The sequence below is a fragment of the Kogia breviceps genome, chromosome 1 (assembly GCF_026419965.1).
Source record: "Kogia breviceps isolate mKogBre1 chromosome 1, mKogBre1 haplotype 1, whole genome shotgun sequence".
NCBI lineage: Eukaryota > Metazoa > Chordata > Mammalia > Artiodactyla > Physeteridae > Kogia > Kogia breviceps.
In genome coordinates this window covers 32,830,234-32,974,412 of record NC_081310.1, presented here as the reverse complement: position 1 = coordinate 32,974,412, position 144,179 = coordinate 32,830,234, and the positions used below count along the sequence as shown (strand labels likewise).

The 144,179-nt window shown below is 40.0% G+C and overlaps 2 protein-coding genes across 2 annotated transcripts; both read left to right on the top strand.

Moving 5' to 3' along the window:
- Positions 1 to 51,980: 51,980 nt before the first annotated feature.
- On the top strand, positions 51,981 to 93,687 carry DPT (dermatopontin). Its single transcript, XM_059068500.2, has 4 exons — positions 51,981 to 52,424; positions 74,153 to 74,278; positions 88,828 to 88,935; positions 92,531 to 93,687. Exons 1-4 carry the CDS (start codon positions 52,120 to 52,122, stop codon positions 92,595 to 92,597), a joined length of 606 nt encoding a protein of 201 aa, XP_058924483.1. The 5' UTR covers positions 51,981 to 52,119; the 3' UTR covers positions 92,598 to 93,687.
- Positions 93,688 to 97,312: 3,625 nt separating this feature from the next.
- Positions 97,313 to 99,965, top strand: LOC131751927 (uncharacterized). The gene is made up of 3 exons (XM_067024490.1): positions 97,313 to 97,376; positions 98,819 to 98,927; positions 99,151 to 99,965. Exons 1-3 carry the CDS (start codon positions 97,313 to 97,315, stop codon positions 99,917 to 99,919), a joined length of 942 nt encoding a protein of 313 aa, XP_066880591.1. The 3' UTR covers positions 99,920 to 99,965.
- The last annotated feature ends 44,214 nt before the right edge of the window (positions 99,966 to 144,179 follow it).

The following is a 144,179-nucleotide window of genomic DNA, read 5'->3' as shown; positions in this document are numbered from 1 at the left end:
TACACTTTCTTCTCAAGTGCACATGGAACAATCTCCAGGATACATCATATCTTGGGTCACAAATCAAGCCTTGGTAAATTTCAGAAAATTGAAATCATATCAAGCATCTTTTCCAACCACAATGCTATGAGACTGGAAATCAATTACAGGGGAAAAAAACGTTAAAAAACACAAACACATGGAGGCTAAACACTATGTTCCTAAATAACCAAGAGATCACTGAAGAAATCAAAGAGGAAATTAAAAAATACTTGGAGACAATTACAACGAAAACACAATGATCCAAAACCTATGGGATGCAGCAAAAACAGTTCTAAGAGGGATGTTTATAGCAATACAATCCTACCTCAAGAAATGAGAAAAATGTCAAATAAACAATATAAATATACACCTAAAAGAACCAGAAAAAGAAGAACAAAAAGACCCTAAAGTTAGTAGACGTAAAGTAATCATAAAAATCAGAGCAGAAATAAATGAAATAGAAAGAAAGAAAACAATAGCAAAGATCAATAAAACTAAAGGCTGGTTCTTTGAGAATATAAACAAAATTGAAAAAACTTTAGCCAGACTCATCAAGAAAAAGAGGGAGAGGATACAAATCAATAAAAATTAGAAATGAAAAAGGAGAAGTTACAATGGACACCACAGAAATACAAAGCATCATAAGAGACTACTACAAGCAACACTATGCCAATAAAATGGACAACCTGGAAGATATGGACAAATTCTGAGACAGGAATAACCTTCCAAGACTGAACCAAGAGGAAATAGAAAATATGAACAGACCAATCACAAGCAATTAAATTGAAACTGTGATTTAAAATCTTCCAACAAACAAAAGTCCAGGACCAGATGCTTTCACAGGTGAATTCTAACAAATATTTAGAGAAGAGTTAATGCCCATCTTTCACAAACTCTTCCAAAAAATTGGTGACCACCATCACCCTGATACCAAAACCAGACAAAGATACTCCAAAAAAGAAAATTATAGACCAAAATCACTGCAGAACATAGAAGCAAAAATCCTCAACAGAATACTAGCAAACAGAATCTAACAACATATTAGAATGATCATACACCATGATCAAGTGGGGTTTATCCTGGGGATGCAAGGATTCTTGAATATACAGAAATCAATCAATGTGATACACCATATTAACAAATTGAAGAATAAAACCCAAATGATCATCTCAATAGATGCAGAAAAAGCTTTTGACAAAATTCAACACCCATTTATGATAAAAACTCTCCAGTAATTGGTCATAGAGGGAAACTACCTCAACATAATAAAGGCCATATATGACAAACCCACAGCAAACATCATTCTTACTGGTGAAAAACTGAAAGCATTTCCACTAAGATCAGGAAAAAGACAAGGATGTCCACTCTCGTCACTATTATTCAACATAGTTTGGAAGTCCTAGTGACAGCAATCAGAGAGGAAAAAGAAATAAAAGGAATAGAAATTGGAAATGAAGTAAAACTGTCACTGTTTGCTGATGACATGATACTATACATAGAGAATCCTACAAATGCCACCAGAAAACTACTAGAGCTAAGCAATGTGTTTGGTAAAGTTGCAAGGTACAAAATTAATGCACAGAAATATCTTGCATTCTTATACACTAAGAACAAAAGATCAGAAAGAGAAATTAAGGAAACAATCCCATTCTCCATTGCAACCAAAAAATAAAATACCTAGGAATAAACCTAAGGAGACAAAAGACCTGTACACAGAAAACTATAGGACACTGATCAAAGAAATCAAAGATGACACAAACAGATGGAGAGATAAACCATGTTCTTGGATTGGAAGAATCAATATTGTGAAAATGACTATACTACCCAAAGCAATCTACAGATTCAATGCAATCCCTATCAAATTACCAATGGCATTTTTTTTACAGAACTAGAACAAAAAATCTTAATATCTGTATGGAGACACAAAAGACCTTGCATAGCCAAAGCAGTCTTGAGAAAGAAAAACACAGCTGGAGGAATCAGACTCTCGGACTTCAGACTATACTATAAAGCTACAGTAATCAAGCCAGTATGGTACTGACACAAAAATGGAAATATAGATCAATGGAACAGGATAGAAAGCCCAGAGATAAACCTATGTACTTATGGTCAACTAATCTATGATGCAGGAGGCAAGGATATACAATGGAGAAAAGAGTCTCTTCAATAGGTGGTGCTGGGAGAACTGGACAGCTACATGTAAAAGAATGAAATTAGAACACTCCCTAACGTTATATACAAAAATTAACTCAAAATTGAATGGAGACCTAAATGTAATACCAGACACTATAAAACTCTTAGAGGAAAACATAGGAAGAACACTCTTTGAAATAAATCACAGCAAGATCCTTTTTGACCCACCTCCTAGAGAAATGGAAATTAAAAACAAAAATAAACAAATGGAACCTAATAAAACTTAAAAGCTTTTACACAGCAAAGGAAACTAAAAACAAGACAAAAAGACAACCCTCAGAATGAGAGAAAATATTTGCAAATGAATCAATGGACAAAGGATTAATCTCCAAAATATATAAAGAGCACATGCAGCTCCATCTTAAAAAAACATACAACCCAATAAAAAAATGGCCTGAAGACCTAAATAGACATTTCTCCAAAGAAGACATAGAGATGGTCAAGAAACACATGAAAAGCCTCTCAACATCACTAATTATTAGAGAAATGCAAATCAAAACTACAATGAGGTATCACCTCACACCAGTTAGAATGGGCATCATCAGAAAATCTACAAACAACAAATGTTGAAGAGGGTGTGGAGAAAAGGGAACTCTCTTGCGCTGTTGGTGGGAATATAAATTGGTACCACCACTATGGAGAACAGTACAGAGGTTCCTTAAAAAACCAATAGTAGAATTACCATATGACCCAGCAGTCCCACTACTGGGCATATACCCAGTGAAAACCATAATTCAAAAAGACACTGCACCGCAATGTTCACTGCAGCACTATTTACCATAGCCAGGGCATGGAAGCAACCTAAATGCCCATCCACAGACAAATGGATAAAGAAGATGTGTTACATATATACAATGGAATATTACTCAGCCATAAAAGGAATGAAACTGGGTCATTTGTAGTGACGTGGATGGATCCTGAGACTGTCATACAGAGTGAAGTAAGTCAGAAAGAGAAAAACAAATATTGTATATTAATGCAATATGTGGAACCTAGAAAAATGGTACAGATGAACTGGTTTGCAGGGCAGAAATAGAGACACAGATGTAGAGAACAAATGTATGGACACCAAAGGTACAAAGTAGTTTTTGTTGTTGTTGGTGGTGGTGGTGGGATGAATTGGGAGATTGGGATTGACATACATATACTAATATGTATAAAATAGATAACTAATAGATAACCTGCTATATAAAAAAATTAATTAAATATAATTCAAAAAAGCCACCACCCACTACCTTTTATTTTTATGTACTCCTTATTACATTATCTGAGAGTTATGGAAATCTCCCAATTGCATAAACTATGTATACATTCATGTAAAGTTTAAAAATTTGCAACACAAAAATGTTTTATTTTTAAAAGTATTTTTGTCATAAACTTACAGAAGAAATACATACAATGAATTCCAACCAGCTAAATTGCAATTATTTTTCTGAATTCATGAACAAATTTTTATGCAGTTGTAATTTGTATATGTACACCATCTTTTGATTTTGTGATTTACACTCAATACTCTCTTGTAGAGCCTTTTACCATATTGATATACGCTGCTTACTTATTTTTATTTTTTATTTTTTTTAATTTTTATTTTTTTTGTGCTAGGCGGGCCTCTCACTGTTGTGGCCTCTCCCATTGCGGAGCACAGGCTCCGGACGCACAGGCTCAGCGGCCATGGCTCACAGGCCCAGCCGCTCCACGGCATGTGGAATCTTCGCGGACCGGGGCACGAATCTGTGTCCCCTGCATCAGCAGGCGGATTCTCAACCACTGCGCCACCAGGGAAGCCCTGCTTACTTATTTTTAAAGATTATGCAATAAGTATTTCATTATACTTATAAAGGTGGCTTAGCAAAAATTCTCCTATTGTTAAATATTTGGATTTTTTTCCCATTTTTTCCATGAGCTAAATAGCACTCTATAAAAATCTTTGTACAAGTGACATATAAGAAAGTTAAAATCTAAATGTAAAAGCCATATTACTTCTTCCAGCTTTACTACTTATTATGCTTGAAACATGGTAGCATTATGTACTCAAAAACACAGCCAGATAATTTGTTTTAAAGCAACCAGATTGTAAATTAATTGAATTGCCTATCATTTTGAATGATCTGTCAGAAGACTATCCTACACAACTTTTTCTAAGAAATGTGATTTGATCTTAAATTTTTTTCCTTTTTCTATAGTTCTCTACAGATATTGTATATCCCTTCACAGATTCAATGCTTTATTTCAGTATTATTATACAAGCTCACTTGTGCTGATGGCTTAAATACTCCAATCTATGTTCAAATACTGAATTTAGTATTTTAAATAAGACAGCTTCATTGTCAACAGGTACATAATTAACGTCCAGATACTGTCCTGCTCAAACTCTCAATTTTCTTTTTCCAAATGAAGGAGATTTGAATAAAGTTTGGTAGTTTACTATTAGAATAAAAGACTTTGCTCCAGCTCAGAGCTCAGGCATTGCTTGGTATTTCTAGGGCCAGCAGTAGATTCTTGCCTTGTAGATCCAATGCACACTGATGTCTGAAATAGCAGAGAGGGCTAGGTGGGAACAGTATAATGATTTCTCTGTAGGAAAGGGCTTTCATCAGGATGGCTCTCATTTGACTGGAGTATTTCAGAAATAGAAATCACCCATTTAAAATGATTGATTGAGATAACTAGGCACCCAGATACAGACTGATTCAAAACTTTTGATCCATCCTATTTGCATCTTCAGGCACTTAAGCCAGCAAGGGACACCTTTATAGAGAAATGACACATACTCTAGATTAGAGTTTCTCAAGCAATCAGTGATAAAGAACCAGGTTTTTGTTTGTTTGTTTGTTTGTTTTTCCAAAATGTCTTCAACCGTTTTATAAAACTATAAAAGTAATTATCAGAAAAATAAATTTTAAAAAAAGACATGCCAAAGACAAGCCTCCGCCCCAATTTTGCATTTACTATTAGAGATGATTTTTATTTTTTATTATTACAGTTAATATAAATATATTTATTATAATTATGTTAGGTATTATATCAAATTCGGGTTAAATAAATATAATCAGCAGAAGCATAGCATAGGTAAAATTATAAAAACTATACTCATGTTTTCATTGAAAGTGTGTGTGTAGGTGAATAACATAGACTTTACCTAGCTAATTGTGAAAAGTTCTGAGGCCCAAATTTAGAATAGCATCACTATAGAGGACCCTGGCTTTAGAGTCAAATATACCTGGTTTTGTCTCAGTCTCTTACTGGCTGGGTGACCTGAGACGACTTACTGTCTTAGCTTCCATTTCTTCATTTGTAGAGTATAGATAAAAATAAAATCAAGTAGGGTTTTTGTAAGGAACTAGTAAGACAATACATGTAAAGTGCTTAGGTTAGTATCTAGCGTAATAAATGCTAACAATTGATAGCCAGAATTTCTGCTACAGGGTCAGCCATCATGGAAAAGGCTTAAGGAGATTTAGTGATAAAAAATGTAAAGAGCAAGCATACATCTGTCTTCAGGGTACCATCTAATGAAAGGAGTCAGATACGTGTTAAAAACCTATAGCATAATAGACCACTAAACTAATAAGAGTTCAGCAAAGCTGCCAGATACAAATTCAACTTACACTATCAATAACAACCAAGAAACTGTAATAGAAATTGAAATGGCATTCACAACATCAGGAATCTCTAAGCTTTCCAGGAATAGAAATAACAAGGAATGACAAAATTTTATGGATAAATCTTTCAAATTCTACTAAAAGACATAGAAGACATAAATAATGAATGAATGAAGTGGAATTAGTTGACATTATACATTTGTCAGTTGTCCCTTAAATTAATGTATATATCTAACATGTTCCAATATAAACTTTAGCTGAAATTTTTGAAGAAGTTGACAAACTGATTCCAAAGTCTATATTGAAGAATTAGGTTTCACAAAGAGTTGTCAATTTTGTGTGTGCATGTGTGTGCACACAAACACATACACACACACACACACTCACATACAAAGAGTGAAGAGAGAATAGTATATAACAGCACAGCAGCAGACAAATAAAATATGGAACAGATAAGAATGCCCAGGAACAGAGCACATGTGTAAAGAAATGGAATATAATAGAGGTGGGGAATAGATAAATTGTTTAGTAGATGGTATTAAGAAAGCTGGCTCACTTATGAGAAATAAACATACACAGTCTTACTTCTTGCCATGTATACAATGAACTCCAGATGGCTTAAAGCCCAAAATGTAAAAGGTGAAACTTTAAAGCTGATAGGAGAGAATATGACCTTAGTGTGGAAAAAGATTTTTTTAAACAAGACTGTATAAACACAACTTATGAGGTAGAAAATTGTTGGATCTAACTACACAAACATTAAAGATTTCTATTCAACTTCGGCCTAATAGGAAGTGTTAACAGATGTGTACAACACCTAGAGAAGAATTTGCAATGTTTAAAATCAATGGGATTAATACATTATAAAAATAATTCCTATTAATCATTGAAAAAATAGAAAATGAGTAAAAGATATGAATACAATGCACAAAAGGAGAAACTTGAACGACTAAAGTTAAAGAGATTCTCACCCTTACCTGTAATGAGAGACATAAAAACTAAAACAACAATATTATGTCACTTAATTGAAAAAAAATTAAAACTTAGAGGACTCCAAGTTTTCAACAAGTTGGGAGAAACAGGAATCCACATGCCTAGCTGGTGGAAGTGGGAACTAACACAGTCTTCTTGGAAAGTTATCTGGCAGCTCTGAGGGGAATTAGAAAGTCTATGCACCCTACAATACAGCAGTCTCTCTCCTGAGAACATGCCTGACAAAATCTCACACAAGCCCATGAGGCACCATGTAGAAAAATGTACACAGCGGCATTATTTGTAGCAGCAAATAGCTCTCCATGATTAGATGGAATATTATGCAGTTGTCGAAAGCAATTAACTAGTGGATATACCTTAGAATATAATATTGAGTAAAAAGGTAAGAAATACAATGAGACACACTTACGGAAGCTGAAAGCACGTACATATACAAAACACCACCACATATTTTCTGCAGATACATACATATCAAGAACGTATATTAAACATCATAAAGGAGGTGACTTCTCAATGGTAAGGAATAGTAATGGGAAATGGGAGATGCAGGGAAAACTAAAATAAAATAAGAAAGGGACATTGTGGGATCAAACATAATAGTGTATTATGAATTAAGAAAGGTGTTTGATTAAATCAAAGCTCTGCACCTAAAATCCAAAATGTTAAAAAGGAGGGGAAAAAAGGTACATGCAACATGGAACAGTGTTACCAAAGGCACGCTTGGTTCCCCATACATGCTTTAGCTAAGCACATGGAAACACTTGAGACCCTCAGGAGAGAAAAATGAGGATTGAGACTCTGTTTAATCATGAACCGTGGTTCTCCCAGACTGGTCTTCGATCCCTTGACATTCCTTTCAATTCTGCTATATTTGTGATGATTAACCAAGTGGGAAGCAGAGGGCTTGGTTTCTCTATCCTGAGAAGCTGGTAACAAAGCTATCTCCTGGTTGAGGTATCCTGGAAACGTTCAACTGTGTTCTTGCCTGAGCAGTATTTTCCATGTTTCTCCTGTATTGCTGGCAGTAGCAAATGTCTTTACCATGGCTGCCGTCCAGAGAATTTGAAGCCAGAGCTTTGCTCTGGGCTAGCATCCAGAAGAGTAATTTGGATTCCACGGCTGAAGAGCCCCAAACTTTAAGGAGGACTCAGAGGCTACACTGACTGCCTCTCCAAGCCTTTGTAAGCAAGAGGGGGAAAGGCTGGAAGCACTCAGTCACTCTCAAGTCTGTGTGCTGGTCTTACTTCGATTTTTGTTCTTGTTCCAGGAGGCCCAGATATTTGGTGTTTCAAGAGCAAGAGGTGAAGCATTACCAGGATAGGCATATGTTTGTATTTTAGACTTTGCCTCACCTCCACCCTGGATATGAAGATCAGTTGGGTGACATTTTCCTTATGGGTGCTGTGTTCATGAAAAGACTGAAGTATGATTATCTTTTCAGTGTGTCAACATTCATTGACAAAGCAAGCATGTTCCCACACAGGGTGATAAGAGGCATCTGCAAGTTCTTCTAGTCTCACATCAAATGTCCTCCAACAAGCTGAAAGTTCCATTATGTTTATTAATGGTAAGTATCATTTAAAATAAGTATAGTGTTGTAAGATGTTTATAAACAAAGTCTCATTTTATAATTTTAACAAAACTGCTAATGCTCCTATCATTCCTAGTTTACTAGTAAAAATCGTTTCAGAGAGGTTCCTGCCTCACCCAAAGTGACACAGCTAGGATACAGCAGATCCAAAATGCAACCCAGGTCTACATGGGTCCATGTGTACAGCCTTACACCATCTCAGTATTGGTATTAAAAGCTTCTGTTGAGGTATAGATATATTTTATGCAGCAAATTGGAAGCTAAGTCATCCTCAACATTCAGTATTATTGATTGGTTAAAATTAGGCAGATGTGGCCTCAAAAACAGGACTTCTTGTCTTGCATGAGGTACACAGTGGAGTGTTAGAGAGAGAAGCCTGGACACCAGAGATCCTGGATTATAGGAGAGGGGGTCGACAAAAATTGAGAGTTCTCTGAAAGGGTGATAAGAGATTCTCCAAGGCAAAGAGAACCCTTTTTTTCCAAACACACCAAAGATCAGTCCTCTCTAATCATACAAGGGCTGTTCCCTGTGCCATTTTCTAGCTAAGGCTGATGGTCCCAAAGCACAGGACAGGTTTTGATTTTTTCTCATTACCTCTAAAGTCTACCTGAGGACTCTGCTGATAAGGAGCCTATAGTTTTGTCATTGTTATATGTCAGGCATATTGACTTTCATTTGATAGCCAAAATGCCCAGTGATTACAGTTAATAATAATCATAGCTGCAGTGATAGCAAACTCTAGTTAAGCACTTAGTATGTGTTAGATGCAGTGGCAAATGCTATGTGTGTGTGTATATATATATATATATATATATATATATACACACACACATATATAATATATATGTATATATGTACAAAATATATATATATTATATATGTATATAGCCTCATTTGATACTCTAACAGTCCTCAAAAATTAATATCATTACTCCTACTTTATATAATTAAAACAGAATGGAAAGGTCAATTAATTTGCCTATGACCACCCAGCTAGTGTGTGGTGGTGCAGAACCAATTTATTTCAGGCTCCAAATGCCATACTCTTGCCCCTTACATTATACTCTTTGCTGCTATTACCCTGATCATCTATGATCTGGGGAAATTGAAACACAGAGTATAAATTCATTAGGGTAACATTTTGTGATATATTTGTGACCTAAAAACATATTTTACTTCTTAATTGTCCAGCCATTTATTTTACTAATATTTACAGTGAGAAATAATTAATTAATATAATTAACATCTGCAGTAAAGTATAATTGAACATGGTAAATATATTACTAGTAAATGAAAAAAAGTAAACATTAAATGCAATCATACATGTTATTTCCTCCACAATTTATTGCCTTCCACTCAAAAGCCTTCTTTAATTTCCTCTAAACAAGGGATACTTAATCTTGGGTCCCAAAGAATTCATGGATAGAATTCCGGGGTGGAAAAGGGAGGCTGTACAAATATTTAGATAGGAAAAAAATGGCATTTTTGTTTCACTGATCTCTAATTGAAATGCAATATTTTGTTTTTTTTTTGTTTGTTTGTTTTGTGTTTTTTTTTGTGGTATGCGGGCCTATCACTGTGGTGGCCTCTCCTATTGCGGAGCACAGGCTCCGGACACGCAGGCTCAGTGACCATGGCTCATGGGCCCAACTGCTCCGCGGCATGTGGGATCTTCCCAGACCGGGGCACGAACCCGTGTCCCCTGCATCGGCAGGCGGATTCTCAACCACTGCGCCACCAGGGAAGCCCCAATATGTTTTTCAATGACAAGTACTGCCAACAAACTACTGCAGTATTTATGAATATCTAATTGATGGCTTTGTCATCAATAGAAATTGCATATTTTTAAATATTATTGTACAGGTGTGACAAATATCTTGAAATATCATTTGTACATATCTCTACTTAGAAATTGAAGTAGTTATTAGACCCACTGCTAAATCTTTTATCTAATACTTCCATAAAGATACAAATATAATTACTATATTAAAATATTTTAATATTTTGATAAGTGCATTTCAATATAATTTGTCTCTTTTGTAGTCCAATGTAATTGATATATTTAATAACATTATTGAGAAGAGTACATGGGCTTTACCATAGAAAAGTTTGAGAAACTCTCCTTGAAGCTACACATTAGAGGTAACTTCTCTTGCACGTGGGACAGAGACGGTAACTGAACCTGACCTCTGCAGAGAATAGGGGCCCTGAACATAAAGCGCCCTCTGAAAAACTCCTTCTATCCACCTTGCTCAGACCAGTGAATGTGCAGGTAGAGGTCTGTCTTTGGTTAGCTTATTTCTTCACGTTCCTGGAAAGCAGCATATCCTCATAGACAGAAAGCTCAGCAATTGTTGTCTCTCCAAATATGGACTAGGCAGGGTCTGCAGTGTTGGCGAGTACCTCAGGAGTTTGGTGCTGACACCCGAGTCTTGCTGGACCTTCCTATATGATTCTGGGCAAGGTCTTCAAGACTCTGAACCTCAAGTTTGTCTCATCTAAAGTCAGGATAACAAGGCTTGATACTTGTAAAGCACTTTAAAACTTTCAATTCTCTTTACATTAACACTTCAGTCATCACAACAGCTCTGAGGTGCTGGATAAGCATTATCACCCTTGTGCCACATGTGACAGGACAGGGTAGAGCTGGGACCAGCACCCTTAGCCAACTACCCCTTCCTCAACACAGATGCCCCACACTGTTTCCCTGCAGAAGTAGCTTCTGGGCACCTCTCGCCTGCTGCTTTCATCCTTAAAGACACTCTTCCTCCAAGGACTTATTTCTTCCCATGATGATACCTCTCTACCCTGCTCTATGTAGCACCTGACAGCCTACCTCTCATGAATCCATCTTAAATTGTAATATTCTTGTGTTCTCAGGTCTGAACCTCAGGTCTGAATCTCATAACAAATCTCAGTCCACAAATTTATGGAATGGATGAGTCATTTAAGCTGCCTGAGCCTTATTTTCTTATCTATAAACAGGGTATTACTGATTTGAGGTTTGTCATGAGAATAAATGATGTATGAAGATGCTTTTGTAGAATCATACAAGACTTTATAAAATGTCACTTGATGCTATCAACAATCAAAGTAGAGACAGACTGGGAGGTGGTGAGGTACAGAATAAGGGTCTGAGGACACACAGACCCCTTGGGTCCTAGCTATGACTTTTTACTTGTATTGATATAACCCTGGAAAAATTGTTTCCCCTTCCTGAGCCTTAGTCTTCATCTTTGATAGAAATATTTTTATCTTCCTAGTAAAGTTTTGTGAAGCTAAAGGGGATCAATGTATCAAGGATCTTAATACAATACCTGGCACTTAATAATTTGTGCCATTATATTTTTCATGGTGGTGGTGTGGTACGATTACTATTTTTTTCTTTTTTAGAACAGAATCTTTTTTCATACATTTTATGTCCACAACATTAAGCATCGTGTTTTGCAAATCACAGGAACCCAAATATAATTTTTGAAGGAACGCTTGTTTATATTTTTTATTTTTTTAAAGCTTTTTTATTAAACGTGTTTTTTGATATGGACCATTTTTAAAGTCTCTATTGAATTTGTTACAATATTGCTTCTGTTTTTATGTTTTGGTGGTTTGGCCGCGAGGCATGTGGGATCTTAGCTCCCCAACCAGGGATGGAACCTGCACCCCCTGCACTGGAAGGTGAAGTCTTAACCACTGGACCGCCAGGGATGTCTCCTGATTGTTTTTAAATACTATGAGGTAGTCAAGAGATAGGAACCACTGTAAAAACGTTAAAATTCTACCTAAATATCATAACTTCCTATTTTTCTATGTTATAAAGCAAAGTGAACAGGCCTCCGTTCTTGGGGTTCACCATGGTTATTTTCTCCACTGAAGACTGCAGGATATATGGTCTACATAACACTTCCTGGTTCTACTGCACATGTGACCTTGCAGGCTCCACACCCCCATTAGGTGGTGAGCTCCATGGGAACGGAGTCCATGTTTACAGTTCTTCAATCCTCAGGCATCAGCGTAACACAGGGCAAGGGCAAAGGCAAGGCCCTCACAAACGTTTATTGCCGACCACCACCATCCTTCCCATCCCATGGCACAGGGGCCAGGCAGAGGCAGCTGCTAAGGCTTTGAATACAAGACCCATTCTCCTTTCTCCTTTTCTGAATTCTTTTGAGAAAAGCAGTCCTTAGGTTTAACATAAGAGAACTAAAACACCCATTGAGGATGCTGTGATTTTTACTACAGGAGGTAATTATGAGCTGAATGAAATGAAAAAAGAGAAATGTGTATAGGCATTTAATGTTAAATTAATTAAATGCATAGCTTGACACTTCAGTGTCATGCCAGCAGATATAATAAAGTTAAGCATATACCTCTAGCTTATTAATTCTAGGAGCTCATAATGCATGATATTAAACAAGATTCAAAAGGCCTCTATGTAAAATATGATGTTCCTGGAGATGGATATCTAGCTTTTATGTCACATTTAATACTGTACGAATAGCTTTCATCTGCATCATATCATTTAAGTCTCATGACGCCCTTGTGGAGCGGATGGCATTATCTCCATTTTTACACGTGAATAAACAGGAGTATAATGAATTAAATCACTGCTTAAGAATATACAGCCAGTGTATTTTTTTTTTTTTTTTTTTTTTTTTTTTTTTTTCGGTACGCGGGCCTCTCACTCTTGTGGCCTCTCCCGTTGCGGAGCACAGGCTCCGGACGTGCAGGCTCAGCGGCCCAGCCATTCCCCGGCATGTGGGATCTTCCCGGACCGGGGCACGAAACCGTGTCCCCTGCATCAGTAGGCGGATTCCCAACCACTACACCACCAGGGAAGGCCCACAGCCAGTGTATATTTTATTTATTGCTGTGTAACAAAGTATCCAGAAACTTAGAGACTTAAAACAACAAACATTTATTATCTCACAGTTTCTGTAGGTCAAGAATCAGGGCACAGGTGAGCTGGATGCCTCTGGCTCAGAGTCTATCCTGAAGCTACAGTCAAATTGTTGCTGAAGGCTCACCTGGGGGAGGGTTGGCTTCCAAGCTCACTCTGGGAGAGAATTCAGTTCCCTGCGGCCTGTTAACCTAAGGATCTCAGTTCCTCACTAACTCTTAGCCAGAGGCCTCCCTCAGTTCCTTGCTGTGTGGGCCTCTCCATAGGACAGGTCGCAACAGGGCAGCTGGCTTCCCTCAGTGATACAGAGAGAACATGGGGGAAGGCACCCAACACAGAGCCACAGTCATTTTACAACATAACCTTGAAAGTGACATCTGTCATTTCTTCTGTGTTTTATGAGGGGAGTCAATAAATCTACCACACTCAAGGGGAGGGGATTACAGTGGGGCATGAACTGTAGGAGACAGGGCTCACTGAGGAATCATCTTCGAGGTTGTCTACATAGCTAGTTAGTAGTGAAGAAAGGACGCAGATATAGATTAGTGTTTCGTCTAAAACACAGTGATGCTCCAGCCAGGATCCAGTGATTCATTTGAATGTTTACTGCTGGGACTATTCTTGACACAAAATATTTTAAGATATAATATGTCCCTCAAGAGACTCACAATATATACATGAAGACTGACTGGACAATTACAACACGTTGGGACAAAGGCCGTGCTAGAGGAAAGCAGTGGGACAGTGGGAAACACCCAGGAAGGCACACAGCCCCATCCTGGAGGGACTCCGACGTCTGAGCCAAGTGTTGAAAGACTTGATGGACTCTCAGGCCTAGGTGAAGAAAAGAAGGGGAGAAAGGCCTGTCCAGCACCTGTGAGAGGCAGAAGTTTGAGAGAATATCACCATTCAACAAAGTGTGGATTATTTACTACAACTACGAAGAGGCAAGTAACTCATGAGGCTGGAGAATTAATTATGTGCGGTAGCTCTCAACCCTGATTACACTAGAATCACCTGGAGGACTTTTTAAAATGACCTATACTTTCAGTTAAATTAATGAAATCCAGATCTCTTGGGGGTGGACATTGGTTTTGGTGGAGATTTTTAGCATTTATTTTGTGGCAGTCTTTTTAATCCTCATATCTGCCCTATGAGATAGATGTTGTTAGTGCCCTCATTTTACAGAGGATTTACTTCTGCATACTTCATTTTATTTCTAAATTTAAGTTACATGGCATCAGACATGTGATCTAAATGCAGTTCCCCCAAATACATTAACTGTGATGAATACATTTGCAGTCCTGCCATGGTGCCTTGCAAATAATATTTTGTAAAATAATTGCTTCATTCAAGATAGCCATCTTGCACATGGCTGATTCACTTTGTTGTACAACAGAACTAACACAGTATTGTGAAGCAATTTTATTCCAATAAAGTTCTATTAAAAAAACATAACCATCTTTGGGTTGCAAAAAAGCAGTTGATAATAAACTACCAAATACTTTAGCAGGTTAGTCCTACAGGCTCCTCCATGAACCAAATTCTGAGTATGAGGAGTGACTGGTTGATGCAAGGGAAGAGAGCTGGTTCTCGGTCCTCAGTTTGGGATAACTCTGAAGGGCCAATGCAGCCCAGAGCTCCTGTGGGATCAGCTGAGGCCTTTGTTGAGACTGCACTGTAGTTCAGCTTCTCCTTTTACCCAACCCTGCCTCCTTTACTCTCTCACAGGTCTTGATCTCAAGGACTCTCCCCAATAAACTTCCAGCACACAGATTTCCATGTCTCCAGAGTCTCCCTCCTAAAGAACCCAACCTATGAGCAAAGGACTATGGAAGGACCACATTTATTAACTTTATTTTACCTTAATAGATACATTGTACATGCTTCATCATCAGAGAGATTGTACATGTTTCATAATCAGAGAGATTGGAGTTTATGAGTTATCATCTCTGGGAAGTTACTTAATCCCTGTTTTCTGATTTCTGAAGAGAATTTTACCAGGATTAAATACAATTCACATAAAGCACATATTGTGGCATTTGACAAAATACAGGCATGCAGTACATGGAGACCTATAAATTAGTAAAGTAGAATCACTAGAAGACTACATATCTAGGCCACATCTTCTTAACCTCTCCACATTGGTACTTTTTAAATCACTCTAGGAGAGGAGACTCCAAGATATTGACAGGGTAAGAACCACTGGGCTCAATCATGAAAGGGCCTTGTCAACTATGCTAAGAAGTTTACATTCTATTTTGAAAATATCAAGGGAGATTTAAAGTAGGCAGTAGCTTGATTAGATTTGTATTTTAGAAATGTTCTATCTATACAGTCTAGAATATGGAAGAGAGGAGATGAAACTGGAAAGCAGGAGTGGGATACAGAGGCTAGTGCAATAATCCAGCTTAGACATGAAGGTTAGAAATGGTGAACCAAAACAGCAGTGAAGATATAAGGGAAAGGGCAGATTTGAGGATTTTAAGGCAATAAATCTGTCGCATGTGGGATGTAAGGGGGAGGGATAAGCTAGAGGTGACTGCAGGTTCCCGGCTTGAAACCATGGGGAGACAGTAGTGTGAATCCTCAAGAAAGGGAATGCAAGAGGAGAAGCATAAATGAGTGAAGCAATTGTAGAAATATGAGTTCAGATGGGACAGGACATCCCAGTAGAGATGTTCAACAGGCCACTGGCATTATAGTCAAAAGCTGACAAGAAAGATGTGAGCTAGAGATAATTATTTATGGATCACAGAGCCATGGTATTGGATGAAATCAACAAAGAAAGAAGTTAAAGATGGAACCCTGAAGGAGAATGTTGTTTAAGATGAAGGCAGAGAAAGGGAAGCTATCCTCCAAGGCTGAGAAACAGCTACCTAAAACTTGAGAAGAAAACCAGAAGGAAGTAGTGGCATCTAGAGCAAAAGAGGAGAAACTTGCAAGAAAAGAAGGTAACTAACAGGGCCAAACCCTACAGAAAAATGAATAGCACCTTTTTTGAGTAGCAGTTTTGTATCAGGCACTTCACAACTCTTTCAATGAGGAATATTTGCCAATATATGTGAGAAGAGCCCTGATTTAAATAATTACATTTATTATTTCACATATCAAGATGTCAACAGAGAGAAGGCTCCAGGAATAGTATGCCAGAGCTGATCAGGATTTATCCATGAGCTGGAATAGTATCACCATCCAGGAGGGTATCCAACCACCTCTAAAAATTGTAAGTTTCTGCTAACAAGTAGGAAGGAGGAAAAATGAATGTTGGGTAGCCAACCAATAGTATCTGCTACAGAGCATTTATTTTAGATTCCCTTCACAACAATTGTGCAAGGTAAGGATTCTTGTCTCCTTTTTTTTTTTTTTTTTTTTTAATAGATAAGGAAACCATAGAAGGTAGAAGTAAGAACATTTCCAAGAACGCACGTCTTAGAAGTGGAAGATCCACAGTTCAATTCAGGTCTGTCTGATTACCAAGCCTGTATTTTTGAAATAGCTTATAATGAAAGTTTCTTCTACAGCTCTCCATAAAGGGGCACACAGTCTTTTCTTAATATATTTTTTCCTTAGGCACTTATTTCCCCATTCATATGTTTGTGAAGGTATCCTCTCTAAATAAGCTACTGTGTCCTTACATGCCTGCAGCTTCCTCACTTTACAGCTACTTCTCCAACTTGTCGAGATTATTCAGAATTTTAATTTTACTCTGCAAGGTGTTAGTCATTCCTTATAACTCAGGATTGACTAAAGAGAGAAGCACACTGTCAGGAAACATCTTTCAAGCTGTGACCGCAGTCACCTGTGTGTGCTGGGTGACCAGGACTACTCCTGGAGTGTGATTAGTGGTGCATCTACCTTACAGTGAAATGCCCTCTAGAGACTGAGTTTGCCTAGCTTGTTAGCAAGTTTGCTGTGGCACAGTCATATGTCTTACTGATGATAAGGTAGTCTGTATTTATTACTTATTTTACCTATAGAGTAACTCATCAATCTGACACAGAAGAATATTAAATCAGTTCACATGAAATGGGTTGCAAAGCTGGTTTGTTATTATAAACAGCTGTGATGGTCCATGTGTTATCAGATTCATCATCAGACTTTCTCTAGTGTGTTTCCAGGAAACCAGGTCACAGTGATTGATCAACCATGTCATGGACTTTTCTTTACATTCCCTTGTTTCCCCTACATCTTCTTTCTTCCTCTGACACTTGCACCTAACCTTATATCCATTTCCATGAATTTCTTTTCCGTAAGAGAGTTCACCAATTTAACCCTGGAACCATGCTCAGTGATGAAATAGGCACAAACTTGAATAATGGATTTTTTTTTTCTGGCAGCCCCACACAGCTTGCAGGATCTTAGTTCCTGAACCGGGGATTGAACCTGGGCCCTGAGCCCTAATCACTGGACCACCAGGAAATTCCCAATACTGGATTTTAGGTGGACTATTAACCCTCCAGTTTCTACAACCAGTGCCATCTGTGGACATGTTTTCCACATTCCAAAGGGAGAGAAAGGAGAAAATGAAATGGGTGGGCAGCAAATCTAGCACAGTTTGAAGGTAGTATCATTTGATTTAGGTCCCAGTTCCCCCATTGGCCAGTAACTTGATCCTTCTTGCTCACTAAATGTTAGTCTTCTACCCCGTGAAGGACAGCTATGGGATATGAGCAAGACTGACATACAGTGGGAAGATGTTGAGAGATATCAGGAGAATTGTTGATGATAGTAGTAGCTACGTTGATTGAGTGACTACTATGTGCCAGGCACTGTGCTTAGCACTTTTCCATATACAATAATTCTTTTGATCTTTATAACAACGCTGTGAGGTAATCACTATAAATAGCCATAGTGTAGAGGCTTGGAGAGGTTAAGTAATTTGCCCATGGTCACCCAGCTAGGTAGTGACAAACTGAAATTTCAATTCAAGATTTTCTGTCTTCAGAGATAGTAATTCTTAACCATTCTGCTGCTCTATCTTAAATAAACAATAGCAATCTCCTCTTGAATCATTCATTTAACTCATATATATATTGAAATTTTGTTACTGTACCCAGGACTTGGGTTTAAAAAAGGAATAATACTTTATTGGTTCTCTTGGGTATATTATTTCTTCAACCCTCCAAATTTTCCTCCATAGAGAGGGTACAACTCATCTTGGTCTATAACAAAGGTAAAAGGTCTAAGGAAGGCTTTTCAAGGGAAAGGCTGGCTCAGTTCTCCCTAATCCTGAACTGATCTGAGTGGAGAGGCAGCCTCCCAGGAGAGATGGAACATGAGCACTGAGTCACCTGTGGCCAAGCACAGAAGGAATATGGGGCTACATATCTTGCATGTAAGAAGGCAGCTAATGTTTTTTAACAAATTATTAGAGGACAAGTGTAGGCTACTGTGAAAGATGGAACCCCTGGGAGCCAGAGACAACTAAGGCTGTATTCATCCACTTGGAGATTCTTTCCTCTGGACATCTACTGGGTGCTCGTGGAAGGACTGAAGTTAGGTCTAGGGACTGACCCAAGGGAGCATCCATGGATGGTGCAGGCCAGTTGCAGATAAAGCATGAAACATCACCCACACCCTCTCCTCTAAGGAACGAAAACCTGCAGTTGCTTGTGGGAAGACAGCTAACTCTGTCACCCTTAGGTCAAAATTGAAGACCCATTGGGGCTGGGAGAAAGCAAAAGAAAAGAAAAAACACTAGCCCCAGGGTAAGGGGATGGAAATCCCCCTGGGCCAGTTTTTATATGAATCCCACTGCTGAGAGTAGGGCAGGACAAAAGAGAAAGATCCACCCTAACAACCTGAGACCCAGGGCATGCCTAGAGCAGATGAGCAAGCAAAGAATGAGATGTTCTCAATCACAAGGGCACAGGAAAGCAGGAGGTTTGGGTGGTGCAGGAACACTGAGGAAGACTTTCAGGCTGCCAGCTATCACCAAAGATGATGCTAGAAGAATCCGGAGCTTGTGGTGCACTGAAGGTAACAAAAGCTAAAGTCTGATTGGGGTACATTTGGGCTTTCTGAAACTGAAGGTTCATATCAATCGTCAATTCTTTAAAATAGTGTTGCCTTTTCTCTACTTTCATTCCTGAACTCTGATTAGACCTAAGTTAGTCATCTAGTCTCTAAAGTCCATACTCCTCATGTTTCCCATCTCATAGTTTCCCTGTACTACATCCTGGTTTGTTTCTGCAAATTGATGCCTTCAGTTCACTTATCCTTTCAGCTGTATCTAATCTGTTGCTCAGCCTACTCAATGAGTTTGTAAATTTCAAGTATACTTTCTTTTATAGGAGCTATATTTGATCTTATCTGACTCTCCTTTGTCACTTTTGTAGTCTCTTATTTCTTGCTCATACTTTTGGCACTTTAAAAAAATGTATTTAAACTGGAAATTCCCTGGATGTCCAGTGGTTAGGACTCTGCACTTTCACAGCCGAGGGCCCAGGTTTAATTCCTGGTCAGGGAACTCAGATCCCACAAGCTGCACAGCACAGGCAAAATGTTAAAAAAATGTATTTAAACATTTTAAATATACACACTTTATATACCACAACTAATAAATCCAATATCTGAAATCCTCATGCATCTGATTCTACAGCCTGTTTGTTCCTGATGCTTCTCATCCATAATACCCTGTGTTTTCCATGCTTTTTTATTATATTCTTGTTTGATTTAACTTTATGTGGAAAAGGGTCCTGGTGAAACTATATTCTTCCATAAAGAAATTGTGTTTTGTTTAGCCAGATGATAGGGGGCTACAGATGGAATACAATCTAAAAATAAAGTTTTAATTTGCAGGTTTTTAAAAACTGAATAGGTAACATGAATTTGGCAAGAAATCCCAAGAGGGCCAATGTTCAAATAAAAATTCTCAGGGAATAATACTTTTTTTCCTCTCCATCTGTGGCCAAGTTGAAAGCAGCAATTTTCCTTTGGGGCCCTATTTGTGTGTGTGTGTGTGTGTGTGTGTGTGTTTTCTTTCTTGTAACCTAGCCTATTCTTTTGTGAAGAATAGATGGTCTTTAGGGTTCTGGCTTTCCTTACCCTCTCTGGTTTACATGGACTCCTACAACATGGGTGGTCACCTAGATCACCAAGAATTAGTTGATATCTCCAAGACAGCCAGTGGTTTAACTCTTACTCTCCTTTTGGATTCCTGCTTTTTCTTTGTTGTTATCAAGTTGGAATCACTTATAAAAAATAAAGGAGCAGAATGTCCTAGTGATGCTTTTTCGTCTATTCTCGGGGGTCTGCTCTCTTAATCATTATGCAATCTTAGGTAATCTATTTGCTTTTCTGAATTAGTTTTATCATTTTAAAAACATAACTAAGAATACTTACCTACATATCTGACTCTCAATAAGATTCAAGATAATGACTGCAAAGTGCCTAGAACCAAAAGACCTTGCCTGGCTATTAAAGAGTGGCAGCCATTACAAGTTTTATTAGAAGGCTCCCTTGAGATAAATGTCCTGAAATCTTTAAAAACTCCAAACTGGCCACTTCAAGGCAGTCTGATGCTTACTTAGCCCAGAGTGATAGTAACAAAGCAGAGACCTGGTTTGGAGTCCACACACTATTATACTATGGGTGAGGGTAGTCGTAAAGGAAATTTATTTTTTTCTCCATCTGTGTCTCAATAAGAAATGACCTGGCAGCATAAATGGCACATCTCATGTATGAATGATTGCCTCTTAAAGAAAATAATAAATAGGATAGGACTCTCAATCAAGATACCAAGTTTTATTATTATACAGGCTCTTGAAGAGTAACAAGGAGTCTGACTTCAGTGGTATTTGCACTGTGAAGCAAGCATTTTCCATCTGCCAGGGTGATGGTCTTAATGATTACATACACAACATCCAAAGGGTAATTTAATTCACAAGTGCCTGATCCACTTACACTAATATAATTTGAACTTGGCCTGATAGACACCGATAGACATGAAAATAAGATTGCCCTCTCTCGTTTTGGTTAATTTGGCCAGAGGAAAATTAATGCTAACTTAATGTCCATTTGAAAATTCTTAGGTCTATTGGATTTTACACGTGGCAAAACACCATTATTTTTAAAGGTTTTTTAAAGTTTTTTGATGAATAGTTATGTGTTTATGGCCTCTTTGTACATTTTTGTTTACTGTGTTCTGCAGCAATCATTTAAATGTCTGTCTTTCAAAGAAATAATAAATTATGACAGCATCATTAATTGGAGGCTGTCCTATATCTTAGGAAATGTTTGCCTATAAAACTATGGAAAGTGGCCATGGTTTCCATTCTTTCCCATCTCCGGAGGAATGTTTATATTAAATTGAATTGATTTTGCTGGCAGCTTTACCCCCTTCCAGTGTTCACTCAGACTTCAACAAATATTATTTGAACCCTACAATGAGTATCTTTTTGGGTTGGGCTCCCTAGGAAACAGATTTTGCTGGCAGGTCTATTGACAAATGCTTTTGGCTATGACACCTGTTAGTGAGTGAGGAAAGCAGGATTGGGAAAAAGTAGAAGTTGAATTTTGACCCAGTATCAACGAAGGCCTCAGCTAGTCATGGAGAGTTCTGGAGCTGAGGATGGCCCTTCAGAGTTGTCTTAATTGAGGCAAGGGCCCAAGGCCTTTGTACCACTGTACTGACCAGCCATTGGGCTGCGACCATAGAGGGGATAAAACCTTGGGCAAGGAACTTTCTTCTACCAGGGGCAATGCCTGAGAAGGCGCTCAGCTGTGAACGGTCAGCAGCCAACATTCCCAGCAGCTAGGGAAATTCTATGCTTCCATCCTGAAGGTGGGACATGGGCAATGCATTACTGTGTCCCCTAACCCCGGGGATACACCAGTGAGCAAATCAAACATAGTTTCCTGCTTCATGAATATTCAATGTTTCTCTATTTCCTTTACCTTGACCTCCAAAGGTCACACTCATCCTGTGCTTGGTAGCCCTGCTCCACTCTGCCTTCATTTACTTGTTTGGGCTTCCTTTCACTTGAGGACCTTGGAGACAATTATGACCATCATTAGCAATGTTTGAGTCAGCATTGGGCCCCTTCTTGCTTGAGGGAAGAGTTCTATTAGCCCAGTGCTGTGTTCGCAGTGGTTTGGTTCTATCCATGATCTGAAATCACAGCTATAACATGAAGGTATATTTAGTATTGATACAGGGAATGGGCACTCTCCAACATCTCCTTTCCTCCAGTGTCTTTTAGATAGGGCTCTACACTAGCTGGTCTCAAACTATTGTGAGCCGCAGAACTTCTGGAGGCTGTTATTAATGATGCAGAGATATCTGGCCCCAGAGGTTCTGATTTAGCAGGTCCAGGTTGGGTACTGGTACCTGTAATTATAGAAAGATTCTGAATTGGTTATTATGCATTTCAGATTTGAGATGCACTTCTCTACTCCATTTGCTTTGTGATTCTGGGAGTCTCCTCCCCTCACCCAGACTTACATTCCTGACTTGAATATTTTTCTCCTCTGGCCAAATTCTATTCCACTTTGAAAATGAGGGTCAGTGTCACCACTGCATTTAAGGGCAAAATAGCACCATGATTGAGTAAGGTTTCTGCAATCAGACAGGTGAAATCAAATCTCAACTTATTTTATTGAAAACATACAGAACTAAGTTTGCTTATGTAATCTCCCTGAGCTTCAGTTTCTTCATCTGTTATATGAGAATAATAAAACTATTATCTCATATGGCTCTCAGGGTTGTGATGAGGATTAAATGATATAATATTCAATACATGTAAAGTGTTGAGTACACCACCAGGCACACACTAAGTATGCAATGGTCACTTCCCGGTGGGAAGGCAGCACAGCACAGTGCTGCCAAGTGCAGGTTCTTTGTCCGTATGTGGTCAGAAGCGGGACCTCATACAGTGTACTTAATGTCTCTGAGCCTCAGTTTCTTCTTTTTAAAATTGGAGTAATACTAACCTCCATCTCAAAAGGTTGTTGTGAGTATTTGAGACAATAATACCTGTAAAGTACTGTGTACTTTCCTGGCACCTAGGAAGGATCTCAGCAAATATCTGTTATCATTATTCTATGAAGATATCCTGCCTTTTCACACACGATGCAGAATTTACTTTTCCTCTTTGGCATTTCCATAAAACTGTTCATACCCTTATGAAAGTATTCATATTACTTAACAATTATCCTGGAGAGGCCTTCAAGATGGCAGAGGAGTAAGACATGGGGATCACCTTTCTCCCCACAAATACATCAGAAATACATCTACATGTGGAACTCCTACAGAACACCTACTGAATGCTGGCAGAAGACCTCAGACCTCCCAAAAGGCAAGAAACTCCCCATGTACCTGGGTAGGGCAAAAGAAAAAAGGAAAAACAGAGACAAAAGAATGGGGATGGGACCTGCACCAGTGGGAGGGAGCCGTGAAGGAGGAAAGGTTTCCACACACTAGGAAACCCCTTCACTGGTGCAGATGGGGGTGGCGGGGGTGAAGCTTTGGAGCCATGGAGGAGAGCGCAGCAACAGGGGTGCAGAGGGCAAAGCGGAGAGATTCCCACACAGAGGACCGGTGCCGACCAGCACTCACCAGCCCGAGGCTTGTCTGCTCACCCACAGGGATGGGTGGGGTCTGGGAGCTGAGGCTTGGGCTTCGGTCGGATCCCAGGGAGAGGACTGGCGGCGCGAACACAGCCTGAAGGGGTTAGTGCGCCACGGCTAGCCGGGAGGGAGTCTGGAAAAATGTTTGGACCTGCCTAAGAGGGAAGAGACCATTGTTTCAGGGTGCGCGAGGAGAGGGCATGCAGAGTTCCGCCTAAAACGAGCTCCAAAGACTGGCGCGAGCCGTGGCTATCAGTGCAGATATAAGTGCGGACCCCAGAGACTGGCATGAAATGATAAGGCTGCTCCTGCAGCCACCAAGAAACCTGCGTGCAAGCACAGGTCACTATCCCCACCTGCCCTCCCGGGAGCCTGTGCAGCCCGCCACTGCCAGGGTCCCGTGATTCAGGGACAATTTTCCCGGGAAAACACAAGGTGTGCCTCAGGCTGTTGCAAAGTCACGCCAGTCTCTGCACTGCAGGCTCGCTCTGCATTCTGTACCCCTCCCTCCCCCACCCCACCCCCAGCCTGAGTGAGCCACAACACCCTAATCAACTGCTACTTTAACCCCGTCCTGTCTGAGCGGGTAACAGATGCCCTCAGGCGACCTACAGGCAGAGGCGGGGCCAATCCAAAGCTGAACCCCAGGAGCTGGGCGAACAAAAAAGAGAAAGGGAAATCTCTCCCAGCAGCCTCAGAAGCAGCGGATTAAATCTCCACAATCAACTTGATGTACCCTGCACCTGTGGAATACCTGAACAGACAAGAATCATCCCAAATTGAGGAGGCGGACTTTGGGAGCAACAGTAGACTTGGGGTTTGTTTTCTGCATCTAATTTGTTTCTGGCCTCATGTTTATCTTAGTTTAGTATTTAAAGTTTATTATCATTAGTAGATTTGTTTATTAATTTGGTTGCTCTTCTTTCTTTTTTATTTTTAATATTTTTTATTTTTAATAATTTTTAAATTTTTTATTTTAATAACGTTCTCTTTCTTCTTTCTTTCTTTCTTTCTTTCTTTCTTTCTTTCTTTCTTTCTTTCTTTCTTTCTTTCTTTCTTTCTTTCTCTTTCTTCCTTTTTTTCTCCCTTTTCTTCTGAGCTGTGTGACTGACAGGGTCTTGGTGCTCTGGCCGGGTTTCAGGCCTGTGCCTCTGAGATGGGAGAGCCAAGTTCAGGGTATTGGTCCACCAGAGACCTCCCGGGTCCACGTAATATCAAACGGCGAAAGCTGTCCCAGAGATCTCCATCTTATTGCTAAGACCGAGCTCCACTCAACGACCAGTAAGCTACAGTGCTGGACACCTTATGCCAAACAACTAACAAGACAGGAACACAATCCCACCCATTAGCAGAGAGGCTGCTTAGAATCATAATAAGGTCACAGAGACCCCAAAACACTCCACCGGGCATGGTCCTGCCCACCAGAAAGACAAGATCCAGCTTCATCCACCAGAACACAGGCACTAGTCCCCTCCACCAGGAAGCCTACACAATACACTGAACCAACCTTAGCCACTGGGGGCAGACACCAAAAACAATGGGATCTATGAACCCGCAGTCTGTGAAAAGGAGATCCCAAACAAAGTAAGTTAAGCAAAATGAGATGACATAGAAACACACAGCAGAGAAAGGAGCAAGGTAAAAACCCACCAGACCAAACAAATGAAGAGGAAATAGTCAGTCTAGCTGAAAAAGAATTCAGAGTAATGATAGTAAAGATGATCCAAAATCTTGGAAATAGAATGGAGAAAATACAAGAAACGTTTAACAAGGACTTAAAAGAAACAAAGAGCAAACAAACAATGATGAACAACACAATAAATGAAATTAAAAATTCTCTAGAAGGAATCAATCACCGAATAACTGAGGCAGAAGAATAGATAAGTGACCTGGAAGGCAAAATAGTGGAAATAACTACTGCAGAGCAGAATAAAGAAAAAAGAATGAAAAGAATTGAGGACAGTCACAGAGACCTCTGGGACACATTAAATGCACCAACATTCGAATTATAGGGGTCCCAGAAGAAGAAGAGAAAAAGAAAGGGACAGATTATAGTTGAAAACTTCCCTAATATGGGAAAGGAAACAGTCAATCAAGTCCAGGAAGTGCAGAGAGTTCCATATAGGATAAATCCAAGGAGAAACACACCAAGACACATATTAATCAAGCTACCAAAAGTTAAATACAAAGAAAATATATTAAAATCAGCAAGGGAAAAACAACAAGTAACATACAAGGGAATCCCCATAAGGTTAACAGCTGATCTTTCAGCAGAAACTCTGCAAGACAGAAGGTAGTGGCAGGACATATTTAAAGTGATGAAAGGGAAATAACTACAACCAAGACTACTCTACCCAGCAAGGATATGATTCAGATTTGATAGAGAATCAAAAACCTTTAGAGACAAGCAAAAGCTAAGAGGATTCAGCACCCCCAAACCAGCTTTACAAAAAATGCTAAAGGAACTTCTCTAGGCAGGAAACACAAGAGGAGGAAAAGACTTACAATAACAAACCCAAAACAATTAAGAAAATGGTAATATGAACATACATATCAATAACTACCTTAAATGTAAATGGATTAAATGTTCCTGCCAAAAGACATACTCTGGCTGCATGGATACAAAAACAAGACCCGTATATATGTTGTCTAAAAGAGACCACTTCAGACCTAGGGACGCATACAGAATGAAAGTGAGGGGATGAAAAAAGATATTCCATGCAAATGGAAATCAAAAGGAAGCTGGCATAGCAATTCTCATATCAGACAAAATAGACTTTAAAGTAAACTCTATTACGAGAGACAAAGGAGGACACTATGTAATGATCAAGGGATCAATCCAAGAAGAAGATGTAACAATTGTAAATATTTATGCACCCAAAATAGGAGCACCTCAATACATAAGGCAAACACTAACAGTAATAAAAGGGGAAATTGGAAGGTGGCACAGAGGGAGAAGACTCAAATCAACAGAATTAGAAATGAAAAATGAGAAGTAACACCTGAGACTACAGAAATAGAAAGGATCATGAGAGATTACTACAAGCAACTATATGCTAATAAAATGGACAACCTGGAAGAAATGGACAAATTCTTAGAAAAGCACAATCTTCTGAGACTGAACCAGGAAGAAATATAAAATATAAACAGAACAATCACAAGCACTGAAATTGAGACTGTCATCAAAAATCTTCCAACAAAAACCCAGGACCAGATGACTTCACAGGCAAATTCTATCAAACGTTTAGAGAAGAGATAACACTTATCCTTCTCAAACTCTTCCAAAATATAGCAGAGGGATGAATACTCCTAAACACATTCTATGAGGCCACCATCACCCTGATACCAAAACCAGACAAAGATGTGACAAAGAAAGAAAACTACAGGCCAATAACTCTGATGAACGTAGATGCAAAAATCCTCAACAAAATACTAACAAACAGAATCCAACAGCACATTAAAAGGATCATACACCATGATCAAGTGGGGTTTATCCCAGGAGTAGATTCTTCAATATACACAAATCAAATCAACCAATGTGACAAACCATATTAAAAAATTGAAGGAGAAAAAGCACATGATCATCTCAATAGATGCAGAAAAACGTTCAACAAAATTCAACACCAATTCATGATAAGAACCCTCCAGAAAGTAGGCATAGAGGGAACTTAACTCAACATAATAAAGGCCATATAAGACAAACCCACAGCCAACATCGTTCTCAATGGTGAAATACTAAAACTATTTCCTCTAACATCAGGAGCAAGACAAGGTTGTCCACTCTCACCATTATTATTCAACATAGTTTTGGAAGTTTTAGCCACAGCAATCAGAGAAGAAAAAGAAATAAAAGGAATCCAAATCAGAAAAGAAGAAATAAAGCTGTCACTCTTTGCAGATGACATGATACTATACATAGAGAATCCTAAAGATGCTACCAGAAATCTACCAGAGCTAATCAATGAATGTTGTAAAGTAGCACGATACAGAAGTAATGCACACAAATCTCTTGCATTCCTAGACCCTAATGATGAAAAATTTGAAAGAGAAATTAAGGAAACACCACCATTTACAATTGCAACAAAAAGAATAAAATACCTAGGAATAAACCTACCTAAGGAGACAAAGGAACTGTATGCAGAAAACTATAAGACACTGATGAAAGAAATTAAAGATGATACAAAAAGATGGAGAGATATACCATGTTCTTGGATTGGAAGAATGAACATCATGAAAATGACTATACTACCCAAAGCAATCTACAGATTCAGTGCAATCCCTATCAAATTACCAATGGCATTTTTCACAGAATTAGAACAAAAAATATCACAATTTGTATGGAAACACAAAAGACCCTGAATTGCCAAAGCAATCTTGAGAAAGAAAAACACACCTGGAGGAATCAGGCTCCTGGACTTCAGACTATACTACAAAGCTACAGTAATCAAGACAGTATGGTACTGGCACAAAAACAGAAATATAGCTCAATGGGACAGGATAGAAAGCCCAGAGATAAACCCACACACATATGGTCACCTTATCTTTGATAAAGGAGGCAAGAATATACAGTGGAGAAAAGACAGCCTCTTCAATAAGTGGTGCTGGGAAAACTGGACAGCTACATGTAAATAATGAAATTAGAACACTCCCTAACACCATACACAAAACTAAACTCAAAATGGACTAAAGACCTAAATGTAAGGCCAGTCACTATAAAACTCTAAGAGGAAAACATAGGCCGAACACTTTATGACATACATCACAGAAAGATCCTTTTTGACCCACCTCCTAGAGAAATGGAAATAAAAATAAAAATAAACAAATGGGACCTAATGAAACTTAAAAGCTTTTGCACAGCAAAGGAAACCATAAACAAGATGAAAAGACAGCCCTCAGAATGGGAGAAAATATTTGCAAATTAAGCAACTGACAAAGGATTAATCTTCAAATTTTACAAGCAGCTCATGCAGCTCAATATCAAAAAAACAAACGACCCAATCCAAAAATGGGCAGAAGACCTAAGTAGACATTTCTCCAATGATAATATACAGATTGCCAACAAACACATGAAAGTATGTTCAACATCACTAATCATTAGAGAAATGCAAATCAAAACTACAATGAGGTATCATCTCACACCAGTCAGAATGGCCATCATCAAAATATCTACAAACAATAAATGCTGGAGAAGGTGCAGAGAAAAGGGAACCCTCTTGCACTGTTGGTGGGAATGTAAATTGATAGTCACTATGGAGAACAGTGTGCAGGTTCCTTAAAAACTAAAAATAGAACTATCATACGACCCAGCAATCCCACTACTGGCCATTTACCCTGAGAAAACCATAATTCAAAAAGAGTCATGAGGGCTTCCCTGGTGGCGCAGTGATTGAGAGTCCGCCTGCTGATGCAGGGGACATGGGTTCGTGCCCCGGTCCAGAAAGATCCCACATGTCGTGGAGTGGCTAGGCCCATGAGCCATGGCCGCTGAGCCTGCGCATCCGGAGCCTGTGCTCCACAGCAGGAGAGGCCACAACAGTGAGAGGCCTGCATACTGCAAAAAAAAAAAAAAAAAAGAGTCATGTACCACAATATTCATTGCAGCTCTATTTACAATAGCCAGGATATGGAAGCAACATAAGTATCCATATCATAAGGTGAATGGATAAAGAAGATGTGGCACATATATACAATGGAATATTACTCAGCCATAAAAAGAAACAAAATTGAGTTATTTGTAGTGAGGTGGATGGACCTTGAGTCTGTCATACAGAGTGAAGTAAGTCAGAAAAAGAAAAAAAAAATACTGTATTCTAACACATATACATGGCATCTAAAAAAAAATGGTTCTGAAGAACCTAGGGGCAGGACAGGAATAAAGACACAGATGTAGAGAATGGACTTGAGGACACAGCGAGGGGGAAGTGTAAGCTGAGATGAAGTGAGAGAGTGGCATGGACATATATACACTACCAAATGTAAAATAAATAAGTAGTGGGAAGCAACTGCATAACACAGGGAGATCAGCTCAGCACTTTGTGACCACCTAGAGGGATGGGATAGGATGGATGGGAGGGAGATGCAAGATGGAGGAGATATGAGGATATATGTATATGTATAACTGATTCACTTTGTTATAAAGCAGAAAATAACACACTATTGTAAAGCAATTATACCCCAATAAAATTTTTTTTAAAAATTAAAGAAATTAGCCCCATGTTTCTTCATTAGGCCTTGTTATATTATATTATATCAATTATATTATATTATACGATATTTTATTTTGTTATGTATATACACATATAAAACAACCTCATAGGTGTTCAATAAATGTTATTGAATCCCTGAAGCAACCCAAAATCATTAGGTAAGTTTTTTTATTAGATCAACAAGAGGTTCTTTGAATCGGTCCTTAAAATGGCCAGAAAATCTGGCTTATATGTGACCTGATTTATTTTTGGATAACTAACAACATCCCAGACTCATCATGTGTTTAATGAGAGGCAGGAAGTGCATTGCTTTCCTGGAACAGCTTAATAAAGTCCTCAGTGTATGATGCTAAAGGGGAAGATGAGAAAATGAATAAATTAATGCTTGCCAAGAGCAAGAAGCTCTGGAGAAGAAAGAAGTTGCATAATAATATAATGGCTGTGGGTCATGCATGGCCAGAATTTTTCTCCTTTAATCGTTGAGGGAACTCAATCTTTTACAGTAAACAGGTACACTATCTCTACAGCTTTTGTGAGATTGAATTAGGCAGGAGACTCAGATTATTTCCATTTTGCAGATGGGGAAACTGAGGCATGACATAGGCATAGATTTTCCCTATGCCACATACCAATGAAGTGATGCATATAATAAAAATAGCTAGTGGTTGTGAAGAATCTACTATGTCCCCTCACTCTTAGGTTTATTATAAACATTATCACTAATTTTCACATCTATCCTGGCAGGTAAATATTAGCAACTTGAAGTTCAGAGTGGTTAAGTGACTTGCCTAAGGTCACAGAGTGATTAAGTGACAGAATTTGGGATCATCCTGTATGATTCCAGAGTCCATGCTCTTTGCACTACATCAAGACCAGGCATTCTGATCTCTAGCCTAGAAGATTGCACTGTGGGATAGGGAAACAGTACTGGCTTTTGAAAACCCTGTGATTAAGTTTCAAGATTTCAGAGAGCAGTACACAGGACCCGGTTGAAGGTGAATTTAGCCTCAGGTGAATGCTGCTGCAAAACCAGTTGTTCCTGGTTTAACGAATGTGATTAAGTTGCAGTGGGAAGTGGGTTCGAGAGAAAGAGTTTCAGGGCCCTGCTCTGGCTCAGTGGAATATATAGTGCAGGGATCCAGCCGTCAGCTGGAAAGAGGAGCCTCTCACAGGGAGTGGACTGCTATCTCTCGCTTGAGCGTCCTGCAGAGAGGAGCAGGAGAGAGAGGTTGTAAGCTCGTGCGGTCTTGGGGAAAGCGTGGACTGCACAGCCAGACAGGCTAGGTTTAAATCTTCTTTCTCACATTCTCTAGGATGTGCCTCGGGTATGTTCCTTCACCTAGCTGAGCCACTGCTTCCCAGTTGGGAAATCAGAGACATTTTCACAGCAATGTGATGATGATTACAAGAACTTATGATTAAGTTCTGCCAGTCTCAGAGCAGGTAGTTTGACCTTCCAGCTCTGGGATGGCTGGGAGTCAGAAAGCAATCAGAAAGCCAAGCTGCTTCACTGGGGGATGAGGTGACTCAGGGCAGCCCAGGCTGGTTTGTGGTTACCAGCATAGGCCAGACCTTGCCTTTACTGCCCTGCAGGAAGGAATAGGTCATGGTTCCGGTTCACTAGCTGGTATGAGGTAGTTTCTACCAGGCTAGCGTAGAAGAATGAGGCAGTGAGAATAGGAATCGCTCAAGGCGAGATTACGTCCTGGGGAAACAGCACCAGGCCGCCTTGCTCTGCCCAGAAAGCAGCAACCTGCAAGTTGGGGCTACAGAGTCCCCGGGTATGGGAAGGGGTAGGAGAGAAATTGTCTACTTCTCAAGGCCACTTTCAGGCCTCTGATACATCACCCACACCCTTGAGCAGAGTGTGAAAATGGCACCCAGCCCTGCCAGCTCCCCCTCCTTGTAATTTGCCTGATGAACAACAGGCTCTCAGGGGCACAGCTTTAGTAGAGTGAGAGCTTTCCAAGTCCAGACTGAATGGAGCCGACATGGCACCAGGGCCTTGGCATTTATTATTCCTGGGGAGACTTGAGCTCTCCTGTAATTTGCAATTAATATGGTGAACTGTTTCTCACTTGTCGGCAACCTTGACTGAGGGCCTGCCCTGCAGAGCACAGCTGCACAGATGAACTTAGAGTCCTGACTTTGAAGCACACGGTATGGAATGGGAGCTTACTAACTGAAGGGCTTTGAACTCCCTGAATTTCAATTGCCCCATCTGTAAAATGGGAATAGTGTTAATATAACCTGATGCAAATGAACAAACGCATTTTCAGATACTTTCTCTAAAGCCTGGCACTTGTTAGATGCTCCATAAATGCTACCAATACAGTGAATAGTAGAATAGTTGTATTCTCAATGTGGTCACACTGAAAAGCAAAGGAAATAATGATAGAATGAAATGCACAGATTGCATGACTAGAAAGAAACATGGGCTGCAGAATTATGTAGAATGACCTTAAAAGCATTTATTTTCAGACAGATGGCCACACTGTCACTGATGAAAGCCAGTCAGCTCTAAGGGGGCCTCGGCTTTAGAACTGCATTTTATATGAGAAGGATTTTTAACTGAGTTATCATATGGCTCAGGGGTGTGGGTGATAATTTCGTTCATTCCACAGATATTTTTACTGCCTCCCATGTACAAAGATTTCAAAGTAAAACAACTGCCACATCCAGACTAGAGTGATTGGAATTATTTGGGTCGAAACTAAAAAGAAGGTAGTTTTCCCTGTGCGTTTTCAACTGGTTCTTTCAGCATTCCCTTTCCGCCGGGTGTCTTCTCCCCCAGCACATCCCATCTCAGCACAAGTGTCCTTAGTCATCTCTTAGGGTCTCCCTCTCTCCCGGATGTCAGTCAGAACTTCCCTGTCCTTCCTCATTGTCTTTGGTTTTTCAGGGCCCAGTCTCGGCTAACTATGAGAAATTGAACTGGGAGACCACATTGCACATCATATTAATGATTACAATCCCATTATAGTCTTAACCATCTGAGAAATATTTACAGCATAAACAGGGACGGGTTGGGGACTTCACACACTGGCCCAAGGAACAGAATCTAATAGGACTTAAGACGCTGCAACAGGAAGATGAGGTATGTACAGATATTTTTGCTTCCTACTCTGTCATTTTTTTTTTGCCAAAATATGGGAAGAAGGGAAGCAAAAAATTTGCAGAAAGAACAATGGGCCAGATGTTGACTTGGGCTTTGGAAATATGTAAATGAATAAGACAGTCTGAACAAGTTTTAAGTAGAAAAGAGGATGTGATTTGGAAAGTGCTAAGATACCTAATACTTTTTTCCTCCAAATAGAGCTCTTTTTTTTTCTTTTCTTTTTTGGTACGCGGGCCTCTCACTGTTGTGGCCTCTCCCGTTGCGGAGCACAGGCTCCGGACGCTCAGGCTCAGCGGCCATGGCTCACGAGCCCAGCCGCTCCGCGGCATGTGGGATCTTCCCGGACTGGGGCACGAACCCGTGTCCCCTGCATCAGCAGGCGGACTCTCAACCACTGCGCCACCAGGGAAGCCCTTAAATAGAGCTTTTAGCCATGTTATGATTGTGACATTTTCTTAATATTTCCCCCTGTGTTGAAATCTCCTATGCTTGTCACCTCTCACCATCCACCTAACCCATTTCCTGTTTGACCTCTTGGATCAATCCTTAAAATGCTCCAGGTCACAAAGTAGACATTTAAAAGGGAATTTGTGATTGTGCTGACACAGTGCTTCTGCTAAGCGGTCAACCCTTAAGTTTGTTTTCCTGGCATTTTAATACAATGGTCACATCAGGGAGGTTCCTTCAATCAGGCCTATAATAAGGATTCACAGGTGAATATTAGTTCTTATCAAAATGTGATTATTTGTTTATATTTACAGTCTAGGGTCAAAATTTTTTTTCGTGGGGAAATACCTTTGAAATCATAATTCAAGTAGAAAGTCTGGTTCATTAAGAAACTTTAATTTTATTTACAAATATACAGAAAGGAACCTAAGGCTTATTTGAAGTTGTTTGATTAAAATTTTATAATACTGTATGGGTTAAAATTCAGGAAATATCAGATTTTAAAATTTTTAACCTGATACTTTCTAGAATGTGGAATTTAAAATTAGGTCTTTGAAGGCAGAAGCAGTGCTCCGTAGTTTATCCTCTCTTGGTAGCAATTCATAGTCATAAAATATTAGGAAAGAATCCTTTGGAGCAGGGACCCACGGTCTGTGGTTGGACTCAAGGTGTCCATAACGTCCCTGAAAATGTATGTTAAAAGTCTAATGTATGCACTTTCTTCTGGAAGGAAGGTTTAGTGTTTTCATCAGATTCTCAAAGTTGTCTTTGATCTTTAGAATGCTAAGAATCACAATCTTGGAAATAAGCTACACCGACCTCCTCATTTTACCCGTTGGGAAACTGCCCACTCCCTCCCAAACTTGTACGGTTAAGCAACTTGCCTGACAGTCTACATGAGTGCAAGGCAGATCCCAGGCATAGACGAAAGTCTGTGGACTTCAGGAGCATAAGAATTAGAACCATCTGCACTAACACCAGTATCTTCTGGATCTTTTAGGCAAACAAAAGATATTAAGTTTAGTTTTCAATAATATTATTTTTCACCGTAATTGTAAATGGCTCATTAACATTGATGAGGAGCTGTAATTTTATCAGTGAAACCCTGCATCACTTAGGTTTACTGGCATCCAGTTTGGCTCTGATTTAGGACAGGGGCTGCATATGTGCTGGAATAAACACTCCCTCCCTGCCTTTCTCCTGCACTGCATCCTGCTCACATGTTTGGTGCCAGTGGCAAGTATTTGGCCTCTTCTGATGAAGCCCTGGAGTTGAGGGATGCTGTCTGCTTTTGTTACATGGAAAATTACTGCCATATCTCGCCCTGATATCTGAAACCTCATACCATGGTTCTCCTCCAACAGGTCTGTCAGGCGTGAGGTGTTTGCACAACAGTTTCTTGGACAATAAGGAGAAGATAAAATTTCCCAGATGAGGAGGAAGTGATATGAGTGGAAACCTGCAGAGGTTTAATTCCCATCTCTCCTCTCTTCACCTTGTCCCCACTCCTCTCAGAGTCTGTCAGTACAATGCTATCTGCACACATACTACAAGCTGTACAGGGTCCATAAATCGTAGTTGTAAGTGATCCATCATTTAATATTTATTCTACTTAGTGTGTCAGCTGATTTGTCTTTAGCTGAGTGAGAGTAAATAAAGTTGAATTTGAAAAGTTAAACTGTCAGGAGTTGAGTGACCTGGATTCCCTTTCCTGGCAAACCTGGGAAAAATTGCCCAATTCCTCGATCTCGATGCTCTCCAAATAACTTGTTTAATATCATTACTCATATTTTTCTCAGTGATTTTTCCTGTAAAATGGAATTTTTACTTGTGTGTTTCAATCACTTCTCAGCCTCAATCAATTTCCCGACCACCCATGTCAGGGTGACTGTTAAATTTGATTTGTTTCTTGCCATTTTAGTTGTTGCTGGGGAGACGTGGCACCTCTCTTCCTAGTTATCATGTTTGGCAGGAAGAGTTTTCTGTTTTAATTCATTATTTCAGTTCAGCTCAACAATGGCTTTTGAGCCTTTACTATGTACCCACACTGATTCTGAGGAGCTCATGGCTGAAACAAGCCGTCCTTGTCTTCAAGAAGCACACAACTTTGTGTGGGAGTCTCGTGTGAGCTGCTAATTTTAACACATGGCAGCATGACAATTTCATGCTGAAAAGAAATACGGGCAATGTGTTATGGCAGCTCAAAGCAATGACATCTTAGTTGTGTGATCAGAAAACTCTTCAGAGAGGAGGATGCATGTGAGTTGAGCTTTTTTTTGCCTAAAATAGTCAACGGGTATCTTTTGTTAAATGCTTACTATAAAGCATTGTGCATTTTCTCCTTTCATACTCACAACAATCCTATGAAGTAGATACTGTTATCCCTATGTTACAACTGGGCAAACACAAACGTAGAGTTCAAATAACCATCTGCCAAAGGCAGTTCTTCTTGCTGACTCCAGAATCCTTCACCTCACCACTCCCCCATGCACCTGCTTATTTGAGTAAGTCCTCTAATCAGCAGGAGTTGAAAGCATCCCAGGCTGCACCTCTATGTCTACTGGGTGAGCAGTGGCAATGGAGTGTCAGAGGGCAGGACTGTGCAGCCTAGAAAAGAGGATAGGAATTGTCCTCAACTCCTGAGTGGTTCCTCTGAGCCAGGCACTGCCTGAGCACTTCACAGACACAATTATCATCTCATCCTCATAATACGTTTGAGAACTGGATATTATTATGCCAGTTTTTATGATTGAGGAGACTCAGAGAGTTATGTTTACTTACTTGAGGCTTCAAGGAATATTGGAGGGCAGGGATTTGATCTCAAGTCCTGATGATTCCTTTCCAACCTCTCTAATCCATTAGGGGAAGAGGAGGCTCCACAAAACTCATCAAAGACTCCTGGGCTTTTAGCCATAAGTATACCTTCACCTTCCTTTCTCCAACCCAGGACTAGAAAGCAAATGAAAAAAAAAAAAAAAAAAAGCCTAGATTCCTTTCATCAAATTGCCTTCTTGTTGTGAGCTGGATTATAAATTGGCAATTAGGAAGAAAAGGGAGTAGATTAATTCTCACCATAATCTCCCAAGATGAATACTGATTACCTTATTTTACAATGAAAGAATTTGTACTCAGAGAGTGAAGAAACTTTGTCATGTTGACGAAAATTCAATTAGCTATCAAGAAGAAAAAGAAAGAATTTTATTCCAGCCAAACTGAGGTTTATAACTTCCACTTGTTAGAAGTCAAAGGCATAGTCATGTACATTTTTGAGACAAAGAATCATACATCAAAATGACATACTGATATTTTACATAAAGTTTACCAAGGATATATAGTCCAGGTAAGTATGTACAAAGCAAGCAGCAAGTCAACATGACCCCCTACAGAGCTGGGAAAGAACACTATTCTTTTGAGAAGTTACATTGCTAGTGTGAGAAGAAAGAAAAAAAAAATTGATCTTTATGGTTGAACAGGCACTCCTATCTTTGAGGAGCTGTGGTTAATGTGTAATGCAGATACACACTGCACATTAGGGAGGGAGGAGGCCCAAATAAACACACAGAGAGAATTTTATGTTTAATTTTTTCTTGTCCTGCCTTAAAATGGAAACTTTATTTCATCAGTCAAAATTAGATAGCAATTATTAGAAGCAGAAGGGATGAATGCATCATTGTTTGATATTTATGGAGATTATCAAGATGTAAAACAATTTGTATTCAGATATTTATCCCTGGCCTTTTCTGGGCTATTCTTTTAAAGGACTCAAAGTCAAAATTTGTAGATGGATCTCCTTCCTCAAGTTTGTATTTGGGGTATTCTAGTCCTTGTGGGGTTTAAGGAGCTTTGCATTGGTTTACCATAAATGTTAACAAATTCTCCTTTGCCTTTCTCTCATGAAGTCTTCTTGGAGCAGACCCCATCTGAGGCCACTTTCACAGATCTGGATTATCTCTCCAAAGGAGGTAAGGGAGAATCCCAAGATTCCAGCACGCTAGGGAGATTCTGTGAAATGTACTTCCCGTTCCAGAAAAGTAAAAATAGCGTGTTTCTCAGATGGTCATAGGGTAAGTACTCAAATGCCTTTGGGTAGCCTAACCATGCTGGTGATTTACAGAGCAGCTCTCCATTACAATGGGCACTTAGAAGAGCTGACTGACAATGACAAATGTGAAAATGTTACTCAGAGGTACTAAATTGTTACTAAACTGTTGAAGATTGTAGATGGCTCAGAGTTTACAATTCTATCATAGCAACAATAAATATTTATCAAGCATCGATTATGGTCCAGAAACTCCATTAGAAATAGAACTTAAGGGTGAATAACATAGAATTTCTATCTTCAGGGATCTTACGATCTAGAGAAATTTTCTAAAAAATAAATAGGCAAGTACACAAGTTTGGGAGGTGGTATAATAGGGGCACTTAAACAGGAATGCACAGGTGAGCAACATCCAGATGGAAGCGTCAGGGAAGGCTTCCCAGGAGAGGTACTGTCTAAGTGGAAGTCTGAATGTGGGTTGAGGTGAACCCAGTGAAAGGGGAAGAGGCCATGGAAAGTGTCCTGCACTGTTGGAAGATCACGCAAAGGCCAGGAAGTAAGAAAATCATGATATTTCTAGACATCTGAAAGTAATATGGCTCTGGTAAAAAAAGCAGGCAATAGACTATGAGAGGACAGCTCCTAAACTTTCTCTATGATCGATTCTTTTCCAGAACCAATAATTTAATAGTGACTTTGAGGTTTCAGAGACAGAAACTTTGACAACACTAAAAAGAGTATCTTTTTTCAAGAATATATTTTAAATATAGAATTACTAAATGTTAGAGATGGAAAGGGCCCCTCATCTGATGCAATCCCCTTGTTTAACAAATGAGGAAACTGAGGCTAGAGAGGTTTGATGACTTATCCAAGGTCCCAGCAAGCTTTAATAAATGATTTTGCTTTAATAAATGCCCAAGTATATCACATTCCTGGATGAGAAGAAAGTACTGTCAAAGTGAATATTTTTTCCAAGGTCAGATATGGCATTCATACAACTCCAATTAAAGTGGCAAAAGGATTATTTACAAACAATCCAACAAAATCATTCTAGAAATCAGTGACACTTAAATGTTCAAGTCTTTCAGGGTAATTGTCAATTCTATAGTACAGTCTACACAGAAAGGTAGAATGGAAGAGATAAGAACCCTTTCCTTCTAACACACAGGTACTTTCATATGTTATATCCCACTTTCAATGAGTCCAAGTACATTTTAAGAGCACACTTCCAGGGGAAACATTCTTGTCCTTACTATGGTCCTGCAACCCGACAGCTAGCCAGCAAGCTGATGTGCAGGTAAGCCCTGTGATGACACCTTCAATGAAAGGGGCAGCAAAGGCATCATAAGTCATCCCTGACTCAAAGCCTTCCATTCCAGCCCTTAAAAATATTTACTGTATTAGTTCTTCTTCCTTCCAACTGCAATAAGAATTAATGCTTATATAATGTCTCTCATCCCAGGAGCTCTAAGGGATTGACTAACATAATGGTGCTTAGTACCTTTCTGATTAACCATGGGAAAATGTCAGTTTTCATTGCTCAGGAAAATTACTGCTCTTCCTCGTAACCCACCCTCCACCCCCACCCCGACAGCCTAATTCATCATTCTCAGGCCGGGAGAGCAGAGTCCCTGCACTGGAAGAGCAGACTGAGACCCGAACAAGGGAGAGACTTGCGTCAGGGATTGGGAGGCTGTTTCTGAGAGGTGTTTACACAAGGCTCCAACTCCCCAACATGAGCAGTGCTTTGGGAGTTCTATTGTTTAGGGAGCCTCACCCTCCCCGCTGCTGTCCTTGGCTCACTGCAGTGTGCTTCACTACTGTGGTTTAAAACCATGCGCTTCCTGTAAGCCACCTTTTTGTCTCATGGGTTCGTTTCTGACGCCAAAAGCTCTGTGTGTGTGTGTGTGTGTGTGTGTGTGCACGTGTGTGTGTGTGTGTGTGTGTGTGGTTCCTAATTAACAGGGCAAAGGTTGCAGCATATGGACGATCTCCTTTCAGAACTATGCAATCTCACTTGTAGGGTATCCAAGTACTTTCAAGAAACACGTTACTCCTATGGGGATACTAGTACTTTATACTCTACTCCTTCAGTACTTTTCCATCATTGTACTACAGATGTATTATCTGTATATGTAAAAATCCACATGATCTAACAGATAGAAAGAAAATCATTCATTCAGAAAGCAATTAAATGATGTCATTCCAAGTCAAATTTCCTAATTTGAAATGGGCCTTTTAAATGCTTCAAGCTATGTATATAATCCACATGATCTAGCAGGTAGTAGGCACTCAGAAAATATTTAGTCTCTTCCATTGGCAGGGCTATAGCATGAATCAGTTCATCCTTGCGTTGATTGGAGGCGGTAAAGCTGGCCTTATTATTTCCACTTTACCAGTTTGGAAATGGAGCCTTTGAGAAGTAATGGCCCAAGTTACAGACATATTGGGTGACAGGGTCTGGATATGAACCCATGTCTCCCAGATGCAAATTGAGGATCCCGAAGCACCCCACATTGCTCTGACAGTCAGTCCCAGCACCCCTGCCAGGTTTCTCAGGGGTGTGGAGGGCTTGGCATCGCGAGACTCGACGAATGTGTCCTGTACTTCATGCACACTTAACAAGCCCTTCCCTCTGATCATTCTGAAGCAGGCGGGGGCAGGGTTTTAGCAGGGGAAGGAGCCTCCCTGAAGGTGACTTTCCTCTCCAGGGAGACAGGATTTCCCTTGTCCCTGCCAGTCGCTTCCCCAGCGCTGTCTGTCTGCTGCTTCCTCTGATCTTGCCCGACCACCTTAACTTAAGATTCACTCTCTTGCTCCCATTCCCGCAGGGACGCACTTGTACTCCCTTTGGGGTTGTACCCTCACTTAAACTTTCTGGCCTTCAGATGATGGACTTGGTCGCCTAGGAAGCCTACTGTCTCTCCCAACTCTAAAAACACAGGACCACTCCAAATCAGCATTTCTCAAAGTAAGGTCCAGAGACCACCTGCATCATATGCACAGAAGACTGTGCTAAAGGCACATTCCTGGGGCCCCATCAACCCTACTGAAGTGCAATCCCTGGGGACGGGGCCCTGGAATCTGTGTTTTTAATGAGCTCCCCCACCCCCACTCCCACCCTGACTTCCATGCATAACAAAGTCTAGAAACACAGGGTTAGGTGCATATTCATTCCCTGAGAATGAGTCTGATTTCATATCTTTCCCCAAGTGAGGGAGGCAGAACCACACAAGGCTCCTCTGCCAAGTACCCAGCTGCTGGTCCGGGTCCAGGTGTGTCCCCGGCTCCATGGCACGCGGGCTGCGGTGAGGGCTTTGCACTATAATCCTGTTTACACGGAGCCCGCCCTGGCCTCCTGCTCACACACCGCCCATGCAGACAGTGACTGAGAAGAACTTGAGAACCACAGCGAAGGCTGCAGCCCAACCTTCCTCCCCTCCCTGTCAACAGCCTGGAGCCAAGCACGCTGGAGGCTAATGACTGCTATTTTCTAACCCAGCTTTTTAGAATGCTGCAATATTAACATCTACCCAAATAATTCAACCCTCTTGGACAGTGGGGTTGCTTCACCTAAGCAGAAGCCCTGATTGAGTTGCCAAAGCCACGCAGGGTGTGTGTGTATGTGTGTGTGTGTGTTTGTGTGTCTGTGTATCTGTGTCCATGCACGGGTGTGCCCACATTCATGCACTCATACATATATGCACATACTTTACTTTTAATCTACACAAAATTAAATAAAACGGTACGTAGAAAGTGCTTGAAGAGAGGCTGGTATTAAAAAAAAAATGAGTTATGGTTTTGTAAGGTGACGTGATGGAGATTCTCCATTTCACTTTCCGGATTACTTCTCTTTCCTGCCCTGGGTTCTGAAAAGCATAATGCACTGCGTGAAAGTGCCCTCCGGCCCGCAGGTCCTCATTAGGCTTGGCCAGTGGGAGGCACCAGGGGAATATTAAAGGATGAGAAGAAAGGGGCAAAATAGTAATTTCCCTACCAAGCCCTGGTAGGCAGTGACTGGGTTTCTCTCCATGAAGCCTCAGCTTCTGTTGGCTGTCCCCTCTTCTAAGACTAGGTTCCAGTAACATCACCCTTTCCCTGCCCCTTCAGGCCTGGGCGCAGTATTTCAGCTGTTTCTAGTGTAGCTGACCTGGGTGTTCACCTTTAATGCTGCTCACCCCTTTGCACATGGTCCTTTCATTTATTCTCTCCAGTCATCCCTCTTGAATATGTACCTGTTTCTTGCCAGGACCTGGCTGATATAAATGATAAGTGCCTGGATTCAATACAAGGGCAATTCTGAAACATGGTGAATGTCCTCAGCACTGGACATCTGTCTCCAGTTGCTTGTGGCCCTTAGCTACCCAGTGGGAAAAAAATGTTCTTTTCAGTTGTGTCAAATTCCCACCTTTGCAACTTGTTCCATTCAGGAAGTCAAAGGTAAATCTTGTCCAGAAAAAAGATTGGGAATCCCTTTGACTTGTCCCGATGTATGTGAATCAGTCTTCTCCACTAGGCCATGCAATCTCTGTCCCTGGAGATCTTCCTGAGCAAAGAAAACTGACATCTCATAGACCTGCACACTTACATCAGTATGTCTAACTGTGGCACACACTTTCATACTCATGATTTTGAATGTCATCTTTGCATTATTTGAAGGACTACTTTTCCCAGTTTTTCAAAGGGGGTGACTGATGCTGAGAAAGAAACTTGCCCAAGGTCACTCAGCTGGTGCAGATAATCTGTTTTAAAGTCTGGTGGAATACAAAGCTTTGCTCTCTCCGCAAATGGAACAAGTTGCAAAGGTGGGCATTTGGATGGAGTGGTATCAGCGCTGAGGGTAGAAGATTGGTGGGGAGAAGTGGGGCTGGCTTCACATTGAAGTAGGAACCACATTGATGCTTCCTAACATCACACAACTGAAAAGAACATTTTTCTCCCACTGGGTAGCTAAGGGCCACAAGCAACTGGAGACAGATGTCCAGTGCTGAGGACATTCACCATGTTTCAGAATTGCCCTTGTATTGAATCTAGGCACTTATCATTTATATCAGCCAGGTCCTGGCAAGAAACAGGTACATATTCAAGAGGGATGACTGGAGAGAATAAATGAAAGGACCATGTGCAAAGGGGTGAGCAGCATTAAAGGTGAACACCCAGGTCAGCTACACTAGAAACAGCTGAAATACTGCGCCCAGGCCTGAAGGGGCAGGGAAAGGGTGATGTTACTGGAACCTAGTCTTAGAAGAGGGGACAGCCAACAGAAGCTGAGGCTTCATGGAGAGAAACCCAGTCACTGCCTACCAGGGCTTGGTAGGGAAATTACTATTTTGCCCCTTTCTTCTCATCCTTTAATATTCCCCTGGTGCCTCCCACTGGCCAAGCCTAATGAGGACCTGAGGGCTGGAGGGCACTTTCACGCAGTGCATTATGCTTTTCAGAACCCAGGGCAGGAAAGGCAAGTAATCCGGAAAGTGAAATGGAGAATCTCCATCACGTCACCTTACAAAAACCATAACTCATTTTTTTTTTAATACCAGCCTCTCTTCAAGCACTTTCTACGTATTATTTAATTTTGTGTAGATTAAAAGTAAAGTATGTGCATATATGTATGAGTGCATGAATGTGGGCACACCCGTGCATGGACACAGATACACAGACACACACACAGACACACACACACACATACACACACACCCTGCGTGGCTTTGGCAACTCAATCAGGGCTTCTGCTTAGGTGAAACAACCCCACTGTCCAAGAGGGTTGAATTATTTGGGTAGATGTTAATATTGCAGCATTCTAAAAAGCTGGGTTAGAAAATAGCAGTCATTAGCATCCAGCGTGCTTGGCTCCAGGCTGTTGACAGGGAGGGGAGGAAGGTTGGGCTGCAGCCTTCGCTGTGGTTCTCAAGTTCTTCTCAGTCACTGTCTGCATGGGCGGTGTGTGAGCAGGAGGCCAGGGCGGGCTCCGTGTAAACAGGATTATAGTGCAAAGCCCTCACCGCAGCCCGCGTGCCATGGAGACGGGGACACACCTGGACCCGGATCAGCAGCTGGGTACTTGGCAGAGGAGCCTTGTGTGGTTCTGCCTCCCTCACTCGGGGAAAGATATGAAATCAGACTCATTCTCAGGGAATGAATATGCACCTAACCCTGTGTTTCTAGACTTTGTTATGCATGGAAGTCAGGGTGGGAGTGGGGGTGGGGGAGCTCATTAAAAACACAGATTCCAGGGCCCCGTCCCCAGGGATTGCACTTCAGTAGGGTTGATGGGGCCCCAGGAATGTGCCTTTAGCACAGTCTTCTGTGCATATGATGCAGGTGGTCTCTGGACCTTACTTTGAGAAATGCTGATTTGGAGTGGTCCTGTGTTTTTAGAGTTGGGAGAGACAGTAGGCTTCCTAGGCGACCAAGTCCATCATCTGAAGGCCAGAAAGGTTAAGTGAGGGTACAACCCCAAAGGGAGTACAAGTGCGTCCCTGCGGGAATGGGAGCAAGAGAGTGAATCTTAAGTTAAGGTGGTCGGGCAAGATCAGAGGAAGCAGCAGACAGACAGCGCTGGGGAAGCGACTGGCAGGGACAAGGGAAATCCTGTCTCCCTGGAGAGGAAAGTCACCTTCAGGGAGGCTCCTTCCCCTGCTAAAACCCTGCCCCCGCCTGCTTCAGAATGATCAGAGGGAAGGGCTTGTTAAGTGTGCATGAAGTACAGGACACATTCGTCGAGTCTCGCGATGCCAAGCCCTCCACACCCCTGAGAAACCTGGCAGGGGTGCTGGGACTGACTGTCAGAGCAATGTGGGGTGCTTCGGGATCCTCAATTTGCATCTGGGAGACATGGGTTCATATCCAGACCCTGTCACCCAATATGTCTGTAACTTGGGCCATTACTTCTCAAAGGCTCCATTTCCAAACTGGTAAAGTGGAAATAATAAGGCCAGCTTTACCGCCTCCAATCAATGCAAGGATGAACTGATTCATGCTATAGCCCTGCCAATGGAAGAGACTAAATATTTTCTGAGTGCCTACTGCCTGCTAGATCATGTGGATTATATACATAGCTTGAAGCATTTAAAAGGCCCATTTCAAATTAGGAAATTTGACTTGGAATGACATCACTTAAGTGCTTTCTGAATGAATAATTTTCTTTTTTTCCACATCTGTATCCATATCTTCCCAACAGGACATTCCTTTCAGCAGTGTTCTCTAGTAGATCATAAGCTCTTAATTACATGTATTCTGATTTCAACATGTTGTTTCACTTACAAGCACATAATATATTTACTAAAGTGATATTTCTAGCAGCATCCATGTCTCTGGGCTTCATTCATCCTCTCAGATCCCCCAATACTAATTCGGCACTTAGACCTACCAGCTTCCTTCCATGAGCGTCCTGGAACCAACCTGGCTTGGCTCTCCCTTCACAATCTTGGCTGCAGGGCACTTGAAGGCCTCCTTCTCCACCATGAAGGCTCCTCCTTCTCCCTGCTGCTTCTGAACCTCCTAAGTTCTCCTCCCTCACTCTCTGCCTTCATTGCTCAGCAATGCAATTCACTCTCAGTGACCTCCGCCATCCACACTCATACATGGACTAATGGAGCCCCTGAGGGTGGTGAAACAACACCCTCCCAGTTTTGCTCATTCCCAGACTAATTCCGCCAGTCACATATCTGCACAAGGATGCTCAGCTGCCTGCAGAGCCCTGGGCTGCTCATGACACCAATTTGCATAACGATGCCCTCCGCTCCAGTGTCTAGTGTTTTTCTGAGGTGATAATGACAACCTACGTTTGTGTCAAGCATTATAATTTACAAAGGCTTTGCCAGACCACAATTTGATATGATTCTCACAGTAATCTCTTGGTGGTTATTATCTCTCATTTTACAGATAATAAAACACGTTTGTCTAACTCAGTGGTTCTCAACCAGAGATGATTTTATTCCCCAGGGAATGTGTGGCAATGTCTGGAGGTGTTTTTGGTTATCACATTTTGGAGAGGGGAGACCTACTGGCATCTAGTGGATAGAGGCCAGGGATGCTGCTCAACATCCTATAATGGACAGGACAGTCTCCACAACAAGGAATTATCTGGCTCAAAGTACCAATAGTGCCAAGCAAGATATTCTGGTCTAATGTCACTTCATTTACTTGTTGAACCAGGATTCTAACCCAGATATTTGGAGTCTAGGAGCCTCTGCTCTTTTTAGCATCATGTGCCACTGCTTTTAGGTCCTGCCACTACCTTGGTTAATATCATCTCCTCATTAAGAGAAAAAGACTGATGAATTCAATGAAGTTCCCTTGGTGCTTTGTGCTAGCTATGAAAATTATGGTCATTATTAATTCTCTCTGAACCTAATTTTCCTCAACCATAAAATGGTTATACTGGAACTATTGGAAGATTAACTGGTCTGTCACATGTAAAGCACATGGTTGAGTATCCAGCACACAGTAGGTACACTTTATTCTACCCTTCCCAATTTTCTCTCCTCTCTCTTCTTAACTTCAGCTCTTCCTGAACTTCCTTAACTTTCTCTGCTGCCTGCAGTATATACATGTTTAACATTTTAGCTCTCAAGGCTAGCTTCAAATGGCAAAAATGTGGGTTCCATCATAGGAAAGCAAAGGACCACACAAAGAGAGGCAAGCTTGAGGAAGAGGAGGACAGCCTGGGTATACCAGGGCTATTCAAGACCTTCCTCAGCTAAACTGTGAAGCTGGCAAATATTCTTGTTTCGAGGAAAATATGAATGGTTCAGCAGACACTTGCCATCTTTCCTGAGAGTACATATATAAAGACCCTGTATTTTGGCCACATAGCGCTACAGCCAATTCCTAATTATACACAGAAGTTAAAAGGGAAAAAAGAAAGTACTCAAAAATGGAATCCTCCAATAATTTCCAGTCGATATTTTAGGTTAAGTATCTGTTCATCTGGGGCTACCACCTTCTCCCAGGCACTAGGATGAGCCATGCCTTCTGCCTTTCCAATAGCTTGTCCAGGGAGCCAACAGGTCTTATTCAGATTGCTCTAGTAGATGTAGATCTGCTCTAGAGTGACATCGTGTGTATATACTGTTTTAACTAGCAATGTACAACAGGATCTGCCCCAATCCTAAAGTAACTCTTCAGAGGGATGTGTTGATTCGAAGGCCTTTGTGGAGGCTCCCCGATGAGATCAGGCCAAACAGCATATTCAGAATTTCTCAAGAAGGGATTATATGCCTGAGGAGGCTTCCAGGTAGGAGTGGATCCAGGCTCTAAAAAGTCTCACCAGAGGAGCTGTGGCTTTCCATAGCTTTCCAAAGAACTTAGGCCTAATAACAAGTATTGGTGAAGATGTAGAGAAACTGAAACACTCATACCCAGCTGGTAGGAATGTAAAATGGCGCAGCTGCTTTGGAAAGCAGCCTAGCAGTTCTTCAAAAAGTTAAAAACAGAGTTATCATATAGCTCCAAAACTCCACTCTTAGATACACATCCAAGGGAAATGAAAACATACGGCCACACAAAAACTTGCATGTAAATGTTCATAGCAACATTGTTCATAGCCAAAAGGTGGAAACAACCCAAATGCCATCAATTTATGATGGATAAATATCATGCAGTATGTCCATACAGTTGAATATTGTTTGGCAATAAAAATAAATGAAGTACTGACACATGCTATAACATGGAAGAACCTTGAAAAAATGCTAACTAAAAAAACAATCCCCAAAGACCACATATTGAATGATTCCTTTTATATGAAATATCTAGATTAGACAAATCCATAGAGACAGAAAGTAATTTTGTGGTTAACTAGGGCTAAAGGGTTGAGGAAAAATGGAGAGTGATTGCTAACGGGTACAGAATTTCTTGTTGGATGATAAAAATGTTCTAAAATTGATTGTGGTGATGGTGGTAGAACTCTAGGAATATACCAAAAGTCACTGAATTATATATCTTAAATGGTGAATTGTATGAAGTATATCTCAATAAAGCTATTAGAAGAAGGAGGAGAAGGAGAAGAAAGAAAAGGAGACAAAAAGGAAAAGGAAGAAGAATCATCCAGGCATTGGAATGCTCATTGGCAGAGTCTCTCCAGAACATCTCAAGTTCATTACTACTAGGAAGTAAGACAGTCCAGTGATTACGCTGTGGGCTCTGGAATAAATATGATTGAGCTGGTGTCAGATAGGCATTAGCATGACTGTATTACTCCTTACCAAGTGACTCCTGAAATTTAGGTAGAGTTTTCTGAGATAACTTGTGTGTAGTGGTTTTACAGCATGCATCAGATCACCTGGAGGGCTTGTAAAAATGAATATTGCTGGCCCCCAGCCCAGAATGCCTGATTCAGTAGGTCTGGAGTCAGGCCAGAGAATTTGAGTTTCTAACAAGTTCTCAGGTGATGCTGATGCTGCGGGTCCTAGAACCACACTTTGAAAACTACTGATCTAATACTGAGTTCTTGAAGTTCCCCAGGGCCTACTGAGCATACTTTGCTAACAATAGCAGAAATTCAGACTGCAAATTAGTATGTGTGATTTAATATTAATAACCTTATCAATATTTTATTTGGCAATTATTTCTAAATGTTGATATATAATTAGTGGACTGCAGTTTTGATGAAATGATGAAAGGAATCACAGTCTAGGAATCAGAAGACCTGGGGGTCATGCCCTTCCAGCCCTAGGAATTTGAACCAAAAAAGTTCCTGACCACAGTTTTCCTCATCTGTGAAAAACAAATCCCAATAATGCCTCACTAATATATACAAGGCTGTGAGAAAGATAATATGATAACCTAGTGGAAAATGCATGGTAAATTGCATATGCATTAAACTTACATTCTTAATGTCTGCTCAGGACTACCAGTCTCTGTGAAACCTCCAGCAGTGGGCTGCAAGTCCTCAGTTTCTAGAATCCCCTGAGACACTGCATGAGTTAGGATGCTATCAACTCTGAGTAACAAGAATCTATACCCAAACTAGCCTAAACTCTAAAGATGTTTACTTGTGCACATTACAGGGAGTCTAGCCATGGAAGCTGTAAACTAAAAGATAAAAGAGGTCTGCAGAGCATGGGGAACAGGCAGGGCCTGGAAATTGTTGGGAAACGAATGTATGATAAAGATGAGGGCTTACAGGGCTTCCCTGGTGGCGCAGTGGTTGGGAGCCCGCCTGCCAATGCAGGGGGCACGAGTTCATGTCCCGGTCCGGGAGGATCCCACGTGCCGCGGAGCGGCTGGGCCCGTGAGCCATGGCCACTGGGCCTGCGCGTCCGGAGCCTGTGCTCCGCAACGGGAGAGGCCACAGCAGTGAGAGGCCCGCGTACAAAAAAAAAAAAAAAAAAAAAGTTGAGGGCTTACAATGATTTGCATTGTCTCCTGGAGCTCTTTAAGTCTTAAGATTACTCATAAGTCATATCCAGAATGCAGGATATAACTCATGAGCATCAGGATGATCCGTTTTAAAACCTCTACAGTAGTGGTTCTCAACCTTGGCTGTACATGCAAATCATACAGGAAGGTTTTAAAGGATACTCTTGTCTGAGCCTGGTTCAAACGCTTCTGATCTGACGGATCTGGGGTGAGGCTCAGACACTGGTGTCTTTCAAAAGTTCCCCAGAGGGCTTTCCCTGGTGGCACAGTGGTTGAGAGTCCGCCTACCGATGCAGGGGACACGGGTTCGTGCCCCGGTTGGGGAAGATCCCACATACAGCGGAGGGGCTGGGCCCGTGAGCCATGGCCGCTGAGCCTGCGCGTCTGGAACCTGTGCTCCGCAACGCGAGAGGCCACAGCAGTGAGAGGCCTGCGTATCGCAAAAAAAAAAAAAAAAAAAAAAAAAAAAAAAAAAAAGTTCCCCAGGTAATTCTTAAGTGTTGACAGGGTTGAGAATAATTGCTCCAGCATATCATAAACCAAAGTGGTTGCCCTAAGCTTGGAAGAGTCCAGTTGCCAGCACTGGGGAGTTACTTAGGGGTAGGAGTGATAGGACAGTGGTCCCTAATCTTTCTGGCACCAGGGACCGGTTTCAAGGAAGACAGTTTTTCCATGGACCGGCGGGGGAGGGGGGCGGAGGAGCAGGGGAGCTGGGAATGGTTTCGGGATGATTCAAGTGCTTTACATTTATTGTGCACTTTATTTCTATTACTATTACATTGTAATATATAATGAAATAATTATACAACTCACCATAATGCTGGCAGGAGGTGGAGCTCAGGTGCTAATGAGAGCAATGAGAAGTAGCTGTAAACACAGATGAAGCTTCCCTCACTCACCCCCCCATTCACCTCCTGCTGTGTGGCCAGGTTCCTAACAGGCTGCAGACTGGTACCGTCCGCAGCCCAGGGGTTGGGGACCCCTGTTATTGGAGAAGGTGGTACTAAAACAAAACTGGGACTCGTGCCTATTCAGCCCAGAGCCTCTTCCCCTCCCTTTGATAACTACATCATCAGAGCAAATTACATGCTCACACACACTCAAATATACACACGTTTGCTTTCCTCCCATGTGTGACTTTCTCTTTCAAGGTTACCTTAATCTAGCCTGAATGCCATCTGGTAAAAGTGCTATAAGTTGACAAGGAGTGGAATTCATAGTGTGATTTTTTTCTCCTGGATCCACATTCCTTTAGGAAAGTGGTTCTTAAACTTTGCTGTGAATAAGAATCACGTGGAAGAATTTTTTAACGTAGACACCTGGGCATCACCTGTGAGGTTATGATTTAGTAGGTCTGGAGTGGAGCCCAGGAATCTGCATTTTAACAATCTTCACAGGAGCTTCACAGGAGAAATCATTGGTCTACAACCACAATTTTAAGAAACTTCCTGAGGGACAGCCCTGATGAAAAATGGGAAATACTACCCACTTAGGAGATGCCCAAAGGGCTCAAGAAATTTGACCAGCTAAATCACCAAAGAAAACAGACAGATGACCAATAAACATGAAAAATGCTCAAAATCATTAGTCATTATGGAAATGCAAATCAAAACCTCACTGAAATACCACTGGAAACCTACTAAGTTGTTAAAATGGTTAAAATACAAGAAACTGCAATTTTTCTGGGAGGGATGCTCTATAGTTCAGCACTTTAGAAATCAGGTAGTTTCTCACAAAGTTAAATATACACTTAATCCAGTACTCTCACTCTTAGATATTTGCCCAAATGAAATAAAAATTGCTTCACACAAAAACCTGTTCATGGACGTTTATAGTAGTTTTATTCATAATTACTAAAAACTGGGGAAAAAAAACAAATGTCTTTCAACTGGTAAACGTATAAGCAGTCTGTAGTACAGCCATACCATAGCATACCACTCAACAGTGTAAAGGAACGAACTATTGACACTAACACACAATATGGATGGATCCAGAAAGCATTTTTCCCAGTGAAAGGAGTCAGACAAAAGACAACATATTGTATGATTTCATCTATTTGACATCCTGGAAAAACTGCAGTGACAGAAAGTACATCAGTGGTTACCAGGGGCTGGGTATTGGGAAGGATTTGACTACCAAAGGGCATAAGGGGACTAGAGGGTTGAGGGAACTGTTCTGTGTCTTGATTATGGTCGTGGTTGAATGACTGTATGCTGAACATTAGAAGAGATGAATTTTATTATATGTAAATTATACCTCATTAAAAAGAAAACTCAACACAGAGGGGAAAACCACCAAAGGATAAAAAGTGGCTTTATTCACATTAAACTCATGACATATTTGACAGCCGAGCATGGTTTCTAGGTGTAGATGCGTCCAATTTCAGCAGCTCAGAAGGATGCTTAAATGTAGCGATAATACCCAACTTATCTCTCCAGGGACCCATAGTACTTCCATATGTGACTTAAAAATTCTCAGAGTAGCCTGCAAACTGGCATTTCATGCTTATACTCAGGGTTAAAAGATGTTGGGCTGAGATCTTAAAACAGGCATCTAGCCTTGCAGAAATCTAAAGAACTCTGACCCTTCAACCTGTTATTTTGGTGTTTTGAAATCACTTTCTCCATATTTGTGTGGTCCTGGAAGGTTGGTTTGGAGAACAAATACAGGGGTTTGCTAGTGGTGGGTGGGATAGGGAAGAGAGAAGTGAAGTGCTAAGAGATGAGGGACAAATTTGCTCCTTTTTTCAAGTGAATGTTTCTGAGGAGTGTGAAGCCATTTGCTTTTAGAGTGTGAAGCCATTTGCTTTTATAATCTATCTGCTAAGTTGTTCCTTCTCTAGGGAGTTTCTTCCATTTGCATGTTCCTTACGTTTTCTTAGAATTCCACCTTAAAACAAACTGAATGTACTTATAGCCAATATCTCCGCGCTGAAAAGTTTTGCTTAAACGATGACACACTGCAGTTGGAGCCTGCTTGCTCACCCACATCTGGAAACCACACGTCAGCAGCAGCTGTATAAAACCAGCAGCCCAGCAGACATAGAGTAACATTTTTTGCCAGAAACCCAGACAGCATGGACCTCACTCTTCTGTGGGTGTTTCTGCCACTGACCACCGTGGCCTGGGGACAGTATGGCGACTACGGGTACCAATATCAGCAGTACCGTGACTATAGTGATGATGAGTGGGTGAATCTGAACCGGCAGGGCTTCAGCTACCAGTGTCCCCATGGGCAGGTGGTGGTTGCCGTCAGGAGCATCTTCAACAAGCAGGAAGGTTCTGACAGACAGTGGAACTATGCCTGCATGCCCACGCCTCAGAACCTCGGGGAGCCTACCGAATGCTGGTGGGAGGAGATCAACAGGGCTGGAATGGAATGGTAAGAGCCAGCGGGCTGCACGCAGCTGGTATTATCGCAGCATATCCCTCTCACTGGGGGATGCTTGACGCTCAGGGAACAGCGCTGACTAGAGACTGGGCAAGTTCTACCAGGAACCTTTCCGTTCATTGCATGCTCTGGGTGGGGCAGGGCCACTGCTGAGCAGACTGCATTACAGGACAAAAACCCAGAATGGGGGGGGGTGTCCATGGCAGATGGACTCCTCTGTGGTTCTGTTCCTACCAGAAGCAGCCCTACTCTCAGTTTGGTCCAGGACTAGTATGGGTCTGTGAAACTTTTACCAGTTTGCCAAAAGTTAAGTACAGAAATTGAAAGTATTTACCGAACTTTATAGCAATTTAACATTGCTGTGACATCCAAGTGGCATTTTAGTTTGGTAGTAATTTATTTTGACTGTTTTACAAAAGTATTGGGACCCAGTAGTTTGGGGAAAATAAACAATGGGATGTTCACCACAGACAGTTTGAGAAATATTGATTTAGAGCAAATGAATGGGGAGAGGGGTCAAAGAAGCTTGGGCAAAGAGAAGTGAAATTAAATAGCTCTCTCCTGCTCCGATTAAATGTGCTCTCTCGGTTTTGAGTACCAAGGTCCTTCTCTCTGTCTGAATTTAAAATGGGTTTCATTGCTGGGAAATAGTTTACTAAAGTCTTTTGGGGAGAAGGACTGTTCTCTTCTGACTGGGCTCTGTCATGGTTAATGACATAGAAATGGTCTGAGCCTGTGTCTTCACTGTGGGGTGTGACTGTCTCACCCTAGTACTTGGTCTGAGCCCATCCTAGGAGCTATGGTCTGTAAGGCCAGTGAATCACAGCAGCCAGGACGAAAGCAGGACCACTGGGTGTGTCAGGGGAATGGGTGGAAGCAGACCCTGTGGAGGGCTGGCCTGGGGAAGAGGAAGCCCAACTGGCAGGCTCCTGTTATGGTAACTGTAGAGAGAAGATTCTTTGAGGAATCCCAGCTTGCATGTGATGTAATGGGGGTTAGGATGGTTAAGCACAAAACTCTGAGGGTCACTCCAGCAGCACATAGAACAATGATGGGAGATCGAGAGGAAAAGACTGATGGGTGGAGGGGACCTCTCAGTAATAAAAACAGCCACCATTGATTGAGTGCTTACCCTGAGCAAGCACCATGCTGGGTGATTTATATGGATTATCTCACTTAATGCTCAAAACAAATCTCTAAGTCATTTTGTAGGTAGACAGAACGCAGTCTAGAGATCAGGGGTTTCCTAAGCTGGGAAGTGGTAGAGCAAGGAGTTGGATCCAGTGAGTCTCAGCTCCAAAGTGTATGTGCTTAGCCATGGTGATGGGTGAGACAGACTTGAGAGTCTGTCCTCTCTGCCCAGTATGGGCTCAGTCAGCACAGCCAGGGCCACAGGACTGGACTCAGGGCAGTTCTTCATCCTGAGGAGGGAGGGCTCTGCAAATCACAGCAGGAGCCAGCCCTGGAGGGATTAGACCAGCCTGATTACTACCATCACTGAGGAGGGGCTCAGCCAACATGTGGAAGGGATGGGGAGAGGGTCACACAGGCAGCTTCAGGTCAGGGGTCCCATTATTGGGCCTTTCTCATCCCCTCCACTGCCTCTAGTGAGCAGGTTTAATTATCCAAAACCCGTTCTGACAGATGGCTGACTCAGAATCCAGCCTCACCTCAATGACTGACAGTCTCCAGTGGTTCCCTGTAGCCAGGCCAGTTGCCTGGCACAGAGCATGGAGATGCCCAAATTACAACTGTCTGTCTAGTCCTCCAACTTAGGGGGCTATTATATGGGTGGGGCCCCTTTCTAATGTTCCCCTTGTAGAGCCACAGCAAAACACACTCAGATGATTTCTTAAACCCCAAAGGAAGAGCCCTGAGCTCTGAATCAGGAGGCCTGGATTTAGATCCGGGGTCTAAAGACAACTTGTCGGGTGACCTTGAACCACGGGTTCAGCTCTCTAGGCTCCCACCACATTTGGAAAGTGAGCGGTCAGACTGCATGATCTCGCAAGGCTCCATGGCTCCAATTCTCTTCCCTCTGCTTGGCTCTGAAAAGACAGTTGGATTTTTCTTTCATTCTGTTGATTCTTGTGTTTACCCCTGCTAGGGAGAGAAGGCAAATTATGTTTAGTTTCAAACTTGCCAGTGTGTGACTGGTTCGTCATTAACTCCCAAACTATTTGTAGAAAAGTATGAGAGGGAGTAGAAATTATATGATTTTGTTTGACCAATGTGAGTCGAATGAGAAACTGCCAGGCACAATCTCTCTTCCACCTCTCTTCTTCCACATTTTTGAGTATTCAGAGTCAAATGATATATTTTTTTCTTTCTCCCTTTCCACCCTCTGTTTTCTCATCTCCTCCTCCATTAATCACAGAGTAAAAAATGTACAAACATGAAAAACAGTAGGACTCAGCTGCCCCAGAACTGATCCCAATTATCCCAGAGGCATTTTTGTTGGATGATTATTGCTTTGAGTTTAGATTCCAGTCTCAGTGAAAAATCAGGAAGGAAAGAAATTGCTCATAAACTGGGGAGCAGTTATATCTTCCCGTTGGCTGCAGGGTCTTAATCTGTTCCGGAGGAAGAGTTGACAGTTTTGTGCAATTTGGCTGCCTTGTATAACTACATTAGCTTGCAGGCTTATTTTAAAAGGGGACGAGGAATCTTGAACACAGATGTGACAACAGTACACAGGGTCTGCTAAAGACACTTGCTAATTGGAGCACAGTCTTTAAAAAGTGCTTCTGTCATGGCTGAGTGACTTGTAACACTGCTGTTTTGCAAGGTTTTTTCTGTTGCAAATCACTTCTTCAGCTGGCAGATTCTGAAGTGTGCATGCTGGTCCCTCAATAACAACTGCTTGGAGGCTTTACCTGGGTTCCATAAGTGGCATTTTGCCATCTCAGAGCATGCCTCAGTTGTTCTTGGGGAGTTTTCTCAAGCCTCGGTTGACCCAGGCTGTAGGACATGTGGGTCCTGTGTGGAACAAGATGAAACTGGAATTTTGTAGTGAGGCTGAGCTGGAGTGTGGTGGAAGGGGCTCTGGTCTTAGAATCAGGAAACTTTGATTTTCAGCTCCTCTTTCTATCATCTCTGAGCTCTGTGCATTGGGCAAGCTCTTGGGCATTCAGTTTCTCATTCTGGAAAAAAAGAAGAGTGTGACACCCACCTCACAAGCTGTTAGAGGGTGTTACCGTGATGCTTACAGGAGAAAGTGTAGGAGAACTCTAAAACAAATCTAAATCTAAAACAAATTCCTGGCACATCATGGACAGTCAATAAAGATTTTGTGAATCTGAAATTTGATGAGGCTAATTTGAGGCAAACCAGCTTTACATGGAGTCTGAATTCAGAAGAAGGGCATTCAGTATATTGGCATCTGCTTTTTCCCCAGGGCTTCAAAGAATTCCCAAGAAGATATTTCAGAATGGCAGTTTGTTTTGGAGCTAATTATTTGAATTTATGAATTTACCAAAGATAAGTCACATGATAGAGAAGAGGAAACCATGCTACTTCCACAACATTCCAAAATCATGAGCTACTCCAAATTTTGGCAGTTTTATCCTTGGCTAAGGTACAAGCCCACATAAGAGCATATAATTCAGCCTGTTAGGCTGAAGTAGCCATAGATAAAGGTACTGCCTCAACAATATCAAAAGAAGTTGCAATAGCGTACTCAGCACAATATTTGCCATTGTCACCTTTTAAATAAGAACTACTAACGAACCATGAATAGTCAACATTACCCAAAAAATTTCCTACAGATCATTTACAAGGAGTCAGCAGGTGATCCATCAGTATTAAGCAGTCAAGAGGAACTTCATCAGTGACAGAGGGGAGAAGAGTAGCAGAATTAAGATTATTACAACATAAAAGAGTGATGTGAGGAACAGTTAACAAAAGGACTTCTTATGAAGTGAGGCAGCTGAGAAATGTTGAGTGGGATGAGAATTTTCAGGAGAGCTTCTACTGAAATGGTTAAATGGTCCTGGACAAACCTCAACTCTAAGTCCTTAGGTTTTCTCACCAGTAAAATAAGAACATTACAGGGACTAGTTAAGGGACAGTGAGGCCTTGAGCCTTGTAATCTTCTAATATGGTTTTTATGCCTTGAAGGGCTTCTTTACTTACAGGATGTTGATTAATTCTGGGAAGAGGTTTTAAGAGATCTATTTGAATCTTGATGGGAGGTGGACTGTGAATTTTGCCAATATCAACTGTAGATTTTGCCCATAAGGAGGGTGATAGTTGATTCAATATGGGCAGATGATCAGTGTTTCCAGAATAAACTCTAGTACCATCAAAAACAAAGCAAATAAAAGATGTCAAAGAGTCATTTAATTCACCTGGTGGGCTGCTTTGATAACTACTGTCAATTCTAGAATTGCTTTCTCCTTTTGGGAGAAAGAACGTTCTATATACTTCTCTAAGAAGCCTTGACCTAATAAATGGATGGGCAGAGAAACTAAGGAGAAAGAGGTATGTGTCTTTCAAAGGGCCTAAACAAAAGGGAATATGTTCAAGGACAGAAACCTCTTGAGGTTTATTAGAGATCCCTACTATTTGAATTGTTTTAGTACTACAAGGCAAGGGGTGATTGATAGTAGAGGTATTGAGTACCAGGAGTGTGGCTCCAGTGTCACTGAGGTCTGGAAGAGATTTATCCCCCATCTGGAGAAACGTTCTTCAAGTCAGTTAAGAGGGAGGATATTGGGAAGAGCTCCTATAGTTCCCAGGAGCTTAGTCACTGAGAACTAGAAGGATGTTGGAAAGGCTGATTAGAGGGCTGAAGGCACCTAAAGCACTTAAATTTGTAGCAAATTCTTTTCCAATGTCCTGGCTTTTTGCAATAATAGCAGAAACTTGGGGTGGGTGGGGGGTCATTTAGGGGCCTTCACTTGCTGGAGTTGAAGGTTAAGAATTTTGTCAGTCTTCCTTTCAGGTGACTCATTTAAAGTATGAGAGAGTTGGTTTATCAGATTAACTAAATCTGGAGTGGACACATTTTCCTGTTCCATCCTGGTCCTTTTTACAAGAAGGGAGATGTTCTGGGTCAGCCTATTACTAAACATAGTTACAAGCTACATGGTGGAATCAACATCTGAAGAAAGACCAGAATTTGCTGTAAAAATAATATGAAATTGATTGTAATAGTCATAAACAGGTTCATCAGATTTTTGTGTGCAAGCCTGAATTTTGTTCCATTCAATAGGCTTTAGAAAAGCCCTAGGAATCGCTCAATGAAGTCACTTATTGATTGCCCGAGCCTGATCATATAATAAGTTAGTGGGCTGGTCTCACGGTTGTAATTCTAGAGAACTGTCGGGCTTTCCTCTACTAACAGTTTTCATTCAATGCTGGGCCTGGCCTTCACCCACAAGCCTATGAACAAGATGATGTAAGTCTTAGAAACCAGGTTGATACATTTGAATCACTATATTCATTCAGCAAATCTTTGAGGATCTCCAGTTACTTTGGGAGAATCTCTGACCGTGACTTGCAGTTCAGTGTTAGTCCAGGAAATATAAGAAATGAAGGGTTTAGCCTCTGGATCCCCAAAAGGCTTAATTTTAAAGGGATAGGTTCTGATAAGTTCAGAGGAAAAGGGAGTGGGAGAGTTTCAGAGAACAGGGGAAGTCTGGCAAGAGAATTAATATAGGGGAACCGGGGACATAAGGGAGATGTAGGCAGGCACAAAGAAGGGAAGGGGAAGCTGGCACTGGAGGTGGGCCCTGAGCAGGAGGAGATGAAGGAGTGACACAAGACGGTGCTGGAGATGGAGCCTGAGACAGAGAAGCCAAGGAAGAAGAGCCTGAGGCTTTGGGAGCCATGTTTTCTTTCTTTGTTTACCTTAGTTCATGTTAAAATCTTATTTTGCAAAGATGCAATTTTAGGTTGCTGATAATGTTTGGAAGCCTAAAAATACCAATCAAAATAGGCATTCCATTTAGTTTTGGAAATTTTAGATCTATGATTGTCCAATTTGGTTTTCAGAAAAGTACGTTTAGGGATTTCAAAATTTCCTCATAATGGTCATTGATATTCTAAATTGCTTTTGGTTAGGTCAATCCCATTTGGTTAGACAGGCACATGAAGAAGGACCTTGGTTTTCAAACATAAAATGGGCCAGGATCCCTGTAGGAAAGGGGTACCCTCAAAATATTTAGATAACTGGGATCCTATTTCTCAGAGCTTTTTCTCTAGAGTAAAATAATTCTTTTCAAACAACTTAAGCAGCTCAAATAGCTCAAACAGCCTGCAGGCCTAATACCAGCCAGTTCTAAGGGAACAGTCTAGTCCTGGAAGAGCCAGGCAGGAAGCTGCTCAGCACAGTTCCAATAGAATAGCCCCTATTCCTGAAGGAATGGGCTGATGGCTAGCCAGTTCAAGCTGGATCGGTGTGATTTCAAAAATCAGGCTGAAGTGCCAAATGAGTAGTCACATACAGAACAAGGTCTTAACCAAAAAAAGATGAAACCTTAAAACAGATCCCAAATAAAACCTGGAGAGCTTCAAAACGCAAAGAGGGTGAAGCTCAGATCCAGGGGAAAGACTTGCCCTCAAACCCCAGGGTCAGTTAGAAAAGCAGTGAGCAACAATGAGCTCAATGTGGTACCACACCTGTTTGCTTACAAGCCTCAGAGTAATCGGGGGTCTTCATTGGACCCCCATATGGAACAACAAAATGTTGACCTAAAACATATAGACAGACAGTTATAACTCCAGAAAAAATGGGTTTATTTGGAGGAGCAAAGAATTGCAATTTGGGGTCTACAACTATAGTGAGGCATGCACAAGTCCCCCACAAAATGGAGAGGAGAAAAGTCTTTTATAAAGGGGAAAAGGAAGTTGGGGGGGGTCTATATTAAACAAAGTTCATGGCTTTTCATTGTTTGCATTATGAAAATCTCTCATTGGCTGAGCTCTTGCCAGGCAAGAAGAGGAAATCTTTCTTCTTCTGTTGGGCTCTGCTATCTTTGAAGGGTATGGCAGCAACCCTTTCTGGTCTTCTGACTCTAACTGAGGTTTCTGCATATTAATTTTTTACAGTAGGAACTCAAGTTTTCCATAATCTGATTCAAACTGAGACCAAGGTTCTGTCTAGTACGGAGCAATCCATCCTGATTCATTATTCTGATCATTCAGTACACACAGTGCTCACCTGTTCAGAGAAGTTTTCCCAGACCACCTCCTCTAAACCACCGTCTCTCACACTCTACTCCTCAAACTGCATTATGTTTACAGTAGTGCTCTTGTCATTACATGATTTGTATTTATATTTAGTCCCCTTCAGATTATAAGCTTCATGAATGTAGGGACTTTTTCTCATTCACCACTGTATAGAATATTGCCCAGTGCTAGAATAATGCTGGCACATAGTGGTCCCCACTAAATATGTAGCAAAAGACCAAATAAGACTAGTTAGTGCATCGAGCAGCCCACAGTGGCCTCAACAAAGAAGCCTGAGATCTTCCTGCAAGGGAAAACATTTTGCTTACATTTTTTAATTTAATTTTTTTATTTTATATTGGAGTATAGTTGATTTACAATGTTGTGGTCTCAGGTGTACAGCAAAGTGATATAATTATACATATACATATATCCATTCTTTTTCAAATTCTTTTCCTGTATAGGTTATTACAGAATGTTGAGTAGAGTTCCTTGTGCTGTATAGTAGATCCTTGTTGATTATTTTCTATACAGTAGTGTGTATATGTTAATCCCAAACTCCTAATTTATCCCTCCCCCCATTACATATATATAGTGGAATACTATTGAGTCATAAAAAAGAATGAAATAATGCCATTTGCAGCAACATGGATGGACCTAGAGATTATAATACTAAGTGAAATAAGTCAGACAAAGACAAATATCATATGATATCACTGATATGTGGAATCTAAAAAAATGATATAAATGAATTTATTTACAAACAGACTCACAGACTTCAAAAACAAACTTATGCTTACATTTTTGATTCTCAATATTCCAGTGTCTATAATATGGAGCTCAACTTTACTGTACACATCTCATTTTGGCTTCTTGCATTCACTGCCATGCAGGATGGTCTTTTCTGACTTCCTTAAGTTCTCTAAACCATGCGCAGATGATGGCTGACACACTTGTTTCCTCAGGATAAATTCTTTATTAGGTTTCTGTTATACCCCAAATCTTAATGTCCCAATATGCTTTTAAAAATACAATAGTAAAACTCTTTATTGCAAAAGCCATATGGGCTAAATGCTACATGGTATCATGGGTTGGATCCTGTAACAGAAAAAGTGCATTAATGGAAAACCTGGAAACCTAAATGAAGTCTGGAGTTTAGTGGTGTACAATGTTAATTTCTTAGTGTTCATAAAGGCACCAGAGTGATGAAAGATAACTTTAGGGTAAGCTAGGTGAAGGGCATACATGAATCCTATGTATTATCTTTACAAATCTGTATCTCAAAAATTATTTCAGAATCAAAAGATTTAAAAATAAGGATGCAGGATAGTAGAGTACATATTGGGAGTTTAAAAGGCAGAGCGTAACAGAATCACAAAATCTCAGCTCTGGGAGGGATCTCATGTAAAATCTAGAACAACCTCCCTACATCATAGATTAGGAATTAAAGCCAAGAGTGAAACAATTGAAAAAGCAATGAAACAGGTACATTAAGTATAAGTGCTATTATCTTAATCCTAATTGATATGGTGCTTTATAGTTTATAAAGTATTCCTCATTCATACATTTATTTGCTTATTCATTCACTACCAAATGTTTATTATCACAAACTTTGCCAGACTCCAAGATGATAAAGATAAATAACATACAGTCTATGCCCTTGTGCTACTCATGGTCTAATCTTATTTGATCTTCACAATAATACTGCAAGGCAGCATTACTCTTTTCCCCATTTTATAAATGAAGGACCTTGGTTCAGAAGCATTAGGGGACTTACCTGCTCATAGCTAGTGCAGAGGTGGAACCCAAGCCATAGTGCTGATGTCACATTGCTGCCAGTGAATATTAAATGTTCATGGTATTTTTGGTCTTGAATAAAGTTGTAAGCAGTTCTGGGCTAAAGAAGATATCACATCTATGTAAGATTGACTTCTGAGGGAAACAAGGTTGAGTGTGGGAGAATAGAGTTATAGCAGATCTAGGATTCTTGCCAACCTTCCATCTTGGTCACTGTCCTGAGTTCTAGGAATCAATTGTCTGAGGGAACTTGGGCTTTGCAAAATGGCTCTTGGCTATACTCATAAGGATGGTAAACGTTCGTTCCCCCCAGTAGGGGATTTGCTTCTGTCTGCATACTTGTCAGATATAATATTCCTAATGAATAAGAGATTTCCACAGAGTTAGGATACCTTTCTCTCTCTCTCTCTCTCTCTCTCTCTCTCTCTCTCTCTCTCTCTCTCTCTCTCTCTCTCTGTGTGTGTGTGTGTGTGTGTGTGTGTTTCTTCGAGGTATCTTGAAGTAATGGAAAGAATATGGACTTTGGAGACAAACAGAACAGTTCTCAAAATGCAGCCCCACTACTAACTTTAGGCAAGTCATGTCAACTCTCTAAGCCTCAGCTTCTACTTCTACAAAGACAATGCCCCAGAATTGTTGTGAGAATTAAATGAGATAATATATATGTATTATTGGCTGTGTGTCCTTTGGGCAATTACTTAACCTCTCTAAACCTGAGTTTCCTTATCCATCAAATGGTGGTGGTGGTGGGGAACTGATTATCCAAGCCCATTTCACAGGATTGTTTTGGTGATTAAAATAATTAATGCAGGTATAGTGCTTACCACAATGCCTGGCACATGGTAAGTCCTTTATAGAAGTTATTTATCCTTACTATTATGACTACTCTCTGGAAACTGAAACTCAAAGAGCTAAATATCACACAGTTGGTAAATTATAAAGCTGGAGTTGAAATATACAAATTGCTAGATTACAGAGACCACTGATAGGTACCATTTTGCTTTGGGAACATATAATTCAGTATACATATTAAATGTACAATATGAGTGTCAAATATTTTTCACACTTCAGATAACACAGTGGTAGTATTAGATCTTTTGGTTAATAAATATTGTAAATAATTGACTTCAGGAGCTCCTGTGGTTAATTAGGCCTGAAATCCCTGCATGACCTGGAATTGTTCTCAGGCCAAAAGTGATCTTAGGACATAAATACATCTCATAATATAACCTGGATCTTCTCAGAGGCCTTTGGGTTAGACTCTACTGCTTGTATTTTTCTAAAACAGGGCAGGAGTTTGTGTTTTGGGAAGAATTTCTATTTCTCCCTTGTCCTGTCCTATGACTTTCTATCCAGAGAAGCTGTTCAGCAGTTCATTTCTGATTCACCATCTTGAAACCTACTAGATACTAGCAGAATTAAAACCCGACATGGAGAAGATAGCAGAACACTTACCCAGATGTGGGCAGGAAGAAAACAGACTGCATATAACTCAGCATTATTTAAAGAGACTGTTCATACCCCCATCACTGTGGCAGGGGGACCAGTAATCAGTGGTAGAGTGCTTACCTTCAAAACCCCTGCACTATCCCACCATGAGATGGTTCAGAGATAGTACATGTTAGGTGAAATATGTGATGGTGACATCGACGTGTCATGAGGAAGAAAAATCAGCAAATGTTAGAATTGTCAAGAAAGGAAGATCTCTTGGAGCAGGTGAGCTTGAAATTATGTTTTATTATCTACTTTCTGAGGCTAATCTTACTGCCCCACTGGAAGAGTTCAACCTTGATAATTCCTAATGTAGGCTCCAACAGAAAGTGTTTCGTGGAGACTAGGATGTAGCTTCTCTTTCCATTTAATTGCAAATATTTATGATAATAGTAATAATAACAACTACTACCTTTCCTGCCTTCCTGCCTTTTTTCCTTAAAAAAAACATCTTTATTGGAGTATAATTGCTTTACACTGTTGTGTTAGTTTCTGCTATATAACAAAGTAAATCAGCTATCTGTATACATATACCCCATATCCCCTCCCTCCCACCCTTCCTATCCCACCCCTCTAGGTAGTCACAAAGAACCGAGCTGATCTCCCTGTGCTATGCAGCTGCTTCCGACTAGCTATCTATTTTACATTTGGTAGTGTATATATGTCCATGCAACACTCTCACTTTGTCACAGCTTACCCTTCCCCCTCCCTGTGTCCTCAAGTCCATTTTCTACATCAAATCTTTATTCCTGTCCTGTCTCTAGGTTCATCAGAACCAATTTTATTACAATTCCATATATATGTGTTAGCATAGAGTATTTTTTTTCTCTTTCTGACTTACTTCACTCTGTATGACAGACTCTAGGTCCATCCACCTCACTACAAATAACTCAATTTTGGTTCTTTTTATGGCTGAGTAATATTCCTTTGTATATATGTGCCACATCTTCTTTATCCATTAATCTGCCGATGGACACTAAGGTTGCATCCATGTCCTGGCTATTGTAAATAGTGCTAAAATGAACATTGTGGTACATGACTCTTTTTGAATTATGGTTTTCTCAGGGTATATGCCCACTAGTGGAATTACTGGGCCAAAGAATAGTTCTATTTTTAGTTTTTTAAGGAACCTCCATACTGTTCTCCATAGTGGCTGTACCAATTTACGTTCCCACCAACAGTGCAAGAGGGTTGCCTCTTCTCCACACCCTCTCCAGCACTTATTGCTTGTAGGTTTTTCGATCATGGCCATTCTGACCACTGTGAGGTGATACCTCATTGTAATTCTGATTTGCATTTCTCTAATGATTAGTGATGTTGAATACTTTCATGTGTTTGTTGGCTACCTGCATATCTTCTTTAGAGAAATGTCTATTTAGGTCTTCTGTCCATTTTTGGATTGGGTTGTTGGTTTTTGTGATATTGAGCTGCATGAGCTGCTTGTAAATTTTGGAGATAAATCCTTTGTCAGTTGCTTCATTTGCAAATATTTTCTCCCATTCTGAGGGTTGTATTTTTGTCTTGTTTATGGCTTCCTTTGCTGTGCACAAATTTTAACTTTCATTAGGTCCCATTTGTTTATTTTTGTTTTTATTTCCATTTCTCCAGGAGGTGGGTCAAAAAGGATCTTGCTGTGATGTATGTCATAGAGTGTTCTGCCTATGTTTTCCTCTAAGAGTTTTATAGTGTCTGGCCTTATATTTAGGACTTTAATCCATTTTGAGTTTACTTTTGTGTATGGTGTTAGGAAGTGTTCTAATTTCATTCTTTTACATGTAGCTGTCCAGTTTTCCCAGCACCACTTATTGAAGAGGCTGTCATTTCTCCATTTTATATTCTTGCCTCCTTTATCAAAGATAAGGTGACCATATGTGTGTGGGTTTATCGCTGGGCTTTCTATCCTGTTCCATTGATCTATATTTCTGTTTTTGTGCCAGTACCATATTATCTTGATTACTGTAGCTTTGTAGTATAGTCTGAAGTCCAGGAGTCTGATTCCTGCAGCTGCGTTTTTCTTTCTCAAGACTGCTTTGGCTATGCAAGGTCTTTTGTGTCTCCATACAAATTTTAACATTTTTTGTTCTAGTTCTATAAAAAAGGCCATTGGTAATTTGATAGTGATTGCATTGAATCTGCAGATTGCTTTGAGTAGTAGAGTCATTTTCACAATGTTGATTCTTCCAATCCAAGAACATGGTATATCACTCCATCTGTTTGTATCATCTTTAATTTCTTTCATCAGTGTCTTATAGTTTTCTGTATAAAGGTCTTTTGTCTCCTTAGGTAGGTTTATTCCTAGGTATTTTATTCTTTTTTGTTACAATGGTATATGGGACTGTTTCCTTAATTTCTCTTTCACATTGTTCATCATCAGTGTATAGAAATGCAAGGGATTTCTGTGCATTAATTTTGTATTCTGCTACTTTAACAAACTCATTGAATAGCTCTAGTAGTTTTCTTGTAGCATCTTTAGGATTATCTATGTATAGTATCATGTCATCTGCAAACAGTGACAGTTTACATCTTCTTTTCTGATTTTGATTCCTTTTATTTCTTTTTCTTCTCTGATTTCTGTGGCTAAAACTTCCAAAACCATGTTGAGTAATAGTGGGGATAATGGGCAACTTTGTCTTGTTCCTGATCTTAGAGAAAATGGTTTCAGTTTTTCACCATTGAGAATGATGTTGGCTTTGGGTTTGTCATATATGGCCTTTATTATGTTGAGGTAGGTTCCCTCTATGCCTACTATCTAGAGAGTTTTTATCATAAATGGGTGTTGAATTTTGTTGAAAGCTTTTTCTGCATCTATTGAGATTTTCATATGGTTTTTACCTTTCAGTTTGTTAATATGGTTTATCACATTGTTTGATTTGTGTATATTGAAGAATCCTTGCATTCCTGGGATAAATTCCACTTGATCATGGTGTATGATCCTTTTAATGTGCTGTTGGATTCTGTTTGCTAGTATTTTGTTGAGGATTTTTGCATCTATGTTCATCAGTGATATTGGCCTGTAGTTTTCTTTTATTGTGACAATTTTGTCTGGTTTTGGTATCAGGGTGATGGTTGCCTCATAGAATGAGTTTGGGAGTGTTCCTTCCTCCACTATATTTTGGAAGAGTTTGAGAGGGATAGGTGTTAGCTCTTCTCTAAATGTCGGATAGAATCGCCTGTGAAGCCAGCTGGTCCCAGGCTTTTGTTTGTTGGAAGATTTTTAATCACAATTTCAATTTCAGTGTTTGTGATTGGTCTGTTTATATTTTCTAGCTCTTCCTGGTTCAGTCTTGGAAGATACTTTCCTAAGAATTTGTCCATTTCTTTCAGGTTGTCCATTTTTTTAGCATATAGTTGCATGTACTAATCTCTCATGATCCTTTCTATTTCTGCCATGTCAGTTGTTACTTCTCCTTTTTCATTTCTAATTCTGTTGATTTGAGTCTTCTCCTCTTTTTTGTGATGAGTCTGGCTAATGGTTTATCAATTTTGTTTATCTTCTCAAAGAATCAGCTTTTAGTTTTATTCATCTTTGCTATTGCTTCCTTCATTTCGTTTTCATTTATTTCTTATCTGATCTTTATGATTTCTTTACTTCTGCTAACTTTGGGAGTTTTTTTGTTCTTCTTTATCTAATTGCTTTAGGTGAAAGGTTACATTGTTTACTTGAGATTATTATTGTTTCTTGAGGTAGGATTGTATTGTTACAAACTTCCCTCTTAGAACTGCTTTTGCTGCATCCCATAGGTTTTGGGTTTTGGTGTTTTCATTGTCATTTTTTTCTAGGTATTTTTAAATTTCCTCTTTCCTTTCTTCCATGATCTCTTGGTTATTTAGTAATGTATTGTTTAGCCTCCATCTGTTTGTATTTTTTTACATTTTTTTCCTGTAATTGATATCTAGTCTCATAGCATTGTGGTCAGAAAAAATGTTTGATATGATTTCAGTTTTCTTACATTTACTGAGGCTTGATTTGTGACCCAATATATGATCTATCCTGGAGAATGTTCCATGAGCACTTGAGAAGAAAGTGTATTCTGCTGTTTTGGGATGGAATATCCTATAAATATTAATTAGGTTCATCTTGTTTAATGTGTCATTTAAACCTTGTGTTTCCTTATTTATTTTCATTTTGGATGATCTGTCCATTGGTGAAATTGGGGTGTTAAAGTCCCCTACTATTATTGTGTTACTGTCAACTTCCCCTTTTATGGCTGTTAGCATTTGCCTTATGCATTGAGATGCTCCTATATTGGGTGCGTAAATATGTACAATTGTTATATCTTCTTCTTGGATTGATCCCTTGATTGTTATGTAGTGTCCTTCTTTGTCTCTTGTAATAGTCTTTATTTTAAAGTCTATTTTGTCTGATATGAGAATTGCTACGCCAGCTTTCCTTTGATTTCCATTTGCATGGAATATCTTTTTCCATCCCCTCACTTTCAATCTGTATGTATCCCTAGGTCTGAAGTGGGTCTCTTGTAGACAGCATATATACGGGTCTTATTTTTGTATTCATTCAGCCAGTCTATGTCTTTTCATTGGAGCATTTAATCCATTTACATTTAAGGTAATTATCAATATGTATGTTCCTATCACCATTTTCTTAATTGTTTTAGGTTGGTTTTTGTAGGTCTTTTCCTTCTCTTCTGTTTCCTGCCTAGAGAAGTTCCTTTAGCATTTGTTGTAAAGCTGGTTTGATGGTGCTGAATTCTCTTAGCTTTTGTTTGTCTCTAAAGGTTTTAATTTCTCTGTTGAATCTGAATGAGATCCTTGCTGGGTAGAGTAATCTTGGTTGTAGGTATTTCCCTTTCATCACTTTAAAGATGTCCTGCCATTCCCTTCTGGCTTGCAGAGTTTCTGCTGAAAGGTCAGCTGTTAACCTTATGGGGATTCCCCTGTATGTTATTTGTTTCTTTTCCCTTGCTGCCTTTACTATTTTTTCTTTGTATTTAATTTTTGAGAGTTTGATTTTATGTGTCTTGGCATGTTTCTCCTTGGATTTATCCTGTATGGGACACTCTGTGCTTCCTGGACTTGGGTCACTGTTTCATTTCCCATGTTAGGGAAGTTTCAAACTATAATCTCTTCAAATATTTTCTCAAACCCTTTATTTTTCTCTTCTTCTTCTGGGATCCCTATAATTTGAATGTTGGTGTGTTTAATGTTGTCCCCGAGGTCTCTGAGACTGTACTCCATTCTTTTCATTCTTTTTTCTTTATTCTGCTCTGTGGTAGTTATTTCCACTATTTTATCTTCCAGGTCCCTTATCCATTCTTCTGCCTCAGTTATTCTGCTATTGATTCCTTCTAGAGAATTTTAAATTTCATATGTTGTGTTGTTCATCATTGTTTGTTTGCTCTTTAGTTCTTCTAGGTCCTTGTTAAACGTGTCTTGTATTTTCTCTATTCTATTTCCAATATTTTGGAGCATCTTTACTATCATTACTCTGAATTCTTTTTCAGGTAGACTACTTATTTCCTCATCATTTGTTTGGTCTGGTGGGTTTTTATCTTGCTCCTTCATCAGCTTCATATTTCTGTTTCTTCTCATTTTGTTTAACCTAATGTCTTTTGGGTCTCCTTCTCACAGGCTGTAGGTTCATAGTTCCTGTTGTTTTTGGTGTCTTCCCCTAGTGGGCAAGGTTGGTTCAGTAGGTTGTGTAGGCTTGCTGGTGGAGGGGACTGATGCCTGTGCTCTTGTGGATGAGGCTGGATCTTGTCTTTCTGGTGGGCAGAACTGTGTCTGGTGGTGTGTTTTGGGGAGTCTGTGACCTTATTGTGATTTTAGGCAGCCTCTCTGCTAATGGGTGGCATTTTGCTTCCATCTTGCTAGTTGTTTGGCATTGGGCTTCCAGCCCTGGAATTTGCTTGCTGTTGGGTGGAGCTCAGTCTTAGCATTCAGATGGAGATCTCTGGGAGAGCTCCTTTCCTGCCCTTTCATAATAAACTTAGTGCTATGCTCTAGGGTAGACAGTTTACATATAGCATCTCTTTAATCTTCATATAATACTATCAGGGTAGAAATTGTCATCTCCATTTTGCAGAAATAGGTATAAATGTCAGCAGAAAGGACAAGATGGGGAATGTAGTCATGCTGTTGGGGCTTAAGAGAGAAATCCAGAACTTTTAAAGCTCCTTTAAGTAGGCAAACGTGCTCCCAAACTGGTTTGCCTCTGCCCCTGCCATTTCACTGCCCCACCATCCCAAGCCAGTCTCTTGTTTCTCTTCTCTGTCTTTAGTACCAATCTACTTCTTCTCTCCAATATCTGTATTGTTGTGGTGTCTCTTATTAGCACAATTGTCTGGAAAGGACTGCAGACCAAGTACAGCACCAGACATAGAGTAGGTTCCAATGATTAGTTGTTGAAAGACTTAACAAACATTCTGAAACTCTGTGACCCCTGTTATAAATGTCTGATAGCAACTCAAAGGGTTATTCTGGGGAAAATAGAATTTACAGGAGTCAAACTTTACTCTAAAAGAATGAGTCCCCCTTGGTGGAATTTAAACCTTCATCAAGCTGGGTTGGGAGAGAAACACTGGGGAGTAAGAGCTTTGCCATATGGTCTCCTGGTCACATGGAGTGGCCACCAGCCTGGATGATGATCAAAGCTGCTCTTATTCCGTATTTTCCGTGGAGCTGAAGACTGGCTAGCAGTCCTGGAAACACATCTGTATGTTTATAGAGCTGGAAGAAAGATACCAGCACAACAAGCCCACCCATTTGATGGGATTGTAAAAGCTCTTAACCAAGATAGTGCTGCTTTCCTTTACCCTGTTCTCCACTCAACCCAATGCCACCCCCAACTTGCTAAGAGTTTGGACTTTCTTTTAGTTGGGACTGAGACCAGCAGAGACTGGAAGGAGAGACTAAAACTTCACAGAAGAGTTCACCAGCAAAACCAGATATGTGCACACCTTCCAGTCCTGGCCTCCATCATTGGGCCTGACCAACAGTCCTGGACCCAATGAAGAACTCAAAAAAACAGTGAGAAAGCCTGGCTGGAGATTGGACCAGAAGCAGAATGACAATCCTGGAGCAGCATTTTGTGCACCCTGAAAGTTCATGAACAGGAGCTTTGGCCTCAGAAAAATCTGAGTTTGGATCCTGGATCTTCCTGTTTCTATCTTCACCAAGATTTTTGCAAGCATCATTTTATTTCATCCTCACAGTGACTTAGATGAGGCTCCACACAGCATGTGAAGTTCAGGACTAGGACCAGAACTCATGTCTGCTGATTCCTCAACAAGGGCTCTTTCTCCTGCATCCTATCACTTCCATGTTTTGCTATTGTGGACACAGGAGAAAGTTTTGTCTTTGTTTTCAGGGTGAAGGCCCTAAGAGAAACCACTTTCAGAAAGACCACTTTCTCAGAAAAGGTCCATGACTATTGTCAAAGGAGGAGGAATCTAGAAAGTTTCTAGTGTCAGGTGGAGCATGGCTAACAGTGCTCCAGTTTGTGAAACTGAGCCTCCAGGCTTCAAAGAGATGATAAGAAAGAAAATATGTCTTTTCAAATGGAGAGGAGAGAGTCCTGAATGAGGGCACCCCAGGGTCCTGGGACTCTGAGGGAATGTTCTCAGGGAGTCTGTGCTTAGGGCTCAGCTGGGGTCCTGTCACTGTTCACCAGAGAAGCTGCAGTTTTGGGCTCAAACTCTTTTCTGTGGACCATTCAGGAGCAACAACCAAGTGCTAGGAAGTAAAGTAGAACCTCAGGAATGTCTTTTCACCATCAACCTTTTTAAAAAATTGAATCTGAATCCTTTAATGATTTAAGTTTTCTCCAACTTCCCTCACCTCTCCCATTGACAGGCTGCCCTCATTCCCTTTCTCACCTGCCTGGCTCCTGTGTTTGCAATACTGCAGTTTGTGGCCAAATGTTTAGGTGAGTCTTATTAACTAAGGTACTTTTTAAAACGGTGATTAAAAGGGAGAGAAATGCCTAAAGCTGTACTCATTTTGCACCCTCGTCCTGGAGTAGGCTTTGTTCCTGAAAGAGAAGGTGGAAGTGGGAAGATGGATTGCTCATGTGAGTTCCTGAGAACTACTGGGAGGGAGTTTCAGGGCCCTTCCTAGATTTGGATGACAGGCTTTTAAAAGTCCATTCTGCCTCTGATAATGGAAGATGCCCTGATCATTCATTTCTTCATTCATTCTTCCATCAAACTTTTGTTGGACCCCATTGTCAGGCACTGTGGGGAATTCAAATAGAAGATTAAGTGATCTTTCTCCTTCAAGGACTTTACCATCTATTGGGGGCAATAAGTCATACTCAAATATCTCTATGCTGCAAAGTAGGTGTGTCAGCGACTAAGACAGTCGACCGCTGTGAGCTTTGTTTTAGGGAAACAGCAGCTCAAGGAACACATATGAGTACACCAGCTTTCCACTGATGGAGACTGGGAAGCCAAGGGCAGATTTCACAGAGTATACTCACAAGTGCCATGTGGACTAAATGAAAGTATGATGACAATAGTAAGTAATTTATTAATCATTAATAGACACTATCCCCAGAGTTGTATATACATCGCCTTATTTGGTCTTCACAGTAACTTTAATAAGTACATACTGTTATTATGCCCATTTTACAGATGAGGAAACTGAGACCAGGGTCTGAAGCCTGTCAAAGGTGACACAGTCAGAAGTGGTTGGAGCACCAGTCCAGCAACATAGCCTATGCTCTTAACCGCCTTGCTATACTGCTCCCACATGAGTGTGAAAATGTATCCTTACAAAAATCCAATTCTAGAAGGAATAATTCCATTGTGTTGGCCTCATGTACTGCCAAACTGCAGTGCAGGCTCACTCTACTAAAATGTGAGTGCAATGGGACAGAAGCTGGGGGAGGTGGGCTCTGTTTGGTTGTCTAACTTTCAGCATATGTTCTTAGGCCCTGGGCCTGTAGTGTCCAAATAATCTTCACAGTGCAGTGTTATCTGAGGTGGTGTGTGAGAGAGTGACACACACACTTTCCATACAGGACTATGGGGTCAGCTGCCTGGCTGGCAGCCGACGGAGAATTCATGGAACTTGGATGGCCTTCAGAACTGGTACCCCGTGAAACCATTCAGCTTATCTTGCTACATTTATTTTTGCTTATGGGAACTCACTACCCTGGGAATGCTATCCCCATGACAGTCTGAGTGCACAGGACAAACCAAGACAATGGAACAACAGCTCCAGGGAAACCACAGCCTGGCTCAGTTCTGAAAGGGCTGTTTTAGAGAAAGGCAGGATTTTAGTGATGGTAAGGAGGAAGATCACAGAGAGCACCAGTTTGCTGCACCTTCTCTCTTTGGACACATATGAGCTTTGTTTACAACTCTTAGAGCTTTCTGTTGAAGTTGGCTTTCACTTGCATTGTTAGAATTAGGATAGAATAAGACCATGCTGGAAGATCAGCCCCCAAGACTACCCTTCAGACCTTGGTTTTCCATTCCAAGTGTGTGGCTTCGTGATACGTACCAGGTGTTTTCCAAGGTGGTAATACTCCTGATGAGATGCGAGCACTGGTAGAGCAAAGAAGACTAGATCATCAAAGGGCACAGGTCTCAATTTACGTCATAAATTGAGCTATTGATCTCCTACAGCTGAGCTTTCTAAGGTCTTTCAGAACTTCTTACAGGTCCTGGGAACAGGGAATTCAAGCCAGTTTGTATGGTGACCAAGTACCAAGCCCATCTCTCAATTCTTCTTCCAACACAGAAGCACAGTGATTGAAACAGAATAGTGAGTGAGTACAAGTTTGTTGAATGAATGAATGAATGGATAAATAAACACATGTTTGAATATATATAAGCATAAATGAATACATGAATAATATATGATGAAAGGTACAGATGCTTTCTGACAAGACATGAAATATATTTAATACCTAGTTTTGTCAGACCCAGAAGATCATTTCCAATAATTAAAAAGAATGAAATGAAATCCAGTCACTGATGGTTTTATAGTTTTTGTGTCAGCAAGGTCCCTCTCACCTATCAGCATTGGGTACTTATTCTTACTTTATCTATTATATTTTCTGGAAACTTACCTTTCCTTGAAAAGCAGGGTTGTATTCCAGCAGCTGTCAGGTCATAACACAGAGACAACTGCCTTCTCTGCTTACTCATAAGAGGGAACATGATCAATGGCCAGGTGGGTAAAAATACAAAGAAGCAGAGTTAGCTAAAGACCTCCTTTGGAAGATTTTATGAAAGCTCTCACTCTGCGCAAGGTGGGAGCCCACTGTGGCCAGGTGGAGAACAGCAACCTCATCAACACAGCAAAAGGAGCAAGCCTTAAGGCACCGGTGGGATATGGGGAAGGAGTGGGAGAAAGTGGGACAGGAGATGGAACAAAGGGAGAAATGATTACACTGTTCTAAGCCAACGCTTAGCTAACAAGGTGCTGTGAAGATGAAACAGGCTGATTACTAGACCAACAGCAGCCCGGATAGAATGAAACAGTGAAAATTCTTGTGACTGCAGGGAGGGTCTGTGGACTAGAAGAATTAGAACTGAGCAGCTTGGACAGGAAAGGGACCCTTAGAGGATGTTTGAAGAGTTCAGGTGGCCCATCACCATTCTGTAAGGACTGCCACCATATGCCAGGACCCACAGTGGGCACTGGGGATAGAATTTTGACCAAACACTCCTTGACCACTTGGAGCTTGCTGTCTAGTGGGCAATAGAAAGATTCCTGGATAAGTTGTGAAAACTTGGGGTTATGGTCCCAGCTCCCTGCAGCTTGTACTGGGTCACACTGTACAAATCTATGTGCCCATCTGGGCTTTGCCTGCTGAGTATCCTTGTGTTCAGTGTCCAGGCTTATGCTTCTAAGAAGGTCTTGTGAAAGCTTCTCTTTGTATTCTTTTTATCTTAATTCAAGTAATGTGAATTATATTATCTTTTATTTTAAGTGACATGAACAATACGATATTGCATTTGTAAAAATTCTAGATGCCTCTATATCCATTCATTTATGCATTCTTCCATCTAACAATATATTCATAGAGGTCTAACAAGAGCGAGTTTCCCAATTTTCCTTCGGTTGAAAGACTGAATCATTTGAATTTTAATGGCGAGTATACATCATTCCTACCAGTAAAAAAAAAGTTTTTTTATGATTTGCCTAAAAATGGAATAAATTGTAAGGAATCTAGGTCATTGAAAGAGTGGCATGACTCAATAACTGAGGAAGCTGGGATCTTGGAAAGGGAGGGTCTACTTGTGCATCATTGTGGTTGGTTTACTTGGACTTGTTCTCTTCTCTTTCAGGTACCAGACGTGCTCCAACAATGGACTGGTGGCAGGGTTCCAGAGCCGCTACTTCGAGTCAGTGCTGGATCGGGAGTGGCAATTTTACTGTTGTCGCTACAGCAAGAGATGCCCATATTCCTGCTGGTGAGTTTAGCAACCAAACGCAACTCCTCACTGCTTCTGGGGCTGGAGGGGAGCTTGCGGGGGTGGGGTGTGGGGCAGTGCTCTGGTCCAGGTTTCTGGCTTCAAATAAGCCTGGGCTGTCACAAACAAGTTTTAAATATAGCATCTAGCGTATAGAAGGGGATGGATGGATGAGTGGAAGAAAATGCCAGAATAATATTCACACTGGGAGAGACCTTACAGGTCATCAACCCAATGCTCCTATACCCTTCTTTTGGCAGAAAAGGAAACAAACAGAATAGAGCAAGGATGTGACTTGCCCAAAACCACCCAGCTATTTCATGGGGGTTCACTTCTAAGCTGAAGTGTACTAATTCCTGTTTCAGTGCTCTTTTCCCTCTATCACAATAACTACTTATCACATCCAAGGCTGCTGAACCCATTTGGGAACCTACGTTTTCCTGCGGGACTTCTTTGGAAGAAGCCAACCCTGTTCCACGTCAGAGTGGCAAACATAGTATATAATTACAGACTGAAAAAGGAGGCTAGTGCTTTCTAGATAACTATGAAATTCCAGTCTGTGAAATTTTGTTCCTTTCCGGATCCCTGGGCTGATACCAAATATCCCCTGACCTAGCCTTTGAGTTGACTAGGAGAACGTGTGTGTATTTATTTACCCTGATAACTTACACTGGATGTTGACAACATAAATTGTCCCAAGTTCTTCAGTCTGAAAACAAGTCAGACATTTCTGCTCTGGACAAAGGAATCCAAGTGTCAACATTTGAAGGTTGGCTGACTCAAATGATGTGTCTCTCCACAGTGTGATGCTTGGAAGAAGAGCCTTGTGGATTAGGCTTATTCTCTGCACCCAGAGAGCTTTACTCCACAGATGCCCAAGTGGGGCACAATGTCTCTAGGGATATGCATCTCCAAACTCTTAACATTTTTCTGTTTGAAGCAATGAGAAATGGTAAATTCAGAGATCAAGGTCAGCTGATATCAGTAGCTATCTGATGGGGCAGGGACCTCGTCCAGCTTTCCAAAATGCCTCCATAAAGCTGTTCTTACTCCACCACAGCAGGCAAACAGGCATGGCTAGGGTGTAGGATATAATTGTGAAAGGTCCTGAATTCAAGGCCAAAGGGGTTTCACATTCTGGGGTAGAGTAGAAGGAGTCCATTAAGATGCTAGGAAATTAATGAACATGGAGCTATGTAGGTAGGCACAAAGTCTTGATATCAAAGACTGACAAATAGAGATGTGCAACTTTTCTTAAGTTGCCCAAGACATTCAAATCTCTGGTAGCAACATTTATCCTTGGCTTTGGTCTTCAGTGGTCTGCCCATCCTGCTTCACCACCTTACCCTCCCCCTTCCTCATGCCACTACATCACCCAGACATGTCACTAATGGTTGATAGAACCAAAGGGTCAGGGGAGAGAGGAGAGAATTACTCAGAAAGATACAGCAAGTCAACTTAGAAGCAGTCCCTCTAAGGAAGGCTTCACTTGGCTGCACGTCTTTCTGGTTGCGTGGTGTTAGAGTTGAGAGCTACCACGGTTGTCAAGGAAATGGTACTTTTTCAAAGGGACACTTGTAGCAGCAGCAGAATGATATTGCCTATCACCATGGTAAACAGTGCATGACTCACTATCCCATTGGTATGTCTAGACATTTTAGTGGCATCTTTAAATTTCCTGAGTCATGACGGTATATGTTTTTCTAAATTGAATGAAACGTCTACGGCATGAATTAGGTCATATTTCTTCAGCATCTCAGCATATTGCCTGGCACAAAGTAGGCCCTTAATAAATTTCTCGAATGAATAACAAAACATCACAGGTGCATAGGAACTGTAACAGTGGTTACAGTGGAAACCTGACATTGATATGATGATCTTTTATAGTGGAAAAAGACTTTATTCATGAGCATAATTCTATTTGATCCTTTTAACAGCCCTTTGGAGTGAGAACTGTTTTCCCACAGTGAAAACTCCTGATAACTCTCTTATTTGAAACCTTCCCTTACATCACTTTAACTAGCTTGAATCACCTCCCAGGGAACTGGACATGTGTAGGTGGGGACATTTTTCTCTTCCCACTTTGAAGGCCATTTTGCAGCACTGAGCCTGACACTGAGAAGTGAGCATCTATCCTCTCTGTGCTTGCAAGCTTTCAGGGATTCAGGAATAGCACCACTCTGCACAGGAAAAAAAATAAAAAATCACCCAACCAACTCCCACATAAGTGCGGGATTTATTTGTTTGGTGGGAACCAAGGTGCTGCTCCCATTTCAGTCTTTGCAGTTTCTCATGAGATAATACAGCATCACTGAACTCTGGCAAGAAAGTGAATTCCTGATAGATGCAGACATGGCGTCACTCACCAGTCCCCACTGGGATTGGATACATATGTAAATGTTACACATATATATTTATATGTGAGAATTAATTCTTAGTCCATTCATCTGCAAACCACAAACACATCACTGAGGAAGCCACAACCTTTCAGAGACTGTTTGAAATAATTCCTCAGTCTCCAAACAGCTCCAGTGGCTGCATGCCATGCACCAAGCTGTCTCCCATCAGCATGCTAAGGCTGTCCATGTGTAGAATATGTCCCAGGAACCAACAGTTTTGAATTGAGCATGTGTTTCCTTTCCTAAATGGTTCTTCTCCAGATTCGTGACTTTTCATCAGGTTCACTGGATAATACGTTTTGACCAAAAAAATAATGGCCTTCCTCAGAATTAACATAGATAACCCATTAGTTTTCCTTCAGCCTTGAGTTTCTATGACTCTCAGATGTTGCATTCTATTTTCCACTGCCTGGTCTCCCTCTCCCTTCTGCTCAAGTCATAGCCACAGAATTTTTTTTCTTAATTCCTAGATAGCTCTAGCTAACAACAACAACAAAATCAGTTCACCAGAATACTCTCCTCTGTCTACCCCAAAGCACTCCATCAAAGCTAATCTTTAACTCCTACTCTCATTGTTCAGATTTTAATACAAGATGGATAGTGTCTGCATGACTGTTCCCCATGGAATCATGGCAGGGACAAGAATGACCTCATAGGCACCTCCACTGTAGCGTCTGTCACCCCCACCCCAGCTCAGATGCCTGCTGCAGCACTGTTCCCAGAGGTCTGGTGGGAAGGGCAGCTTCTACACTGGTTCTTCTGAGCAGGTGGGAAGCTGATATTATAGAGATGGAGACACCCACACTTTGAGAAATAGGACTGAATGTTAACATTTAAAGCAGCTTGCATCGAGTTTAGATGCTTCGGTGCTCTGAACCAACCATTGCCTGGCATTGCATGATGCACAAAGCACTCATTTTGGGAGACAATGCCCTTTGAGCTTGAGCAAAATCAGTCATACCTTTCATCAGTTGGGGTGGCCATCGTAATTACTGTGCTATATTTATAATACAGAAATGTGTTTGCTGCATGCATATCAGTGCTGCCTCCCTTCTTGTGCTCAAACTTCAAGAGCAGAAATTTCAGAGATGTCACTGGTTGTCTAGAAAGTATTGGGTAATGAAGGCCAGGTCCTACTTGCTACTTTAGGACAAAGAAAACCTCGCAAGTTGAGACCAAATTTGTCATTTTGTTCTCTCTAGTCTGCTCCCCTTTACTGTTTTCTAGAAATAATTATTCATTCTTCTATTCATGAATTCATTTAATCAGACTGAATATAAATGAATATAAAGTAAGTACAACTCATACACTTTGATTCAGTTCCTGATGATAACGATGATGATGATAATGATGATTTTTATTTATTGAGCACCTACCATGTTAACACATTTACTTTTTTTTTGAATTTTATTTTTTTAATACAGCAGGCTTTTATTAGTTATCTGTTTTATAAATATTAGTGTATATATGTCAATCCCAATCTCCCAATTCATCCCACCAGCACCACCACCCCCGCTTTCCGCCTTGGTGTCCATACGTTTCTTCTCTACATCTGTGTCTCTATTTATACTCTGCGAACCAGTTCATCTGTATCATTTTTCTAGGTTCCACATATATGCGTTAATATACAATATTTGTTTTTCTCTTTCTGACTTACTTCACTCTGTATGGCAGTCTATAGGTCCATCCACGTCTCTGCAAATGACCCAATTTCGTTCCTTTTTATGGCTGAGTAATATTCCATTGTATATATGTAACACATCTTCTTTATCCATTCATCTGTCGATGGGGATTTAGGTTGCTTTCATGACCTAGCTATTGTAAATAGAGCTGCAATGAACAGTAGGGTGCATGTGTCTTTTTGAATTATGGTTTTTGCTGAGTATATGCCCAGTAGTGGAACTGCTGGGTCATATGGTAATTCTATTTTCAGTTTTTTAAGGAACCTCCATACTGTTCTCCATAGTGGCTGTATCAATTTACATTCCCACCAACAGTGCAAGAGTGTTCCCTTTTCTCCACACCCTCTCCAGCATTTGTTGTTTGTACGTTTGCTGATGATGCCCATTCTAACTGGTGTGAGGTGATACCTCATTGTAGCTTTGATTTGCATTTCTCTAAAAATTAGTGATGTTGAGCAGCTTTTCATGTGCCTCTTGGCCATCTGTATGTCTTCTTTGGAGAAATGTCTATTTAGGTCTTCTGGCCATTTTTTGATTGGGTTGTTTGTTTTTTTTTTGTTTTTTTGTGGTACACGGGCCTCTCACTGCTGAGGCCCCTCCCGTAGTGGAGCACAGGCTCCGGATGCGCAGGCTCAGCAGCCATGGCTCACGGGCCCAGCCGCTCCACAGCATGTGGGATCCTCCCAGACCAGGGCACGAACCCATGTCCCCTGCACTGGCAGGCGGACTCCCAACCACTGCGCCACCAGGGAAGCCCTGTTTTTTTAAATATTGAGCTGCATGAGCTGTTGATATACTTTGGAGATTAACCCTTTGTGTGTTGATTCGTTTGCAAATATTTTCTCCCATTTTGAGGGTTGTCTTTTCATCTTGTTTGTAGTTTCCTTTGCTTTGCAAAAGGTTTTAAGTTTCAATAGGTCCCATTTGTTTATTTTTTGTTTTTATTTCCATTTCTCTAGGAGGTGGGTCAAAAAAGATCTTGCTGTGATTTATGTCAAAGAGTGTTCTTCCTATGTTTCCCTCTAAGAGCTTTATAGTGTCCAGTCTTACATTTAGGTCTTTAATCAATTTGGAGTTCATTTTTGTGTATGGAGTTAGTTAGTGTTCTAATTTCATTCTTTTCCATATAGCTGTCTAGTTTTCCCAACACCACTTATTGAGGAGACTGTTTTTTCTCCATTGTATACCCTTAGCTCCTTTGTCATAGGTTAGTTGACTGGAGCTGTGGGTTTCTCTCTGGGCTTTCTATCCTGTTCCATTGATCTAAATTTCAGTTTTTGTGCCAGTACCATATTATCTTGATTACTGTAGCTTTGTAGTATAGTCTGAAGTCAGGGAGTCTGTTTCCCCCAGCTCCGTTTTTTTTTCCCTTAAGATTGCTTTGGCTATTTGGGATCTGTTGTGTCTCCATATAAATTTTTTTGTTGTTGTTGTTGTTTTTGCAATACGCGGGCTTCTCACTGTTGTGGCCTCTCCCATTGGGGAGCGCAGGCTCCAGATGCGCTGGCTCAGTGGCCCTGGCTCACAAGCCCAGCTGCTCCCCGGCATGTGGGATCTTCCCGGACCAGGGCACGAATCCGTGTCCCCTGCATCGGCAGGCGGGTTCTCAACCACTGCGCCACCAGGGAAGCCCTCCATATAAATTTTAAGATTTTTTATTCTAGTTCTGTAAAAATGCCATTGGTAATCTGAGAGGGATTGCATTGAATCTGTAGATTGATTTGGGTAGTATAGTCATTTTCACAATATTGATTCTTCCAATCCAAGATCATGGTATATCTCTCCAACTGTTTGTGTCATCTTCGATTCTTTCATCAGTGTCTTATACTTTTCTGAGTACAGCTGTTTTACCTCCTTAGGTAGGTTTATTCCTAGGCATTTTACTCTTTTTGTTGCAGTGGTGAATGGGATTGTTTCCTTATTTCTCTTTCTGATCTTTTGTTGTTAGTGTATAGAATTGCAAGAGATTTCTGTGCATTAATTTTGTATCCTGCAACTTTACCAAATTCATTGATTAGCTCTAGTAGCTTTCTGGTGGCATCTTTAGGATTTTCTATGTATAGTATCCTGTCATCTGCAAACAGTGACAGTTTACTTCTTTTCCAATTTGTATTCTTTTTATTTCTTTTTCTTCTCTGATTGCCATGGCTAGGACTTCCAAAACTTTGTTGAATAATAGTGGTGAGAGTGGGCAACATTGTCTTTTTCCTGATCTTACAGGAAATGGTTTCAGTTTTTCACCATTGAGAATGATGCTTGCTGTGGGTTTGTCACATATGGCCTTTATTATGTTGAGGTAGGTTCCCTCTATGCCCACTTTCTGGAGAGATTTTATCATAAATTGGTGTTCAGTTTTGTCAAAAGCTTTTACCACACCTATTGAGATGATCATATGGTTTTATTCTTCAAGTTGTTAATATGGTGTATCACATTGATTTATTTGCATATATTGAAGAATCCTTGCATACTTGAGATAAATCCCACTTGATCATGGTGTATGATCCTTTTAATGTGTTGTTGGATTCTGTTTGCTAGTATTTTGTTGAGGATTTTTGCATCTATATTTATCAGTGACATTGGGCTGTAATTTTCTTTTTTTGTAGTATCTTTGTCTGGTTTTGGTATCAGGGTGATGGTGGCCTTGTAGACTGAGTTTGGGAGTGTTACTTCTTCTGCACATTTTTGGAAGAGTTTGAGAAGGATGGGTGTTAGCTCCTCTCTAAATATTTGAGAGAATCCACCTGTGAAGCCATCTGGTCCTGGACTTTTGTTTATTGGAATATTTTAAATCGCAGTTTCAATTTCATTACTTGTGATTTGTCTGTTCATATTTTCTGTTTCTTCCTGGTTCAGACTTGGAAGGTTACACCTAAGAATTTGTCTATTTCTTCCAGGTTGTCCATTTTATTGGCATAGCGCTGCTTATAGTAGTCTCCTAGGATGCTTTGTATTTCTGCTGTGTCTGTTGTAACTTCTTTTTCATTTCTAATTTTATTGACTTGAGTCCTCTCCCTCTTTTCTTGATGAGTCTGGCTAAAGGTTTATCAATTTTCTTTATCTTTTCAAAGAACCAGTTTTTAGTTTTATTGATCTTTGCTATTGTTTTCTTTGTTTCTATTTCATTTATTTCTGCTCTGATCTTTATGATTTCTTTCCTTCTACTAACTTTGGGTTTTGTTTGTTCTTCTGTCTCTAGTTCTATTAGGTATAAGATTCGATTTTTTATTTGAAATTTTTTTTCTTGAGGTAGGATTGTATTGCTATAAACTTCCCTCTTAGAACTGCTTTTGCTGCATCCCATGGGTTTTGGATTGTCATGTTTTTGTTATCATTTGTCTCTAGGTATTTTTAAATTTCCTATTTGATTTATTCAGTGATTTCTTGGTTATTTAGTAACATATTGTTTAGCCTCCATGTGTTTCTGGGTTTTTTACATTTTTTTCCCTGTAATTTGTTTCTAATCTCATAGTGTTCTTGTGGGAAAAGCTGCTTGATATGATTTCAATTATCTTAAATTTACCAAAGCTTGATTTGTGACCCAAGATGTGATCTATCCTGGAGAATGTTCCATTTGCACTTGAGAAGAAAGTGTAATCTGCTATTTTCGGATGGAATGTCCTATAAATATCAATTAAATCTATCTGGTCTATGTGTCATTTAAAGCCTGTGTTTCCGTATTAATTTTCTGTCTGGCTGATCTGTCCATTGGTGTAAGTGAGGTGTTAAAGTCCCCCACTATTATTATGTTACTGTTGATTTCCTCTTTTATAGCTGTTAGCAGTTGCCTTATGTATTGAGGTGCTCCTATGTTGGGTGCATAAATATTTACAATTGTTATATCTTCTTGGATTGATCCCTTGGTCATTCTGTAGTGTCCTTCCTTGTCTCTTGTAACATTCTTTATTTTAAAGTCTATTTTATCTGATATGAGTATTGTTACTCCAGCTTTCTTTTGATTTCCATTTGCATGGAATATCTTTTTCCATCCCCTCACTTTCAATCTGTGTCCCTAGGTCTGAAGTCAGACTCTTGTAGACAGCATATATATGGGTCTTGTTTTTGTATCCATTCAGTGAGTCTGTGTCTTTTGGTTGCAGCATTTAATCCATTCACGTTTAAGGTAATTATTGATATGTATATGCCTATTACCATTTTCTTAATTGTTTTGGGTTTGTTTTAGTAGGTGCTTTTCTTCTCCTTGTATCCCACTTAGAGAAGTTCCTTTAGCATTTATTGTAGAGCTGGTTTGGTGGTGCTGAATTCTCTTAGCTTTTGCTTGCCTTTAAAGCTTTTGCCTTCTCCATTGAATCTGAATGTTATCCTTGCCAAGTAGAGTAATCTTGGTTGTAGGTTCTTCCCTTTCATCACTTTAAATATATCATGCCACTCCCTTCTGGCTTGTAGAATTTCTGCTAAAAAATCAGCTATTCACCTTATGGGAGTTCCCTTGTATGTTATTTGTCATTTTTCCCCTTATTGCTTTTAATAATTTTTCTTTGCCTTTAATTTTTGTCAATTTGATTACTATGTGTCTTGGCATGTTTGTCCTTGGGTTTATCCTGCCTGGGACTCTCTGCACTACCTGGACTTGGGTTGCTATTTCCTTTCTCCTGTTAGAGAAGTTTTTGACTATAATCTCTTCAAATATTTTCTCAGTCCTTTCTCTCTTTCTTGTCTTTCTGGGACCCCTATAATGCAAATGTTAGTGCGTTTAATGTTGTCCCAGAGGTCTCTTAGTCTGTCTTCTTTTCTTTTCATTCTTTTTTCTTTATTCTGTTCTATGGCATTGAATTCCACCATTCTATCTTCCAGGTCACTTATACATTCTTCTGCCTCAGTTATTCTGCTATTGATTCATTATAGTGTATTTTTCATTTCAGTTATTGTATTGTTCATCTCTGTTTGTTTGTTCTTTAATTCTTTCTAGGTGTTTGTTCTTTAATCCTTCTAGGTTTTTTTAAGACATTTCTTGCATCTTCTTGATCTTTGCCTCCATTCTTTTTCCGAGGTCCTGGATCATCTTCACTATCATTGTTCTGAATTTTTTTTTTGGAAGGTTGCTTGTCTTCACTTCATTTACTTGTTTTTCTGGGGTTTTATCTTGTTCCTTCATCTGGTACATAGTCCTCTGCCTTTTCATTTTGTCTATCTTTCTGTGAATGTGGTTTTCCTCCCACAGGCTGCAGGAATGTAATTCTGCTTGCTTCTGCTGGCTGCCCTCTGATGGATGAGGCTATCTAAGAGGCTTGTGCTTCATTTAGTTCTTATGCATGCAACTCATGATACTATGACACAGATCAGAGAATTGAGGTGCATAAATTATGACTTGTTCAAAGTACTGAACTCAGTTCCAACAGGTCTATCTGCTTCCCAATCCCATGTTCTTTGCAGAGAACTGAGCTCTCTGAGTGTTGATAAGGAAATAAGATCTGGACAGATGAAGTATTAGGTAATAATACAGTAGGCATCCAGTACTGAAAACAGAGAATAAAGTGGTTATTTTTGCTGAAGGGGAGACGTTGCAGGTTCAGTTGCCCCCACTGATTGCAGGACCATGGCAACCATGATGTAAGGTGGCCAGTGAAAACCAGCATGAATCAAAACAAATGTGTATGCTGGCCAGCCCTGAGCTTGGACAGTGAGCTGGAAACTCAGTTCTAAGAGAATAATTTGGAAAATACTTAGGGACTTTCCTCTTCTAATTTAATTCACAGATATCTCTGGAACTGTGTTCCCCATGTTGTGATACACACTTGAACTGTTTGATATATAGATCTCCAAAATCCACCACAAGAGGACAGACATGAACATACTGCATTCTTTCTCATATCCCCAGAGTTTAGGGTCTCTCTGCAGAGAAGGGCACTTTGGTGACTACAGAGTCGTTTAATCTCACTTGACCACTTTCCCCAGCCCTTTGCAGGAGAAGCCAGGGTGACTGTTCCCTTGAGGATGCTTTCCTTTATGCATAAGCGCAATTGGGTTTTAATTTTTGCATTTTTGCAAAAATAATTCAAACAGGTTCTGATACAGCACCTATTGGGGATGCAAGGCCACTGGCAAATTAGCCTAACCTAAAGTTTTCTCATTTCTTGTAGCTTACCTAGAAAAGCATTTATTATGCAAAAGGATTGATCACAAACAGATTCTGTTTATTTAAGACATTTCTCAATGATTTGCCTGTCAGAAAGGGGCATCCTCTTTTTGGCTGGATGCAGAATGTAAGCCAGCTTCAACACATCAAGTCTATAAATGTTGAATTTCTCCTCCATGCCCACTGCTGAATTAGATCATAAAGGTGTATATGACTTCCATGTACCAATGACCCCTCAAATAGTTCACTGTATTGATCATCATTGTGAAACAAGATGCTATACAGTATTCTGTTTTTAATCAAATGCTAAGTATGTGGTGCTAACAAGTAATAGAACATTAGAATATGATGTTTTAAATAAGGTATTAATTGGGAAGTGGAGAAAATAGGAACAAAACAGAATTAGAGATTGGACTGACCAGAAGAAGCTTCCCTGAAATGTTGTTTGAGCATGGGCTGAGCTCTAAAAAATGGGATGGAAAACATTGTTTACTCTTGCCTTTAAAAATGCTGAAGTATGGCTTCCTCAGGTACCCCCTTCTGGTTTGTTAACTTGTAAATGATGAGTTTTCTTCCAGTTTTTATGGTAGAAGTCTGTAGTGTGTGCCTCTCTGGCATCCCACAAAGTGGGATAAGGTTGAGGATGTGACACTAGCTGACTTTGGGCCATTACACATGGCCCCATTTGTTCATGTGCACTCCAATGGGGTGCATGGCCTGAAATTGGAGCCTCTAGGATGACCCCAAATAATCCAGCTGTCCTACCTACCAGCTGGTCAGACATGTAACAAATAGATGCTGGTGCTATGAAGTCTGACTTTAGGTTCAAGTCTCAGTAATCAATAATAAAGGTGAAGTTTGTTAAAATCTTATACTGAGTCACTTTCTGTTAAAGAATAGAGTCAAAACCCTTTAACTATTAAAAACTGCATAATTTATTAAGCAAACCTCCTACAAAAAGTAAAATTGTCCTCTTTAACTAAATTCTATCTCTACTCTCCTTTTTAAAATGAATGTGATAACATATATCTGAGTAAGCTCTGTGATACGTCCTATTCTCACAGCAAAGGAGAATGCCATCTATCAGCTGCAGTTCAGTTTGTGGTAACGTATTGGAGAGCAATCATTTATTGATTCTAGTTGGATCTACTGATAATTTCAGAGCTTTAATAACCTTAGATGAGAAAATCCTATATCAGTCTTAAAAATCCCTTCCATTTGCATGGGCTCTCTTCAGTTCATAACTAATTTCTTTCCATCTCCTTCAACCTTATCTAATACAAGAAGTTGTACAAGTGGTTCTATGTTATCAAGTTCTCACTTAACTTTGGAACAACTTTCTGTCTCTCTCATCTTGCCTGCATAGGGCATAAAAAGTAGTGTAAAGCAAGGAATTGTACCCCAATAGTCACTCATCCAAAAGTGATAGGAGGAACACATACACACACATATGTACTTCTTTGTAAAGGGGTATGTAAGGCTCCTGATAGAAGAGCTTCAGTAATAGACTCATTTCAGTAAATTGAATAAAGACACCTTTCTGACTGAACTTTCCCTTCATCTTGCCAAGCTGAAGTCTTGTTTGATTGTTGTAATTGGTCTAGGAGTGTATGGCAATGCTCAGTATGAAGTGTGCTTTGCCAAAAAGCTGCCTGAAGTGACCTGGTAATTCACAAGGAATCTGGACCCACACTGAACTCTCCCCCTCTCTCCCTCTGGAAGCTCATTGCCATAGCTTATGAAACCCTGATTTTTCTGCTTCCCTGTAGTCTCTTAATTTCCTGACAAGTCCCTATGCCCTTGTCCCAATACCTAGTTCTGAAAGTTTAAATTCTTTTTTTCCTCTGAGGAGCCATTACTAGGGCTTTCATTTATTAGAATATTTTGTGTGTGCATGATGTCATCATGAACTAAATGGAGACACATCTATCTGGTTCTAAAATTCAGAATCCTGGACCATATTGAAACAGCAGCTCCCTCTATGAATGGTGTTTGGGAGGTTCACTTTCCTCCCAAAGGGGAGGAAAGGGGCCTTTCTCCCTCTGTATTTTCAGTTTCATAAAGTAGGGATAATTGCTATCAATATCCAAACTCCTTCCCTAGCCCCTTTAATCTAGGATTCTGTAAGGTAGTCTAAACTTTATCTCATGATTTTATAACAAAAACAAAACAAAACAACAACAAACCCCAGAAATCAAGCAAAAACAAAAACCTGCCTGGGATCAAGATGGAAATACACAAATAAGCATGCATAATACCTTCTCCAGGGCATTCTAGAAATTCACTGAACAACAGTCCCTCACAGAGAAATCTCCCAGTTGAACAGCAGGCCCTTTGGTCTGGTCACCTCCAAAAATGAAGCAATAGGGAATGCTCATTGAAGAAAGCGTTGGATAACTTTTGTCCCCCTTTGAAGCTTAAAAAGTCACGATTTTTTTTTTTTTAATGCAAGCCTCTTTCTCACTTATTCCAAATGTATTTAACTATCCAAATCATCTGAAGGTAGATCAGTAAAGACTTAAAAAATAAAAGTCTAGCCTAATTATTTCCAATAGTTTTGTCAATTGGAGTTAGCCTAATGCAGTATTACCTTATGTAGACTTTGCGTCAGCAGGTATTAAAATGTTTGGCAATTAACTTTTATACATTGTATCTAAAGAATGCTCTAAAAGTTCTGGAAAATACTTTGTGCTTCCTGATGCAAGAAAAACTCCTCCTACTCCATCTCTTTTAATCCTAATTTGCATTATCCACATTCTCAACAAATCCCTCTTTCTTTGGGTAAACTTGAATCTAGCACTTGTTAGAATCCTCAGGGATCATAAACCAATGGAATCCGAATGACAACCTATTAGGTCCACTTATGAGTCATTTAACATTTTCACTAGAAAGAGAAAGCCCTTGTTCTGGGTCTCTTTAGAAGCACAAAATAGACTTCTGCATTAGCCTTATTTCCTTTCATGAACATTAAGCAGAAATACATGTAACCCACTCCAGGTTGGGTCTGGCATCCTGATAGAGCATAATTATGTCTTGAGAAGAGAAAAACCAGAGAACAAGGACAACTGCATAATGTGGGAAAAGGAATGGTTATGAACAAAGACAGTGAATTTTTAGGGCTCTGGCTAACCCAGGTTACCTTGAGCTAACCATTGATCTTTTTGCATCTAAGCATTGAGATTCTCTTGGGAGACCTTCCAGTTTAGAAATCAATCTTTTTAAGATTTCATGACAATCTTGCAGTATTATGACTACACAGGGAGAGATCTTTCTGTCATCAACATACAATGACCTGTGACCCCAAATCACATTAAATTACTAACACTCACTACTTGTTTCCCAAGCAGCCTTGGGGGTGCAGATGAAGACTTTGGGGAACCTGTATCATACTGAAAGGACTATTTTGGTCCTGAAGAGCCCCAGTGGTGAAGCCTTATAAGAACCAGGAAATTCTAGATTTATTCTAGGGTGGACCACACGAACCTATTCAGAGAGAGGCCCAGAATTGACTTAATCTTGGAGAAAGAAGGAAAGGAGAAGGAGGAAGAAGAAACAAAATTTCTCCTAATAATTCAACTCCTACCACCTGTCACACATATTTGTATTAGTGCCAATGACAAACCTATAAGGTAGCTCTCATTCTTCTATAGACCAGGAAACTGAGATTAAATGACGCTCCCAAGGCTATTTATTTATTCATCTAATACTTACTAGGTACCAGGAACTGTTTTAGGTGCCAAATAAACAATGGCAGACTAGGTAAAGACTACCCTTGAACAGCTACCTTTTACTTTAATATTTTTCAAATACCTTTTTGATCATGACTCACAGTAAAAAATGAATATTAAACTATTACACAATACAAACATCATATAAATACAAACATGCATATATACTTGAAACAAAGTTTTTACACACACACCCAAGAACTTATCTTTAGTGTGTACAATGCAGTCTCTGATATTTTCTATTCTATTTCTTCTTTTTTTAAAGTTCATCTGGTACTAACCAATTAAATTGATTTCCCGATTTGCTACTAAGTCACAATCCACAGTTTGAAAACATGGTTCTCGTGGACTTGAATGGAATGGATTAATATTGATATTAATCAATATTTCTTCAAGGCCTGAGGAGTTATCTACATCTTTTTTAGTGTATAGTTTAACGGCAAGAAGGAATATGAGAAGTGCAAGGAAGCTGTCCATCATTTTGCAGCCTGGAATGGCTTGATGGAGGCCATCCAACTCTGGTTTGGGTCTCCCATAATGTTCAAACTCCATCTCTACTTTACAGTATGTCTCTTGTTTGCTCCTGTTTACCCCCAGCAATAATAGTTTTATCTTTTTCCTCTAACCTTTTGTTCTTCCCACATAGGCTGACAACAGAATATCCAGGGCACTATGGTGAGGAAATGGACATGATTTCCTACAATTATGATTACTATATACGAGGAGCAACGACCACTTTCTCTCCAGTGGAAAGGTGAGCCTTCACCATGGGCTAGGGTTAGCGAGGTCAGGAATTAGCTCCACACAAGGATCCTGCCTGCAGGAACCTTGATCTGGGGTTTTCCCTATTTTAGTTTCCTACCTGGTCTAAGATTAACTGAGAGATTGATGGGACAGTGGAAAGCAATGGGAATTGAACCCATTTCATGGAGCAGCTCACCCTTGGAGATGACGCTGTGTTCCAGCTTGCTCAGAGCAGGAAATTCCCAACTTGGTATTCCATGGTGTTCTAAACTCTTCCCTTTATTCAATTTCAAAGAGCATTTTCCCTTACCAAACATTAGGAAGAGAGCACAAAAATGATTGAAAGAGTACCCACTGTCAAAATGAACCCTCTCCAATGCCATTTCTCCATATGGTCCCCACTTTGGGTTGTGGGAAGGGAGAGGGAAGGGAAGGAGAGGGGGCTGGAGGGGAGAAACACACAAAACTTACCAACCATATTTAGAAATAAAAAAGGAGAATTTACATAACGGAAAAGAAAATGGCACTAATTTTTAAAATCTGTTTGCTCTCACAATCAGCTCCCAATCTTATCACAAGTATTGAATACATCAAAACAAAACAATAAGAAGAAAATAAAAATTCTTCTTCCTACTAATAAAGAGATATGAATAAATTCAGGTGTTAAAAGGTTGATCTGTCTACTTTTAGTCGGGTGATCATCACTTTACACAGCAAATGAATTCCTGAAAAGTTAGCAATAAATATTTTTCAAATAGGACAAAACCTAACTCATTAAATAATAGATTGACAAATTTGAGTGTGACTTATCTTTTGTGTATATTTATGCTTTTGAGTGCAATGATATCACACCTAACTGAAGTAACTTATTTAATATAACCCTTAATTTTAAAAAGAAAAATAAAACAAACAAACAAAAAAACCATGAAGTAGCTCTGAAAACACACAATATGTGTTGCCGGCTCCATGAACAAAAACCCTTACATTTTCTCATAGGAGAACTTCTTAGTTCTCACACATTAATTATTTGTATTTTAGATATGTTTTTATCTAGCTTAGTTACTATTTTCTAGAAGGGGCAAATTAAAAAATAAAGAGGGAAGATACTACTTAGAATGAGATTCACTTCCCCAGTGAGAAGAAATAGCTGAATGATGTGACACACACAAAAACATACTTAAGAAAAAGAAAGAAAGAAAAGGAAAGACCTAAGAACTCAAAGACTATGGAAACCCAGTGACATTTAGCAGGAGTGTGTATCTCCAACGGGTAACACTGGATAACATTATAGCAGAGTGCTCAATATTCCTAATGATGTCTCCAAGTCATCATGAAAATTAGTTCTGCATTTCCTGCTTAAGAAGGCAGGAAGGAATACAGTAAAGAAAGCATGCCATCCATAATTTCCACCAAATAAATACATTTTGGCAGTTAAAATGTCCAACTGCTTGGCTTGGAAATTTTCAGTTTTGTGGTTTAACTCAAAATCTTGGAAAACTGAGATACTATGTCATGCATTTGTTTAAAATGAATATACCCACGCAATTTTGCTGCTGTCACTAACAATCAGTGGCTTCAAAGTCCACAACCTGGATTTCTTCCACTCTGCCAAAAGAGGCTGGGGCCACTACCTTGGAGAAATATTGTCAGCACACAGGACTCACTGGGCAGGAGCTTTTCCTCTATGTGCAAATCATAGTGGTTTCCTCCTGGAATGGAGTTGCTCATCTGGGGCACTCCTGACAACTGGGGCCAGATACTTCTTTGTTGCAGGAGCCTTTCCCGTGCAGTCTAGATGTTCAGCAGCATCCTGGCCCCTACACACTAGTTGGCAGTAGCAACCCCCGCCCATAGCTGTGACAACAACAGACCCTGGGGAACAAAACTGCCCCTGCTTGAGCACCACTGTCCAGGAAAGAAATCAGCGACTAAGCCTGATTTGAGTACCTTGATTCTTTTACAACCAAGCAGTCTACATTTTGCTTAGCATCAATTAAAAGCCTCGTAAAAGAGTAGTGTGAATGCCTGGCTGAAGATCTTATTTACCTGTGTCTGTTGGCACAGAGATAAATAAGACTTGTCTACAGTAATAAAATTCATTTGATAAATACACATGCTACCAATTTTCTAACCTCCATCTAAAACAAGCCATGTCCTCTGTTGACAAGTGCAGGAATAAATACTAATAAATAGTTGGTTATCCAGGCTCTTAAAGATCTGTACTGGAGGACCCTATGCCCAATAACTCTAAACAAACAACCTGGAGCAGCAGACTCAAATTATAAAGCCTGCCTTAGGCTGTTTGAGCAGCATGTACCATAACTGCTGTTATCTCCCAGAACTGAGTAGTCAGTCCCACCTTCCACATGGATGAAGATCTTACCACTGTTGGCATTTAAGAGAAACTGATCTGGGAAGAGGCCCTTCAGATTGAAAAGGAAGAAGGATATTCTAAGGTTGAATGACCTCACTGTGCTTGGGAAGCATTTGTGTGATCGTATACGGAGTGACTCTTTCTTTTTGCCCCTCATCAAGACTTTGCAAAGGATGTGACAGCCCATGTCCTCGATGGGGTTAGGGGTATCAAGTTATGGAGGCATCCTGATATAAGATAAAGAGGAAGATTTGAGTTCAACAAACTTGGAACCTGAAATTGTCACCTAATTATGTTAATGAAGGTCACTTATTTCTCTGAGTCTGCTTCTCCACCTTAACAATGACTTATCATGAGGATTAAATGAAAAAATATGTAAAGCATCTAGTGCAATGCTGGATATATTGGAGGACTCAGCAAATAGTAGTTACCATTGTCATTACCATCACCGTTATCATTGTTAAACCATATCAGACCAGAAAAGTGCTGTGCAGAGTAGGATCTCAATAATTTTTGTTAAATGGGTGAACAAAGAACTTAGGCTAGCCCTTAGCAAAGAACATTCCTTGAAATGTATCCACACCATGTTTTTTCAAAATTGAACAATTCTATGTCCTCTCATACCCATGCCTGACCATTTAAACAAATACTCCATTCAATTTCTGTTACACAAGAAGGGCAGGCATTTTCTTTTTCACTTTATGGGTTTTAGAGTTGTTTCCCCTCCCTTCACTTCCCTATGATAGTGTCTTCTGAAGGGGAACGCACAGGGTATATAGCATGGAGCTTACCACATGATAGGTATTTAGGAAAAGAAAGAATGGGCAGATGGGTGGCCTAGGTAAGCGAAGATTCTTTACCATGAAATGGAGACAATGTTGAATAAATGCTTTGATTGCAAGTTGTTAACCTATATGTCCAAGAGGTCCCTTTGAGACAGAGTAGTGGTGAACCGATCACGGGTGATAAGCAGGACCTCAACACGCCAGTGACCTGGTTAGTCCCCTCCTAGGTGCAGCTTGAACTAGCTGAGGAGGTGTCCAGGACTCCTGACCTCATAGACAATTACTTGTGAGTTTTCTAGAGACTTCATAGATGTGTCTTCTGAGAGGAAAGTGAAATTAGTTGGCCCTAAATTCTCCAAAGGTTTTTCACTGCTTTTCTCTTAGCAGTGATTTTTCCTAAGGGGTCTTTTCTCACTGACGTTAGCTCTCTGACTCTCTCCCCACAGGGATCGCCAGTGGAAGTTCATAATGTGCCGGATGACTGACTACAACTGTGAATTTGCAAATGTTTAGATTTGCAACCTACCAATCTGGGTGAAGGGAAAGGGACCAGGAGACCTGAGGATGTCCACTTATGTTAACATCAGTTGAGACTCCTAAATGGTTTCTACTGCTCTCTTTTCTTCTCCCTGAGCTGGTTGGTAGTTGCCATGCCAGCTTTCTGGGCCCTTCTGACTAGTATCACACTTATAATAAAATCCACAGTTTCTCACTTTCAACATGTTCCATAGCAACCATTTTATATGAGTGACAATGGCTCTGTTGCACACCATATATTCTGTGTGCATGCTCACAGCCTGAAAACAAGCCTGGCTGCTGGAGCACCTGTCACAGCCTTGCTGCTGCTTTTACTACCCAATAAAGCTGCCTGTTGCTGAGCAGTGTCTGTGAACAGGTTCAGTAGTGGAGTGGAGGGCCAGAAACTGGAGAAGGGGAAAGAAGGTCTGCAGCTATGACTGTTTGAAGGAAACCTAGGGTCCTCACTAGAACAGATCTTCTGCCTTCAGGGGACATGCTTCCACTCTCCCCCACCACAGGAGCCATGGCTGCCTAGAAGTTCAGCTGCAGAGCTCTGTGCCCCAGGAGGGAGGAGACTGTGAGGTGAAATGGGGGGGCGGAAAAGTCTGGGGGCTGAAAGACTGAGGATTAGAAGAACTTCCTAAATTGGAAGAAGACTACTAGCATACCCAGCAATGAAAACAAGCATAGGAACCAGGGGAACCTGTGGGAATCAGTCTCAAGTAAGACAAAAACAAGAAAGAAGAGAGAGGTCAGAGAATGGAACTCAAATTAGGAACTTGGAGGGAAAGGGAGTGTGGTAAGGTTGCTCTGGAAAACTGAAAAAGGGGTTTGACTCACTGGCACCTGGAAAGGCTGGCATATGCCCTGTAGCTGTGAGAGCTACTGGAAAACTCACTTGGATTGGTCTCAATATTCTGGATGGGAAAGGCTGTCCTGGGGGGTCTACTTCTCTTCTACATGCAGATTAGCTTTTGCAGAGGTCGTATTATCTTTCCTCCTCCTGTGATGTCTCTGTCCCTAGCCCTTTGCACTCTCTTCGTCATAAAAGGAATAAAAATATTAACATTTACTATGCTGCAAATGTTGAGGGTCAGTTTTCTCTCTCTTCACCTCCCCTTTCTGATTATTCATCCATCCATTCAGAAAATATAGCTTAGCATTGTGATTTGTGCCAAGTACCATGCATGGCACCGGGAATACAATAATGATAATGACAGAATATGGTTAAGAAATCCAATACATAAAACGTAAAGTGCTAAGTGCTTCCATTAGGGATTGGACAAAGGGTGGAATCACATTTCTTTGCCTTTAAATCCAGCCTGATTTGTCCTCAACATCCTACAAACCTCCTCACACCAATGCTTTTTAACCACAGGGAGCCTCTATTTCCTTTATCCATACAGTTGGCCTTTTCTTTCCAGATCTATGCTGCCCTTCCCTTCTCTCTCAGGGGACCCAGGAGAGCAGGCAGCGAAGCAAAACCACAGAGGTCATCCACCTTGTTATGCAAGCCATCTAGGTGGCCAAGATGGTGAATCTCAGCCAGTGATGCTGCATTTCCCACAGTGAGATCCTGGTATTAGGAAGAGGAAGGTAGAGCTAAGGATGTCCTCCTTTGCCTTAATGCTGAGGCCATTTTTCACATTATGGTTTTGCTTTATTTCTTCCATTTCATTGTTTCCACCTCTCTGGCAATTTTACTTTACAGCAAGCTTCACAGTGTTGTTTCACAATGGGCATCATTAATATTTTAAAAATTGCAGCTCTGGGTCAGGATGGCAGCCAGGAAATGGACTTAGTTGGGTGTGTGGAACACAGCTGGAAGGGAGGCAAGCAACACAGACTGGCTGACTTAGCAGCTATGATGAAAACCAAAGGTGTTTAGGGGGGGGGTTGCACCTCACCAGGGCTGACGTTGGAGAGATGTAGCTGGGAGAAGCAGTCCAGGAGACTGCCAGACAGCACAAGTCGAGGAAAAAACATAATAAAGCAGTCCAATAAGTGTCTGTGCCAAGTAGAATAAATGGAGAGAAAAACTAAGAGAGAAGCTGTTTTTGCATATAGGCCAAGGACAGTAACAGTAAAGACATTATCAACTTGGTTCAAACCTGAATCATTTATACTTTCTATCATGTCAGTAAGAACTGGGTGGCAGATTGGGGCTAAATCCCAGATCTTTTGACTGCAAGTTCTCTCTCTGTGCTCTCATGACTCCAATCTTTCTACTTACTTGTCCACAACCTTGGATGAGCTACATCTCCACTCTAGGAGGACATTTATCTAGGTAATCATTGTGTTTTCTTGCAATCCTAGAATTCCGTGAATGCTATCATCTGCCCCAAATTGTTTACAAAGGGCTTTGCTAAGGCATTTTCTTCCAGAGAAGAAGCCTGGGATGAGAGTTGAAAACCTAGGTCCTACCCCTGGCTCTGACAGAAAGTGGCTGTGTAATGCTAGACAAAGCCCCAGACCTACCCTTTCTTCATCTGCCTGGTACAAACAGGAATCCCTTTTCCAATAACTTCACAAGACATTGGTGATCACATAAAATGGGAAGAAAAGAGACATGATTCCTGCCTCACAGGGCCTACAGTCTGGTAGGGAAAGATGAGAAAATAGACAATGGAGACACAAGTGCAGGAAAGTTTCCTGAGGAAGCCAAGCCTATGGTTAGCCCTGAAGGACCAGGAGAAATTGTGAGGTGAGTGGGAAAAGTGTGGGCTGTGGAGTCCAACCGTCTGGGCACAAATCCTCATTCCATCCCTTATCAGCTGCATGAACTTGGCTCAGTCACCTACCTTCCCTGAGACTCTATTTCCTTACCAGTAAAGAAATAATAGTACCCACATCATGGGGTTGTTGTAAAGATTAAATGCGATCTCATAGTATCTTATACATAATAAGTACCCAATAAATGTAGTAAGAGGAATGGAATATTATTAGTATATATTACAAAAAATGTTCCTCAGGTAAGCTGGATATTAGTAGAGATAAAGAATAGGAAAATTCATAAAAGAGGTGGGACTTAAGTTTTGCTCTCATTCATTTATTCATATTCAGTCACTGAATAAATTATTAAGTTCTTATTATATATTAACCACTATACCAGGCACAATTCCTGCATTCCAGAGGATTATAAACTAAGGGAGTCAGCAAGCAAACAAATCATTACAGTCCAGATTGATAAGTTAAGAATAGGTATCATTTCAACAGAGAGTAGTGAGAGGTTAGGGTGGGAAAAGGGAAAGTGGCATTTCAGGCAATAGAAACAATATCATGGAAGGCATAAAAAGATGTATAGGCTTAGGAAAGTTTCCCTAGGAAACACTGATGTCACCAAGGTGTCTGGGAGGCACAACACGCAGTCATGATGCCCTAAGGATGTACTGGTAGCTCACATCAGCACCATAAACTATTTATGCATATTAATTGCAATTTTTGTATCTATCTAGAACTCAGATTGCAGCTGGGGCCTCCTAGATATCTAGGGAGAGGGAATTTATCAATTCCCGTCTCTGCTCCTCCATTCCTCTCATATGCACAATACCATGGCCTGGGAAGTTTTCTCTCCATCCTGGGTGTTCATCCACATATATTATCTTTACGATCAACTGCTTTGACCCAGACCAGAAACTCAACATTTTTTTTTAGTTCCTTCAGAGGAATGTATTCTCATAAAAGCATCAATGAATGTACAAACTCAAACAAAACAAAAAAACTTAAAAATTTAGACATTTCTTTCTTCAATGTTTTTTTTTTATTGTCCATCATGTAGTCAGGGGGTTTTCCCTCTCTCTAGCTGGTCCTCCATCTAGCTTCCAACCTACTTGATTCTCTTCTTACACTTCCAGATTCTTCTCCCCCTATTAATGAAGGAAAATGTCGCTCAATACAGACCGCATCCAAACAGGTATGCATAGCAAGGTGGCCAACACAAGCAAAGGCCACATAGGCAATAGAGTCCACTCTTAACAAAGAAAATCAAAGAAAAGAAAAAAAGAAAATCTTACAAACTTCAATCAATTTGAATTAAACCTGTTTAGCGCTTCTGTTTAGCACTCTGAAGTTAAACCACTGTGTTAAGAAGTAGTACCAGAGCCTGGTTACCATTCTGGAAGCCAGAGTCATTTAGGTAAGTGAAATCCTTTGCAAAATGGTGTCTGGATCTAACTGGGTATGTTATCTGTTACCCGTTAATGTGCTGAATATATTTTATCAACTTATTCCCTGGTAAAGCAAGGATAAGAAAACACACCTACCTCAAAAAGTCATTTTAAATAATAATGTATTCACGCATAGCTCAGATTTTCATGGAACTTAAACTTTTCACAGGACGAAATAACCACAGTCTCCTAAAAACTAAAAACCAACCAACACTACCTATGTATTTTAAAACCTACTTATTAGATTCCGCTGTGCCTTGCTAAGTACTGGAAATGTACCGTTTGTGACCTCCTTTTTCTCCTCTTCCCAATGCACCCAGAAGGAGCCCAGTTGTCTGTGTGAATGAATATCTGTATCAGTGAAAAATGCTGAATAGAAATATCTTTTAAAAAATGTAAATTCCTATATTCTCTGAATTCTCTGAATTGTTGCCTTACTGTTTATTTCTTTGTTCTTTTTTATACTTTTCTGCCTTTCCCAACTTTAAAAAACAATTACCATTGATTGTGTTTATAATTTTTTTTAAAAGTAATTTTAATCTTATGGAACAAAAACGGTCACCAGCTGCCAAGCATTTCAGCCCTAAGACCGTGTTCCAGCTGAAAGGTGAGCATATGGTGACTTCATGGAAAGAAAGATTATAAAACCAGACTCTCGTCTAACCGGCCGCCTAGTGAGTTATAATTTAATATGCAGAATTACCTGCTCTTTCCAACGTCTCTCACCATCCCCAGAGACAATGGAACAGATGTTCATTCTGTCATATGGACAATGAGAAAGTAATATTTAAAACTCCTCCACTCACCAAAGTCTTACTTGCCCTTCAGGGCCAAGCATTGGCTCAGCTTCCCCAGAAAACTTCCAGCGCTTTCTAAGAGTGGTTCAGGGTCCCTCCCTGGCTCCCTCAGTACTCCATGTCTTTGTTTTCACTCTCATGAATGCAGGGTCCTGCCTCTCTTGTTCATTTGTAGTTTTTTAGTGCCTGGCAAGATGTTTTGCATATGGTGGGCATCCACGACATATGTTTTAAAATTAATCTGGATTTCTAGTTGGTTTTCAGTTTTTATTGGGAAAACCTATCAAAGCTCTAAGCAATCAATAATTGAAAACATGTGTAAAGGCACTTTGAAAATTGTGTAGTTCTATTAAGAGGCATGGTATGATGATGATTCTGTGGTTTTTTGGGGGGGGTTAATGCCATCTCCTGCTCTTTCCCCAGCATCGTTAGGTAATCATTAATTTCACCCTTTGCAGAGCTACTCACTATTGATGAGGGAGTTGGAAAACACACCAGTCACAATTGTCACATGTTCAAAAAGTGTGTTACCACTCTAATGACCAGAATGTGAATTTTGGTGTTTTTATGACCTTTTCAACTATATTGAAATCAATATCTGAGCAGCAAGGACAGGGCTAGGTATTTGTTGCCCATGAGGTAGAGCCTAGTTAACTAAGCCCTGAAGAGACTGGGGGCTGAGGGGCAAAGGGGCTCAGGTTGGTAAACTGGTGTAACTCTGTATGAATTTGGATGCTTTTCGAGTCTTATAACAGCATATGAGTTCCAGGGGGGTGGGAAGGCAGTGATTTTTGTTTGATGCATCCCCGATACAACAAATATTTGATGAATAAATAAAAGTAGAGCCCGAAGACAAACAGTAACACTGATTAAAATTTCATGGATACAGACTTTAGGACCCTTGTTTTTCCTGGTTATCCCCACTAAGAGTTACTTGTGGGATTAGCTGGTGATAAGCTGGACTGAAACAGTGAAGCTAGTTTCTCAGCAGGGTTTCCTGTTTATAAGGTTGCCTGGCAGGCACTCATAAACCATGCTCGTGTGCCACATCTTCCCTCTCTGAGACTGGTGGATTTCAACTGACCTGGGTGTCTCCTTGGGCCTCTTTTGTTGGCAGACTCAAGGGTGAGCTCATTAGTCATTACCCCTTGGAAAGACGTTTTGGAAATCAAAGAGGCTCTGAGTCATACCTGCCTGTCCCCTACCGAGACAGTAGAATGTCATGCAGATTCGTTTTGCCCATTGCTCCCAGAAAAAAAGGAATTGAAACTCTCTCACAGTGTAAAACAGCACAGTTCAAGTTGGAGAAGGACTTCCCAGAAATTCAGAGAGAAGGCAGGCTTACTTCTCCACACGCGTAGGTAAGCCTTGATAAAAGTCCTTGCAGACGGATAGAAAAAAATGGAAAGATGTGGATGAGTGGATTACTGGGGCAGGGCATCAGGTTCAGCCCTTCCCAGAATGGCGCCATTGCTTGTTCTAAATCCATAATCTCACACATCTGTGCTGCTGTACATTTAATGTTGACTGTTACTTCAACAAGGTATCATTAATCACCTACTTTGTTCCTGGAACAAACTGAAGGAAGCCACAAAGCATAAAACACACTCCTGACTTACTTCCGCGATCGCCGGCGTTCCGGAGCCCAGACGCAGCCTCTGCATCGCCCGGCACCTTCTGGTCGGTCAGCGGCGTGAGGGTCTCGCCGCAGCGTGTCGTCCGCGCCGCTCGGCCCGTTGTGAGCCCGTGTGCTCGCCGGGCCAGGCGGCCGGCGCAGCTGCAGCCCGTATCGCCCGGCTGGTCCGGGGGTTCGGGCACCGCCTCGACGGCGGCGCCGCCAGACGCGCGGACTGAACCGCAGCCCGCACCCCGAGCGGACGGCGTCGTGAGGCACCTGCCGTACTTCTGCCACGGCCAAGTGGTGCTGGGCTTCGGTCGCGGCCCCAAGCAGCCGGGCATCCCTACAGCTAAGTTTCCTGAACAAGTAGTAGATAATATTCCAGCTGATGTATCCACTGGCATTTATTATGGTTGGGCCAGTGGTGGAAGTGGAGATGTCTGTAAGACGGTGGTGAGCATAGGATGGAACCGATATTGCAAGAATACAAAAAAGTCCATGGAAACTCATATCATGCATACTTTCAAAGAGGACTTCTATGGGGAAATTCTTAATGTGGCCATTGTTGGCTACCTCAGACCAGAAAAGAACTTTGATTCTTTAGAGTCACTTATTTCAACAATTCAAGGTGATATTGAGGAAGCCAAGAAACGACTAGAGTTACCAGAACATTTGAAACTCAAAGAATACAATTTCTTCCCAGTTCCTAAAAGCAAAATAATGAATGGCCACTGATGGTAAAGCATCTTATTTATTCATTCACTATTTTCTAATATTTTACTGCTCATAAGTGTACAGTCTCATCTTGGTTATATTTTAAAAATCAAACATTTTCCTACAGCTGTGAATTAGTTTAAACAGTATAATGTAGTTACCATATTATGTTCCAGCTGTTCAATTAAACCCATCATGTTACAGTACTAAAAATGTTCATTTTAAAAATCAAGATTCTATTTTATATAATATGTTGATTAAAATGTACCACTAAAAGGGTCTTAAGTGTTTTCTTTTAGAACTCTGTACTTTTATTTTATTTTTATTTTTTAATTTTTTTTTTGAACTTTAACATCTTTATTTGAGTATAACTGTTTTACAATAGTGTGTTAGTTTTTCCTTTACAACAAAGTGAATCAGTTATACATATACATATGTTCCCATATCTCTTCCCTCTTGTGTCACCCTCCCTCCCACCCTCCCTATCCCACCCCTCTAGGTGGTCCCAAAGCACAGAGGTGAACTCTTTAAGTGTTTTATAATGGAAATGAAATATATATAAATATGGATAACAGGCAAGTCATTAGTATGAGACGAGAACTACAATTCTCATGGTAAAGTTCTAGCATGCATGTACCTGCATTGCATGCTTTGCTAATCAGAAGGCTTATAAAAGTAACTATATTAAGCAGAAGTTTGACAGTTTATTACATACCTAAGGGGAAAAATCCAGACTTCTTATTTTTGATATTTTGTGCATTTATATATTATTATAGACATGAAGACTTGTGAAATTTCATTTTAATTAGTCATTTCCTTTAAGGGCTCAAATCACTGTACTGTGTTCCATTTTTGTTACAGCTGCCTCAGTTTTAATTGGTCTAGACTCTGTGCCTATTAGTTTTTTGGTTTTCTTTTAAAACAGTAAAATGAGTATTTTTCGAATCTCTAGGAATTTTTTTTGTTTGTTTTGTTTTGTTTTTGGCGGTATGCGGGCCTCTCACTGTTGTGGCCTCTCCCGTTGCAGAGCACAGGCTCTGGACGTGCACGCTCACCGGCCATGGCTCACGGGCCCAGCTGCTCTGCAGCATGTGGGATGGTCCCGGACCGGGGCACGAACCCATGTCCCCTGCATCAGTAGGCGGACTCTCAACCACTGTGCCACCAGGGAAGCCCTCTAGGTCTCATTTTTGTATTGTATAACACTTCTCTCTTTTTAAGAGTAGATATTCTTCAACATTTTTCTTAACCTTTGCTTCCTGTAAACAATTGTCAGTGTCAGTTTTTCCATTTAGAATATTGTACAACTCTACATGTACAAAATGTAGAGTTTCATCTGCGACTATATGTGCCATCCCATCCCTTCACTATATAAACAGTGATTAAATGCATATCTCTCTTTTTTGTAGATTTTACATCCATTTTTATTAATTAATTACTTTGAGCATCATAATTTATTTAGCCATTAAGGGATTGGGTCCTGTCCCATTCTCAGAATCTTTCCACTTTTTTTGTGTGTGAATTTTATTTTATTTACTTTTTATACAGCAAGTTCTTATTAGTTATCTATTTTTACATGTTAGTGTATATATGTCAGTCCCAAACTCCCAGTTCGTCCCACCACCCCCGCCCCCCGCCACTTTCCCCCCGTGGTGCCCTTATGTTTGTTTTCTACATCTGTGTCTCTATTTCTACCCTGCGAACCGGTTCATCTGTATCATTTTTCTAAGTTCCACATATATGCGTTAATATATGATATTTGTTTTTCTCTTTCTGACTTACTTCACTCTGTATGACAGTCTCTAGATCCATCCATGTCTCTACAAATGACCCTATTTCGTTCCTTTTTATGTCTGAGTAATATTCCATTGTATATATGTACCACATCTTCTTTATCCATTCGTCTGTTGATAGGCATTTAGGTTGCTTCCATGACGTGGTTGTTGTAAATAGTGTGGCAATAAACATTGGGGTACATGTGTCCTTTTTTTTTTTAAACATCTTTATTGGAGTATAATTGCTTTACAACGGTGTGTTAGTTTCTGCTTTATAACAAAGTGAATCAGTTATACATATACATATGTTCCCATATCTCTTCCCTCTTGTGTCTCCCTCCCTCCTACCCTCCCTATCCCACCCCTCTAGGTGGTCACAAAGCACCTAGCTGATCTTCCTGTTCTATGCAGCTGCTTCCCACTAGCTATTTTATGTTTGGTAGTGTATATATGTTCATGTCACTCTCTCACTTTGTCCCAGCTTACCCTTCCCCCTCCCCATATCCTCAAGTCCATCCTCTAGTAGGCCTGTGTCTTTATTCCCATCTTACCCTTAGGTACTTCATGACTTTTTTTTTTTCTTAGATTCCATATATATGTGTCAGCATACGGTATTTGTTTTCCTCTTTCTGACTTCACTCTGTATGACAGACTCTAGGTCCATCCACCTCACTACAAATAACTCAATTTCGTTTCTTTTTATGGCAGAGTAATATTCCATTGTATATATGTGCCACATCTTCTTTATCCATTCATCTGTTGATGGATACTTAGGTTGCTTCCATGTCCTGGCTATTGTAAATAGAGCTGCAATGAACATTTTGGTGCATGACTCTTTTTGAATTATGATTTTCCCAGTAGTGGGATTGCTGGGTCGTATGGTAGTTCTATTTGTAGTTTTTTAAGGAACCTCCATACTGTTCTCCATAGTGGCTGTATCAGTTTACATTCCCACCAACAGTGCAAGAGGGTTCCCTTTTCTCCACACCCTCTCCAGCATTTGTTGTTTGTAGATTTTCTGATGATGCCCATTCTAACAGACGTGAAGTGACACCTCATTGTAGTTTTGATTTGCATCTCTCTAATAATTAGTGATGTTGAGCAGCTTTTCATGTGCTTCTTAGCCATCTGTATGTCTTCTTTGGAGAAATGTCTATTTAGGTCTTCTGCCCATTTTTGGATCGGGTTGTTTGGTTTTTTTAAAATATTGAGCTACATGAGCTGTTTATATATTTTGGAGATTAACCCTTTGTCTGTTGATTCATTTGCAAATATTTTCTCCCATTCTGAGGGTTGTCTTTTCATCTTGTTTGTAGTTTCCTTTGGTTTGCAAAAGCTTTTAAGTTTCATTAGGTCCCATTTGTTTATTTTTGGTTTTATTTCCATTACTCTACAAGGTGAATCAAAAAAGATCTTCCTGTGATTTATGACAAAGAGTGTTCTTCCTATGTTTTCCTCCAAGAGTTTTATAATGTCTGGTCTTACATTTAGGTCTCGAATCCATTTTGAGTTTATTTTTGTGTATGGTGTTAGGGAGTATTCTAATTTCATTCTTTTACATGTAGCTCTCCTGTTCTCCCAGCACCACTTATTGAAGAGACTGTCTTTTCTCCATTGTATATCTTGCCTCCTTTGTCATAGATTAGTTGACCAGAGGTGTGTGGGTTTATCTCTGGGCTTTCTATCCTGTTCCATTGATCTGTATTTCTGTTTTTGTGCCAGTACCATATTGTCTTGATTACTGTAGCTTTGTAATATAATCTAAAATCAAGGCGTATGATTCTTCCAGCTCCATTTTTTTTCCCTCAAGACAGCTTTTGCTATTCAGGGTCTTTTGTGTCTCCATACAAATTTTAAGGTTTTTTTGTTCTAGTTCTGTAAAAATTTCCACTGGCGATTTGATAGGGATTGCATTGAATCTGTAGATTGCTTTGGGTAGTATAGTCATTTTCACAATATTCATTCTTCCAATCCAAGAACATGGTATATCTCTCCATCTCTTTGTGTCATCTTTGATTTCTTTCATCAGTGTCATATACTTTTCTGAGTACAGGTGGTTTACCTCCTTAAGTAGGTTTATTCCTAGGTATTTTATTCTTTTAGTTGCAATGGTGAATGGGACTGTTTCCTTAATTTCTCTTTCTGATTTTTTGTTTTTAGTTTATAGGAATGCAAGAGATTTCTGTGCATTACTTTTGTTTCCTGCTACTTTACCAAATTCATTGATTAGCTCTAGTAGTTTTCTGGGGCATCTTTAGGTTTCTCTATATATAGTATCATATCATCGGAAAACAGTGACAGTTTTACTTCTTCTTCTCCAATTTGTATTCCTTTTATTTCTTTTTCTTCTGTTTTCCGTGGCTAAGACTTCCAAAACTATGTTGAATAATAGTGGTGAGAGTGGACATCCTTGTCTTGTTCCTGATCTTAGAGGAAATGCTTTCAGTTTTTCACCATTGAGAATGATGTTGGCTATGGGTTTGTTGTATATGGCCTTTATTATGCTGAGGTAGGTTCCCTCTATGCCCACATTCTGAAGAGTTTTTTTCATAAATGGGTGTTGAATTTTGTTAAAAGCTTTTTCTGCATCTATTGAGATGATCATATGGGTTTTATTCTTCAATTTGTTAATATGGTGTATCACATTGATTGATTTGCATATATTGAAGAATCCTTGCATTCCTGGGATAAACCCCACTTGATCATAATTTATGATCCTTTTAATGTGCTGTTGGATTCTGTTTGCTAGCATTTTGTTGAGGATTTTTGCATCTATACTCATCAGTGATATTGGTCTGTAATTTTCTTTTTTTGTACTATCTTTCTCTGGTATTGGTATCAGGGTGATGGTGGCCTTGTAGGAGGAGTTTGGGAGTGTTCTTTCCTTTGCAGTTTTTGGGAAGATTTTGAGAAGGATGGTTGTTAGCTCTTCTCTAAATGTTTGATAGAATTCACCTGTGAAGGCATCTGGTCCTTGACTTTTGTTTCATAGAAGATTTTTAATCACAGTTTCAATTTCATTACTTGTGATTCTTCTCTTCATATTTTCTATTTCTTCCTGGTTCAGACTCGAAAGATTATAGCTCTCTAAGAATTTGTCCATTTCGTCCAGATTTTCCATTTTATTGGCAGACAGTTGCTTGTAGTAGTCTCTTATGATGCTTTATATTTCTGTGGTATCCATTGTAACTTCTTTTTATTTCTAGTTTTATAGACTTGAGTCCTGGCCCTCTTTTTCTTGATGAGTCTGGCTAAAGGTTTATCAATTTTGTTTATCTTCTCAATGAACCAGCTTTTAGTTTCATTGATCTCTGCTATTGTTTCTACTTCATTTATTTCTGCTCTGATCTGTATGATTTCTTTCATTCTACTAACTCTGGGTTTTGTTTGTTCTTCTTTCTCTAGTTCTGTAAGGTGCAAGTTTAGATTCTTTATTTGAGATTTTTCTTGTTTCTTGAGGTAGGATTGTACTGCTATAAACTTCCCTCTGAGAACTGCTTTTCCTGCATCCCATCGATTTTAGATCATTGTGTTTTCATTGTCATTTGTCTGTAAGTATTTTTTGATTTCCTCTTTGATTTCTTCAGTGATCTCTTGGTTAGTTAGTAATGTATTGTTTACCCTCCATGTGTTTGTGTTTCTTACATTTTTTCCCCATAATTGATTTCTAATCTCATAGTGTTGCATTTAGAAAAGATGCTTGATATGATTTCATGTTTCTTAAATTTACCAAGGCCTGATTTGTGACCCAACATGTGATCTATCCTGGAGAATGATCCATGTGGCCTTGAGAAGAAGGTGTAATCTGTTGTTTTTGGATGGAATGTCCTATAAATATCAATTAAATCTATCTGGTCTGTTGTGTCATTTAAAGTCTGTGTTTCCTTATTAGTTTTCTGTCTGGATGATCTGTCCATAGGTGTAAGTGAGGTGTTAAAGTCCCCCACTATTATTGTGTTACTTTCAATTTCCTCTTTTATAGCTGTTAGCAGTTGCCTTATGTATTGAGGTCCTCCTATGTTGGGTACATATATGTTTATAATTGTTATATTTTCTTCTTGGATTGATCCCTTGATCATTATTTAGTGTCCTTTTTTGTCTCTTGTAACATTCTTTATTTTAAAGTCTATTTTATCTTATATGAGTATTGCTACTCCAGCTATCTTTTCATTTCCATTTGCATAGAATATCGTTTTTCATCCCCTCACTTTCAGTCTGTATGTGTCCCTAGGTCTGAAGTGGGTATCTTGTAGATAGCATATATATGGGTCTTGTTTTTGCATCCATTCAGTGAGCGTGTGTCTTTTGGTTGGAGCATTTAATCCATTCACGTTTAAGGTAATTATCAGTATGTATGTTCCTATTCCCATTTTCTTAATTGTTATGGTTTTGTTTTTGTAGGTCCTTTTCTTCTTCTGTGTTTCCCACTTAGAGAAGCTCTTTTAGCATTTGTTGTAGAGCTAGTTTGGTGGTGCTGAATTCTCTTAGCTTTTGCTTGTCTGTAAAGCTTTTGATTTCTCCATCGAATCTGAATGAGATCCTTGCCGGGTAGAGTAATCTTGGTTGTACATTCTTCCCTTTCATCACTTTAAATATATCATGCCTCCCCCGTCTGGCTTGTAGAGTTTCTGCTGAGAAATCAGCTGTTAACCTTATGGGAGTTCCCTTATATGTTTTTTGTCATTTTTCCTTTGTTGCTTTCAATAATTTTTCTTTGTCTTTAATTTTTGTTAATTTGATTACTATGTGTCTCAGTATGTTTCTGCTTGGGTTTATCCTGCTTGGGACTCTCTGTGCTTCCTGGACTTGTGTGGGTATTTCGTTTTCCATGTTAGGGAAGTTTTTGACTATAACCTCTTTATATATTTTCTCAGGTCCTTTCTCTCTCTTCTCCTTCTGGGACCCCTATTATGTGAATGTCTTTGCATTTAATATCGTCCCAGATGTCTCTTAGTCTGTTTTTATTTCTTTTCATTCTTTTTTCTTTGTTCTGTTCTGCAGCAGTGAATTCCACTATCCTGTATTCCAAGTCACTTATCCGTTCTTCTGCCTCAGTTAGTCTGCTATTGATTACTTTAGTGTATTTTTCTTTTCAGTTATTGTATTGTTCATCTCTGTTTGTTTGTTCTTTAATCCTCTAGATCTTTGTTAAACATTTCTTGCATCTTCTCAATCTTTGCATCCATTCTTTTTCTGAGGTCCTGGATCATCTTCACTCTCATTATTCTGAAATCTTTTTCTGGAAGGTTGTCTATCTCCGTCTCATTTAGTTGTTTTTCTGGGATTTTATCTTGTTCCTTCATCTGGTACATAGTCCTCTACCTTTTCATTTTGTCTATTTTTCTGTGCATGTGGTTGTCATTCCCTTCACCTCTGCACAGTGGCATCTTTCTCTCTGCAGACCTCTGGCAGTACTCAAGCACATATCTCTTACATTTCAGAAAAAACACCCAAAACTTCATGTTTAAGTTTCCTCAAAGCTTAAACGAGCACCTAACAGTTCATGTATGTATACCAGTTTCTTAAACAGCACAAAATACTTGTTTCCTCCTTAGGAAAACTATTGAGCCAACTAGACTATGAAATACAAAGTTATTTGTTTTTAATATGATTATATGTTCCTGAGCAAATGCGAACTGTTGTATTTTTGTGTGCACAATGTAATTTAAGGCCCAAGAGCGCTATCTAGAAGCTAATTTTAAAGATAACTCTTTATGAAACCATTTTCCCCTAATCCACATAAATGAGAGAACTAATTTTAACAAAACAGTTTATATAATATTTATAAAAACATCTGAAGTTAATGTTGGAGAAGGGGAAAGCAGCAAAAAATTCAGTTGGATTGCTTTGAATTTTTGGTGTGTGAATTTACGGCAAACAATGTAGTATGTGTTCTTTTCATCTATCCTTTATAGAAATACTTAGAAAATGTAATTTAATGTTAGAAATCCTATACTTGAAAGAAACCTCAATTATCAGTGGCTCTATGAAACAAAGTTAAAAACAAACATGGAAAGAGTAAAAAAGATTTGTGTTTGTTCGAGTACCTTGCTGCTGATTCTGTCCTCATTAACTGTGAAAATTCTTTGATATTGTGTTGTCACCTTACATTTTGTTAAATTACTATTGCTTTTGAAAAACCTATAGTGTGTGGTTTAGGAATTAGTTAATAATGTCTACATTTTTTAAAGTTTTTTATTGAGTATTTATATATTATAAGAAATTGCAGTAGGGCCATTTTCGATTAGTCAGTATTTTCAGGCCTTGAAGTAAATCTTGACCAAATGATGTTATTAAAGCACACACACACACACACACACACACACACACACACACACACACACTCCTTTCTTCAGGAAGATTTTTGTTGTAGATAGGGAGCCAAGACCTAAAATTCAAGAAAGGTTAAAAATTAAAAGAAGGCTGCTTATAATCAAGTGCCCAGTGAGTGACAATCAAGGGTATGGTGAGTGATACACCCAGGAAATCTCATGCTATTGCACAGGTGGAAGGATCACTATAGGCTGATGAAATAGAAGACATTGGGACAAGTGAAAAAAGAGTAAGAGTCATTCCAGTAGTGGAGATTGTCTGGGCATACCTGTGGAAGTGAGGTGATTCTCAAGGAGCTGAGGGAAACCCTGGGACCCATTAGTCCAATTCTTACCACTTACCCATGGAAGGCTGGAGCCCACTGAGGTAAATGACTTGCTCAAGGACACCCCATGAATAAGTGGCAAAGTTGTATCTAGAATTCAAGGCTCTGGAATATTAGCTTGGTTATGTACACTCCCAGGTCCCTGTTTGGTGGCTTAGTGAGGTTAAATGAAAGGGTTATTCAGGCCCTTGAACTCTATGCTCTAACAGGCTTTCCTATTTAACACTTGCAGCTACTCTAGGTAGGCTTGCTTACTGTCATTTCTTAGATGGGTGTTTCTGAAATAGAATGTAACTTGCCCAAGGTCACGTAGCTAGTGAGAGTGGACTTGGAACCCAAGTCAGGCTGTTTGCAAAACCCAGTTTCTCTCTGCTCTGTCAACCTGGAGTCAAGGGTTTCCAGTGAGAGTAAGGAGACAGAAAGTTTTTAGACTCTGTGTTCTATTTTTCCATAGCTGAATGTTGTACAATATAAAGAAAAGATTTACAGATGTATTCCAATATTTTACATATTACCCTTGGAGAGAGAGATACATTGTACAGTAAGTGGAAGAACGTTGTTGGAGGTCTAAAAAGCCAAATGAGTGGTCTGAAAATCATAGCATTACTACTCTTCTTTTTCATATTACTGTAGACTTTACCCATCATAGTAAAATCAGGAACAGATTCAACATCTCCTGTAGTTACAATAACTCTTTGTTGTCTGCCTTCTAAAATGACTCCTATATCACAAACCTTCAATTTCATAAACTCAATCTAACCCAAGTAAGCAGGATTATTCTGACAACTGAGACAATAGTTAACTTTGCTTGGTCCCCCAGCCTTTGCAATTATTTCAGCTCCACACAGAGTCACAGCCTCATTTTTCTTTGCCACATGTGCCCTGGGAAGAGTTCTGCCTAGAGAATCATCATGCGTAATAAGTACTATTGTTCTCTTCAGTTGATTAAACCCCAGGATACCCAGGGTGTTAGCAGAATGATAACTGTGTTGGGCTGATATCAAAGCTCTTCTCATGAGGCTCCTTTACCATGAGAAGAGAGGGTCTTTCTAACATTATCTTGAAGGATGAAGGTTACCTGCATCATAAACCAAATTGATCACTAGAATTTGACAGTCACAACCTATTCAATAGAAATAGAAATTATTTCTTTTATTAGCTTTAATCCCAGTGAAGGAATTTAGACCCCTAATCTAAAGAAGTAGAATAAAGTGGCCCAGCTCCATCAGGAATTGTAAAGATCTCACTTGCTAAAAGAAAAGTAGAAAATAAGCAAGTTAACAATAGTGGCAATTTTGAGGTCCTTACACGTGAAGTCAGTCGTCCTTAAAGAAGCTGCTTTTGACCTTACGTGTCACTTCAGCCCACACAGGCCTCAGTGAATTCAGAGTCGGTCTCCATGTCCTGATGTAACCAGGTCTTTGATTTACATGTGGCTGTAAATATAGGTACCAAATTGTGATGATGATAACAATTATTTTGTACATACTCTGACCCGTGTACTTAGCCCTTAAATGCTCATAATTTGAATACTCATAGTAGACTTATAAGGTGGCTATCATTATTCTCATTCTATAAACAAGAAAAAGAACAGAGAAATTGAATTACTTTTTCAAGGCCACGTACCCTACACATCAGAGCTGACTCAGACATGGCTGAGTCCAGTGCATGAGTATTGTAATGTAGACTGCGCTATGCTGCTTTTTGTAGGTGATGCCGTGGACCGCTAATTTCATTCTTTCTCTCCCCACTTGAGGCTTCAGCCAGCAAGAGCACCAAATCAACTCAACATCTGAAACTATAAAGCCAGTCAGTCTTCCCCTGGTAAACATGGCCCATTACTGTATTCCCAACACCTAGCAGAGTACTTAGTACATGGTAGGAGATCAAAACGTATTTGTTGAGTGAATGAATGGCTTACTCGGTTGATTATTCTTGGCTAATGCCCTCAGTGGCAGCCCCTTTATTTATCTCTTCTCTCCCATACTCTTTATTCATATTCTTCCAATCATATTATCTCACAATTGCTTTCATTCTCACATCTCCAAATGTTTATACTACCTAAGCTCTTAGAACTTCTATCCCATGGCTCAAAAAAATAAAAAAATAAAAAATACACATTTATTTTTTAAATAAACATTTTCCGTCATTTTCATAGACTCATACCTCACCTCCTCCTTGTTTTTAGTAAATCCTGGTTTTCCCTGCATTCCTCTTGATTTGGGGCCATACATTCACATTTGCTCCCAGTACTATGGAATCATCAGTTATAATTTTTGCTTCCTGAGCAATTCTTGGATTTGACCTATTTTATTTAATCTCTAACTACTACAGTTATTTAAACCCTTATCATTGCCTCACAGTATCCTTAGCTACAGTTTTCTTTTGAAATCTATCCATCTGCTGGAAGAAGATCTTTCCAAACATAAATCTAATATGTTTTGTCCTTGCTTAAAATCTTCACATGATTCCTAATCCATTCTTTCCAGTGACATATATTCTTTCACACTGTGCCCATCAGGTATAATTCTCCTCCAGCCATGCAGAATTATTCACATTTCCCTGAAAAGAACATGACATGTCCCTCTATGACTTTGTGTCTTTTATATATTATTTCCCATTCCTATATTTCCCAGATGCCTCTGTACCTGCACCTTCTTTCCCTGGCTGACTCACAGTGCTGTACCCCTGATTCCTCAGGGTGAGTTAGTAGTCCTTCACTGGTGCTGCCATAATACCTAACTATACTTACTTCACAGCATTTGTCATACTTTTGCATTTTTCCTGTTTTGACAAAGATTAAATGTTCTCTTTGTACCCACTGTCCCACATACAGTAGATATTTATTAACTATTAACTATATAAATATTTAAACTATGAAAGAAGTACCTTCCAACACCAGACAGTCTACAGTTCCATGAAAAATAACTACAAGTAGAACTCATCATCTCTTTTCCAAACTACTGCAACATTTTTCTATTTGGTCTCCTTATCTCCATTCTGACTTGCCTCCTTCAAACTCCACTTGCACATGGCTGGGAGAGTGATCTAACATAGTGATATTTAACTCTTACTTTCTATGTTCCCTATAGTGCATGGGTTTAAGTTCCATTTCCTAATAAAGCATCGCTGTCTTCCATGGGATTGTCCTCTGCTTCTTGTCTCCCCATTCCTTGCCTTCCTTGATCTCTCCCAGGCTGGTTAGGAGGCCTTCATGGGGGATCCTACAATACTGTGTACAGAACCATCACTGCTTTTGCCACAGTGCTTTGTGGTAACTATTTAAAATGATATTCCCACCCTCAGACAGTAAATTCCTTGAGGACAAGGATTGTGTCATGTTTATCTCTGAATCCTTGGTAGCTACTATAGTTTATGACCTATAGCAGGTGTTCACCAATGGGTGTTGAATTAATATTATCTGACAACAGACAGAGTAGTTAGATGGCAGGAAAAGTGTTGCAAAAGAAAGCAAACTTTTGAACAAAGATTAGGCCTTACAGGAGACTTTAAATTTAATGTATCCCAGAATGGTAGGGGACTTGTATTTCTCACCAAAGTTTTCAACTGAAGACAGTACTCTAGTACAAATTGAAATTTGATTATACCATGAAAGTAACAAATAAAAGTACATATAATCTTAATAAAATGCAATGAATTTTATAAAGCAAGAAGTTTTTAATACATATTTTCAAAATAACCACATGTAACATTAACATCATTGCATTTATCAGTTAGTATGCACAGCAGCGGATTGCATTCCATTACATGCTCTGTGCCACTGTTTGCCACCACACAATGTCCCCCAACATCAGACAAGGTTCCAGTCAATTGGTCATCACATATTTATTAAAAACATCTTGTAGGGACAGCACCCTTTTGGTTGTAGTAGGGGAATAATGAAATAACAGCACTCAAGCAGCTCATTTTATTTGGATAGAAAAAAGATACCCAAGAGCAATAAAAGATAATATATAAATTCAAAATGCAGAAGCTGACCACTGCAGATCTGATGAAAGGAGGCAATCACTGAAAGCTTAACGGAGGAAGTGGAAAGGATTTAGATAGTTGGGAATAGAAAAAATAGCTCTTACAGGATTTGAGAGTCAATATATGCTTCATTTGTTTGTCTCTTTATTCATATATCAAGTATGCATTGAAACTAAGAGTCCAGTGCAAATTCATCTCCAGATCCAAGGGCTAGTTTTGTCCCAGTCATGTGTGTTCTATTCAGGCTTATTACCAAAGAACGCAAACATAACAAATAAACTGGACAGCTCCATGTAAATCAATGAAATTAGAACACTCTCTCACACCATATACAAAGATAAACTCAAAATGATTTAAAGACCTAAATATAAGACATGACACTATAAAACTCCTAGAAAAGAACATAGACAAAATATTCTCTGACATAAATCATAGCAATATTTACTTAGATCAGCCTCCCAAGGCAAAAGAAATAAAAGCAAAAATAAACAAAGGGGACATAATCAAACTTAAAAGCTTTTGGACAACAAAGGAAACCATCAACAAAATGAAAAGACAACCTACGGAATGGGAGAAAATATTTGCAAATGATGCAGCCAACAACGGGTTAATCTCCAAAATATACAAACAAGTCATATAACTCAATATCAAAAAAACAAAGAACACAATCAAAAAATGGTCAAAAGACATAAATAGACACTTTTGCAAAGAAGACATACAGATGGTCAACAGGTACATGAAAAGATGCTCAACATCACTAATTATTAGAGAAATGCAAATCAAAACCACAATGAGATATCACCTCACACCTGTCAGAATGGCCATCATCAAAAAGTCTACAAACAATAAATTCTGGGGAGGGTGTGGAGAAAAGTGAACCCCCCTACACTGCTAGTAAGAATGTAAATTGGTGCTACCACTATGGAAAACAGTAGGGAGGTTCCTTTAAAAACTAAAAATAGATCTATCATATGATCCAGCAATCCCACTCCTGGGTATATACCCAGTAAAAAATGAAAACTCTAATTCAAAAAGGTACATGTACCCCAGTGTTCATAGCAGCACTATTTGCCATAGCCAAGACACAGAAACAACCCAAGTATTCATCAACAGACAATTGGCTTAAGAAAATATGTGTATACATATATATATAATTGAATATTATTCAGCCATAAAAATAATGAAATATTGTCTTTTGCAGCAGCATGAATGGACCTACGGAATATTATACTTAGTGAAGTAAGTCAGACAGAAAAAGATAAATACTAAATGATATTATTTATATGTGGAATCTAAAATTAATACAAATGGAAAAGAATAACAACCATATAACTCTTCTACAGACCTGTGTGGTAGGTATTATTGCCCCTATTTTACAGATGATGAAGTAGACACCCAAAGATTGTGACTTGACTGAGTTTACATAGTTACATGAGATAGAACTAAGACTTGAACTCAAGACTTCTGACTCCAAAGCCCAAGCTCTTTCCAGCATTGTGCAAGAGGCAAATGTCAAGTTTTGCCAAAAAGTATCATTGGTCCTTCCAAATTCCTTCCAGCATGAGATTTTATAGACGATACTTGTAGAAGTATAGTTGATTACAAACGTTGGACAAGGAAATATATACTGTGTTTTCCAATCTAAAAAGTATATAATCCTCTCTAGACTGTATTTATGGGCACCAATTCTGCCATAATTCAGCCATTATGACTGAACTGTTCCATCAAGCAACCAATCAGGACAATGAAGAAACAAACAATATATCTGATTTATTTAACTGGGTGATTTAAGCACAATGGTTAAACCATTTAAGAGTGAAACAAAACCATAGTTTTGGCCGAGCTTAGTATTACCTCATTCTTTCAGTGTTATGACATACAATACGCTGTATTCCTGTTTGTAAACAGCACCATGCCCTCATTAAAACTGAATTTTGGCTATTAGAGGCTCTAAAAAAATTCACTTTGGCTACTCAACAATATTCACATTAGTCTCTTCTGGTTTCTTTCATATCTCTATACTCTTACACAATACCCTATTATTTGTTTAATTTTTAATACACTGCTGAATTTGTTATTATTGCTATGACTTGAGAATTATGTAATTACTAAATGTTCACAGAAGTCTCCACTTTTCTATGACATTAGAAGTGTGTCTTAAACTATTAATTTGAATTGCTATGAAGAGAATCTTTGGGGGCTACTAGTTTCACATTTTTTTTTTTTCTTGATGGGAAGACAGTGTCAAATGTTTGAGGCAAATGTTCAGCTTTCATCCAACACCTGTATGTATGGGCATTCTTTTGCCCAAGGGTGTATCCCTGCTTCCTCAAGAAACCAGCATTATTAGGAATGATTTTGAAATAGCACAACAAGAGAGACCTCCTAAGTGAACCTCATGAGTATCAACCTCTTTGCCTTCAACAGCTTTGTGCTGGACTACAGCTACTAAGATGCCCCCTGGGCACCTGTTGTTGGCTGCATTCTACCTTGCCCTGACTTCCAAGCTTGGACACTTGGTGGAGGTGATAAATTCCAAGACAACTGTTTTCTCTAAAGGGCTATATTTTAACTTAAAATGAAAACAATCCACCCCTAACCAAGACCACGAGTCTTACATAAATTTAGTTCAGAAAAGAAAAGCAGAAAAATAATTTCTTTACAATGAGAGCTCTTGTTTCTAGGGCAAAGTATGACTCCTCATGCCTTGGTTCAGATGTACAGATATAGAGGAGATTTTGTAGGGAAATATTTCATCAATTGGGTTGGGAAGATAACAGCTCAGCACCATTGGGAGAGTATGGGATACAGAGTAAATACTTATTTTGAGCAATTACTACAGACAAGATAACATGCTAGTTATTCTGGGGATACAGGATGCATAAGACATGGATTATTAACTCCATCAAGGGTCTATAAACTAGAAGAACAGAAAAGGTCTGCACAGATTGACTATATTTAAAAGCAGAAATCTATATATCCCATAACTAATGTGCTCATAAAAAGTTTTTGGAAGACCGAATAGGAGATATTTCATTGTATTTTAAGTTTTAATTTACATTTCTGACTCCCTTTGGGGGAAGGGTAGGTTTTATCTGTCTATATATCTACAAGAACAGAGATGTGATAGGCATGCCCCAAATGTTTATTGAAGGAGTGAACTGAATGAATGAATGAAACTAAAGATTCTGACAGGTTCACTTTTCAAAGTAAAGCTACCATAGAATCATCCTTCATTTGACTATTTCATATGAAATAAATGAGCATTTCCTTGAGACAAAGGGTCATGTAATGTCTCATTTTATATTCTTATCAGAACCTGGTTGGTAAAGTTAATGCACAATAAATATTTCCTGAATAAAGTGAATTAATGGGTAAGGATGCTTTAACAATGCATAGCAAGTAAACAATTCTAATGCATTTGTCAAAAATCATAGAACTCTACATAAAAAGAAAGATGTATTTTTATGTATGTAAATTTATCACAATAAACTTAAAAAAAAAACTCTGAAATGATTAAACAATAAGAAAGTTCATATGCCACAAAGCAAGAATTCTAGAGATAGGGTGACTGCAAGGTCAGTTGATTTACTAGCTCAACAAGAGCACTGAGGACCCAAATTCTTTCTCTGTTCTGCCATTTTTGGTGCTTCATTTTGTCCTCAGGGTAGTTCTCATGTGATGTCATCCAGACATTAAAAACAGAGGAAGAAGAAACCATCTCCTCTATATATCTTTTTAAAAGCAAGTTAACATTTCCAAGTAGGGCCTAGCAGACTTTCCCTCATGTTTCAGTGGCCAGATATGTCATTTGTCTATGTCGGAACCAAAGACTTCTAAGAGGATCGAACCACATTGATTGGCTTAGAAAGTCAGTACAAACCCCCAAACTAGTCCTGGGACCAGCCTTCCCCAGACACACAACTCTCCAGAAGAGGTTGTATGTACTAACAAACTAGAGTCTGTTAGAAAGTAGAGTTGGAGGATAAAGAAAGAACGTTAAATCAGCAATCACCAGCAATGCTACAGGGAATGGACTTTCTAAGTATTAAAAAATTAAATTTCAGTTTATGATGAAACTAGAATCTCAGGTAACAAGACAAAGTCTCAAGAGAAGTTGAACTCAAGTAAAGTGAGTTTTTGACGTTCTTCCCCCTCACCTCCCCACACATCTCATTCCTCCTCCAGATGGTTTGCCCTTAAGCTAACTCCCTGTTGCCCAGGACCCCCAAAGTACCTCATTCAGACATCTACTCCCAGAGCCAGGCTTCACCTACACACTATAGCCACTACTTCTTCAACCAAAAGTTACCTAGACCCCCATCTGTTTTTTAGGGTTCTATCCTCAGCCATCTAGTACCTTATTTTTTTCTCACTTCCTTTTAAATTTTTTTCAGGAATCTTGGTCATACTACCTGGCCAAAGACATGTGAATTTTTGCAAGTTCCTCTGGAGTAAAAATGGTCTCAATTCAGAAATAAATCTCATCTTGGAGAATGGTGTGCATGAACCTCAGGCAGGCTGAAGAGGAAAAAGTGGGGGAAGGGAAAATTTCCCAGAGGCCCTCTGGCATGTATACATCATTTATTCCATCATTGTCTTTCTCTTCCCTATGCTCTGTATAGTCTGTTTTTCTTGTATCCAGTATAGACAAGGTATTTATGACATTTATCACAGCTGGAAAGCTGTGAAGGGAGGGATAAAGAGTGGTTATGGGAAACAAAAATTCTCATTGTCTCAAATGTTACAGCTAAGGCTGTTGAATGGCTCAGCTGCCCCCATAGGACACCATGTGACTTAGCAGTACATACTTGGAAGGTGTCATTTTGTTAATCTCCTAGCCCTTCTGTTTCACCGCATCATTCACTGTCATATAAGAACACACAGTCATGGGCACCAACTTCAGCCTTCCTATGCCAGAAACTTTTTCATGGTCTTCCTTAACCTTTGCAAATAGACTCAAATATCTGGGAGTAAACAAAATTTTTTTAATGAACTCCAAATATTCCCTGGTGGGATGTTGAACTGAAAAAACTTCCAATGTCTCCTTCTAATTCCAAAATACCACTGTCCTTCCTGCCAGATTACAAGTCATTCATGTAGCAGGCTCTGACCTTATCTCACATATGACCTATAAAAACTTTAGCACTCTGTCATTAGACAGAAAAACAACTGCTGAATCTGGGAGATAGGGTAGAAGATGTGTATGTCACCCTGGAAACCTTCAGACACCCAGGACAAGTGATTCCCAACTGTTTATTCTAGGAAAAATTTCAACAAGGTTTTGTGTGTGTGCGCACACGTATGCACATGTGGCTGTATCAGAAAGAAAGCAAGAGCAAGGGTGAGTGAGAAAGAAAAAGAAAAAGAAGAGAAAAAGATAAAGAAAAAGAAAGCTCTCCACTTTATGTTGTATTATATTGCACTTCGAGAAAATGTAAGCAACACAGAGCTGAACCTCATATTCCAGAACACTCTTTCATCAAACTGTTAGTAATTGGGCAGCTGACAGTTACAGTATAGCGCCATCCAGCTCTTACTACCGAAGCCTGACATCCTAATCCCAGCCTGGCTGAGAGGTTTAGGGTTAGTCGCTACCCAGTGTAACTCAGCTGATTTCATCCCATTATGTGAGGATGAAAGCAAGCAAAATCCCAAAGTAGGTTTATGTTTAATAATAACTCATACTCAAATTTTGTTGTCTACATTCCAAACCAGTTTTCAGTAAAAATATAAAGATTTAAATCTTCCTTGTTGAACATAGGTTAAATGTTGCCCTGGGTTAGTTTTGTTAACCAAATTTCCAGAGTTTGCATTGATTACCTCCCGTCTTCTTTGGAAAGGCTGTCAGCGACGTAAATCTAAAGTCAATAGATCACCGATTTTGCAAATTCCGAAGACATTTACAAAAATCTCTAATGAGGATACTTGGTAAAACTTTACTTTCTTTCACTTACATTGAATAGCAAAGTTGTTCACATAGTGTGTGTGAGGAGGAATGTTGAGAAGGTCATATAAATAAAATAATGAATAGGTGTCATGCCTGCAGAAGATCAAAGATCCTTGCTGAGGGCATCATGTAGAAACAAGTCTAAGAACAAAATTTTATGATGCTTCCACATAATAAATTCTTTACTAAATTAACCAATTATGGGGAATTGTGCTTGCTTCCCATCACTATTGCTGGCTAGTGCAGGGGAGTAGTGGGAAGGGCACACTAAATGTCAAAGGGACAAGAACACAAGAATTGGATTTCTTCCCTCCAATAAACAGTGTCATGGTAGAAAGATCATGGCTTTTGGCTTTACAGACTTGCATTCAAATATTCAAACAGGCACTTTCTAGATGTTTAGGGGGATTAACCTCCCTGAGCTTTTCAGTGTTATTGCAAAAAATAGTGGAGATAATGTCTGTAAAATATCTAAAACTATTTTTCAGGAAAATGGTGTTTATGATTCTATGTAAATACTATTGAAACATCAAAGAGGAATATAATTGTGTACTGGCATCTTTGTGGGCATCATTAGACAGTACCTATTTGGATCCCTGGTAACCTGGTGATGATTTGAGTCAGTGATTTAAGAGGGGCAAAATGTTCCCTATCGCATTACCTTTCTTCTGCGTCATTCAGCTTCCAAAAATAGGGACAGTGCATCCTTTAACAGGAATAGACATCTGAAATAGCTGTTAAGCTGTGTGAGTGTCAAAGTTGTAAGTATGAGGTAAATTAACCTGAAATAGAGCTGCAGTGGAGAACAATCAAACATGTGTGACTGTATTCAGCAATGCAGACAGTGCTTGTGTACAGGATTCCTTCTGGCTTCAGCAGGACAATTTGGTAGGGAAATAGGCAACAGACCGACTGCATCTAGAAGCCCGAGTTTCCCACACAGTCTTTCCATTTACTAGATGTGTGGATAGAAACAAATCTACACTCTCAGAGGCTTAATTACCTTCTTTGCAAAAATGGAGATTATATTTTTACTATCTCTCAAGGATTGTTTAAAAGCAAATGAGATAATATATCTGAAAGTCTTTTGCAAATCATAAAGCTACAGGCAACTATTGTTCCCCTTCTCAGTCAATTCACCCCCATGCAGTGATGGCTGAAGCCAAAATCCAGCAGTTTCTCTAAAACCACACTATCTTGATTACTGCAACTTTATAGTTAGTCTTGAAATCTGGAAATGTTAAGCCCTTAAACTTTGCTCTTTTTCCAAATGGCTTTGACTATTATAGGTCCTTTGTATTTCCATGTAAATCAACATCAATTTCTACAAACAAAAAAAAAAATCTTACTGTCTCCTAGTCCCTTTATACCCCACTGACTCATTTTAATTCCTGTATAACACTTAACAATTTTTAAATTGTTTACCCAGTAGAATATAAGCTTTAAGAGGGAAGGGAATTATCTGTTGTTTCTTTTTTTCTCCACTGTTATCTCCAGCTCCTTGAATAATGCCTTTCACATAATAGGTTTTCAATAAGGATTTGTTGAATAAATGAATTCAGTAGTCTCAAAAGTCATTTTTCTGGGCTTCCCTGGTGGCTCAGTGGTTGAGAGTCCGCCTGCTAATGCGGGGAACACGGGTTCGTGCCCCGGTCCGCGAAGATCCCACACGCTGCTGAGCGGCTGGGCCCGTGAGTCATGGCCGCTGAGCCTGCGTGTCCAGAGCCTGTGCTCCGCAAAGGGAGAGGCCACAGCGGTGAGAGGCCCGCGTACCGGAAAAAAAAAAAGAAAAAAAAGTCATTTTTCTATTGAAAACCCCAATTGTTTTGAAGTCTCTCCTTTGCCATTGAAGAATTCAGGGGTAGAGCAACTTTCCATAGTATGTTCTTGAATCAGAAAAATTTTTAAGACTACCACCATCTCCTCTTACCTAGAAAGACTGAGAACAGCCAAAATGTACTAGAAGGAGCATTGACCTAAAATTTAGAAGATCAATATTTCTTATTCTACTCTGCGACTAACTAGGAGTGTGACCTCAGGAAAGTCACTTAACTCTTCAGACCTCTTTTTTTTTTTCAATCTGTAACTTGGAGACAATAATTGTATCTACCCACATGTGCATCATGAGAATTCAATGAGGTACTGATGTAAAGTATTTGGTACACTGCCTGTCATATAGCAAGCAAGTGATCAATAAATATTATTGTTGTCATTGTGTAAATGAATAAAACTTTTGAAAGCTTCTTTGGGGTTGTTTCAGGACAGATTGAAAGCTAGGGAAAGAACAAAGAGAAAAAACTAATAATAAATAAATAATAGAAATTTTTCCAGAGGTAGGAGTTAGAGAATCATTAGTACCTCTGGGCCTGGCTGCTGTGGGTGTAAGTTTGTACCACTTCCCGGTCTGAAATGAAACTTCTTATTAGAAAAGTCATTTCTCACCAACAAGCCTCCTTTCCAGAAAGTAGGATTCAGATCTTCACTGACAAATGTTTTCATTCCCAAATGTCTTTTTCATTTTACCTAACCCAAGTCTTCATGCCGTCACCCCAGAACCTGGCTCCCTAAATGTTAAAGATATATATCAAACCAAGAGTTCATTCAGGCATGTTTAAAGCCCTAGTTCTGTAAAATCAGGCTGTGTGAAGTTAGTGGTCTTCGTAGTCAACGTCATCATTGTCTAGAAACAAGATTAGACTGGGCAAAGGGGAAAGAAAGGCTGGAAGATGTGGAGTGAGGGTACAGCCTCCTTTATGTGTGAGTGTGTTTGTTCAGGTGTCTGTGTGTGTGTGTGTGTGTGTGAGAGAGAGAGAGAGAGAGAGAGAGAGAGAGAGAGAGAAGAGAGAGAAAGAGAGAGAGAGAGAGAGAAGTAACAGGGGAAAGCACTGGCACTGGCAGTGGTTGTAACTGGAGAGGACACATCAACCACCTTTCTTAAGGGCTCCACTAGGGACTCAAACATTCCTACGTCTGCTGGAATAGGGTTGGAACCCAACGCAGTAGACTGGAGGGAAACAGCTCTATACTGCAGTCAGGATGAGGTAGACGTGACAACTGGCTAAATTTGTCCATTCATTGGCCTCTGTTAGGTATATACACAGCACAGGGTGGGCTGGCCAACTGAAAGGCATTCAAGCGATGTGGGAACAGAGACTATCTCTCCCACGTTGAACAACCTTTCTTGACCCTCACTATTTGAAGGGCCCAAATAGAGGATAGGACTCTCCCCTCTTCCCAGGGCTGGAGGGAGGAGAGAGTGGGCAAAATGCCCTATTATGGTGAAGCTTCAGAACTGTTCAAAGGAACCATGTCTCTCACTGCTAACCACTGCTAAACAGCATGGGGCAGGTAATCAGGCTAACCTGAACCCAGAGGAGAACAATCAGTGTACGGGAGAGGTGGGTCCGGTTGTTGGCACACGAGTAGCTGCCCAAACTGCCCTGGTACAGGCTTCCAGGGAGAACACTGAGTGCCACAGGGCAGGGGCACGGTTCACAGTTCACTGCCCATTGAACACACAGGGGATGCAGGAGACTGCTAAGAATAGTCTCAGTTTCCTCCACAGTGGATCACACATTAAAATCTAGACAGACTAGAAAAACATTTGGGTTTTTTTTTTTTTTCCAACAGGGAGGGGCTGGCCCTGCTTCCTTGCCGCCCACTTGCCAAACATTTGTCCCACTCACTTTCTCTGACAGAGCAGTGTGCTGGACACACAGAAAAGGGGCACCCAGGAAAGAGGAGGCGCAAGGAACTAACAAAACCTTGTCACCACAGGCTACCTTCAGGACAACTGGAAAGTACCACGTCCTTGGAGGAGAGTACACAATCCTCCAGAAATCATACTTTTCAAAACTGAACATAATCAGGCTCAGAAGAGCATCCCCTAGTTGTAGCACTCTGAGCTTGCACAGCAATTTTGAACATCAGAGCTCAAAGCATGTAGGATGCTTCACCTGGCTGCATTCTAGTTCCCACAAGGTAGAAGACAGCAACTATCTCCAAAGTACCTGAAGGAAAAGGTTAAGGAAAACAAAACAAAGGGAAGGAGCTTAAAAGTCTCAAGACCCTCCTCTGCCAGGACGGTCCCCCCAACCACCCTGCAGGTGCTCGTCCCAGCTCTGTTTAAACCCACCTGATGACGGGAGTTTGCCACTTCCTCAGGAAGCCCACTTGAATATTGGCAGCAATCCTGATAGAATGATTTCTCATACTGTGTCAACATCTGTCTCCTGCAACTGCCAAAGAGGTGGCAACCGTCCCTTGCTCAGCCTTTGGAGCAATAATAATAACTCTATTCTTGCTCTTCTATGCAATGACCCTTCACATATTTGGATATGACTACTAACCAGCCTGAATGCATCCTCAGCCAGTCTGTGTATCCCCTCTTTCCATCAAGTCGCATGTGATGGGTCTTTTAACCCTCAGCATCTTAACTGCCTTGTTTTTTCGCAGGTCAGATCAACCCCTGGACATCAGCCTGAGGTGGGATGGGACCACTGTCCTCCTTCTTGCATCTGACAGGCAACAGATCTGTACTCCCTTCTGAGAAGCTGGGAGAAAGGAAAGCCCTCTGTCAAGCAATGCAATTTCTGAACGTGGTATAGGATGGTCTCTATTGACTGTGGTATTGTACAGAGAGAATCAGGACAGAAACTGCCTTAGGTTATTGTGCACAGACATTGGCATAAAGTTTAATACTCCCCCTTCAAATTTAGAAGCAGATTTTTCCTGTTCCTCTTATTTTTGGCAATGGGAGTGGGGGAGTACTTCACCCACCACCCCCTGCACACTCTCTCTCTCTCTCTCTCTCTCTCACACACACACACACACACACACACACACACACACACACACACACACAACGTGCTATATTAATACTCTGAAAAAGAGTCAATATGCTTACTGTGTATCTGAGGCCACCCAAGAGCTGGTCCAGGAAGCACTCTGAAAAAGAGCTCGTTTTCCTAGAGGACACCTGACACCCAGAAGGAACAGTTGATCTGAGAATTTCTCATTGCTTCACAGCAAAAGTAAGTGGGATTTCCCCAAGAGAGAACAGGTTTCTACCTTGACTCAGTTTTCTGAGTATAGCTAAGAAGAGTACTGCTAATTTAGCTAAGAAGCTAAAAAATGTTAAATGACTTTTGGGTGGCTTTCCTTTTTTTAATTTTAGAATTTTATTTTTTTATACATCAGGTTCTTATTAGTTATCCATTTTATACATATTAGTATATATATGTCAATCCCAATCTCCCAGTTCATCACACCACCACCACCAACCCGCCACTTTCCCCCCTTGGTGTCAATACGTTTGTTCTCTACATCTGTGTCTCTATTTCTGCCCTGCAAACTGGTTCATCTGTATAATTTTTCTAGGTTCCACATATATGTGTTAATATATGATACTTGTTTTTCTCTTTCTGACTTGCTTCACTCTGTATGACAGTCTCAAGATCCATTCATGTCTGTACAAATGACCCAATTTCGTTCCTTTTTATGGCTGAGTAATATTCCATTGTATATATGTACCACATCTTCTTTATCAATTCATCTGTTGATGGGCATTTATGTTGCTTCCATGACCTGGCTATTGTAAATAGTGCTGCAATGAACATTGGGGTACATGTATCTTTTTGAATTATGGTTTTCTCTGGGTATATGCCCAGTAGTGGGATTGCTGGGTCATATGGTAATTCTATTTTTAGTTGGGTGGCTTTCTTCAAGGAGTTCTAAAACACCATCAAATATCTGATTCTATACCATCAGAAACATGCTGATGGCTCCCCCCAAATTTATCATCATCATTTGTTATCTATGTCTCCAACACCCACTTTGGCCAGCTCTGCTCTTTCTCTAGGTTTAGAGGACCTAGATAAGGGTTTATTTTCAGCAAATGCCTCCTCATCTACTGCCCTTTTCCTGTGCATTTCTCCCTCCTCACTGGATCTGTTCAGGTTTTTTTTGGGGGGGGGGTGTGCATTTGAGCATTAAGCCTCGTGCTTTCTGTCCTGGTGTCTTTCATCTGATTGTCTTCTACATTTGATCCATGACTTTATGTGGATTAGGGATAAAAGCCTGAATCAAAGAAATAGTAATGGAGTTAAAATAAAATACCAAGAACAGGAGCAACAGTGGAGAGACTACTAATTAGGGAAAAATTATATAGCAAAGGTTTCTTAGTTGGTGGCTTAGATTTCTAAGTAGATTTTCTCGTGGTAACCATGTTATGCACAGCATGTGATGTAGTTGAAATAGTATGATTATTGTCCTACTTTGAGTAACAGAGTTCTTGGTATCTAGCCTGATTACCTTATCATCATTTATAATATCTCATGGGAAGATACTCTCCTGTTCTTAATTGCCATGACCCTTTCTTGCAATGGCAGGCATGATTGAGTTTTACTTGTTTTTGTAGGACAAGAGAATAAATGAATAAATGCTTTCACTCATTCCTCAGATATTCATTAAATACCCACTATAGTCAGGTGCTCTGCTAGGTGCATATAGAGATAGAAGGAGCCCACAGTTGATAAGAGACAGATAAATAGACTGTCAGAGTATTGTGTGATGGTGCAGAATGATGGTTAAAGGCAGGAAGAAGGAGAAGAATGTGATTAAATACAGAATAAAAGACCCCATGGAACACCATTAATGGTGTCGATGGGGAACAGGAGTCTGTCAGGAAAACTGGGACAATCCAAGAGACACTGGAAAATAGAATGACATCACAGAAGCCAAATAAGAAGAACACTTCAAAGAGTGAGTGGTAATCATGTCTCCTCTATTTTTGGAATGTATATTGCCAGACCAGACTTATCCCCTGAACTCAGAGCATCCACCTGTCCACTCCACATCTCCACATGGATATCTAATAGGCATCCATCAAAAAGCCAACAATTAGGAAAAAACATTTGGATAAGTATAAGAGAATAGATATTAAACCCGTATTTATAAGAGCTAGAACAAAACCCTGAGGCATGGGGGATGTCAAAAAGGCTTCATGGGGGAGTGAGCTATAAGATTTGCCTTAGAGAAATTGGAAAAGATGAGAAGAGGGGAGGTCCCAATTTTGGAAAAAAGAGTTTGGTTCCTTGAACAGTTTGTCCATTAACCAAAACTTGACCAGTCAGATGATACATAGATTATTTAGGGCAAGACCCTAAGTAGACAAACATTTGTTCCGCCCTCCCGAGTACTAATTATCCAGTCTAAGAGAAAATCTTCTCTTATTAGACAGAATGATGCTAACTGATAGACAATTTCATCAAGCATGAATAGGTCAGCTCATCAGGACAAGAAGCTAAGGACAATAGGAATCATTTGATTCTTCTTCAAACCACTTATTTTTATTTGAAAGGTTAAAATCTAAAGCCTTAAGAGCCCCTCATTTCCCATGCATTGTTTCACAGGATAACCTGGAAACCAACAAAAACGTCACTGAACCAGATGGTTCTTCCTACATTGGGTTGGAGCTTAAATTTTTTAATTGAGAAAACTGAGGTGCGGCAGGTGCTTCTGACATTTAAAGCAGTAAGCATCCTGCTTCTTTGCAAATGCACTTAATAAGTAGGGAATTAAAAGAGAAGTGGATTTCAACAAAACTCCCTGTCAGCAGATGTTCAGCAAACCCTTTCCAATATGAGGGATTTTCATGTTAACTTTTTAATTTGGTTTAATTGCTTCTCAGGGTTCACATTAATTACATTTTATGTGATGTCAAGTGATGGAACACTATCATAGATAAAATTTTATTTTGAGGCAACGCTTTCTTGATTTAGTCTATTTTCTTCTGGAAGAAAAGATCTATACAATCTGCCCAACTGTATCACTGCTCTCGGCTCTGTGATCTCATACACCTTGGAGGTTGCCTTAGAAACTTGGCTAAAATTGCTGATTTCCTCTGGAAATCTGGGAACATGCTGTCTGGAGTATTTAATCCCTCTTTTCTGGGTATAATCCGGGAGGCAATGACTCCTGATTTCTGTGTCAAAGAGTTAGTTTTTCTAAGGTGTTTAGATAAGTCTTGACCACTGACAGTAGATTGACTTTTTAACCAAAGGTCAGGTTATCTACCTGTTACTGTCTATCACCATCCACTGTCCCCATTGGGATAGGAGGCATTCGAGTATACTTTTCTACCAGTCATTTTCTCTGCTTGAGGCACACTGAGAACTTAGCTAATGCTCTTACCAGGTCATGACTATGTACAACATTTCACCCCATCAGTACACAGGACACTGAGGCCTGGTATAAAACATAATGAATGAGAATTCATTAGATAGGATGCTTGCTAAATTAGACTTCTTGTTCAGAACATTGAAAAATAAAGTTAGGATGAGTGGGGATCATCCACTATTATTATTACAATATGTGAGGACCTCCTTAAACTAAGGCATAGTAGGAGGTACAAAAAAATTAAGATTTAAGTTGCTTCTGGAGAAAAGATATTAAAGGGTCACATAAAAATATACAGTGCAGGCAGAATTTGGTGTTCTGAAAACTAACATCACTGCCTTACCCCCTGCCAAGGACAGCATGCCAAAATGTCCCCATGCTGTATACCCCAATCTCTGTGATGTTGCTGTGGCCTTTACCCACTTCCTTTGATGTCACTGATTTCTAGGATCACCTTTTTTACCCACAGGTGAAAGAGTCCCTGTCCTGGCACCTGTGGACTGCACTTGAAGAACTTATTGTACTTTCTCCTCTCCCCACAACTAAACCCCCCTCCTCCATCCTCCTTGCCATTGCCCGATGAGGCTTTCTGCAAATGTTGTTTTAAGCTGTTTATTTTTCAGGGTCTTTTGCTCCTCTTTATGGCTGTTGTAGTTTCTCTAAGAGGAAAGGTAATTTGATAAATTGTTTCACATAAGGAATTAAGGATTTGATGTGCTGACTTCTCTCAAGGAGATTACTTTTCAAAGAGTTTGACTTGAATAGCTATTAAGGCATTTGGCTCCTGAAATATACAGGTTGGAAAGGAAATTTGGGGCTTCCAGGAGGTCTTCCTCTCCAATCTCCTCTTCAAGTCATAATTATGAAGGGTGGAGGTTCAGGAAAAGCAGTGAGAATAGACAGAAACTGGACCCTGGCCATCTCTTGGTGCTCCATGGAAATAGTTCAGGTCTAATATTGATATCTAAGCATGAAGTCTAATCAGATCATTAGCTTTCAGTCTTTGTCATTACTTCCCCTACACTGAACTAATGTTTTCATCCTCTAAAATAGTTATTTCTTTTCCACATCATTTCTTATCATGTTTCTCCTGCCTTGCCCCCAGCTTCTCGTCTCTAGACTGATGTCTGGAAAGACTTAGGGGTCAGAAGACCTGGAATTAAGTGTGCTCTACCACTTGCTAGTGGAATGACCTGGAGCTTTTCCCTTAACTTCTTTGACTGTCCATTTCCTCATGTGTAAAATGGCCAGGCTAGTAATAACACTCATAAGATTATTGTGGGGATCTGACTCTGTCATGGATGTGAGAGTATAGCTTTGTAAACCTTATAAAGTCCAATAGATATTGCACCAGAGAAGAAACTGTTCTGCTCTGAAGGATGCTGACTACATGATGGTGACATCTGCACACAGAGACTGACCTGGATGGACACGTGTCTCAGAAGCAACTGCAACATGGCCATGAAAGGATCTCTCAGGGGTGATGGTGATTATGAATCCACTAGTGACTCTCCTGGGCAGTTCAGGGAACATGCCAAAAAGTCAGCACTTAAAAGTGGGAAGAAGAAAACAAACCAAAAAACATGGACAGAGGAAACAGCAAGGCAGAGTCTATTAAAGAGCAAGAAGGTGACGACGGGAAGAATGGCAGAGGGTAGCAGAGCCACCAGCACAGAGAAAACACTAGGGCAGAAACCAACAGATGCCTGCTGCTGAGTGGGGACAAGAAAACCAGATTGCTCAGGCTACACCAAACCCTAAATGACCCAGTTTCTAAACAAGTCTCTGTGTGGTCTGACATTTCAATGCTTCCTTTCCTTCATGAGGCCCATGCAGTACAACTCCTATTTTCCTTAATTCCCTGTGTATGTTTAAAACAAACCCTGTTACCCGAGGAAACCTCAGTGGACCTCTTTCTTCCAGTCTGAAAAAGCCTAACATCCAAATGGTAAATTTTATTATTTGAGGCCATTTTCCTCTTTTATTTGGCCCCAAACCCTTGGGTTATTTACTAATTATCATTTAAAAAAATCTAGCAAAACTTCCTGAAATTAAAAAAAATCAGTATATTGAATAAACAAATAAATATGATCATAGGTAGATTGAAAAAGAAACATTCATGTAGTTGAAAAGACACTCAAAAGATAATATTCATAAACTTTTTGTTTGACTTTCAGACTTGCCTGAGGAAACTCCAGACCTATCACTATCTCAGAATAATGTATGTGAATATATAAGGCAGAATCTCCTAGGAGGAGAATCCATGGATTGGCTTTAGGGAATCTATGAACTCCACAAAACTGTACACAACATTTGGAATTTATATGCTTTGTTTTTATCCATGGATTTCATCAGATTCTCAAAAATCACTGACTAAGATGTTCCTAAATGCTTTCTTCCTGGGACCCCTTTGACCTCTGGATATATTTTACAAATTTAATCTTCTTTTATTGGTCAACCCTATAGCGTCAATCCTAGAAAAATAATGACACTCCTTTTCTACCTTCTCCTCAGTCCACCCTTTCCTTTCTCTTTTATGCTTCCCTCCTTTTGTATTGATCTCTTCCCTTTGTCTTTTCTAACTCCCTCTCCAATTTCCCTCTTTCCTACCTTTCATGTGACTTCCATGTTTCTCATCTCTCAGAGCTAAAGAGGGTGCTACTTCCCCATTTAAAATATTTCATTAAAGTCTCAGTCCCTCTCCTCCCTCCTTATTTTTGTAGATCTATCCCCACCCTTCCCCTCCCTCCAGCAAGTGCCTGAAGAGTCACACAGTATGAGTCACTGTGATATTAATAATGTCCTCTGTGTAGGAAGATGACATCACTAACCCACCATCAGTGGGACATGTGCCCTTAAGCAATTTCTCTATAGTAGGAACAGTGGGCATTGATGTCTTCCCACACCCCAGCTCAGTGCCCCTAAGAACAATTTCAGTAATTTTCTACACTGAGATTTGTGGTATAGAAGAGGACCCAGAATAGAAAAAAGCCAATTTACTGTCTTCTGAAGTTTTGATCCAGGGCAAGAAGAGTCTTAGGAGGCCCGTGCCCAAAACTAGTCAGAGCATTTAACTGAAATTTTTTTTGGTTATGGTTAGTTTTGATTATTATTCTCTAATTTGAAAAAGCTCAGGTGTTTCTCAATGGTAGAGTCCTCAATGATGACGTTGCCAGTTCATGAGCATGGGTAGGTTACATCATCTCTAATCCTCCCAACCAGCCTCAGGAAACTGAAAATCACTGAGATTCAGTAATTTACAAAAGCCACTGAGCTAGTAAGTAATACATCCAGGACTGAATTTCCTTTTCCTTCTATTACACCATACTGCCATATGTGTTACAGCTTCAATTCCTGTCTTCTTGGATATTAATAAAATTAACCTCAATTATGGCAGAGAAGAGCCCATGAGCAGCTTAAGTGACTGAGATGTCCTCCTCTGTCTGACCTTCCCTTTCACAGTTACTTTCCTACAACAAATCTGAGACTCTTTCAGTCACTGGAGATCTGATGGCTAACACTTCTCCTCATAGTTTGCTTGTTTGTTTAATTAATTTATTTATCTATTTATTTTTGGCTGTGTTGGGTCTTCGTTTTCTGTGCGAGGGCTTTCTCTAGTTGCGGCAAGTGGGGGTCACTCTTCATCGCAGTGCACGGGCCTTTCACTGTCACAGCCTCTCTTGTTGCAGGGCACAGGCTCCAGATGCGCAGGCTCAGTAGTTGTGGCTCACCGGCCCAGTTGCTCCGCAGCATGTGGGATCTTCCCAGACCAGGGCTCGAACCCGTGTCCCCTACATTGGCAGGCAGACTCTAACCAATGCGTCACCAGGGAAGCCCGGTCCTCATAGTTTTAAGTGTACATTTTTACAACTTTCTACCTCATCCCTGGCATGGAAGTAGGATCCAATTTTTGCCTGACTTTACTGGTCACTTATCTGCTCTAACTATTTTGACCAGCAGGTGCAGGAAGAAGTGTAAACCACCTAGGAACAGTTTGTTTCCTTTCTGTCATCCCTGGAGAGTGATCTTTTCTTGATTGGAGCCAGCTGTGCTATCCTCGTGCTCAAAGAGCAAGGGAGGGCTAGTAAATATCGGTCTTGTACTGTGCTCTGGTGGCATTTCGTATGTGTCTTCCTTCCCTACTTAGATTATAAGCAGGACAGACATTGTCTCTCTGTTAATGATGATGATGATAGTACCTACAATGACAATAATAATAATAGATAACATAACATTAGCGGCTTATGATATATCAGGCAATACACTATGTTACTGTTCAAATGCAATTCCATAAGAGGTTTACTGACTTCAGACACCATACATTTACTCACGACTTTATTTTTTTTTAACATCTTGATTGGAGTATAATTGCTTCACAATGGTGTGTTAGTTTCTGCTTTACAACAAATTGAATCAGTTATACATATACATATGTTCCCATATCTCTTCCCTCTTGCATCTCCCTCCTTCCCCACCCTCCCTATCCCACCCCTCTAGGTGGTCACAAAACACTTAGCTGATCTCTCTGTGTCATACAGATGCTTCCCACTAGCTATCCACCCTACATTTGGTAGTGTATATATATCCATGCCACTCTCTCACTTCATCACAGCTTACCCTTTCCCCTCCCCATATCCTCAAGGCCATGCTCTAGTAGGTCTAGTAGGTCCCATCCTACCCCTGGGCTCTTCATGACATTTTTTTTCTTAAATTCCATAGATATGTGTTACCATACGGTATTTGTTTTTCTCCTTCTGACTTACTTCACTCTGTATGACAGACTCCAGGTGAATCCACCTCACTACAAATAACTCAGTTTCGTTTCTTTTTATGGCTGAGTAATATTCAATTGTATATATGTGCCACATCTTCTTTATCCATTCATCATTGATGGACACTTAGGTTGCTTCCATGTCCTGGCTATTGTAAATAGAGCTGCAATGAACATTTTGGTACATGACTCTTCTTGAATTATGGTTTTCTCAGGGTATATGCCCAGTAGTGAGATTGCTGGGTCGTATGGTAGTTCTATTTGTAGTTTTTAAAGGAACCTTCATACTGCTCTCCATAGTGGTTGTATCAATTTACATTCCCACCAACAGTGTAAGAGGGTTCCCTTTTCTCCACACCCTCTCCAGCATTTATTGTTTCTAGAGTTTTTGGTGATGGCCATTCTGACTGGTGAGAGATGATATCTCATTGTAGTTTTGATTTGCATTTCTCTAATGATTAATGATTTTGAGCATTCTTTCATGTGTTTGTTACCAATCTGTATATCTTCTTGGGAGAAATGTCTATTTAGATCTTCTGCCCATTTTTGGATTGGGTTGTTTGTTTTTTTGTTAATGAGCTGCATGAGTTGCTTATAAATTTTGGAGATTAATCCTTTGTCAGTTGCTTCATTTGCAATTATTTTCTCCCATTCTGAGGGTTGTGTTTTGGTCTTGTTTATGGTATCCTTTGTTGTGCAAAGGCTATTAAGTTTCATTAGCTCCCATTTGTTTATTTTTGTTTTTATTTCCATTTCTCTAGGAGGTGGATCAAAAAGGATCTTGCTATGATTTATGTCATAGAGTGTTCTGCCTATGTTTTCCTCTAAGAGTTTGATAGTGTCTGGCTTTACATTTAGGTCTTTAACCCATTTTGAGTTTATTTTTGTGTGTGGTGTTAGGGAGTGTTCTAATTTCATAGTTTTACAGGTAGCTGTCCAGTTTTCCCAGCACCACTTATTGAAGAGGCTGTCTTTTCTCCACTGTATATCCTTCCCTCCTTTATCAAAGATAAGGTGTCCATATGTGCATGGGTTTATCTCTGGGCTTTCTATCCTGTTCCATTGATCTACATTTCTGGTTTTGTGCCAGTACCATACTGTCTTGATTACTGTAGCTTTGTAGTAGACCTGAAGTCAGGGAGCCTGATTCCTCCAGCTCCATTTTTCGTTCTCAAGATTGCTTTGACTATTCAGGGTCTTTTGTGTTTCCATACAAATTGTGAAATTTTTTGTTCTAGTTCTAGTGGTAATTTGATAGGGATAGCATTGAATCTGTAGATTGCTTTGGGTAGTAGAGTCATTTTCACAATGTTGATTCTTCCAGCCCAAGAACATGGTATATTTCTCCACCTATTTGTGTTATCTTTAATTTCTTTCATCAGTGTCTTATAATTTTCTGCATACAGGTCTTTTGTCTCCTTAGGTAGGTTTATTCCTAGATATTTTATTCTTTTTGTTGTAATGGTAAATGGGAGTGTTTTCTTAATTTCACTCTCAGATTTTTCATCATTAGTGTATAAGAATGCCAGAGACGTCTGTGCATTAATTTTGTATCCTGCTACTTTACCAAATTCATTGATTAGCTCTAGTAGTTTTCTGGTAGCATCTTTAGGATTCTCTATGTATAGTATCATGTCATCTGCAGTGACAGCTTTACTTCTTCTTTTCAGATTTGGATTCCTTTTATTTCTTTTTCTTCTCTGATTGCTGTGGCTAGAACTTCTTAAACTATATTGAATAATAGTAGTGACAGTGGGCAACCTTGTCTTGTTCCTGATCTTAGTGGAAATGGTTTCAATTTTTCACCATTGAGGATGATGTTGGCTGTGGGTTTGTCATATATGGCCTTTATTATGTTGAGGAAATTTCCCTCTATGCCTACTTTTGGCAGGGTTTTTTTCATAAATGGGTGTTCAATTTTATCAAAAGCTATCTCTGCATCTATTGAGATGATCATATGGTTTTTCTCCTTCAGTTTGTTGATATGGTGTATCACATTGATTGATTTGCATATATTGAAGAATACTTGCATTCCTGGAATAAACCCCACTTGATCATGGTGTATGATCTTTTTAATGTGCTGTTGGATTCTGTTTGCTAGTATTTTGTTGTGGATTTTTGCATCTATGTTCATCAGTGATATTGGCCTGTAGTTTTCTTTCTTTGTGATGTCTTTGTCTGGTTTTGGTATCAGGGTGATTGTGGCCTCATATAATGAGTTTGACAGTGTTCCTCCTTCTGCTATGTTTTGGAAGAGTTTGAGAAGGATAGGTGTTAGCTCTTCGCTAAATGTTTGATAGAATTCGCCTGTGAAGCCATCTGGTCCTGGGCTTTTGTTTGTTGGAAGATTTTTAATCACAGTTTCAATTCCAGCACTTGTGATTGGTCTATTCATATTTTCTATTTCTTCTTGGTTCATTCTCGGCAGGTTGCGCATTTCTAAGAATTTGTCCATTTCTTCCAGGTTGTCCATTTTATTGGCATAGAGTTGCTTGTACTAATCTCTCATAATCTTCTGTATTTCTGCAGTGTTAGTTGTTACTTCTCCTTTTTCATTTCTAATTCTATTGATTTGAGTCTTCTCCTTTTTTTTCTTGATGTGTCTGGCTAATGGTTTATCAATTTTACTTGTTTTGTCAAAAACCAGCTTTTAGTTTTATTGATCTTTGCTGTTGTTTCCTTCATTTCTTTTTCATTTATTTCTGATCTGGCCTTTATGATTTCTTTCCTTCTGCTAACTTTGGGGATTTTTTGTTCTTCTTTCTCTAATTGCTTTAGGTGCAAGGTTAGGTTGTTCATTCAAGATGTTTCCTGTTTCTTAAGTAGGATTTTATTGTTGTAAACTTCCCTCTTAGAACTGCTTTTGCTGCGTCCCATAGGTTTTGGGTTATCTTGCCTCCATTGTTATTTGTTTCTAGGAATTTTTTGATTTCCTCTTTAGTTCTCCAGTGATCACTTCGTTATGAAGTAGTGTATTGTTTAGCCTCCATGTGTTTATATTTTTTCCAGATCTTTTCCTGTAATTGATATCTAGTCTCATAGAGCTGTGGTCAGAAAAGATACTTGATACCATTTCAATTTTCTTAAATTTACCAAGGCTAGATTTGTGACCCATGATATGATCTATCCTGGAGAATGTTCTATGAGCACTTGAGAAAAATGTGTATTCAGTTGTTTTTGGATGGAATGTCCTATAAATATCAGTTAACTCCATCTTGTTTAATGTATCGTTTAAAACTTGTGTTTCCTTACTTATGTTCATTTTGGATGATCTGTCCATTGGTGAAAGTGGGGTGTTAAAGTCTCCTACTATGACTGTGTTACTGTCGATTTCCCCTTTTATGCCTGTTAGTATTTGCCTTATGTATTGAGGTGCTCCTATGTTGGGTGCATAAATATATACAATTGTTTTATCTTCTTCATGGATTGATCCCTTGATCATTATGTAGTGTCCTTCTTTGTCTCTTGTAATAGTCTTTATTTTAAAGTCTATTTTACCTGATATGATAATTGCTACTGCAGCTTTCTTCTGATTTCCATTTGCATGGAATATGTTTTTCCATTCCCTCACTTTCAGTCTGTATGTGTCCCTAGGTCTCAAGTGGGTCTCTTGTAGACAGCATATATATGGGTCTTATTTTTATATCCATTCAGCCAGTCTGTGTCTTTTGGTGGAAGCATTTAGTCCATTTACATTTTAGGTAATTATTGATATGCATGTTCCTATTACAATTTACTTAATTGTTTTGGGTTTGTTCTTGTAGGTCTTTTCCTTCTCTTCTGTTTCTTGCCTAGAGAAGTTCCTTTAGCATTTGTTGTAAAGCTGGTTTGGTGGTGCTGAAGTCACTCAGCTTTTGCTTGTCTATAAAGGTTTTAATTTCTCCATCAAATCTGAATGAGATCCTTGCTGGGTTGAGTAATCTTGATTTTACGTTTTTCTCCTTCATCACTTTAAATATGTCCTGCCACTCCCTTTTGGCTTGCTGAGTTTCTGCTGAAACATTAGTTGTTAACCTTATGGGGATTCCCTTGTGTGTTATTTGTTGTTTTTCCCTTGCTGCTTTTAATATGTTTTCTTTGTATTTAATTTTTGAGTGTTTGATTAATATGTGTCTTGGCATGTTTCTCCTTGGACTTATCCTGTATGGGACTCTCTGTGCTTCCTGGACTTGATTAACTATTTCCTTTCCCATATTAGGGAAGTTTTCAACTATAATCTCTTCAAATATTTTCTCAGTCCCTTTCTTTTTCTCTTCTTCTTCTGGGACCCCTATAATTCAAATGTTGGTGCATTTAATGTTGTCCCAGAGGTCTCTGAGACTGTCCTCAGTTCTTTTCATTCTTTTTTTCTTTATTCTGCTCTACAGTAGTTATTTCCACTATTTTATCTTCCAGATCACTTATCCGTTCTTCTGCCTCAGTTATTCTGCTATTGATCCCATCTAGAGTATTTTTCACTTCATTTATTGTGTTGCTCATCGTTACTTGCTTCCTCTTTAGTTCTTCTAGGTCCTTTTTAAATGTTTTTTGCATTTTGTCTATTCTATTCCCATGATTTCAGATCATCTTTACTATCATTATTCTGAATTCTTTTTCAGGTAGACTGCCTATTTCCTCTTCATTTGTTAGGTCTGGTAGGTTTTTACCTTGCTCCTTCATCTGCTGTGTGTTTTTCTGTCTTTTCATTTTGCTTATCTTACTGTGTTTGGGGTCTCCTTGTGCAGGCTGGAGGTTTGTAATTCCCGTTGTTTTTGGTGTCTGTCCCCAGTGGCTAAGGTTTGTTCAGTGGGTTGAGTAGGTTTCCTGGTTGAGGCGACTGGTGCCTGTGTTCTGGTGGATGAGGCTGGATCTTGTCTTTCTGGTGGGCAGGTCTACGTCTGTTGGTGTGTTTGGGGGTGTCTGTAGCCTTATTATGATTTTAGGCAGCCTTTCTGCTAATGGATGGGGTTGTGTTCCTGTCTTGCTAGTTGTTTGGCATAGGGTGTCAAGCACTGTATCTTGCTGGTCGTTGAGTGAAGTTGGGTCTTGGTGTTGAGATGGAGATCTCTGGGAGATTTTCACCGTTTGCTATTACATGGAGCTGGGAGATCTCTTGTGGACCAGTGCCCTGAAGTTGGTTCTCCCACCTCAGAGACACAGCCCTGACGCCTGACTGGAGCACCAAGAGCCTTTAATCCACATGGCTCAGAATAAAAGTGAGAAAAAATAAGAAAGAAAGAAAGAAAGAAAGAAAGAAAGAAAGAAAGAAAGAAAGAAAGAAAGAAAGAAAGAAAGAAAGAAAGAAAGAAAGAAAGAAAGAAAGAAAGAAAGAAAGAAAGAAGGAAAGAAAGAAAGACGATAAAGTAGGATAAAATAAAGTTATTAAATAAAAAATAATTATTAAGAAAAATTTTAAAAAGTAAAAAAAAAAAAACGGGACGGTCAGAACCCTAGGACAAATAGTGAAAGCAAAGCTATATAGACAAAATCTCACACAGAAGCATACACTTACACACTCACATAAAGAGAAAAAGGGGAAAAAATATATATCTTGCTCCCAAAGTCCACCTCCTCAATTTGGGATGATTCGTTGTCTATTCAGGTATTCCACAGATGCAGGGCACTTCAAGTTGATTGTGGAGATTTAATCCGCTGCTCCTGAGGCTGCTGGGAGAGATTTCCCTTTGTCTTCTTTGTTCTCACAGCTCCTGGGGTTCAGCTTTGGATCTGGCCCCACCTCGGCGCATAGGTCGCCCGAGGGCGTCTGCTCTTCGCTCAGACAGGACAGGGTTAAAGGAGCAGCTGATTCGGAGGCTCTGGATCAGTCAGGTGGGGGGGAGGGAGGGGTACGGATGCAGGGTGAGCCAGCGGCGGCGGGGCCAGCATGACGTTGCACCAGCCTGAGGCGTGCCGTGCGTTCTCCCAGGTAAGCTGTCCCTGGATCCCGGGACCCTGGCAGTGGCGGGCTGCACAGGCCCCCGGGAGGGGAGGCGTGGATAGTCACCTGTGCACATAGGCTTCTTGGTGGCGGCAGCAGCAGCCTTAGCGTCTCATGCCCGTCTCTGGGGACCGCGCTGATAGCCACGGCTCGCGCCCGTCTCTGGAGCTCCTTTAAGAGGCGAGCTTAATCCCCTCTCCTTGCACCCCAGGAAGCAAAGAGGGAAGAAAAGGTCTCTTGCCTCTTCGGCAGCTCCAGACTTCTACTGGACTCCCTCCCGGCCAGCTGTGGTGCACTAGCCTCTTCAGGCTGTGTTCACGCTGCCAACCCCAGTCCTCTCCCGGCTTCCGACTGAAGCCCGAGCCGCAGCTCCCGGCCCCGCCCACCCCGGCGGGTGAGCAGACAAGCCTCTCGGGCTGGTGAGTGCTGGTCGGCACCGATCCTCTGCGGGAATCTCTCCGCTTTGCCCTCCGCACCCTGTTGCTGCGCTCTCCTCCGCGACCCGAAGCTCCCCTCTCCGCCACCCGCAGTCTCTGCCCGTGAAGGGGCTTCTAGTGTGTGGGAACCTTTCCTCCTTCACGGCTCCCTCCCACTAGTGCAGGTCCCGTCCCTATTCTTTTGTCTCTGTTTATTCTTTTTCTTTTGCCCTAGCCAGGTACGTGGGGAGTTTCTTGCCTTTTGGAAGGTCTGAGGTCTTCTGCCAGCGTTCGGTGGGTGTTCTATAGGAGAAGTTCCACGTGTAGATGTATTTCTGATGTATCTGTGGGAAGGAAGGTGATCCCCGCGTCTTACTCTTCCGCCATCTTCTCCTCAATGTCATGACTCTATATTTTTCCCAAAATTCTGATAGGGGAAATTTGGGAAAAGAGAGAGAAATGAGCCCCTTCTAAATGTAGGTCAGTTTCTCAGCTTTGAAGATTAGAGAAAACTCTCAATGAATTCTACAAATATTTGTTACACGTCTACTACATCCTAGTCTTTCTGGTAAATGGTAAGAAGATTCAGAGATATATAAAAAAAGTTAAATCTAGCTTAAGAGACAGACATGTAAGGAAACAGACTTCCCAGGTGAATTGGGGAAGGGGAGGGGAAATGATGCAAAATGGAATAGGAGCCCAGAGGAAATAAGATTAAACCTGTCTGGGAGAATCTGGACTAGGATTTTTGTGGAGACTGGCATCAAGTTGGTCCTGACTTTTCAGGTAAACAAAAATTCTGTACATGGAGAAGAGGAAGGATTTTCCCACATAAGGAACCCACAATACTTACCAATAATCAGAGGTACCATTGTTGGATATATACTATATACCAAATTCTATTCACAATACAATTATATTTATTGATTTATTAAATTCCAATAACAATCTCAAGGGTGGGTTATTACTGTTTCATTTTATACTTCAGAAGAGTAAGGTTCTTAGAAGTTAAGTAGCTTGTCTAAGTGCAGGTGAGCTAAGGTATCTCTGTCTCAAAACCCCATGTCTTCCCACTACTCAAAATGTTACTTCACGTCACACCTTTGTTGTGTTTCAGAGATGGGGATGTCATCCTTGTATAAGAACCAAGTTAATCAGTCTAATAATTTTTGTTGCTTATTTAAATAAGATTTTCTTCATGGTCTAGAAAAAGACACAGAAACAAGAAGCAACTCAGCCTTAGTCAAGGCATAATAGTAAAATAATAATAGTATTATAACAGTATTATTATTATGTTTTCTAATATGATTGAACTTTATTATCTGCCAGATACTGTTCTCAGTACTTTATGGGTATAAATGAAGTATTCACTCCCAGGGCTACAGAGACGAGGGCATCAATACATATCTATGAATCTAGGTTATAGGCTAGCCTCCTATCTCATTTACTTTGTGCAGCTCTTGCAGGGGTGGTGGTCAGGGGAAGAACATTCTTTGAAGCCTATTTTATTTAAATCATATCTAAACTCTACTCCTACCCAGCAGCCTCCTTCCCTGACACCCCTTTTGCCTTTAACAAAAATTCCAAATCTACCCACCTGTGAATCCAGTCTATTAGTGTCCCTGACCAAATGGATTCCATTGCAATTCAGACCAGGATCTGCTGCCTGAGGATTCCAAAGGTCCCTAGGTCCCTTCTGGTGTAAAGGGCAGTGATCAGTGACATGGATTGCATAGAATGTCTGCCAGGCTGGCTTAGAACACATTTGGATGCTTAAAATACCAGTGCAGTGCAGTCAAACCTGGCCTGCCAGATGAATGATGACTGGCAGGAAGAACAGACATTCCAGAGAAAGATCTGTCTCTCTTTAAGCCCCAGCTCTCATCTGGAATCAGGGTTTGGAAACAAAGAGCCAAGAGCTTGAAGAGTTTTTTGCACTGCAAGAAAAAATGAGAAAAGGAAGGGAGATGGGGTACACCCTTTCATTCCTGAACCTTCAGCCTAATTGGAGAAAAAAGCACAACCATGCTAACTGGTGTCACTTTCAATGTATGATCACTAACCTACCTGAGGCTCTTTGTGATCCTCCACATCCTATTATCCTTAGTTTATTCAATCTCCATCTCTCCTAGACGAGAATTTCACACCTTCTCCTCTCTCCTTAAACCTCCAACAACTCCTCTCATTCTCAAGTGATGGCATGGCTTCTTATTTCCCATGGGAATTAGAAACAATCAGAAAAGATCTTCCACATGCTGCTGCCTAACAATCTACTGGCAGCTCTACCTGTGAGCTGTTTTATCTCCTGTTTCAGTACATGAACTATCCATGGTGCTGGCTGAAGTTAACCCTTATATTGTGCTCTGGGTCCCATCCCCTGGCACCTTCTCAAGGATTTTGCTCCCTCCAGTGTCTCATCTCTTTCCCACATAATAAATGTTCTTACCTGCATAAAAACACACTGTTATTCATCTCACTTTAAGCCCATCTCTCAACCTCACTTCTGCCTTCAGCTACTGCCCTAGTTCTCTGCTCCCCTTTGTAACAACAGTCATAAGGAGTTGTCTATATGTGGTGTCTTCCCTTCCACTACTCCCATTCTCTCTTGAACTCACTCCAATCAGACTTGCCTTCTCAGCATGCATTAAAAACTGGTCTTGTCAATATGTTCAATCCCTCACACACATGCGCGCACGTGCATGCGCACACACACACACACACACACACACACACACACACACACTAACACCCTCAAAGCTAAATCCAGGGGTGAATTCTCAGTTCATCCTACTTGACCTAACAGAAGCACTGGACCCTAAGGATCACAGTTTCCTTCCTGAAATATTTTTTCTTGAACATCATTCTTGGTTCTTTATCTACCTCATTGACTGCTCCTTCTTAATCTCCTCTGTTGGTTCCTACTTATATCCCTGGCATCCAAATGTACATAGAACCAGGGCTTAGCCTTCAGATATATTCGTCATCTATATTCACTCCCTTGGTGATCTCCTCCAGTCTCATAGAATTAAATTTCATGTCTATGCTGATAACTATCTATTTTATAACTCTGACCTAATCTCTCATGTGAACACCAGCCTCGTGAATGCAGCTGCCATTTAATATTTCCACTTGGTTTTTCTAATAGGCTTTTCAAATCTATCATGCCAAAAAATAAACTCTTAATTTCTTATCTCATCCTTGAGCCTGCTTGTCCTGTATGTAGTCTTTCACATTGCAGTAAATGGTAGTGACTCCATTCCTCCAGTTGCTCAAGACAAGATCTTAGAGTAATCCTTGACTCCTCTTCTCTTCTCATCCCTCATATCAACAACACATCAATTCTTCTCTCAGTTAGTAGCCTGAATCTGACTGCATCTCACTACTTCCACTGTTACCACCTTGGTTCCATCCACAATTGTGTCTTTCCTGCATTATTGCAAAACTGTCTCACTGATCTCCTTTCTTCCATCCGTGTTCCCTATAATTTATTCTCTAGTCAGCAGAGTGAGCTTCTAAAATGTAAGTAAGTTTGTGTCATTCCTCTGCTCCAAAACCTCCATGCTTCTCATGTCACTCAGAGTAAAATCCAAAGTCCTTCCCATTTTCAGTGGGACAGGAGGAGAGTCTGAGTTTTTTCTGTGAGGTGCACAACTTGAAAGAATAGAATTGACTGGTATCCTCTCATTTGTTCAAGTCAAAACCTTGGAATCACTCTTGACTCCTGTCTTTTTCTCACACTCAATTTCCACTCCATCGTCAAATCCTATCAACTCTATCTTAAAAACATCCCCAGAATCTGACCATTTTTCACTATTTACATTGTTACCATATTAGTATTCAAGTCACCATTATATCTCACAAATACTATTTTAATAGCATTCTAAGAGGTGTCCCTGCCTTCACATTTGCACCTTTCAGAGTGACCTTGATAAAATATAAGTTACATTATGTCATTTTTTTCTGTTCATAACTCTCCAATGGCTTCCAACCTCAGAGAAAAAAAACCAAGCTCTTTACTATAGTTCAAGTGGCCTGTAGACTTAGTGATACAGACATAAATATAATAAGAGTAGTTTCAAGGAAGTAGTGGAAACAGGAACCTTATGAGTTGAAGAGTTAATTAGAGGTGATAAAATGAGCAGCCAGAATAAACTACTATTTCAAGAAATGTGGCTGTGAACAGAAGGAAAATAAAACAGAAGAGTAGATGCGAGTGACTTAGGCTTGGATGGGAATTCTTCCATAAGGTAGGATAGATGTGAACATACTTTCATGTTAAGGGTAGTTACTAGAAAGGAAGAGGTTGAAGATATAGTAGAAAGGGATAGTGTATGGCCCCAGAGGAAGCAGAAGGGATGAGAACCTGGAGGTTCCATTGAAAGAGGCAGCTTCTGACAGGAGGTAGAACATCCAATGTAATGAGGCAGAAAACAAGGAAAGGATTGGTTCAACTCAGGTAAGCTCAGATGGCAGGGTTAGAAGTCAAAGGCAACAAAGCGAACCATGTGATTTGAAAGTTTCACTCATATTGATCACACTCATTGAGGAAGAAATGTATTTTAAAATCAATATCAAATTCTTAACAACAAATGCTAGTACATTAAAACAATTCAATTCTGGATGAATTTTGTTTTTTAAAAAATAGTTTTCAATATTAGAGCTCTGGAGCACATATTCTAAGTGATGTCAGGTCTCTATCACAGTGAGGAATATCAATGTTTCCAAAATGGCGGTTGGCAAGACCCAAAGGTTCAAAAATGGATTCCACTGAGTTCACTTTATTAAAAACAATATCATGTTTCCATTGTTATTTTTCAAACATCAATCAATAAAATAAATTTTTTAAGTTTTTCCATCACAAAATGGAAGTTTAAGAATGCCCAAGTGATATTAAAAGACACTGTATGGCAGTCGGTGGAATTCAGATGAGCATGCCGATGACTCAGTAAGTCAGCTAAACAAGGTTAGCTACTGTGGAGGTTTTTACTAGTATACAGATTCATATTTGTTCATTCCTAATCATATATTATTTGACTTATACACATAATTAACATATACCCATAATTAACCACCATGAAGGCAGCTTAAGTCATGTTACTGTGGAAATATAGGTTACTAGAGAGATAAGGAATTATAAGAAGCTTGCAAATTTGCCCCAAGGTGCTCTTCACCAATACATGTTAAATGTATTTGTTCAAAATCCTCCTGCATTCCCTATCTTGACAAATTGTACACTATCCATTCAGTCTTTAGACACAGAAAGCTTGGAATCTTTTTATACTTTTCTCTCTCTCAATCCCCATTTCCAATCAATCAATTACATCACCAAGACTGCAGATGCTTTCTCCTTAACATCTCTTGAATAGAATCTCCAACCATCCTGCCAGCCTCGGGGAAGGGTGGGATAGGGAGGGTGGGAGGGAGACAAGAGGCAAGGGGGAGGAGATATGGGGATGTATGTATATGTAGAGCTGATTCACTTTGTTATACAGCAGAAACTAACACATCATTGTAAAGCAATTATACTCCAATAAAAATGTTAAAGAAAAAAAAAAAAGACTAACATACTTCCCCAATATTCTGTTTCCTCCAACCTATTGCCATACTGCTTCTACTGCTCTGATTCCAATCCTCTGAGAGCTTCCTACAGCTTTCATGGTAAAGCTCAAACTCCCAAGTAAGATTAAACCACAAAGCCCTAAATCGTGTGACTATTGCCTGATTCTGATCTGATCCCTCCTTATTTTATCCCACCTCTCATCTTATGTCAAGCCTATATATGTTTCAATGAAGACAACAATGAATGCTTTAGAGTACAATGGCATGACCAAATACTATTCCTTTTACTGGAATTCCTCCCACCTCCTATGTCTAGCTAACTCCTATTTTTTTCTTCAAAGCAGAGTTCTGGATTTGATATATACTTTGAGGTGTGTGGTGTTTTTTTTTTTTTTTTTTTCTGTAACAGGAATAGGTTTGCCCTAATATAACCCTGCTCTTTTCTCTGACCGCACTTGATTCAACAGTTTGTAGTTTTAAAGATTGGGGAACAAATGAATCCTTCTTATGAGAGAGAACTAGAATCCAAAGAATTGATTTGGGTAAAAGGATAATAAGGTTAGTGGTATATCCACCTTCAAATGGGAAATGCACTGGAAGCATTGAATACCCTACTCTGATATGACAACATGGAATTTTCTTCATGCCTATACCAAGCTATGTTGTTGGCTATGTTTGAATAATGCAGGATATCAAATCTCTCCTTTAAAAGGAGGTAGATATAATTGTAGTACTTTTACTACATAATCATAAAAACACAAAACATACAAGAGTTAAACAATAAGAAACATAAAGTAATCTTGCTTTGACAATTCAGAAGGCACTAGAGATCTCATAATATAATCACTAGATTATAGATGCTCAAAAAATATCTGTTGAACAGAATTCTCTGGATAATAGAATGGCACACAAGTACTGTATCTATATGTCACAAATTTCCTGGGACAATTCTCTCCCATTCTAAAATGAAACCATATGCCCTTACTTAAAACAATGCTTAACTTATTTCTTTGTCAACTCTGGGTACTTAGTTTAGGAGTTTAAGGAGTACAAGTGTTAACCCTCTA

What these genes read in the sequence shown, in the direction of transcription:
- DPT (XM_059068500.2), top strand. Translation starts at nt 52,120, where the DNA reads ATGGACCTCACTCTTCTGTGGGTGTTTCTGCCACTGACCACCGTGGCC. An exon ending in AGATGCCCATATTCCTGCTG is followed by an intron (nt 74,279 to 88,827) that starts GTGAGTTTAGCA and finishes CTTCCCACATAG; the next exon opens with GCTGACAACAGAATATCCAG. An exon ending in ACTTTCTCTCCAGTGGAAAG is followed by an intron (nt 88,936 to 92,530) that starts GTGAGCCTTCAC and finishes CTCTCCCCACAG; the next exon opens with GGATCGCCAGTGGAAGTTCA.
- LOC131751927 (XM_067024490.1), top strand. Translation starts at nt 97,313, where the DNA reads ATGGAACAAAAACGGTCACCAGCTGCCAAGCATTTCAGCCCTAAGACC. An exon ending in GACCGTGTTCCAGCTGAAAG is followed by an intron (nt 97,377 to 98,818) that starts GTGAGCATATGG and finishes CATTGCTCCCAG; the next exon opens with AAAAAAAGGAATTGAAACTC. An exon ending in TTACTTCTCCACACGCGTAG is followed by an intron (nt 98,928 to 99,150) that starts GTAAGCCTTGAT and finishes AACAAACTGAAG; the next exon opens with GAAGCCACAAAGCATAAAAC.